This window comes from Triturus cristatus, chromosome 9 (assembly GCF_964204655.1).
Source record: "Triturus cristatus chromosome 9, aTriCri1.1, whole genome shotgun sequence".
Classification (NCBI taxonomy): domain Eukaryota; kingdom Metazoa; phylum Chordata; class Amphibia; order Caudata; family Salamandridae; genus Triturus; species Triturus cristatus.
Genome location: NC_140592.1, coordinates 1,067,517,969 through 1,067,662,147, shown reverse-complemented (window position 1 = coordinate 1,067,662,147; position 144,179 = coordinate 1,067,517,969).

Below are 144,179 nucleotides of genomic sequence, written 5' to 3'. Positions count from 1 at the left end.
CTCTTACATGAGGGTGGTTATGGTCTTGGTGGGTGGTTTCCCACTTCTTTGTGTTGTGTGTAAGTTGTCCTGCGCTTCACGTGTTGTTCTGTGTAAGTCGCCCTGCGCTTCAGATGTTGTATGTGTGTAAGTCGCCCTGCGCGTCACATGTTGTCCTGTGTAAGTCGTCCTGCGCTTCAGATGTTGTTGTGTGTGTAAGTCGCCTTGTGCATCACGTGTTGTCCTGTGTAAGTCGCCCTGCGCTTCAGATGTGGTTGTGTGTAAGTCGCCCTGCGCCTCACTGTTGTGTACCCTCTATGTGGTCCATATTGTGGTACACGTGTATTTGTAGTGTCGGTTCACCCTTGATGTCTGTTTATGGCCTCGGGTGTTTGTCGTGGTGTGTTCATCTTTCACTACGTGTATTTAGTATGTGTTCATCTTTCACTACGTGTATTTAGTATGTTCAGGGGAAAGAAGGAGGGGGTCACTGCTAGTTAGACAGTGTTAAGTCTTCCCCAAAGTACGCAGTGTTAGGTGCGTTGTAAATTGGTATAATACTCTTCATGAGGGAGGATGGGTAATGTTGATGCATGTTATATTATGATATGTCGTTTTTTCCTATCTTCTCTTTAATTTGCTTTGTTCTTGCTTTAGTGATGTTTTACTTTTGGTTGCATCCTTAAGTTATGGACATTACGGTTTATTTTGTGTATAGTTCTTTGCTGTAGTAATGTAAACTTTGTTTTCATTTTAAAAGGAAAGGGATAATGTTATATCCTGAGTTTTACTTAATTGTAATTGGCCTAGGTCTTCCTAGCTGCTCAGCCAGAGTGAGAGATGGTAACGGAATGTTGGTGTGACTGTGATGAATGGAATGCCTGGGTGCCTGTGTGGGTGAGTGATGACAGTTGGAGATGGGCTGAGCAGCTAGGCAGGCTGCTCCTGGTGGGGCCGTGATATGGGCTGTACATGGAGCTTACATAGAGGCTGTAACAAGGGCCTAGATAGGCTAATGATGAAGCTGGTACGTGGTTGAACCTTGACTGAAGTGATCTGGAACTGGAACTAATAAAGAAGGCTTTGAAACCTACATCATGGCTACCAGTGTATACTTCATGTAAGAGTACAACAGTTGTAGTGTCATGCGTTGTAATGTTATGCGTTGTAATGGATTATGCGTTGTAAAAAATGCGTTGTAAGTGCATGCGTTGTAAAAGTGTGCGTTGTAACGTCATACATCCCAAATCAGGTAGTAGTAGAGTAGACACTAATAGTTATATATGATCATTGTAGCCTTTGCTTAATTATCCCTAGCCATGCTACCATTTTACCTTTGTGTCTTTTATTTTTGCACATGTGACGTTACCTTGCAGCTTCTTGTATAAGACACCTTTGAGCCCACTTGACCTGCCTCACACTGCTACTGTTTACTCTACGCGCTGCGTACAAGCGGTCAACAAAAACATTAACAAGCCACTTTTTTTTAGGAAGTACTGGTGTACTGTTACTGTTAGTCCATATTGCTTATCCATAAATGCTACACTTTTTGGCACGGCTGAGAAATGCTTGCAAGTTGCAATATACTAACGCACACCATTTCATTTTTCGCATTACAGACGGAAGATTCCCTTCTACGAACCAGAGCTTCTGAATGATGCAACAACTACCAGTACTAGGTTCTTCTAAGGTGAGTGGTCCCTTCACTCACATCTTCATTTATAAATTTATATAAACTAAATTCCTAGGGGATGGTGGTGCTGCCTTCCACCACTGTTCAGTTATCATGATTTAAATTCCAACTGTATAAGTGTAACAATGTATATTGTTTTAATGTTATTGATTTTCCGGTTGGTGCTGCATTTTATAATAAAACAGTGTACAGATCTTCTCAATTTGAATAAACATTTTGAACTTACATAGACTTAGTGGTATTTGGTGTGGACTAACTTAAACGTGTGAGCAAATTAAAGTAAGGATGTGCATGTGCATTGCTTCCACGACTGAGAGTTTGGGTGTGTTATGTTCTGGGTTGTCTACTTGTTGGGTATCTTGGGGGGAGGGTTCCGAGACCTAATAGTTATGAAAAGACAGTACTATAGTCAAGCAGTGGAATTGTGGTGGGTGCAGAATTTCTGATTGAGGTGTGCGAGGAAGGTCCAACCTACCATCACCAACATCCTATTTTCTGGTACAAATGTCTATGTATGTTCAAGATCCCTACAACAGTAGTAGTATGTCCTATAGGCTATCATATCAAAATAGTAATAAATCTGGTAGGGCTGTTGTTGCTGTGAATTTTCAAAGCCTCAAGATTAACAAAGACTCAAGATCAATCAGAGTAAAAGTAGTACAAGACGACGACCCAAAGGATTGGACTCAATGGCTCGAGATACTGGTGAATATGAGTTTTATATTACAACCTTTCACATAAAGAGTGGCACTGGCCAACTGGGCTAGACTAGCTACTACAGTACAGACAGACTGATAGTATGTAGTAGTAGTAGTACTGAGAGTCATCATAGCGGAGGCAGGGATAAGATTTTTGAAACCGTACAGATCGAAGGATAATTGGTGGTAAAAAAATAGCATTTGGAAACAAACAATAGTTCGTGAAAAATATGGGGCAGTAAAAGTTATGGAATAAGAAATATTATTAAAAACAAGAAGACTTACGGGGGCCAGCAGAGGAGCCCTCATGGGTGTCCTCTTGGTGGTGTTCTGACTGTCCCGCCGACTGCCCACTCCCTGTCTGTCTGCCCCTGGGTGCTGATGAACAGGAAAGATATAAGAAAGAGACAGACATTGATGGATGGTGTCAAACAAATACAATATTTTTCAACAACGGTCAAAAAACACTTATATAAACAACAATTGCAATAACAAAATTGACTGATCTCATCTGGTCAACAAGTAATATCGGGGGATTCGCAGTTCGACTACTTAAGTTACTATTTATCAACAGTAATCCAGTCTTCCATTCTGATTCCAGAATACTAAGTTACAACTAAGACTAAGTACAACGTACCACCCAACCTAGCCCACCTATTCCAGGCATGCCAATTGTACATTAAGTATGCATTTCCACTGTATTCCTCAACAATGCATATGGTCAAATCATGGAGGACACACTTTTTGTATACACCAAATTTTGGTTTGATTGATTGATGCTGATCTGCTAGTGCTAAGCCTACCACCGCTCATTGAACAAACTAGAAAAGGTTCTAATAAAGACTGCTGTACTAGCAGCACGTCACGTAACTGAGTGAGGGGGCATCACGCATACCACTAAATTAGAAGCTCATACAAAGTACCTAAACCTAAGTATCAATCCGCCCCTATCTATTAGTGACAGGACAAAGTAAGGAGTGGACTAGAGTCACTGTAGCATTACGTAACTTAATTTCTCTAAAATAAACTCGTAAAGAATCACGCTAAGCAAGCGCAAATGCAAAGCTGCAAACAAGTAAGATTAGTAGTAGCGCAGAAGAGCACCTGTGTCATAATCACAGAAGACTTTTAAACGTTATTAACCTGGAATGTATTGTAAACAGCAACATTCTAGCTGGATGGAAGGAAAAAAAGATATTCGCAATATATAACACAGAGCAGAAGAACAGACACAAAGTTGTAATAATTAAATAGGTACTCACCAAGCCCCGGGACCTCCACTCCTAGCAGGTCCAGACTAACGGTGCGTCAGCTGCGCCTGGGTGCGCCGGACCCCAGAGTAGCGCGACACTGCCCGGCGCACCCTCCCCCACCGCTGCCGGCGCTCCCGGAGGCTGTACCCGAACCCAGGCCTGCCACCTGCTGCCAGGGTTGAGGGGAGGTGGCGCTGCACAAAGAAAATTAGTGCAGCCAACTCCACCTCCCCAAATAAGGCCCGTGCCTGCACCCCTTGTGGGCGCCGCCTTCCGCAAGGAAGGCGGTCGCGGCTCTGGCTGTGACGGCGAACAGCCCTACCCTTAGACATGGTTCTGGGGACGGGCGGGAAAGAAAAGGTAAAAAAGATAAAGGAGTAAAGGAAATAAATATCAGGCAATAGAAAGAGAGAAAAAGTAGCTAAAAAACAAAATGAAAGTAGACAAAAACCAAAAATATAGAAGCAGGAAAATAGTTAGAGAAATAATAAGTAAGAAAGATCCAAAAAAAGTGGCTATAAACAAAGGATTGAAAAGATTTTGGGAGGATTCAAAATCAGGCCCCAGAACCATGCAATAGAGTGAAAAACAAGATGGCCGCGCCCATTGCGACCACGTGTGCAAGTTCGCGCGATATTTTCTGCACGAGCAAGCAAAAAGCATCGCGATCAAGTAAAAGCGGTCGCGAACAGGAAATAACTACCGCGAACGGGCGCAAACATGCATTGCACGACCTGGAACAGGAAGTAAGCCTCGCGAGAGGGCGGGACAAGTGAAAACAAGATGGCCGTGCCCGTGAGCAACCGCATGGGTAAGTTGGCGACCCGCGATCACGCAAAAAATATTGCGAACAGGCGGGAAAAAAACTTCCACGTCTTCGCGATATTTCCGGCGTGTTTGCGGAGATTTTCAGCATTTTCGCGATAATTTGCGAAAGTTAATTTCGCAAATTCCGCCCACCCCTACCCTAGAGTCCCATGGTATAACGCTGTGGGGGAGACACTTCTAGGGAACAGACAGCCTAGAAATGTGGTCCCAGTCAGTAATCGTTATGAAACTTTCAATTCATTAGAAGATTTAGACTGACTGATCTATCCATTAATCCCCCCTTTAACCCATGAGCTTGATCTAAATACACACCGACGTGATAAAATGCATAAACATAAAATCACTCTTGACCAGGCCCATATAGCTAAATGTAAACACTCTTCACCCACAGTTTTTATTGAGCAGGGGAAATGGGTATGGGCACTACTAACCCGACTCTGGGTGTGTCTTCTGAACGTACTGAATTTATAACCCTAGATCAGATGCTTTTTAACAAGGGTGGTTCATTACCTAGCAAAGCAGCACCAACTGGTATAATCCTATTTTCTGTGATTGAGTATTAAATTAGGATGTATTATGTCTCCAAGAAACGTGAGCAAAGAGAAGAATCCACATCAATGGGTTCAAAACATTTCATACTCCAGCTGTTGAAGGGTCAAGTGGAAGTGCAAAGGGAGGGCTTTGCACCTTCATATCGAATAGTCTGAAAATAAAAAAGATAGAGCTGCATGCAGAGGAAACATGCTATCAGTTGATCAAAATCCACGCTGATAGGAAACATTGTTATTGCTGTGTTTATAATAATATTCCCCCAGTTAAAGTTAGGGATGTAGTACAGAAATCGGGGAACGATTTGAAATCTTTATGCAGTAACAACTCTAAAGATACAATGATAAGTCTGGGAGGGGATTTTAACTGCGCTCTGTGCTCGTCTGTTGATGGCAAATTATGCGGTTTGACAAATGAAGGAGGGATTAGCAACACCCACTTTTGACAGTAATTACTGGGGGGGGGGGCTGTAAAATGAAATTATTTTTAGTCTTGATTTGGGTTTTGCAATGAGCTAAGTGCTTTACCTGTCCCTATGTGCCATGCCTTCAATCGTAGAGGTCTATGTATTTTATAGATTATATACTGTTGTCCAATAGCCACGCGTGCACACTTTGCTCTTTTTCTGTAGATGATAACTCACTGAGTGATCATTTCCCATTGTGTCTTTCTGTATCAATGCCGAAAAGTAAGCATGACAGACATGATAAGGTGTCCCAGGCCTTAGTAAATATTACAATTAATAAAACAAATGGTTTTTCCCTGGGCTGGTCAATGGTGGACCCTTTAGTGATCACCAAACAAGTAGTAGCTAAATGTAAATCGGCCTTTGAGACCTGCCTGAGTGAAGTAGCTGCCCCAGATAGTATTTTATCTTACTTCCAATCAATATCAGGCACCATAAGGGAGGCTTTATTCGTCTTGAATCGAAAAAACAAAGGAAAATCTCAGGGATGGTTCAACTCAAAGTGCATACGAGCTTATACCAACCTAAAGCATGAATTACATGAGTCCTCTAGAAAATCATATGAGGGAAGGCAGGCAAGAGGGGAGTACAGGTTAGCGTTCAAGAAAAGAAAAACTGTCCTAAGAAATGAAGCTTGGGAATCCTTGCACAAGGCCTCCTTAATGGGAGACAGCTCGGCTTTCTTGAAAGTGGTAAAAGCACCCTATTCTGAATCTTGGAGGTGGCCCGACACTTGAGGACCAATGGATCGAACACTTCTCTAGGGTATAGTGAGGGAAACTTTGATGAGCAAGCAGATAACAACCAAGGGGACGTTTCCCTGGATCCTCTGGTCCAATATTTACACTGGAAGAAGTGAACCGGGCTCTCTCTGCAAATATGACCTTATGGGGGCCAATTATTACCCAGGTAATTACTGCTAGCTGCCTCGCCTCTTTTTTAACTACTTGGGTTGAATCCACAATCGTGCCAATCTTCAAAAAGGGGGACCGTCAGGATCCTGGATGCTACAATCCCATTTGACTATTGGATTTATTGACCAAAGTAGTTGGTCGTATAATCTTAGAATGTTTACATGAATGGGCAAAGGACAATAACGTCCTGTCTGATATGCAATAGGTTTTCAGGAGGGATTAGGGACAGTTGAACAGAGTTTGAACGTATCTAATTTTATTGGAAAGTATACGCGGGTGAAGAAGGGCAGGTTATTTTTAGCTTTCATAGATCTCACTGTAGCTTTTGATTCTGTGGGAGTTCCTCGGGGCTATGGTGGTGGACACTCAAATTATCCACTTTCTAAGGCACTTATATAGCGACACCAAGGCACAAGTTCGATTTGGTCTTAGTGGCGATTGATCTACCTAATTTCCGAATAAGGAGGGGAGTTAGGCAAGGATGTGTCCTAGCCCCCTTTCTTTTTAATCTTTATATCAACGGCCTAGGCAAGGCACTGCTCCAGGACAACCAAGACTTTCCCCAAATAGCTGGACATCCAATACCTGCCCTTCTCTACACGGATGACGCGGTTCTGATGTCCCGCACGCAAGTAGGTTTGCAGAGGTTTTTAGATAGTTTTTCTAAGTTCATGGATTATCTTGGCCTACGGTGAATACCTCCAAGACCATCATAATGAGGTGCGACGATGGTAGTCAGAGGTGCAGGGATATGTTTGTGGAAGGGCAAAAGATTGGGCCCACTAAGAGACTTTCATACCTTGGAATAATCTTTGATCAAAATGATTCACGGACTCAAGCCATATTAGCAAAAAAGCTAGCGATTTTAAGGACTAATACTGCACTCAAGAAAAGTGGGGAGAAGACCGCCAGTTGAGCTGATCCAGATTTACAAAGGAAAATGTATTTCTACCGCCATATATGGGGCAGGGGTGTGGGGTTTGGTTGACATGTATCTGTTACAATTGGTGGAAAATACCTTTATAAGATACATTCTGCTTGTTCCTAGTACATCTTCGCATGTTTGTCATGCTGAGTTGGGCTTATCATATATCTCCAATCTTATAAAGATGGAACCTATTCTTTTATGGCATAGGATCTGGACAAAACATGAGACAAAGTTAAACCGGGACGTTTTAACAGACAGTTTGAAACTGGAAGGGGTCTTAAATATCCCCTGGGTAAGGTATGTCCGAAATTTTATGTATGACATGGGCCATATAGAATATTTTACCGACCCAAGTACTATGCAGCTGATTACTGGAAAGGACCTAAAAAAGAGGGTCTCCTGTTTCTGGACACAATAAGAACATCGGCAGGGATTGTAAAGCCTAGTGTCCAGCATAATCAGCTGATATTAACTACTTTTAGTATACAACCATATTTAATAATCGTACCTGGTGGCTATGACTGGTTTTTACTGACTAGATTTAGGTTTGGGATCTTCCAGAGGCTTGTAAGTTTTCCAAAAATTAATGATTGACCCGAGAAATGCAACAGTGTGCCTGTGACAATCACTCAGAACAATCTACTATACATGTCCTTTTATTCTGGAGATTTTACCGTAAATTAAGGAAAGAATGGATTGTCTTAATTTTTAAATCTCTGGGGATGAGACAATGTCACACGGCGTTTGTTGTGCTACATCTTTTGGATAACGTACATAGAGTGTGGAGGATAGGAATGTTCTTAAAGAAAGTACTCAGCCACAGGACATGCATTGTATTTTAATCAACAAGGTCATAAAGATTGCCTTATCAGCATGAATGTTATAATTAATTATATATGGTAAATATTTACGTGCTATGAATTTTCTGTTTTTATGTGCTTTTATGATTGTCTGCAAAAGCAATTGAATAAAGTTCTTTTTGACTTTGACACAGTATTTATACTTCATAATTTGTCCAAACACCTTTTAAAATAGTGTTTCTCCTGGCAGATAGCCATCCAGTTCAATATCACAAAACATATTGATGTCTCATATGGGAAGAGATTGGCCTCTCCTATTATGTGTGGAAAACTAAGTAGGTAAAATTGAATTGTCATATAGTACATACTGTGGCAGACGTTTTCAAATCTAAGCGCCCACAAATGGTCACCATATATAACTAATTAATTTATTGTAATGATATCATAATGTATATAACGGGTGTGCCATATTTCAATTGCTGTTGACTATATATAGGCTATAATATATTTGTAATATGGTGAACAGGGCATCCTCCTTGTTTGTGATGGAGTACCGTGTACATCAAATTCAAAATAAAGCCTTAGACTGAAAATCAGCAAACATCAATTAGAATTAAAGTAACTAAGCCAGATTACCAGTAGTGGGCCGATTACGATGTGGTGGAAAAATGCTCCGACTGTGGGTCGGAGCCTTTTCAACCCCATCGTAATATGCCAGTCGGATCCTTTCCGACTGCCTCATTATGATGGAGGAGGTCGGAAATGAATCCGATCGGTCATTCTGACTGGCTTCTGATGGGCTTGGAGAAAACGTCTGCCAATTGGAATGCGGCCAGTAATTTCACAGGCATCTCTTTCTGCCCGAGGAATTGTGATTTTTGGTTTTGGCAGCCTTTCTGTGCCAGCCTTTCCGACACAAAAAGTCTGTTGGAACTCGCCTTTGGGGGCCCACAGCAGGGCCCCTTTGGGTGCACAGCCTTTGATTGGAGGCCGAGGGGGCACATATTGTGCCCCCCTATTGATCCCTGTACCCTGTGGGGTGCCTGCCACGAGGTGCAGGGATGAACTGCACCTCCTATTTTACAATGGGAGCATGCATTCCAGCTGGAATACATGCTCCCATTGTGTAATATAGGAATGTGACCGAACAGTGTCAGGTGGAGGAAACTCCACCCAACATTGTAATAGGGCCCTTGGTTGTGGTTTTTGGAGCCCTGCGTAAACCCGTATCGGATGTGGTAAATTCCTCAACCTCCATGATGTTTTGGCCGCTTTCCTGCCGAAATGTAACAGTGTTTAAGCATACAGAATTTACTATATCATGCGAATTTTGGCGTGCTAAACACAAAAATCCACATTATTCCCCAGAACCCCGTAATAGCTGCTATTTATCACACCCAATAAATAACGTTCCCTGTGGTGTTGATATTTATCATTTGTAATTAATAGAACATATAATGAGAGCCATGCAGTGTTAAATATTGAACAGAAATCATGCAGTAGACAGTCCAAATGTCAAAACAAAATGTCAAGACCTAAAAGTGTATTGCACATTTTGGTCTCAAAAAAACCTATAGTATATTAATATAACACCGATATTTACTTAGAAATGGAAGATGACACATTGCAGAAATTAATTTACCTTTCATGCGGATGTGAATATAACAACTACTCATACATTTCCTTGTTTTGCAGACTTTGGAAACATTTTGTAGGAAATTAATTGTCCCAGTTTCACCTCTGTAATGTAACAGTTCATCAATGATTAATAGCTGTATTTCTTAACAACGAATATTTACTGCTGCTCTGTAATGTTTGTTGTATGTTCAACAGTACAGCCATGTATATATTGTTTCCACCGATTCTTCAATTACAGAAAATAGTAGCATTGCTCTCTGAAACCCAATGAAATAATAAAAGCGTTCATTGCAGTCAATGTATTATCAACTCCTCATCTCTACACAGCAGGTTGTCACTTAGCTTACTATAACCTGATAGATGTCTGCAAGAGTAGTGAAAATAGAAAAGTTATAACTTGATGTGCAAACATACACTTTCATTGTAGTTTAGGACTATATTTGAGAACGTGGGCGCACTAACACAACCTGGGTATAAAGCTTTACAGAAAAAAACATCAAAGTCCACATTACAAAAGCTGTAATACATTATACCAGAATAGACAACCTCTTGATATTAAGGATGCTACCATATTGCAGTACTTACTATGCACTGCACCAAGAACTGTATAGTTTCCTGAACAAATATACATATTGCAATTTAGACAGTTATGTGCTACTGAAATGTTATATTTTGATAGGTTCCCTGCCAGTCAATATCTAATCATAAATTTAGAGCTACTAACTGGGATAGGTTTCCTTACTGTACTGTCCCACATATAATTGCAGCCCTTTCCATAATAGCTGACTGTAAAATCACTTAGTTCAAATTAAAGCACTCACATGTTCACTTGGCTCACATAATGTACCTGCACTTCAAGTCTTACTGGTGGCGAAATTAGTGCAACAGTCATTCACTTTCATCTCTGCTGCTACAAGTTCCCGAAATATCTTTCCTTTACAGAGCAGTCATTCTGTTTAAACTGTGCAGTTCATGACTGTGTTAAAACTGGTTTGTTGGTTGACTGGGGTGGGAGCCCTGGTCAAGCAACAGACACAATCCCTTGCTAGGTAAACCAGAAAAGTAACTAAATGTAACCATGCTTAACACAGGGTAGCTTGACACAATAAGCAGTCAGGCCTAACTTAGAGGCAATGTGTGAAGCATTTACGCAGCACACCAACAGTAACAAAGTGAAAACCCAGCACACGAAAAATCCCACATACATTTAGCAAAGTGTAGTAAGTTTAAAAATCAATTGTGACTAAAATCCAATCAGTGAACTGGAGTTAGGAATTGTTAAAGTTTTCAGTAAAAACTAGTGTCTAAAAATCAAAGCGCCAACCACAGACATCTAGTTGCACGTGACTAGGCCAAAGTAAAAAAAATATGGCCAACCGTGATGGGGCACAAACCTTGGACTGAAGCTGCGTGACCATTTCTACGTTTAGACATTTTTTTAGTTTGGCGGTCTTCTAGTAGGACCACCACTGTCGAGGCCCCTGGAAGACCGCCAAGCCTATGGTGAACTCACCCACTGAATTCCGAGTTGAATCCAGGGTGGCCGGGCGGTGTGGTAATTGTGCCGTGCCTGCAATGATCGTGCAGTGTGGCAAGCATCATGTCATGCACGCCGCACAGTGCACGCACAACCGTGCACTTTTAGGGGGCACATCATGTGTCCCCCACAAGATAAGACGGGGGCCCATTTCACATTTTTACGGCAAGCATTTCAAAGCAGGGTGGAAGGGCAGGTGGGAATCTGCTCAGTGTTGCCTGCACTGCAGCGATCCCCGCCTGCTTTTCACACCACCATGGGATCCTGGAACCTGGTGGTGGCAGTGCCACCATCACCATCATAGTACGGTGGGCAGACTGCAGGGGTGGTGGCAGTCGGACTGCCACTACGAGTACGGCAGTCACAGAACTGCTATACTCATAATCAGGTCTTCAATCTGGTTTTTTGGGAAGTTGGAAATCTCCTGAGGGATGACGCAGAGGGCTGAAGCAGAAGACAATTCCATGAGTTCGGATATCCCTTTGGCGAAGGACCTTTGAGCAGGATTTGCTGCTTTGGAGAAGAACGTAGTGGAAGAAGCCACAAAATCAATCTGACCACTGATGTACCTCAGGTGGATAGGAGAACAGGTTGGTCCACGTCTCCTTTTGGTTCTCAGTGCAGTTTTTGTCCCCAAAAATTCAAAGTCCTTAATTTTGGGAATTGGCCATCTGGGTACTTTTGCACCACACCCAAGGCTGTAGGACTGGTGGGACACCACATGGGGGTTCAGGACTCACTCAGGCTGAGTCCAGGTGCAGGTTTGAGATGGTGGGAGCCTTTTGTGTCCCAGTGGCTCTTAACAGGAGACCTGCAAACTAGCCTTTTGAGTTACTCTGGCTGTCCGGGGTTCAGGTGAAGATGTAGGACTCAATAACAGGGCTGGCCTCGTAGGGTTCAGGGCAGGTTACAGAAAGCAGTCATGTGACTTAAGACAGGACACAGGCACAAAAGAGCTAAGGGCAGAAAAATGCCAACTTTCCAAATGTCGAAACTTTGATGGGTTGGGCTCTTGAAAACAGCCAGCATGGGCCTCTACAAATTGCAAAAGAACTGTAAAGGAGATGGTTGATTTAGTTGAAAAACTTTTTACTGTAGGACAAGGTATTCAATAGACTTGGCCTCTGTCTTCATTTCGCAATTCATTGTTTATACTTGTTACATGCTTTACAAAACATCAAAATGGATAGACACTGTTATTTTACATCAATAAAAATAACAGAAAACAATGACATTATCAATCAATTGCACCACATTAATAACATAAAAAGGCAGGAGACGATGACATTATATTCAAACTCAAATGGTGACATTGGTACATCGAATAATGGGTTATGTCTTATATGCGAACGCAGAAACTGTGTTATGTCTTGAATGCGAACACAAAAATTGAAATAAGTTATTTTTTTAACCAGGCCAAAACTTTCAAAAACCAAAGGGATCAAGTCTTAATCCCTTTGGTTTTAAAGTTTTGGTCTGTAAATCTAAAAAGTGCATGTCCAACCTTTCAATAACAAGGCACTCTCCCTTAGGTGCTACCTAAGGGCTACGTTAAAGGTGACGTGTATATAATAAAAGGGGAGTTTAAGGCTTGACAAGGGGGTTTATTGCCACGCTGACATGGTAGTTTAACACTGCAGTGGCAGGCCTGGGATATTTTTTAAGGTGCCACTTAAGTGGGTGGCACAATACATTGTATTTACAGGCTGTAGGTCTATGCTTTACCACTCTAAAAAGGACTTTTAAGTACATTAAATATGCTAATTCGGTATGAGCCACTGTAACTATGTTTTACAGAAGTGAGCACAAGCGTTTTTTCACTGGTTAGCAGTGGCAAAGGTCACATAGCCCAAATGTCAACAAAAATAAGTTCAGCAAAATGGAGGAGTGGAAGCAAAAAGTTTGGGGGGAGAACTCCCTAAGTCTAACAGGTCTAACAATGACAGTTTTCACTGTATTTTAAAATAGCCACCTCATTGTTCTAGCTGATTTACATAGTTACTCATTTTAAAACATGCTTGAATTAATTAGCAATAAACATACAAGGTACAAAATGGCACCTTTTTGTAGACAGTAAACCCGTATTTCAAATCGATTGTTGGTTGTAGGAAGTTTATGGACCCTCACAGATTCCAGAATGTTACCTTAAATGGAAATTAGGAAAATGTGTGTTTTTAGCCAAGGAATGAGGCTCTCAGGGCATTCTGGGTAAGGCAAAGTAAAGGGATCCATGCAAATGACACCACCCTTGTCTCCCCTAGGTGCCTAGTTTTCAGAAAAGTCCAGGGTTCATTGTGTTCCCTGGTTGCTGGCGGAACCTGGGCCTGAATTGTGCACCTCATTCACCATGGCAAGTGAGAGAAATTTGGATTTACTCCCTCTCTGTCTGCTCATATGTAAAAACTACACCCATAAAATCCAAATCTCCTCTCACTTACTATGGGGATGCTCTAGGCTCAAAGGTGTCAGGAAGGCTTTTGGGGCTTTAGGTATGCCTGGGAATGCCACCCACTCCATAATTTATTTCTTTAAAAAATGAGAGTGTATCACTTGTGTCTATTCATTCTTCTTCTCCCTCTTCTCCCCTTAGGGGGGGCCAGAAAGACTATTTGGCCATATCTGGGGTAAGAGTCAGGCATGAAGCCCGAGTGGGTTGGCTCTTACCCCAATATTTTTCCACAAAAATAATAATAATCCATAGTGTCTAGGGTGCTTTCTAACTTTCTGGGTGGACAGATTGGGGGTAACGCCATTTTGAGGAGAGGCATGGTAGGGCCACCATAATCCCTTTGCCTGATTTTTAGTGGGCTTCTCACCCCCCAGGAGGCATATTGAGGTATAGCCCCCCAATTTGCCTGCTGGGGACCAGAAACAGTGCTGCTTGCATTATGGGATGTGGGCACATCTTGATAACTTGTTTTTGTTTTATTTTCCTTGTGTCTAGCAACCTTTCTGCCTACTGGGAGGCAGAATGACTGTTGGGCCATTTATGGGGAGGGGGATTCCCCAGTGCCAATGCAGGCTGCCTCCACTACCATCTTCATCAATTCTTTCATTTTTGACCATTTACTCTGGTGTATAGTGGGCTTTCTGCACTCCCAATATGGCAGGTTAGGGTTTTGAGGTGGGGACAAGACCTGATGCCACACCGTGCTTATCCCACTCCTTTTTTCCTACATTTACATCCTGGTTTCTAATAGGATCTCTGCCGTTCCCAGTGCATATGGGGGGTAAACTACCCACTCTATCTCTCTGGGGGCAAAAAGTCTGTTGGGGGCATTTTGGACTGTGGGTAAAACCTGATGCTATGATGGCCTGCTCTCACCTCTGATTATTTTCCCTGCTTTTGAGTGTACTTTCTGCCCCCCCTGAGGTGATGATTGGGATATAATCCCCATCACTACCTCAGGGGAGCAGAAAGCATTAGAATTATTATGTTTTGTTTTGGTGGGAGCACTTGCCCATGCCTCAGAGGTCACTGACCCCTCCTTGAGGTCCATAAGTGGATCCCTGCTTAGACATTGCTATCCTGCAGTAATCCCTGAGCAGATATCCACTAAGAAGAGATTATTCCCTTTAACGGAACCTTTTCTATGAAAATATGCTCTCGGGCAGAATTATGGCTCTGGACATCAATGGAAGTGAGGAAATATGAATTTTGTGATCAGTTATGTCCCCTATCGTAGACCCCAAACGGCTCCATGTGCATGCTATAAGTACATGTATGTTCCCTCCTGCTCCAGTTTTGAAGACGCAAATATATGTGCGTCCACCGTCAACATGTCCTCTTTCAGACCCGCCATGAATGGGTCAGATATTCCATTCCTAAGTATGAAAGGCCACCGACTTTATATGGTTCACTTTCCACATTTTACAGATTCAGGCGAGTAGGCCCGAATTCTGTCATCAAGCCTTTTCCTGCCTTCTGCCTCTGAAAGCTCCAGTCTGAGCCTGCATCTGTGACCATGAACTTTGTCTTACTCCTTGCGCGGCTAACGGTGCCTGAACCAGCCTGTCGCCTGCCAAAAACTGTATTTCACCTTCGAGATTATCTCCTTCGCTCCTCATCCGATGCATTCCTGTCTAGTAGTTTAGGTAAACATTCCTCCAGCTACCGTGCAAAGGGGCCAGGCCTCGCTGTCCTCATGCAAGTAATTCATAGCCCCGTTACCATGGAATATTCCTACCCCCTCGCATCTAGTGTAGACACTTAGACGCTTGTACACGCACTAACAATCAGTATAGTCAGTATAGAATAAGATTCTATCCTAAGAGACCTCTCTTTTTGGATAACACAGTTCTTTAAACATAGGATATTAGATATGATTTGGGATTAGGTTGACATAACCCCAGTCTTCTGTCTCCACACGTAGAACTAAATGTCAAGTCCCCTTCACTCTCTAGTTGCACGTCAATCACACGTCATGCGGCTGCGTGCGCATCTCTGCCAAACATTTCTGCTGATATTGCAGGATTCTTTTATGGATCCACCCACTTGTGACATCATGTTTAGTGACGTTTCTTGAATTACGCCCTCTATTAGCTACGTATGCACCTTTTATCAGCTGTTACGCCTCTTGCATCTGTTTCACTGTAATGTATTTTCTATAAAACTGCCTATCTGTCAATAATATATGCGCCCTTCCTTCCTGAACTTTCGTGGTGATGGAACAGAAGGCCCACAATTCGAATTGTCTTCCTTTTTATAGGAATAAAGCATTTTAAACCCTCTAATACCACGGATTCTGCCTCTTATATTTACTGAGTTATTCTTGATAGATTTTACCGCATAAAAAATAGTACCGGTAACGAAATATTTACCACATAAATTGGCGCCCGAATAGGGACACTTTCTCATCTCACGCGCCGGCGGTGCGTTGCAGGCCCGGTCTCATGCCACAGCTGAACGGACAAAAAACGCGTACCCGCAGGATTTCCTGTATCTCCCTCCGGCCAAGCGGGGACGACTGAGGCTGCGATCAACACCCAGACGAGGCGGTGAGAAGTGCGAAGTATCCCGACCAGAGCCTAGCTGAGAGAGCAAGATCCGAGGTATACAGAGTCCCGCCAGGTTCTGAAGTTCCGAGTACAGTCGAGTCGAGTCCAGTCCGGTCCAGTTTCAGTTCCGTTCCGAGGCCTTCCGTTCCGAGCTACCCGGTGAGTACCATTACCGGGGAGGCACTTTACGTGCACATAGTCTGTGCCGGTCAAGACGGGTTTGGGTACACAAATCCGGTCTGCACTGTTTCAGCAGTGTATCTGTACTGTTTAGCAGTATATATAGTATGTTTTGCATATAAATAAGTATCATCTAGTGTCAGTATAATGTCAGTAACTAGTTTTCTATTAGTTATCATTGTTCGTAAAACTGTTAAGCGTTAAATGTTTTAAATACGTTCTATAGATTGTGGTGTGAATGACTGTTCATTATTGTGTTTTCTTGTATAAAGTGTGTTCTAGAAACAAGATCTAAAAATGCCGCTCTTTTCGAAACTAAGACAGATCAAAACTAGAAAAGGTGTACTCGAAGAAGCTGTTCCCATTCCACCTAGGGACACTCCAGGATACTTTATGTATCATAAGCATGGTCTAGATGCCGTATTATTTCTTGATTTATGGGTGGACTACACCAAAGAATTACCAGAGAGTCAGAGATGGCCCGCAGCTGGGACCTGGGATGCAGATTGCATCATGAGAGTAGAAGAAGAATTATGGAAAAAGAAAGCCAGACAGTCACAGAAAGATGCCATTGAATTATGGCGTAAAGAATCATATAGACGTACAGAAAAAGCACACAGACAGGAAGAGAAAGGTAGAGAGAATACAAATAAAAGTCGAGAAAACCTATTACTTGAGGAAGGTACTCGAGTAAAATCAGAACAAGTAGACAGACAAAGAAACGCTCTTATGAATGGTATGTATCCACTTCTGGCCGAAGGGTTACCTAAGGCTACTCAGGAAATACCAAAAGACTTGCCACCTCCATTGTTTCCGATAAAAGCACATCCCAAATCACATCCCAAAACAGCAAAGGACGTTTTTCTTTCATCCTATTTGGATGACGCAGCTCCCGAGTATGCTAATGCCATACCACCCACATCGCTTGCCGATGGTGTTCAACACCAAGAGCATTCGTCTGTATCCCCGCAATTACAAACTCCTACACAAGTTCCAACAGACCCGTCCGTCTCTACAGTTTTTCCCGCATCTACAATATCTATCCTACGCCCAACGAATCCTTTCGTGCCTAGCACCTCAGACGGTGCTACAGGAGGTACGACCGACATGTTTGCCACTCCGCCGCGAAATAAACAGACTCTTAGAGATTTAGCCCTCCAACGTACGCCCAAACTAGCAACTCCCGACATGCTTAAGGAACTTCTAGTAGATTGTAGATATGATCCTGTGCCCGGTAAACGGGACGAAATGCTGCTGTCATCATTACGTATTCGACGAGCTGCAATATATTTAACGAAGCTACCAGGAATGACTACACATTTAGAAAATATGTATCACTTTGTCCAGTCAGGGCGAAGTCCTGAAAGTATTAGCAGAGCCATGGAGTACCAGAAAGCGGAGGTACAGGGACAACTGTTACGTTTCCTCATAAACTGTGTAATCAGAAATCAAGACCGGCCTGGGGTAAATCCGGAAGAAATGCAAAAACTTGTCACTTGGGGTCAGCATATATCAGAAGGGAGACATGATAAACAGTTATGTATAGTCGCTATGTACCGAAAGATACGCAAAGAAGTAGAACGAATACACGAAGAAAGATTAGAGGTAGACGCCGCTAACCTGAACAGAGAAGAGGAGGAGCAAGAGTCAGAGCAAGTAGAAACGATAGCTTATGTAGGTAGAGGAAGACCCCATAATAATATCAGAGGTTTTAATGATCCGGTACGTCCAGTACGTCCAGAATATAATAGACATTTTCCAAACCCTATGTTAAATACAAAATCCCCTGAACACCTATTCCAAGCCGCTGATAAATTACTCCGAGATCGAAGGGGGTACCACATGCTCGATTCCATGGACGAACAAGAATTAGCCAGGTCAGCAGTACAATGGGCTGACAGTCCCAGTGACTACAATGATGATGTACTTACACACACGTTTCTGAATCTAGACCCATATGAACAGCGTTTAGCTAGTATATACATGATTCAACACCTCCTTATATTATATAAAAACCAACACTCCGATCCAGGACCCTTACCTGACATATTGACAGAACTACTCACGAATATATGGAGAGGGTCAGGTACTGATTTGATTAAGGAAATTCTAGAATCCCGAAACCAATATTTAACTTTCGTATGCCCAGAACACGTTCCAGTTCCCATTATGGGAAGAAAAATGTATCATATAGATAGACAGAATCCGTTACGCGAAGTACACCCAATTAGAGGTGCCGGTGATAATTTTACACGCGTATTTGTGTACACACCTATAACTAAATTAGAATTATTAGAAATGAAGAAAGTAGTACCCAGCCATGACAAGGACCCAGCAGGTTTCCACCGTGAGATAAAAGACATGTTACTCATGGGAGAGTATACCTACCCCGACATTATGAAAATATTAAAAGTCCTATTACCCGCCGGTGTTTATGAAAAACTCAAAGAAAAAGAATGGGAGGTGGGAGACCAAAAGATAGATTGGACAGCATTAGAAAACGAAGAGAAGGCCCGAGCTGCAGGAGCAGGGCTTGGGGAAAAGACTACAGCACTAGCAGGATTACTAATACAGGTACTGCCACGTTTATTAACTACGAAAAAGGAAGACTGGGGTGCAATCTCAGCCTGTAAACAAAAACCAGATGAAGACACTAGTGATTTCTATTCCCGATTTGAAAAATGTTTTGGTATAAATAGTGGTATAAAAGCCAGTAGTGAGTCATATCCACATCTGTTCGTGACAAAATTAGTTGAAAATTCTCTGCTACAAGTTAAGAATAGAGTATTGAAATTCAAAAGTACCTGGCAAGGTAATACCCCATCACAGATGCTACAGATGTTACAATATCATCACAATAGTGTGGTAAATAATTAAATTACCGGGACTTAATTTGATACAGAAACATAATAAAATAGCTCAGTAAATAAGAGGCAGAATCCGTGGTATTAGAGGTTCGGAATGGGCTTTATTCCAGTGGTCGATTATAATCGGTTGCTCCAGGTTCCATCACCACGAAGGTTCAGGAAGTGAAGTACATACATTATTGACAAGAAATGACTTTTATAGAACATACATTACAATGAAATAGATGCGGGAGGCGTAACAATTGATAAGGAAGGTGACGATTCACATGCGTAACCGAAAATGGGTGTAATGAGGAGTAAAAAGGAACATAATTGGTTATGATGTCATATATAGGTGGATCTATAAGATTATACTTGGCATAGATGCGCGCGCAGCAGCATGACGTGTGATTGACGTGCAACTAGGGGGTGAAGGGGACTTGACATTTAGCTCTACATGTGGCGACAGAAGTCTGGAGGGTCAAGTCAACCTAATCCCAAATCATATCTAACATCCTATGTTTAAAGAACTAAGTTATCCAAAAGAGAGGTTTATTCGAGTAGAATCGTATTCTATACTGACTATACTGACTGTTAGTGCGTGTACAAGCGTCTAAGTGTCTACACTAGATGCGAGGGCGGAATCTTCCATAGTAACAGGGCTATGAATTACTTGCATGAAGACAGAGAAGTCGGGCCTTTGCTTGGTAGCTGGCAGAATGTTTACTTAAACTACTAGACAGGAATGCATTGGGCAGGGATCGGAGCAGATAACTTCGAAGGTGAAATACAGCTTTTGGCAGGCAGCAGGCTGATGTCAGGCTTTGTGAGCCGCGCAGAGAATGAGACAAAGTTCATGGTCACAGATGCAGGCTCAGACTGGAGCTTTCAGAGGCAGAAGGCAAGAAGAGTTTGATGACAGAATCAGGGCCTACTTGCCTGGACTGTAAAATGGCATAAGTGAACCATATAAAGGCGGTGGCCTTTCGTACTTAGGAATGGAATATCCGGCCCATTCATGGCGGATCAGCAGAGGACATGTTAACGGTGGACGCACATGTATTTGCGTCTTCATAACTGGAACTGGAGGGAACATACATGTACTTGTAACATGCACATAGAACCGTTGGGGTCCAAGATAGGGGACATAACTGACCAGAAAAATCCATATTTCCACATTCCCTCCTTGTCCCCTACTTGCCCGTCAAGAGATATCAATCTTCATTAATCCATTGATCTGTTCATATAGCATCATTTGTTCTTCTTTCTTCTTCCGGGATCTTGAATGAAAATCTTGATGTGGAATGCACGATGTGGCACACAGACCACAAATCGCTGGTCCACATTGCAGGCATAAGCAGCAACTGAATAATATGAGAAGGCCAATACCTAGGAAGGATAGGACTCTCCATCCCCAGGCTGATAACACGCTCCAAAACCAACCGGACCAAGTCCAGGTGCCTGGATTCTGGTGTATCTGGCTTACAATCTTATGAAGGCGCGTTATAGCTTTATATACAGATGGCGAATTTTCTGGTATGAATATGCAACAGCTTGATCCGATGACCCTACAAGCTCCGCCCCTATCAGCCAGGATGACGTCAAGGACAAGACGATTTTGAAGCACAACAATCCGCATAGCAGACTGCTCTTCTGTTAAATTGCCTAAGGCGGAAATAGTTTCGTTCACTACTGCTTCAAGGGTTCTAGTTAATCTACGTATCAGCTTACTATTAGTAACAGTACCTATATAGGGAAAGAGACCTTTATTGAAATCTGTGTATTTTTCCCATGCTGTTTCAGTGTAGTCGACTATTGGGAGATCTCTCCTTACTCTATTATATACTAAATGAATATTTCTGTGATAATCAGGAGGAGCTAGGAAAACAGGTGGCAAAAGGAATCCAATGTAGCAGGTACCATCCCAATCTAGAGGCAAACGTACATATGCCGTCTGACCACATATAAAATAGGAATGGCGGGAAGCTCTAAATGTAGACTTGCCTTGATCACTAAATTTCACTACAGTGGTGCATTTACTATGGCCCATGTGTATGGAACCATTCTTTCTTATACATAATTCACCTTTTACTGGAAGTATTGACATAGCGGGCAAAATTGAAGTAGCTTCGGATTCGACATTCAAGATCAGGAGATTAAGCGTAAAGTTACCTAATCCATATACTTCATTTTCTAGATCAGTTCCTGTTCCTTTGGGAAGTCCCTCCTTGTTGGGGTGGCAGACCTTAAGTAAAACTAAGCTCAGATTTCCCCATACCCTATTGTCTTGATAAACTGCAGAGTTCGAATCTTGGGAATTTATTAAACTAAACCATGCTCCACAGGAGCCGTTGTGTGTGAACGGGTATGGAAAAAGAGGTAGAATTCCTTTATAATTCTGATAGGGAGGGAGTCGGCCACATATCCAACAATTTGTAGCATTGCTAACCTGATGGGAATGATGTAACATACTAATAAAAGTGTTATTGCACAGCGCAAATCTGTATGACAATTCAAGCGGAGGTAATTTACTAAAAGAATGTTCAGCAGTAACATTGTAAACATGTCTAGAAATAGGATAATATATGTGCAACAATATACTTGCAGTAATTATTAAAAGACTTAAGAAAAACAAAATTAATAACGTCACTATGCAATGACTACGCAGTGATTTACAGTACGCCTGTCGTTTCAACATTTTTCGGGTGTTTTCTCTATTCAGGTCCAAGGGATACATGTCAGAGACAATTCAACCGCTTCACCTTGGAGAGGACTTAAACAATCAAATTGCTCGACTGATTGGGCCTAAGCTTTAATTTATAAAGTTCAGAGTCACTTTTTTCCACAAAAGGAAGTTTTGAGTCAATGGGTGAAGACACACAAGGTGAGGTATTCACATCTGATTTTAGTCCATGAAATTTCTTGATATGACTTGAATGAATCCATCCCTTTCTGCCTTCGATTTTCACGGCTGTTCTTGTGGTGAGCAACACCAGCTGAGGTGACCTCCACCTAGGTTCCAGCTGAGTTTTGCGGTCAAAGTTCCTCACGAGGACCAGGTCCCCCGGAACCACGTCATGGGGTTTCACCTCAGTGTTGTCAGGAAAAGCTGCAGCTACCTGTGAACGACAAGATTGTAGTGCAGACATCAAGGAAGCCAAGTAATCTGTCAGCGTGTTACAGTCAATATCAGTTATTTTGCGTGGTATAGGCGTCCCCCACATATTTGGTGGTCTGCCGAAGATCACTTCATACGGGGATAGCCCTGTTCGAGAGTGTGCTACCATTCTTGTGTAAAAGAGTGCAACTGGTAATGCTACTACCCAGTCGACACCTTTCTCTCTGCATATTTTGGATAATCTTATTTTCAGAGTCTGATTATGTCTTTCTACGAGACCTGCTGCTTCGGGGTGTCGGACACAGTGGAATTTCCACTGATAGCCTAACAAAAGTGAAACGTGTTTCATTAATTCGGATGAGAACGGCTGGCCGTTATCTGAGTGAACAACAAGTGGTAAACCGTATCGTGGGAAGAATTCTCGAACCAACTGTTTGGCAGTAGTCGGGGCAGTGTAATCTGAAACCGGGTATGCCTCCGTCCAACGGGAAAGAGCACAGACAACTACGAGAACATATTTGAATCCTCTGCATCGTTCCATCTGGATATAATCCATCTGGAGGACTTCAAAAGGATGATCAGGAGGATGAAATCCACCCTGCTCTACGGGAACGCTTTTTCCTGGGTTGAACTGGCAACAGATCATACAGGTACGGACCTTTTGTTTGGCTGCAGCTCGTAAATGCTTGTTGAACCAAATATGTTGAATGCTGTCTAGCATAGCTTTCTCTCCTAGATGCGCTGGACTATGGATAGTGTTAATAATGACTTGGACCATTGAATCAGGAAGGAACCACACAGACTTTTCCTTCATCAACCATCCTTGATCCGTTTGGATCCCTCCTAATTCGGTCCATTTCTTTATTTCATCTGGTGTAGCATGTGTCTGTATATCAATTACGTCAAGAGTAGGATCTTTAACTGTCATACAATGTGTCAGCGTCGGAACTATTGTCTTTGTCATGTCGGATTTTTGAGTTTGAGCGGTCTGTTTAGCTGTTCTGTCAGCTAGATCATTGCCTTGAGAAATGATATCAGTAATTTTCGTATGAGCTTTACATTTCATAATTGATATTGCAGTGGGTAGATGTATTGCATCTAATAAGGCATGAATGAGGGGTCCGTGCTGAATGTGGGCACCGTGAGAAGTTAAATAACCTCTCTCTCGCCACAGCACGCCGAAGTCATGTACAACTCCGAATGCATAACGTGAATCAGTGTATATGTTGACTTTTTTATTTGTGGCTTGAATACAGGCTTGTGTCAGAGCGACGAGCTCTGCGGCTTGAGCTGACAAGGTATTTATGCAATTTGTTTCAATGATTTCAGTATCTGTTGTGACTGCGTAAGCGGCCACTAACTCTCCTGTACTTGTTCTCATACATGAACCATCTACATACAACGTCAGGTCTGGGTCTGACAATGGGACATCTGTCAAGTCTTGTCTGGGTTTCGTTGTGATTGTAATAACATCAATAAAGTCATGGGCTAGTGGGTCTGTTCCATTTACAGGTAAAAGTGTGGCAGGATTCAATGTGTTACAACGTCTGATTTCTATATGTGGCTGAAACAATGTTAGTTCGTACCCTGTAAGTCTTGCTATAGTCAAATGTTGTGTTTGTGTTCGGTTCACAAGAACCTCTACGGCGTGTGGTACTTGTACTGTCAATGGATGTCCTAACACTATGGCATCGCTTTGTCTGATTGCTAAAGCTGTCGCTGCCACTGATTTTAGGCACGCAGGCAGAGCCTGAGCTACGGGATCTAATGTACTAGAAAAATAAGCACATGGTTTGTGTGCTCCTGCTTGTTCCTGTGTGAGTACTGACAAGGCAGTACCTTCTCGTTCTGTAATAAAGAGTGTAAACTGTTTTCTGTAACATGGTGTTGCTAAAACTGGTGCTTGACATAAAGCTTTCTTTAAGCTTTCAAAAACTTGTGTATGTTCCTGAGTCCAAGGGAGAACAGTCGATGTGGCTGCCTCCTGTGTTGTCAACTGAATGAGTGGTTTTGCTAGAAATGCATACTGAGGGATCCACTGCCTACAATATGAAGTGAGGCCTATGAAAGCCCGCACCTCCTTTTGTGTCTTGGGTATTGGCATGTTAGCTATTAACTGAATGCGGTCTGGTGTAAGCTGCCTTCCCTCCTTGGACAGCGAGTGACCAAGGTAAATAACTCGCTGGACACAGAATTGCAGCTTAGAAGGGGACACCTTGTGCCCCTTTTCGGCTAGAAATTGTAAAACCGTCAGTGATGCTTTTTCACATTCAGGTTCGCTTCGGGCGGTGATCAGCAGATCATCGACATATTGAAGCAAAGCAGTGTTAACTGGCATGTGGATACTGTCGAGTTCTCGTTTCAGTGCTTGGCTATAGATGCTGGGGCTTTCTGTAAATCCTTGAGGTGCGCGTGAGAATTTAAAGCTACGTCCATTTAAACTAAATCCGAACAAATATTGGCTTTCCGGATCTATTGGGACGCTGAAAAAGGCATTTTTGAGATCAATTACAGTAAAGAATGTTGCTTCGGAATCAATAGCTGTCAGTAATGATGAGATATCAGGGACCACAGGGAATTGTGGCACAATGCACTTGTTTAATTCGCGCAGATCAATAATCAATCGATATACTGGCGGGGCCTTCGGATCTGTTCGTTTGAGAATCGGAATTATCGGTGAATTACATACATTGGAGTCCGTTTCTACAACCACTCCTTGGGCAATGAGTTCGTCAATGATTTGCAGTAAAGCCACTACAGCATCTGGTGGTAACTTGTATTGTCGCATTCGTGGTAGTACCACTCCTGCCTTTAGTGTAACTCGATATGGTGTGATATTCATGCAACCAACATCAGTAGGGCCTTGTGCCCATAAATGTGTAGGTAAAGTCTGCAATCGGGGATCCATGTCTCTAGACACATAATGACCTTTAAAATCACGTAAAAACAATCTTACTCCTTCCGGAGAACAACATATTATAGCTCCTAGAGCTTTCAATGTCTTTATTCCTAACATGTGGTAAATAATTAAATTACCGGGACTTAATTTGATACAGAAACATAATAAAATAGCTCAGTAAATAAGAGGCAGAATCCGTGGTATTAGAGGTTCGGAATGGGCTTTATTCCAGTGGTTTTCTGGACATGATCTAGTAAGCAATAAATCTGTAGTTCGGGTCAAAGGTCCTATCGTAAGTGGAAGAGGCTGTGACACTTCATTAACAATAGGTTTTCCTGAAAAACCAAGGGAAATATTCTGTGAGCCTGAGAGGGGTGCCCCTGGAACTTCACTACGTTTTATGGTTGTTCGACTTGCCCCTGTATCGAGTAAAAATTTCCTGTCTTGGCCTAATAATTCACTATGTACATAAGGTCCTTCTTGATCTACAGGGATCTCGATAAGGGGTAAGTCAACTTCCCTCTCTAGGCTGGTTCATGCATATCGTTGATAATCAGGGTAGTCATACTGTGCGGTCTGGTACAGTTGTCGTGTCGTGGTTTGCGTGGCAGCAACAGGCAGTGCTGGTGCAGCTGGCACAAACTGTATAGTCTGTGGTGGAGCTGACATGGACTGTGCATGCTGCAAGGCTCCTTGTTCATTCTGATCCTGTCTAAGTGGTCGTGGTCTTTCCTTTGTAATGCCCGTGGCGATATTACGCTTCAGGACTGGACAATCGTGTACATGATGACCTAATTGTTTACAATAGTTGCATGTCCCTTTTACAGGTCCCGCTAAATCGCCAGAATGGGTCGTACCCTTTTTATGTCCTTCAACTGGAACTGTCTGAGAGACTAGCATTTTCATTTTCGTGTCTTTCATGCGTCTTTGTTCATGATCTTGTTCCTCTCTAATTCTATTGTGATGATACTGTAACATTTGTAACATTTGTGATGGAGTGTTACCTTGCCAGGTACTCTCGAATTTTAATACTCTATTCTTCACTTGGGGCAAGGAATTTTCAACTAATTTTGTCACAAACAGATGTGGGTATGATTCGCTACTTGCTTTTATGCCACTATTTATACCAAAACATTTTTCAAATCGTGCATAGAAATCACTAGTGTCTTCATCTTGCTTTTGTTTACAGGCTGAAATTGCACCCCAGTCTTCCTTTTTCGTAGTTAATAAACGTGGCAGTACCTGTACTAATAAACCTGGTAGTGCTTTAGTTTTGTCCCCAAGCCCCGAACCTGGACCTCGGGCCTTTTCTTCTGTTTCTAGTGCTGTCCAATCTATCTTTTGGTCTCCTACCTCCCACTCTTTTTCCTTGAGTTTTTCATAAATGCCAGCAGGCATTAATACCTTTAATATTGTCATAATGTCGGGATAGGTATACTCTCCCATGAGTAACATGTCTTTAATTTCTCGGTGGAAACCCGCTGGGTCTTTGTCATGACTGGGTACCACTTTCTTCATTTCCAACAATTCTATTTTCGATATGGGCGTATATACATATACACGTTTAAACTCATTGTCCTCGCCCTGTATTGGGTGCACTTCTCGTAAGGGATTCTGTCTGTCCATGTAACACGTGGTTCTTTCCTTGGTGGGTAGTGAGACATGTTCTGGGCATATAAAAAGAATGTACTGCTTTCTTGATTCTAGTATTTCTTCAATTAGCTTAGTACCTGAACCTCTCCATCTATTCGTGAGTAATTCGGTCAATATATCAGATAAGGGACCAGGATCTGAATGTTGGCTTTTATATAGTATAAGAAGTTGTTGAATCATATAAATCCCAGCTAAACGCTGTTCATCTGGGGTGAGATTCAAAAATGTGTGTGCTACTGTGTCATCACTATACTTCCCGGGACTGTCAACCCAATGGACAGCTGACCTGGCTAATTCTTGTTCATCCATAGAATCGAGAAAATGATAACCCCTTCGTTCTCGGAGTAATTTATCTGCTGCTTGGAATGAATGTTCGTTAGACCTTATATTTATTATTGGTGTTTGAAATTTCCTGTTATTTTCTAGACACATCGGACGTATCGGATCAGTAAGACATCTAGTACTATTACAAGATCTTCTTTTACCTACATAGGCTATAGTTTCTGACTGTCCTGTGGGCAGTCCTGATGCTTCTTCCTCGCTTTGTTCGAACTGGTCTACCGCTAATCTTTCTTCGTGTAGGCGTTCTATTTCTTTACGGATCTTTCGGCACATGGCTATTATACAGTTTTGCTTATCATGTCTCCCTTCTGATATATTCTGGCTCCATCTGGTAAGAATCTGCATTGCTTCCGGGTCTACCCCCGGTCGGTCTTGATTTCTGATCACACAATTTATGAGGAAACGCAACAGTTCCCCCTGTATTTCCACTTTCTGGTATTCCATAGCTCTGTTAATACATTCAGAATCTCGCCCAGTTTGGACAAAATGATATATATTATCTAGATGTGCAGTCATTCCTGGTAATTTCCCTAAATACACTGCGGCTCGTCTGATACGTAATGATGCTAGGGTCATTTCGTCCTCTTTTCCGGGCACAGGGTCATATCTACAATCTATAAGAAGTTCCTTAAGCGTACGGGCATTTATGAGTTTCGGGGTACGTGAATGTGCTGACTCTTGAAAAGTAAGTTTATTTATTCTAGGTGGCGTAGAAAAAATATTGGTAGCACCTCCGGTAGCCCCATCTGGGGTATCGGGTGTGAAAGGATTCGTTGAACGTGATACAGCAACTATAGGCGTGGATACAGCTATAGAAGTAGCTGTAGGAACAGATGCAGAAACAGATGTGCTTGCCGGAACTTGTGTCAGAACTTGTTGCTGTAGGGATACGGGTACTGGATCTTGGCGTTGAACCTCCCTGGCAGGCGGTCTATGTGGGGCGGGATTAGCATACTCAGGAGCTGCGTCATCTAAATATGAGGAAAGAAAAACATCTTCTGCGGTTCTAGGATGCCCCTTAGGATGTACCTTTATTGGAAATAATGGGGTTGGCAAGTCTTTTGGTATACCTGGAGTAGCCTTAGGTAATCCTTCAGCCAGAAGGGGATACATACCATTCATAAGGGCATTTCTTTGTCTGTCTACTTGTTCTGATTTCACTCGTGCATCTTCTTTAATTAATAGATTTTCTCGGACTTCATTTGAATTCTCTCTACTCTTCTCTTCCTGTCTACGTGCTTTTTCTGTACGTCTATACGATTCTTTACGCCATAATTCAATGGCGTCTTTCTGTGATTGTCTGGCTTTCTTTTTCCATAATTCTTCCTCTACTTTCACGATGCACTCTGCATCCCAGGTCCCCGCTGCGGGCCACCTCTGACTTTCTGGTAATTCCTTAGTATAGTCTACCCATAAATCAAGAAATAATATGGCGTCTAGGCCATGTTTATGATACATGAAGTACCCTGGAGTGTCCCTAGGAGGAATGGGAACAGCTTCTTCGAGTACCCCTTTTCTAGTTGTGATCTGTCTTAATTTTGAAAAGAGCGGCATATTGAGAACTGGTCTGCTACTTGATTTTGAACAAACTTAATACAATAAAACACAATAATGAACAGTCATTCATACCACAATATGCAGGACGTTATTAAAAAACTTTTAACATTTAACATTTAAACTGAGCAACAATAATGATGACGATCTAAGGAAAACTTAATCATTAAACATGATACTCGACTTGAACTGAATTATTCTGAATTTATATACTTGATATACTAGATATACTGCTAAACAGTACAGATACACTGCTGAAACAGTGCAGACCGGATTTGTGTACCCAAACCCGTCTGGACCAGCACAACTTATGTGCACGCCAGAACGCCTCCCCAGTAATGGTACTCACCGGGTAGCTCGGAAACGGAAGGCCTCAGAAACTCGACTGAACTAAAACCGGACTGGACTCGACTCGAACACTTCGGACACTGGACTCGACTTGGGACTTCGGAAACTGGTGGGCCTCTGTATACCTCGGATCTTGCTCTCTCAGCTAGGCTCTGGTCGGGATACTTCGCACTTCTCACCGCCTCGTCTGGGTGTTGATCGCAGCCTCAGTCGCCCCCGCTTGACCGGAGGGAGATACAGGAAATCCTGCTGGTACGCGTTATTGTCCGTCCAGCTGTGGCAGGAGACCGGGCCTGCAACGCACCGCCGGCGCGTGAGATGAGAAAGTGTCCCTGTTCGGGCGCCATTCATGTGGTAAATAATTAAATTACCGGGACTTAATTTGATACAGAAACATAATAAAATAGCTCAGTAAATAAGAGGCAGAATCCGTGGTATTAGAGGTTCGGAATGGGCTTTATTCCAGTGGTCGATTATAATCGGTTGCTCCAGGTTCCATCACCACGAAGGTTCAGGAAGTGAAGTACATACATTATTGACAAGAAATGACTTTTATAGAACATACATTACAATGAAATAGATGCGGGAGGCGTAACAATTGATAAGGAAGGTGACGATTCACATGCGTAACCGAAAATGGGTGTAATGAGGAGTAAAAAGGAACATAATTGGTTATGATGTCATATATAGGTGGATCTATAAGATTATACTTGGCATAGATGCGCGCGCAGCAGCATGACGTGTGATTGACGTGCAACTAGGGGGTGAAGGGGACTTGACATTTAGCTCTACATGTGGCGACAGAAGTCTGGAGGGTCAAGTCAACCTAATCCCAAATCATATCTAACATCCTATGTTTAAAGAACTAAGTTATCCAAAAGAGAGGTTTATTCGAGTAGAATCGTATTCTATACTGACTATACTGACTGTTAGTGCGTGTACAAGCGTCTAAGTGTCTACACTAGATGCGAGGGCGGAATCTTCCATAGTAACAGGGCTATGAATTACTTGCATGAAGACAGAGAAGTCGGGCCTTTGCTTGGTAGCTGGCAGAATGCATTGGGCAGGGATCGGAGCAGATAACTTCGAAGGTGAAATACAGCTTTTGGCAGGCAGCAGGCTGATGTCAGGCTTTGTGAGCCGCGCAGAGAATGAGACAAAGTTCATGGTCACAGATGCAGGCTCAGACTGGAGCTTTCAGAGGCAGAAGGCAAGAAGAGTTTGATGACAGAATCAGGGCCTACTTGCCTGGACTGTAAAATGGCATAAGTGAACCATATAAAGGCGGTGGCCTTTCGTACTTAGGAATGGAATATCCGGCCCATTCATGGCGGATCAGCAGAGGACATGTTAACGGTGGACGCACATGTATTTGCGTCTTCATAACTGGAACTGGAGGGAACATACATGTACTTGTAACATGCACATAGAACCGTTGGGGTCCAAGATAGGGGACATAACTGACCAGAAAAATCCATATTTCCACAATAGAATTAGAGAAGAACAAGAACACGAACAAAGACGTATGAAAGATACAAAAATGAAAATGCTTGTTGCACAGTCAGTTCCAGCCGATAGTCATCAAAAAAGTGATTCCGCAGGCCCTGCGAAAGGGACATGCAACTATTGTAAACAACCAGGTCATTATATACACGATTGTCCGGTCCTGAAACATAATATTGCCACAGGTAGAACGCATGAGAGACCACGTCCACCTAGACAGGATCAGAATCAACAACAAATACCTCAGCATGCACAACCTAGGTTAGCTCCGCAACAATTAGCTCCGCAACAGGGAGCTCCACAACAGACTATAGCACAACCGCAAGCGCAGCCTATTGCTGCAACACAAGCGACAACACAACAAATGTATCAGTATGCACAAGCAGATTATCCCGATTATCAGCGATACTCATGAGATAGCCTAGAGAGGGAAGTTGGCTTACCCCTTATTGAGGTTCCTGTAGACCAAGAGGGACCTTATGTACATAGTGAACTATTAGGGGAAGACAGAAAGTTTTTACTTGATACAGGGGCAAGCAGAACAACTATAAGACGTAGTGAAGTTCCAGGGGCACCCCTCTCAGGCTCACAGAATATTTCCCTTGGATTCTCAGGAAAACCTATAATTAATGATGTAACACAACCTCTTCCACTTACGATTGGTCCATTGACACGTACTACAGATTTATTGCTTACTAAATCATGTCCAGAAAACTTGTTAGGCATAAAAACATTGAAAGCTCTAGGAGCTATAATATGTTGTTCTCCGGAAGGAGTACGACTATTTTTACGTGACTTTAAAGGTCACTACGTATCCAGAGACATGGATCACCGACTGCAGAATTTACCTACACATTTATGGGCACAAGGCCCCACTGATGTTGGTTGCATGAATATTACACCATATCGAGTTACACTGAAATCAGGAATAGTATTACCACGAATACGACAATACAAGTTACCCCCCCGATGCTGTTGTGGCTTTGCTGCAAATCATTGACGAGCTCATTACACAAGGAGTGGTTGTCGAAACTGACTCCAATGTATGTAATTCTCCGATAATTCCGATTCTTAAAAGAACGGATCCAAAAGCTCCACCAGTATATCGATTAGTTATTGATCTGCGCGAATTAAATAAATGTATTGTGCCACAATACCCCGTGGTCCCAGATATCTCTTCATTACTCACAGCTATTGACTCAGAAGCAACGTTCTTCACTGTAATTGATCTCAAGAATGCTTTCTTTAGCGTCCCAATCGATCCGGAAAGTCAATATTTGTTCGGATTCAGTTTAAATGGACGAAGTTTTAAATTCACACGCGCACCTCAAGGATTTACAGAAAGCCCCAGCATCTATAGCCAAGCACTGAAACGAGAACTTGACAGTATCCACCTGCCAGTTAACACTGCCTTGCTTCAATATGTCGATGATCTGCTGATCACCGCCCGAAGCGAACCTGAATGTGAAAAAGCGTCACTGACGGTTTTAAAATTTTTGGCTGACAAGGGGCACAAGGTGTCCCCTTCTAAGCTGCAATTCTGTGTCCAGCGAGTTGTTTACCTTGGGCACTCGCTGTCCAAGGAGGGAAGGCAGCTTACATCCGACCGCATCCAGTTAATCGCTAACATGCCACCACCCAAGACACAAAAGGAGGTGCGGGCTTTTATAGGCCTCACTTCATACTGTAGGCAGTGGATCCCTCAATATGCATTTCTAGCAAAACCACTCATCCAGTTGACAACACAGGAGGCAGCCACATCGACTGTCCTCCCTTGGACTCAAGAACATACACACGCCTTTGAAAGCTTAAAGAAAGCTTTATGCCAAGCACCTGTTTTAGCAACACCATGTTACAGCAAACAGTTTACACTCTTTGTTACAGAACGCGAAGGTACTGCTTTGTCAGTACTCACTCAGGAGCAAGCAGGATCACATAAACCGTGTGCTTATTTCTCTAGTACATTAGATCCAGTAGCTCAGGCTCTTCCTGCGTGCCTGAAATCGGTGGCAGCAACAGCTTTAGCAATCAGACAAAGCGATGCCATAGTGTTAGGACATCAATTGACAGTACAAGTACCACACGCAGTAGAGGTTCTCTTGAACCGCACACAAACACAACACTTGACTATAGCGAGACTCACCGGTTACGAATTAACATTGTTTCAACCACATATAGAAATCAGACGTTGTAATACGTTAAATCCTGCCACACTGTTACCAGTGAGCGGAACAGATCCATTGGCACATGATTGTGTTGAAGTTATTACTATCACGACGAAACCCAGACAAGACTTGACAGACATCCCTTTGTCAGATCCAGACTTGACATTGTATGTAGATGGGTCATGTATGAGAACAAGTACAGGAGAGCTAGTGGCCGCTTACGCAGTCACAACAGACACTGAAGTCATTGAAACAAATTGTATTAACACTTTGTCAGCTCAAGCAGCAGAGCTCATCGCTCTGACACAAGCTTGTATTCAAGCCAAAAATAAAAAAGTCAACATATACACAGATTCACGTTATGCATTCGGAGTCGTCCATGACTTCGGCGTACTGTGGCGAGAGAGAGGTTATTTAACTTCTCACGGTGCCCACATCCAACACGGACCCCTCATTCAAGCCCTATTAGATGCGATTCATCTACCTACTGAAATATCGATTATGAAATGCAAAGCCCATACAAAAGTTACCGATATCATTTCTCAGGGTAATGACCTAGCTGACAGGACAGCTAAACAGACTGCTCAGAATCAGACTCTCACAATTGACGCGACAAAGACAATAGTCCCGACACTAACACATTGCATGACAGTTAAGGATCCCGCCCTTGATGTAATTGACATACAGACACATGCTACACCAGAAGAAATAAAGAAATGGACTGAATTAGGAGGGATCCAAACAGATCAGGGATGGATGACGAAGGAAAAATCTATATGGTTTCTTCCCGACTCTATGGTCCAAGTTATTATTAACACAATACATAGTCCAGCACACCTAGGAGAGAAAGCTATGCTAGACAGCATTCAACACATTTGGTTTAACAAGCACCTGCGAGCCGCAGCTAAACAAAAAGTTCGTACCTGTATGATATGTTGTCAGTTTAATCCAGGCAAAAGCATCCCCGTAGAGCAGGGTGGATTTCAAACTCCCGATCATGCTTTTGAAGTCCTCCAGATGGATTATATCCAGATGGAACGATGTCGAGGATTCAAATATGTTCTCGTAGTTGTCTGTGCTCTTTCCCGTTGGACAGAAGCATACCCGGTTTCAGATTACACTGCCCCGACTACTGCCAAACAGTTAGTTCGAGAATTCTTCCCACGGTACGGTTTACCACGTGTTGTCTACTCAGATAACGGCCAGCCGTTCTCATCCGAACTAATGAAACACGTTTCCCTTCTATTAGGCTATCAATGGAAATTTCACTGTGTCCGACATCCCGAGGCAGCAGGTCTCGTAGAACGCCATAATCAAACTTTGAAAATTAGATTGTCCAAAATATGTAGAGAAAAAGGAGTTGATTGGATAGTAGCCTTACCAGTTGCGCTCTTTTACATGAGAATGGTAGCATATTCTCGAACAGGGCTATCCCCGTATGAGGTGATCTTCGGTAGACCACCAAATATGTGGGGGACGCCTATACCTCGTAAAATCACTGACGTTGACTGTAATATGCTGACAGATTACCTGGCTTCCTTGATGTCTGCACTACAATCTTGTCGTTCACAGGTATCCGCAGCTTTTCCCGATAATACTGAGGTGAAGCCCCATGACGTGGTTCCTGGTGATCTGGTGCTGGTCAGGAACTTTGACCGGAAGACCCAACTGGATCCTAGGTGGAAGTCACCGAAGTTAGTTCTACTCACCACAAGGACAGCCGTGAAAATCGAAGGAAGGAAAGGGTGGTTGCACTCGAGTCATATCAAGAAATTTTATGGACTACCACCCAGTGTAGATACACAACCCTGTATTTCCTCAAAGACAGACTCAAAGCTCCCCTTGGTTGAGCAATCGAACTCAGAAATCTATAAACTAAAATTGAGGTCTAATAAGTCAGACAATTTGATTGTTTAAGTCCTCTCCAAGGTGAATCGGTTGAATTTGTCTCTGACATGTATCCTCTAGACCGAAATAGAGAAAGAAATCAGCGAAAGCAGCTGAAAAAGCATGCGTATTGTAAATCACTTCGTAGTCACTGTACAGTAACGTTATTAATTTTGTTTTTTCTAAGTCTTCTGATCATTATTTTCAGCATACTATTGCATATGTATTACCCTATTCTTAAACATGCTTATAATATAACTGCAGAACATTCTTTTAGCGAATTTCCTCCGCATGAGTTGTCCTATAGATTTGCGCTGCGCAACAACACATTCATTAGTATGCTACATTATTCCCATCAAACCAGCAATGCCACAAATTGTTGGATATGTGGCCGACTCCCTCCCTATCAGAACTATAAGGGAGTCTTGCCCCTCTTTCCATATCCGTTCACACACAATGGCTCCTGTGGAGCATGGTTTAGTTTGATTAATTCCCTAGATTCAAATTCCGCAGTTTATCAAGACAACTGGGTATGGGGAAACTTGAACCTAGTTTTACTTAAAGTCTGCTACCCTAACAAGGAGGGACTTCCCCAAAGAACAGGAACTGATCTAGAAAATGAAGTATATGGATTAGGTAATTTTACACTTAACCTCATGATCCTGAACGTTGAATCTGAAGCTACACCAATCTTGCCCGCCATGTCAGTATTCCCAGTAAAAGGGGAATTATGTATAAGAAAGAATGGTTCCATACACATGGGCCACAGTAAATGCACCACTGTAATAAAATTCAGTGATCAAGGCAAGTCTACATTTAGAGCTTCCCATCATTCCTACTTCATATGTGGCCAGACCGCATATATATGTCTACCTTTAGATTGGGATGGTACCTGTTACATAGCATTCCTTCTGCCACCTGTTTTCCTAGCTCCTCCTGATTATCATAGAAATACTCATTTAGTACACAATAGACAGCAGAGAGATCTCCCAATTGTTGATTACACTGAAACAGCATGGGAAAAATACACAGATTTCAATAAAGGTTTCTTTCCCTATATAGGTACAGTCACTAATAGTAAGCTGATACGTAGATTAACCAGAACCCTTGAAGCAGTAGTGAACGAAACAATTTCCGCCTTAGGCAATTTAACAGAAGAACAGTCTGCTATGCGGATTGTTGTGCTTCAAAACCGTCTTGTCCTTGACGTCATCCTGGCCGATAGGGGCGGAGCTTGTAGGGTCATCGGATCAAGTTGTTGCATTTTCATACCAGAAAATTCGCCGTCAGTATATAAGGCCATAACTCGCCTTCATAAGATTGTAAGCCAGATACACCAGAGTCCAGGCACCTGGACTTGGTCCGGTTGGTTCTGGGGCGTGTTGTCAGCCTGGGGATGGAGAATATTATCCTTCCTAGGTATTGGCCTCCTCATACTATTCAGTTGCTGCTTATGTCTACAATGTGGGCCAGCGATTTGTGGTCTGTGTGCCACATCGTGTATCCCACATCCACGTTTTCGTTCGAGATCCCGGAAGAAAGAAGAACAAATGATGCTATATGAACAGATCGATGGATTGATGAAGATCGATATCTCCTGAGGGTCCGAAGGGGACAAGGAGGGAATGAGGAAATATGAATTTTGTGATCAGTTATGTCCCCTATCGTAGACCCCAACGGCTCCATGTGCATGCTATAAGTACATGTATGTTCCCTCCTGCTCCAGTTTTGAAGACGCAAATATATGTGCGTCCACCGTCAACATGTCCTCTTTCAGACCCGCCATGAATGGGTCAGATATTCCATTCCTAAGTATGAAAGGCCACCGACTTTATATGGTTCACTTTCCACATTTTACAGATTCAGGCGAGTAGGCCCGAATTCTGTCATCAAGCCTTTTCCTGCCTTCTGCCTCTGAAAGCTCCAGTCTGAGCCTGCATCTGTGACCATGAACTTTGTCTTACTCCTTGCGCGGCTAACGGTGCCTGAACCAGCCTGTCGCCTGCCAAAAACTGTATTTCACCTTCGAGATTATCTCCTTCGCTCCTCATCCGATGCATTCCTGTCTAGTAGTTTAGGTAAACATTCCTCCAGCTACCGTGCAAAGGGGCCAGGCCTCGCTGTCCTCATGCAAGTAATTCATAGCCCCGTTACCATGGAATATTCCTACCCCCTCGCATCTAGTGTAGACACTTAGACGCTTGTACACGCACTAACAATCAGTATAGTCAGTATAGAATAAGATTCTATCCTAAGAGACCTCTCTTTTTGGATAACACAGTTCTTTAAACATAGGATATTAGATATGATTTGGGATTAGGTTGACATAACCCCAGACTTCTGTCTCCACATGTAGAACTAAATGTCAAGTCCCCTTCACTCTCTAGTTGCACGTCAATCACACGTCATGCGGCTGCGTGCGCATCTCTGCCAAACATTTCTGCTGATATTGCAGGATTCTTTTATGGATCCACCCACTTGTGACATCATGTTTAGTGACGTTTCTTGAATTACGCCCTCTATTAGCTACGTATGCACCTTTTATCAGCTGTTACGCCTCTTGCATCTGTTTCACTGTAATGTATTTTCTATAAAACTGCCTATCTGTCAATAATATATGCGCCCTTCCTTCCTGAACTTTCGTGGTGATGGAACAGAAGGCCCACAATTCGAATTGTCTTCCTTTTTATAGGAATAAAGCATTTTAAACCCTCTAATACCACGGATTCTGCCTCTTATATTTACTGAGTTATTCTTGATAGATTTTACCGCATAAAAAATAGTACCGGTAACGAAATATTTACCACAGAAGAGAAAGTAAAATGAGCTGATACATTCATTTTATATTTGCTATCACCTTAATGATATTAGTAAGCCATGCACAGTGACCAGCATTGAAAGAAAATGGCCTTGGTCTTCCTCAGCAGTCCTATCTGAAAAAATGAAAAAGGTTTTCCCTGTGGTGCGAGTACTAGCAGGAGTTCCTAACTTCAGTGTTGGACATGCTAGACATTTCCTTAGCATAACAAGCATTTGCAATGCATTAAGTCTCGCATTTGCGAGATTTTGTGCTATTGGCATTGTAAATGACGATGGGCCCGATTCACAGAACTAACTTAAGACAAAATCCTAATTTTAAGGCTTTCGGTATTCACAGAAGGCATTTAGGAGTCCTAAAGTTAGGACTCCTAACTTCTGTGAATACTGAAATGAGTAAGTGCCTTCTGTGAATACCAAAATGAGTAAGTGCCTTCTGTGAATACCAAAATGGTAGTAAGTTTAGGATTTTGCCTTAAGTTAGTTCTGTGCATCGGGCCCGATGCCTTTAAAAAACTTACAATAACAAAAGGCATTGTCATTTACAATGCCAATAGCACAAAATCTTGCAAATGTGACACCTAATGCATGACAAATGCTTTTTTAAAGGGGCCTCGAAACGGGTCTCTTTCGGGCTCTGTTTGTGCCCTGGCACAGGCGGTTCGTTTTTCCTAGACTGCAGGGACAGCAGGCTCATCGATGTGCGCTGCTCACACTGCTCACTACTCACTAGTGGAGAAGTTATGGTGTGACGTCATGCCAGGGGAGCGCTGTAGGGGAAGAGAAATCCTTTAAAGAGAGTCATTTTCTCTCTGGATTTCTCTTCTCTTTTTGAAACTCAGGAGCAGCAACATTGCCGTGGTGTCACCAGGGCTTTAAGTGAAAGCTTTTTCAATATTATGCAAACAAGCCATAGTTGCTGCTTATTTATCTTATACAGCTAACAACCATTGACAAAGCCAATAGTCCTGACTTCTTGTAGGTATGATGTTGCTTGCTGTATCTCATCTGGATTAGGGGTGGGCGGAATTGCCGAAATTCACTTTCGCAAATTATCGCGAACATTTTAAAAATCTCCGCAAACACGCGGAAATATCGCGAAGATGCGGACGTTTTTTTCCCGCCCGTTCGCAGTATTTTCTGCGTGGTCACGGCTCGCCAACTTACCCATGCGGTTGCTCGCGAGCGCGGCCATCTTGTTTTCACTTGTCTCGCGGTGCATGATCGCGAGAAGAAAGACGTGATCGCGCGACGAATGACGTTACTGCGGGCGCGAACTGTCGCGAGACGGCGCAAATGGCTACCAACAATCCAACATCTCGCGGAGAACGCGACCGGATCGGGAAAACTTGTCGGCGAACGCGGGGAGTCAGGTAAGGCGATCGTGCGCACGCGAGAATGTATTATTTTACAGCGCGAGCAAGCAAAAAAATTCCGGTAGAATGCGGGAATGCGGAAATTTTTACATTTTCACGCTCTCCGCGCGACGCGAAAATGTCAAATTATCGCAATTTCCGCGAGCGGAATGGAATTTTAGCCCAGGCCTAATCTGGATGCAATGACAGAAACAGCAAAATACAAGTCGGGTGGCACACTCTGCGAAGGCACAGATTTTTAACATACGTGTTTAAGCCACACCCTTAATTACTTTGGCCACACCCCTTTGAGAGACCCCCCAGTTTTTTTCATCCCACTTAAAGCTCTGCCATACTCAGTTATATTATAACACACATACATGCCAACATTTTAGGACAGGGATGCGGGAGATTTAAAATAAAAAATTTGGGAGAATAAAAATTCCCCATTGACTTCTATTGTAGAAAATGCAATTTGAGGCGGGAGACAGCTAAAATAAAGCCATATTTATCAGAATCAAATAAGTTAATGTGTTCAATATTCTGTTTTCCTTACACAGATTTCTTTATTTCATTTGCTTTCTTGATTTCATCTTTATTCTGGTTATAATGACGTTTGCAGTCATGAGCAGGGGACTCGCCCAAATGTAACCTGCTGATACTAAGATGGAATGTTTCACTCAAAGGTTGTTGCCTGCGAACGCGGGCCACTTTTTGTGTGCCTGGGCCTAGTTATGGTTCTAATAGGAATCCACGGACCACACCCTCCATTCACAGCGCAACTTGACAGCCAATCGGAGCAGGGAGTGGGGAAACGAGATGGGAGAGACCCTCTTGAAAATGCTCTTAAATGCGTCCACCTGTTGAATCTCATCATTCCCTCAGTACACAAGACTTTATAACCAGCACAGCAGAGGCTCGTAGGAATCTCCCCATTACTCATGCAGGGACCCTTCAAGATCATGGGGGAGGGGCAGGAGCTATAGGTTCAAGCACGAAAGGGCACCATTTACTAATGGGCCTGCGCTAGCCCCCCTCGGCCACACCCTCTGGGGTTTCCAGTATTGTCTCTGATTTTGTTAGCATTCTTTTGACTTTTGAAAAGTAAAAAAAAATAACATTAATCACTTTTCAGACTCCCATATTGGAGGGAAGGTGATGGGTGCGACACGAGGAGAGGGCAGGTAGAAGGGGGTTGGCGGGGGTGATGGGGGTGACAGGGAAGAAATAATTTGGTAGGATAGAGACAAATACGGGAGCAACCATATAATGTTTAACGCACGAACAGATGCTATCTGTATGGATACCTTCAAGGTGCAGAAAATTTAAGAAAATATGAATATATTCATCCTCTATCAAGTGTGATGAGTTTCATAACCTATTTTTTACACATTTTGAGCCTGGGGAGGGGCGAGAACACTCAAGAGGCAAAGCCTGGAGTGGGTGCTGCCACAAACCCCTCCATCAACAAAGGTAATAAACAGCACGTTACATTCTATGCATCTGTGTTATATCATGGCATTTTTTATTTAATCAAAATCAGGATGCGAGGGGTTTCCCTGTGACATTATAAACATACGATGTGTGAGGCAGTAAAACTGTTTTTTTTCATATCACTTTAATTGCACCAGACAATAACATGGACTGTCACATTTGCATTATTGTTTACCGCAAAAAGCTGCTCCTAGTGTGATAACCCAAAAGAGTTACGAGAACGTTGTGAGTGTGGGCATCTCACAAAAAGTTACGGACTAGTCTCACACACCACCTGGTGTCATGCTTCATCATTGACCAGTCCTCGCCCTCTAAAACCTTTGTTTGATAGAGGGCGGGCATACACTTGACGACAAGGATGCACTTCTAAATGGCTAAGTGGGGGACCGTGATATTGTGAGTGAATTTAAAAATCATTATGGTTATCAGGAGTGTTCTTTAATGTGACTGATAACTATATGATATTAAAAATATATGTGACGGTGAATGGGGTAGTTAGTGTCCCCTAACCGTCTCGTGAGTGGTCAACATGTTTCTGCCGTGTCGGCCCGATTGGGTCCAAGGCATTCATCAGGACCTAAAGTAAACAGGGGGCTCCGTTCTTACCAACTGGTGGCAAGACACTACCACTGCGTGGGTGTGGCGAAGGCCACTCTCCACTTCCTAGATGCCTTCCGACGGTGAAGCCTAAATAGAGTATGGAAGAAATCAGAGTTACTTCGAACATATTGGGTCAAAATACCTGTAAAGGAAAAGAGAACAATGCATGCATTGATTTCTAAAAGTGAGTGAAAAATGTACGTGACTTCGTGACACTCTATTTGTGTACACATGTGTGAGAATTCGAGAGGTGGTAGTAGCTGAAGCTACCCCCAGTCTTACCCTAATTCTATGGACTACTTGCCCCATGGGGGGAGGAGAGAAATCCTGTTTGTCCGCTCTGCGCTTCCTTTTGCAGAGCGGACAAACAGGATTTAGAGGGCGAGGACTGGTCAATAATGAAGCATGACACCAGGTGGTGTGTGAGACCAGTCCGTAACTTTTTGTGAGATGTCCACACTCACAACGTTCTCGTAACTCTTTTGGGTTATCACACTAGGAGCAGCTTTTTGTGGTAAACATTTAGTATTGGAGGCTGCTAGCTCCTAGAACCCCATGCCTCTTGTTCCCTCCTCCACACATGTAGTGGAGCCCTTTTTGTGATTAGATTTGCATTATTGTGACACAGTGACTGTGTCTATAATAATTGAATTCCTTTAAATAATGAGTGATCAGGGACATTTGTTTTCGCTCTTGAGGCCCAAATATAGATCAGGGCTGGATTTGCCTTTCAGCTTCTTCAAGGCTGGATCGATGATCAATAGTGCCTGATCGCAGGTATTATTGGAGTGCAGGGTCTCGCATGTAAATCGATCGCCACTCACGACGCGACTCAGTGGCATCACAACATGTTGGGGGACCCAGAGTCTTGGATATCTCCCAGAGACTAATTGGCCGTGCGGTGAATGCAGGGCCTCCTGATGTGTTGCGGGACCCCAGAATTTGTGCGTGTAGGGGGAGGGGAGGGGAGGGTGGACAGGCGTCCCAGATCTGGCTGAAAGAGACTTCACCTGGAGGTAGGGCTCACCTGCACAAGAGCACAATACGACACACAGCAACAAGACCTCGAAAAGGTTTTGGAAACAAGTTGACCTGGAGCAGAGCGGGGCACCGGTTTGAGGACTGGAGTCTTCGCTGTATGCTGGTCCGGAGGCAAATACCGGGAAAGATCTCACACAAGAAAAAAAGAAGCCTGCGTGTGGTGCGCGCGCACGCCACAGCAAGACATGTGGCTTCAATTATCCAGCCCGTGTCTGGGTGTGATAATTGAAACCACATGACGGCCGGTGTGCGTAATAGACACCAATAGGACATGGGAGAGCAATGCGCCTGCCTTTGGCCTATTGCGTGCTCTGTCTGTGAAAAACACGCACGCACAAGCCAATCGCGGGGATCAAAAGAAAAAGCACACGCACGAGCGTGTGCGATTTCTAGGTACGTCTTGAAACCTCCTACAAGAGGTCTCTCGCTGCCCGAGCAGTGCTGCGTACTGCAGCGCTAGGTGTGAGACCTAAAAAGGTTAAATTAAAGATAAAAAAAATCTATGTATATCAAAATGTTACCATTTTTAAATGAGGGAGGCATAAAGAGACAGAGAGGATCGATGTTTAAAGGGGATCCTGTTTTATAACTACATTAACCACTCAATGCTTATTTCCATAGGAAAGACTTTAAATTCATCAGCTCCTATTCCAGCAGCATGCTATCCAGAAGTGTAGAATGCCAGCATTCTAGTTGGTCATTCAAACCCTGTGGTGGAGCTGCAGTATAACACTCAACGTGCCAGACACATGGAAGAGGAAGATATTTGAGAATATATAGCCAATGTGTCTTCATTTTAGCTTCCTAGAGCATTAACCACAATGTCTGTGACAACGTAAGCCACTTATTATGTTAGCCCTCTGCAGTTTTGTTTCTGTTTCACAGATACTTTTCCAGTGTCATGGAGTCCATCTATTTCTCATTCTTGTCATGAATATAGACTGTTACAACTCTGTACTGCGCCTGTAGAGGTACATTGTGGAACCAAACAGACTACTGCATCAGTTGAAATTACATGGTTTACTTGGCATATCTGACTTTTTCCTTATATTGATGAGGAACAGATTTCTGAATTTTTAGATAATGTATCTCTATTTAAGCTTTTAGGACTAGAAATCATTATAAGGATATCAAACATTTGTGTTACAAAGAAGTTTCATCTAATCCCAGCCGGACATTAGCATTTTCACAAGGTAAAATTACTTTAGAACTCATCACAATTCATTCATAAAATGAGTACACCACCACCAATAAATGATTCACAAAAAATGCATTTCAATCAATCAATCAATCATAGCATTTGTAAAGCGCACTACTTACCCGTGAGTGTCTCAAGGCGATAAGGGGTGGGGAATACTGCTACTGTTCGAAAAGCCAGGTTTTGAGGAGTCTTCTGAAGGTCAGTAGGTCTTGGGTCTGCCGTAGGCAGATGGGTAGGGTGTTCCATGTCTTGGCGGCGAGGTGGGAGAATGATCTGCCGCTGGAGGTCACTCTTTGGATGCGGGGGACTGTGGCGAGGGCGCGGTCGGCAGAGTGGAGCTGGCGGGTGGGGATGTGGAAGCTGAGTCGTCTGTTGAGGTACGCTGGTCCGGTGTTGTGGAGTGCCTTGTGTGCAAGGGTGAGGAGCTTGAAGGTTATCCTCTTGTTGACAGGGAGCCAGTGCAGGTCTCTCAGGTGGGGTGTGATGTGGCTGTGGCGAGGGATGTCAAGGATCATGCCTTCGGTGGCGTTCTGGATGTGTTGGAGCTGTTTCATGAGTTTGGACGAGGCTCCTGTATAGAGGGCATTTCCGTAGTCCAATCTGCTGCTGACGAGGGCCTGGGTGACCGTCCTTCTCGTTTTGGTGGGGATCCACTTGTAGATCCTGTGGAGCATGCGGAGGGTGTTGAAGCACGAGGAGGAGACGGCGTTGACCTGCTTCGTCATGGACAGGGTGGAGTTGAGGATGACCCCTAGGTTGCGTACGTGGTTGATGGGTGTTGGAGCTGTTCCCAGTGTGGTCGGCCACCAGAAGTCATCCCATGCCGAGGGGGTGGATCCGAGGATGAGGACCTCCATCTTTTCTGAGTTCAGCTTCAGTCGGCTGTTTCTCATCCATTCGGCGACGGCCTTCATTCCTTCGTGGAGGTTGGTTTTGGCGGTGTGGGGGTCCTCAGTGAGGGGGAGGATCATCTGGGTACCATCGGCATAAGAGATGATGTTGAGGTCATGCAGTTGGGCAATGTGGGCGAGCGGTGCCATGTAGATGTTGAACAGCGTTGGGCTGAGGGATGAGCCCTGGGGTACACCGCAGATGATCTCGGTGGCTTTGGAGCGGAAGGGGGAGAGGCGGACACTCTGTGTTCTGCCGGAGAGGAAGAAGGTGGTCTAGTCTAGGGCCTTCTCTTGGATCCCGGCATCGTGGAGGCATGTTCGTAGTGTGCGGTGGCAGACCGTGTCGAAGGCGGCTGACAGGTCCAGGAGGATGAGGACCGCGGTTTCTCCGTTGTCTAGCAGGGTCCTGATGTCATCGGTGGCGGCGATGAGGGCAGTTTCATGGCTGTGGTTGCTGTTGAACCCGGAACCGGGATGGGTCCAGGATGCTGTTCTCCTCTAGGTAGCTGGCAGTTGCTTGTTGATGATCTTCTCGATGAACTTCGCCGGGAACGGGAGCAGTAAGATGGGACGGAAGTTCTTGAGGTCCTTGGGGTCCGCCTTGGTTTTCTTGAGTAAGGCGTTGATCTCGGTGTGCTTCCAGCTCTCCGGGAAGGTTGTGCCTCTTGTGCCCCTGTAGTATTGTGCTTCCTACATATCGTAGGGGGCAAGGGCACTCCAGCACATACAACATAATCCGATTTACATGTGAGGGCTTTGTTACTAGGTCGTTCCTGGCCCTCAAATGGTGTCATATATGATGTTTTGTTGACACCAAATTGGCATGCCTTACATACCTTACATGTACATGTATATATCTTTGTGTCCACAAAGATTCCTTGAACTCTTTTAATCTAGTGCTGAGATATAATTGTCTGCCAGTAGTCCTTGGATTTGTTGTTTTTTGGTGATCCACATGCAAGCCGACTGGAAGATCCCAAATTTGATGTTCTATTTGTGGAGCAGTGGCCAGAAGGAGTGGATAGCCCATTGGGGTTGTTCGTCTCCTTGGGAAAATCAACTGTCATCTGTATTTTGTGACCATCGACTGGGCTGGATAAGGCCAAGGCGTGGCTCGACCGTACTGTATTCACCCTCAGCATCTCATGAGGGAGCGAGAAGCTGATCCCAAGGAGGGTTGGCAAGAAATTGTGAAGCACGCCTCTGATATCCACGCACCTCTGCCTTCGCCCAAAGAAGCACACTTTGTCCTGCGGATTCGTTCATCAAGGTTCACAATCTTTTCTTTCAGGGTGCTAAATTTCAGGTCCCTGTCTGGCAGGAGTTCAACCTGGATTTGAATGAGGATATTCAGTGGTCCAGTGTTTTCACCTTGTCATGGCAGCCCAAAATCTTGGTGTGGATTGACTTTGTTTAAGTTCCACCATGTTCACGCCCATCACCTCCAGCCTATGACCCACAGCCATTATCTCTTTGAGAATAGGGTCCATTGTGGTCTCCGAATGACTTTGTGAAAGTGATGGAAGTTTAGTTTGGGAGACCACTTCTTTGAAGAGCAGATGTCTTATCAGTTTCCCAGATGCCATCTCTGGCTGGTGTGTGGTTTTGCCTTGGCAGTGGACAATGACCAAAGGCTGACCTGATGCGAGATCATGAAGTGGAGAGGCAGTCACCAGGTGGAGCAAGCACAGGTCTGGCACTTCGCCCTCTACAAGCTGGGGGGAGGAGAAAGAGGAAGGGCCTGGATGGAGCAGGTAAGTCAGCCAAGAATAAAGGAGGGGTGTTTGTTGGAGCTATCTGTTGGTAGGGGTGAGGCAGTTCGGTGGTGTGCGTCTACATGCAGCCTCTTGGCATCATGGGGGACCAAGTGCTTAAAAAGTAGGTGTTTTGAAGTCTCAAGTACAGCGAGGTCCAGAGCTTAACAGTCTATGTATTGTCTTCTACCGGGGCCAAGATTCAGATCCCTACACTGTTGTTAATCTGTGCCTAATAAAGTGCGGACAAATGGGGCCCCTGTTGCCATAGGTTGTTCAGGACACCAGGGTGTGTCAGTAGCACCTCAGGCCCACTGAGGAGGAGAGAGCCTCTTGCTGGTAGTTGCTGTGGGCCAGCAACTGCCTGGGGCAAAAGGCTCGTATACTCCTTGAGGGAAGTGTCCAATGTGATGGGGCAGACTGCTGTCAGCTGGGTGTGCTCCCAGCTCTTTGAGGGCAGTCAGGAGGACACAGCAAGGTATGGACAGGGGGAAAAGCGTTCAGCCCCCTAAAATACCTCAGGTTTGCAAGGGAGGCCAAGCTTTTCAGGGCTCTGGTGCAGCAGTGGGCATGCCGTGGGTGTGGCGAGTGGGGGGGCCCAGGTAGTCTGCGCTCCCGTGGGGAGAAAGTGCATGTAAGTTGAGGGGGGTGGGAGCCCCCAAGACACAGCTGATTGCAGGCCTCCTCAGCCCCTCAGCAGCAGAGGGAGCGATGGGGATGCAATGGTCCCACACATCACTTTCTGTTGCCATCTGGTGCCACCATCTGCAAGGAGGGCAGGGTTTTCCAGCATATCAATAAGTGGAGGCTGTGCTGTGCCCTGCAATGTTTAAGCTGCATGCATTGATTTGTTTCAGTGCTGCTTTTTAGTGTTGTCGGTGGACTGGCTTCTCACCATGAGGGTTGGTAAACGTACGGCTCAGGAGGGATGGGCATGGGTAATTATGGGTGGTCCTATCCTCTCCGGGTTACCCATTAAGGTCCTGCTACTGTGGTGGCAATGGCTGGGGGTGAACTGGTGGTGTCCATATCTGGCAGTGCCCCCCTGTGTGGGCTTAAATTCTAGCCAATGGATACCGCAGCACTCAGGCTGCAATGCCACCCCAGTCGAATGGACTAGAGGAATATTGTGAGGGTGTCTCACTGGATGGGAAGGATTGGTGGGATTGACTCCAGGTGCCTCTGGCCCCTCAGGACTGGCCACTGAGATCCCGTGTCCATTTTGGGAGCCGGCTGCTTCTATGCACTGCTACTTGCAGCCAGATTGGGGACGTCATCCCATGGTGTAGCCTGGCTTCTCGTGGTAAGGCCGGGAAACTCTATGCCTGCTGGCACTTGTTGGGGAACAGATGGTGCCCTTAAAATGGTTTTCCCAAAGGTCCTCAAATGTTCGGGCATATTCCCAATGATTATGGTGATCAAAGGCTGTCTATTTCCAGTGTTTTGTTTTTTGGGGCTTCCCAGCATGGTAAAGCTCCGAAGTCAGGTGGCCATCTTCATCGGTGGCGAGACTCTGCCCTGGATACATTCTAAAAATCTGTATATTGAACAAGAATAAGGATCCCTTCAACTATGGTTTTTCCAGTAACGACTTGCAGGGAACGGCGTTGGAGGGGTGGTGGTGAAGAGAGAAAAAAAAATACCACTTACCTTTACGCCAGCCGCCGCCTCTCCTCTGTCATGTTCAGCTTCCTTCTTCCTGTAGTCCCAGCAGCAGGAAGCACACGGCTCCCAGTCTCCTCTGAGCTACTTTGATCTGAGTGCCCTGGTTCGGCACTCAGAAAGGGACAGGGCGACTTTGCATGTTCCTCACCAGGCTGTGTAATGCAGCCTGGTGGGGAACATGCAAAGTGCGCATGACTGTTTGGTCGGCTCAAGAGGGCCGGCCAAACAATCATATACACTTAGGGGGTGTGCAAACCACTCTTCCCCCTGTGCCATCAGCCTTGCCCCGTGCTAACCCATCCTCTCAGCTACAAAAAATAAAATGATGATAACTATATTATTATCATTTTATTTATTTATTTTTTAAAATAATTTTATTGTTTTGTAAAACAGTGAAAACAGTAGGACATTGAAACGAACCTTGCATACATATCCCTAGATAGAGCACCACCCCATTGCACAATCCCTCAACCAACCCTATTTCTATTGCAGTTCGAAAGACTCTGGCTCCCCACCGTCCCACCATCCCGCAGGTCCCCTTAACCATCCGAGTCAGAGGAGTCCTCATCTGAAAGAGGCGGCGGATCGCGAATTCCTCCCCTGTACTTGTTCCATGCCCCCCAGACCTTGGCCCACTTGCGAGGGCATCCCCGTCTAATGAATACAGAACGCTCTGCAAACATGGCTGCGTCCATTTCCCTGCGCCACGTGGACAGCAGTGGCACCTCCTCTGCACCCCATTTTTGGGCTATATTCCTTTTGGCCGTCATGATGCCCAGCGTCACCCAGCCCTGCGTCTGACGATCGAGGTCATTGGGCTCCCACACATTTACCAAGCAGCGTCTGGGTTCCGGCAACAACGATATTCCACACGCCTGTGACATTGTACGCAGCACTCGTTTCCAAAAGTCTTGAATGATTGGGCAGTCCCAGATAGTGTGGTAAAAAGTTCCCTCCTCCCCACAACCCCGCAAGCAGAAGGGATGTGGCGCCCTGCCCATCTTATGTAGTAAGCATCTGGTGTAGTAGGAGCGATGCAAGATACGAAGCTGCACCAGTCGCAGCCTCGAGGGTATACCCGCCTCGCGCGGCGAGGCCAGTGCCTCACGCCACTCTGGGTCATCAAAATCACCGAGCTCGTCAGCCCACCGCTCCCATCATTTTATTTTTGATGCTCTGCTCTGAGAGCAGTGGGGTGACGCGCCTCCTTATTAGTGGAGGAACTGCCCATGGGTTTGTATTTCTTTCTTCCAATATGATTCCAAAATGTGCACATGCATATTATCTAATCATCCGACCTTATTTGTTACAATTTCTAGTTGCATTATGGATTTATCCCCTCTTGAGATACCACCACTCATATTAATCTAGCCATAGCTGCTCTGAAAACGGTTTGAATCTGTCCATTGGAATGATCCTTTTGGACACTGAAATAACATTCAACAGATTCTCCTGCTGTTGTCTTTGGTCTGTTCACCATAAGCAGTGATCCACATTATTCAATGCGTACCAAGATTCTTTATAGCTTTCTATCAATTTAATATTAATACTTGTATTTGAGTAATGGTGCTAATCAACTGTGAGGGTCTCTAGGTGCTGTCCTTAGACATGGGGAGAGAAGTAATTACCCAGAATCATAGGATGCTGAGCCGAAGCCGATACTCAAACCTGGATCTCCAGCTCCGAAGAGGGCCCTCTCCCTGGGGTTTTAGACATCATTATGAGTAGCTCTCTGGGACAACTCATTTTAACCTGGTTACTAGACAGTGATGCCCCTCTGTTTGCAGCGTTTTGCTCTCTATATCGAACTATTTATACAAATATTAAAATATGAGCTTCAGTTCCTCCTATTAGAGTGCATAACTTGGAGGTCAACATTTAGGCCATTCAGACGATATAGCTATCCTGACATCTTTTTCTGCTGCAGCTCTTCCTGCAATTAAAAATATTGCCCTGCAATATAGGCAAATTTCAGGCTACAAATTAAATATATGAAAAACTGAGATATCAACCAGAAATCCAAGTTGCAAGTTTTGTTACATCTGTTATTAATTTACGCCTTCTAATTTCCATTAGCATGGAAGAAATCATTAATCCGAGTCATGATGCTCTATACTCTCACTCTTTAGCCATAATTTAGAAATGGGATAGGTTACAGCTGAGGCTAATAGGTAGATGTAATATTATTACAATTGTGATTTTTATCTTGATGTTTCTACCTATTTAGGTCCATCCCCTTATTTCTTCCGAACGCCTTTTTTAAAGGGTTGAGTCCAGTTTGCAAACATGTATATTGCATTATGAAAACTAGTTGTGTGCTATAAGTTACATGCAACTTCTTCATGGTAAGGGTGGCATGGGCCTACTGGCACTCTAGATATATTATATCTCTTTCTTCATTCTTGGACTTTCGCCCTCAATTAGCCAAGTAATCAGGAACTGGGTGGCTTCTTTCTCAGAGAAATGCTTGGTAGACACAGCCTACTTTAAACACACAGGTGCTCATTTATGAGCCCTTGCAACACTTTTGCACCGCAGGTGCATCACTTTTTTTGAGCACTGGCTGTGTAAAAAATGCGCCATGTTGCTCCCTATTTATGAAGTGACGCATCTAGGCAGATACGTAACTTTTTAAACCCCTGCGCTACATTATACCTGTGTCAGGTATAATGTATACAGCGTGGTCATTCCCCCACATCCAAGCCTCGTAGAGTGGCGCATTGAAATCTACAAGATTTCAGTGCGCCACTTTTAGGGTGCCATTGCGTCAAATCCTTACACTTGCCTCATAGTAGGCATAAGGGTGACACAGTGTTATATTCAAAGCCCTCCCCCTGCATTACTGGAGCTGCGTAACGCTTCCGACACAACTCCAACAATGCGTCAGTTTTTCACCGACAGATACATCAGTAATACTTTTGTATCTGTTGTTCCTTGCGACATGATGCATCATACAGTAAGTATGACGCATCTATCATGTTGCAAGGAGGTTGCACTGAGAGGTGACGCATCACTGGTTTCATGCAGCGATGTGTCGCTTCTCATAAATAAGGCCCACAGGATTTAAGATACTTGGTTTATCATAAAATATGGAGAACCATTAAGCCACTGTGCCATAGTCCAACTTTTCATTAATGCTTTTCACTTGAATTTAACCCTAATTTTCCACTGTTTGTGCATGCAAGCTACTTAGAATGCTCGCAAGGACTACATTGTTAGGTCAAGCCTGAGTCAGTGCGCATGCGCTGCTCTGGAAACCTGCTGTAGTAGAGTTTGGAAGAGAAGACCCACCCACTCTCCGCCCATATTTTTCATTAGCTAGTGTCTTTGTCCTTTGTAATGCTAGCTTCTGATTGGTTAATAGGCTTGTTAGTCCATACTTAGTACCGCCTTGTCTTCATTTGTAACCTCCCATGGCTTCTGGCTCCTTTACTTTGGTTGTTTCATGGTACGTGGTCTTAAGTCTGTAAGCACTACTTTCTTTGAGTTTCTCTTGCTGTAGGCACGACATGCTTTCCTTACATACATTTGCATGCTTTTTTTTAACTAACGGCGGACTGGCATAATGTTTTCTCACCCACGTAACTAGGAGATCGCTTGCGGGCGGAGCATGCAACAAAGATGGCCGCTTGAGCTGAACGCTCCGCATCGCCAACGCACAATCCTGTATGTATCCGGCATCTGCGCACTAAATCAAATCAAATCAAAAGATCTTTATTTGGTTACTATAAAAATAACCATAAAAGCACAGTGCAATTGACAAATTGTTAAAACTCTGCTGTAAAGCGAAATCATAACATAGCTACATTATGCACATATTAGATACTTAAATAAAATCACATGATCATGGATTTACGGTATTTACATTTTTTTAAAAATAAAAGCTATAACAGCAGCAATGACATATATTTCATCCAGAAGTTGCAAAGCCAATAATGCGGGGCAACATTGTCTCAATCCAAGTTTCTGTAACACTGGAATAATCCATCTCCTTCTCAGTCTGCTATAATATTTACAAAATAATAAAATGTGTATAGTTGACTGTATAGAGATGTCGTCACACAGGCATTTATATAAGTCTTTAGACCAGTCATTTAATTCTGGAAAACTTAAGGATCTGTATAAGATGTTCAGTCTGAAACGTGTCAACAAGAATCGATCATAATCACAAATATTTAAAGAAATATATGGCTGTATATTAGGTGTCAAAAATGTAAGTTGATGAGCTTGGACCGTTGTTTTTTCATTTGATTTATAGCTCTGAGTTCAGCCAAGTGGCGGACAAAGCTAGCTTTGAGATCTTTCCTAGACACATTACACATAGTGTATGGCTCATTAAAATATTCTCTTGTTCCAGGTTTAATTAAAAACGTTTTAACATATTCAATCCATCTAATGTGTTTTACCACATCCTTCCCTAGTGCATCAGTTAAAATAGGACGATTAAAAGTAGTTTAATCTGTGGTCCAGATTCTTTACCACAAAAGAACAGGCTGAATCTTAATCATGTCTTCCAAGTATGTCATGCCCAGTTCCGAATGACAGATATAATTTGAAGTACTGTCCGGGACTGCCAGAAGAAACTTGAAAAACAAATTTTACGCAATCTGCAGAGCATTTACCTTAAGCATTGCCCCAGATTCCAGCTCCAAAGGTGGTTATTGCCACACATTTTGCCTTATAAATGTGTAGCAGTTCCACAGGACGGCATCGACCTATTTTGCGACTAAAATTAGATAGTGCCATCAGTGATTTGGTAAACAACAGCCGCCTGGTTTTAACTCTGAGTCCAAGTACCTGACCTATCAAATAAAATCCCCAAATTGGAGAATGTTTTAGTGCACTCAAGGGTCCTTGAGTCTATAAAGAGCATATTAATATTCTTATTAGAACCTGCCCCACAATTCATTGTGAACGTTTTGGAACAATTAATCCTAAGCCCCAGATAGGACATAAAGTTAGAGAAGGAGTTAACAACCCTTTGGAGACCAAGCTGCCCTTTGGAATTATGTTGTAAGTTATTTGATCACCATGTGTCATTGGAATTACTATACCGAAAGTATTTAGTCTTATGTTTGTTTGGAACAAAAACCCAATAAAGTCTTAAAAAAAAATAAAAAAGAAGATCGCTTGCCAGCTTGTTATCAAAATTTTCCCCGTAAGGAACCACGCAACCCCGCCCCCTAAACTTCCCGCAAACCCTCTTGACAAAAAAGTTGCGCTCCTATCTTCATTGCTGCCAACTGGTGGCCAAGTTTAATGCTCCAGCGCTTTCAGGCATTACCAGATACCACTGAAAATAGTTATGTTGCGGTGGTAGGTGACTGACTCTCTCCCAGGGCAGAGCCCTCCTGCTCCACTGTCCTCTATTGCTTCCTGTCAGCCCCCTCGTCAGGCACCCATGCTCGGTTCCTCTCCAGCAGCCTCCTCCAGCCTGCCTCTCTGTGATCCGCATGGTATTTTTTTCACCTCGCAGAAGCTGCCTGCATGGAGAGTCTTTAATGTGCGCAACAAAGGTAAGGTAATTCTGTTACTGTTGATTTCCCTTATATTACCAAAAACATTGCATTCAGTCTCACATACTTTGCAATACACCTACATAGTTTGTCTTTACAAGTTTAAAACTGTTCCCATTTGCAAATGTGGGTCACTATTTTGGCTGATTGGGCCACTTTCATTTTGTTTATGTAAAAACACACAAACGATTATCTGCATCCATCAAAAATATTTCAGAAAGGGAATACATGCCGGCAGTAGGAGCATAGAAGTGGGAGATATAGGAAAAAATAGGGAAATTAATTTTCTGAATAACTTGCAATGAAGTGGGGCGTTTTTTAAGATGGAGAAAATGGGCTTAAATATTGGAGATTTATGCCCCAAAGATGTTGAAGTAGAGGAGACATGAGGGACAAGTTTTCGGGAACGCTATGGACCAAACAAAAATCTCCTAGAAACATCCACTGTTTGCAGGAAAAAATAGAGCATTACAGAGCTCTCCCTGATGGTCCTGCTTTGACCTGCTGATCTGCCTTCAGTCAGGGTTGGATTGAGAAGGTGGGCATTCAGCCAGTTCCCTAAGACCAATTGCTGAGGCCACATGTGGTTGCTTTTTGTCAGGTTTGAAGCAAGCACCCCAACATAGACCAGACTGTTGGCGGACAAAGTTCTGTATAGAATGACACTTGGCAAGCCTGAGCAGGCACAGCACGAGGTACACCTCCGCCCATGCTGTCTTTAGGGAACAACAATGACTCCTCTGCCACAAGGACATACTGCTTCTAGGGACCTCCAAATTCCAGGTGGTCAGGTGAGGCATCCTTTCCATGCAACCTATCTCAAATACAGAAATAAAGGAGAAATTAAACCTTTACCTTACCTGTTTATTTGAGCCTTGCCACCAAATGGAGGTGCATTGGCAGCAGCTGCCCTGGGCAACTTGTTTGCTGTGCCTTAAGGCTGCAGCAGTCTAGCCTTTCAATTAGTTTAGTCCAACAAGGGATCCAGATAAAGAGCGTAGGATTTGTCAAATAGATCAAATATTTGATCATGTACTCCTTTTTGGAAAATAAGCCCTTTCAAACAAAACAAATGAAACCGATAGTCTTTATGGCCTGCAATTTAATAGATAGGAAATCACTGTAATTTAAGCGCTCTCTGCTGTGGTGTGTTGGCAATGTAGGACTGGTCTATAGGTCAGTTTGTAAGTGCAAGAAGGACTGGCAATACAGGTCAGTGTGTGGGCTGGTTTTTCCACTGTTTATGGCCTGGTTATGGTGTGGTGGGCTGGTTTTTAATGTATGTTTTCCTGAAATTACCCAAAACATTATTATTTATGTACTCTAAAGTCCAGATGTAATGCAACTGATTCTATGGTAAAGCGCTCTGACATATTCTGGTAAAGTTTGCGTTATATAAAAGCACATTAAAAAAACATCCCTGGGAGGCCCCACCCCGTCATCCTCCTCCTTGCTGTGCACTGTATTTGCATTTACTGTTCCTTGCGTACATTTCTGTCACTCTGTCTGCCTCCTTCATATACCAAGCATTTCCAATGCAATAGGTATCACATCTGCGAAAGATTGAGCTATTGGCATTGTAAATGACAATGCTTTTTGTTTATGTTTTAAAAACCAAAACATAAATCAAAGGCATTGCTAATTCAATGCCAATAGCTCAAACTCCTGTAAAAGTGAGACCAGTTGCATTGCAAAGCTTGTTCTACTCCCAGTCAATTATATGAAGACAAGGCCATGTGGTAATTCGTGGAATTGTACAATGAATATGGAATTCCGAATCTTTCCAGCTAAGATATTTTCCTCAACATTTACCAACTAGTGAGACTCACATGCCTCAAATTAATTTTTGGAAAGCTTTACCAAGGTACTAAGATTTTCCATTTGAAAGTTTATTCAGATTTTGCTGAATTATAAAGATCGTGCTTTTAACTTTGAACATCGGGCTACTAAATTTTCAGGAAACTTGGGCACAGAGAGTACACCTGTGGCTATTGCATGGACTAACCACCTTTCCAAAACTATTCTTAATGTTTCACGTCTTAGGGCTCACTGTTTTAATACCTTGTACAATACAAATTATACATCACATAGACTACATGAATGGAGTTTCAGACAGACATTAGGCTGTTTCTGCTAAGTGTGGAGGCAGAGCCACCTCACTTTCGCAGCGTTACAGCGCAAATGAGCTGCCATCACTTTGCGAGACATGCAGTATGCACTTTAGTGTGGAAGCTTTGTGGAAGCTCTGCCCATTCTACGCCCCATCTTCGTCATTGGCTTAGGTTCTAAATGCTGCCTTCCGATTGGGTTTAAGCTTGCTAGTCCCTCCCCATAACAGCCATGTCAGTCATTTGTGTCCTTCCATGGCTACTGGCCCCTTCACAGCACAGACGACTTTCTTCTTCTTAGGTCTCGCCTAGCGTTGCAGCGTAAATGTGCTGTCATCGCTTTGTGAGGCTTGCAGTATACACTATAGTGTGGAAGCTTTGTGGAAGCTCGGCCCACTCTCCGGCCCATCTTCTTCATTGGCTTAGGTTCTAAATGCTGCCTTCCGATTAGTTTAAAGCTTGTTAGTCTCTCCCCATAACAGCCATGTCAGTCATTTGTGTTCTTCCACGGCTACTGGCCCCTTCACAGCACAGACTACTTTCTTCCTGTGCCCCCTCCAGCAGTCCGATGCCTTCTCGCTGCCTCCCCCTCTTGTGCCCCGTCGCCTTCACGCATTGCTATGGGCGTAAATGCAAGTCCTATTGCATTGCCAATGCCTGTTGGTATTACTCTAATCTGTTTCACGCTGTGCTTTACGGTCACGACATTATATAACCTACCCTGTAGATGAGACAATATCCACGGTTCAGCAATTAGACGAAAGAAAATGTATGCTCTCCGGCTTTCCCTTATTCGCCGCGCCAATGTCAGTGACGGCAGAGCTCACAAGAGGGCAGCAGAGCTCCAAACAAAAGGACTTTGCAGCAATTTATTTTCAAGACAATCATACTGTCCATCTCAGAACTATCATTTCAATATACGCTGCAGAATGTGAAAATTCTCTATTTCCATACATGCGGGCTAAGTAAAATTCAGCAATCCAACACACTTAAGAACTGATTTCAGACATTTTCAATTGTGCTCCCGATGGAGTATTGTCCTCTTGTTCCGATCACGATATTGCTTCAAGAGGAAAGGTTTATCTATTCGTTAAAAAGAGAGGCTTAAGTGTTATTTACACTGGAAAATATAAATCTGGGGTTTAATTCAAATAAATCAGAGATTTAAGTACTCGAACATTCCTTGCTGAGTACAAACGTGTCCCGTACCTCTCCTGGCCCGACCAGTCTCCTGTATGTGACAATCTCTTGGGGCTCCCAGACATTTCCCAAGTCACAGCGTGGGCAAGAAGATGTATGCTGCAGGAGGAAGAGAGGCTCTGCTGCAGGGTGAACTGTGTGCAGCTTGTTCTAAAATCCATGGCATAGCAAATATGCAGTAAGTATGTTTTAAAAATGACTTAAAAGGTTTCTCTTTGCTACAGAGAACATGTAGTTGTCTTAGTTTATTGACTCATTCAAGTAAGTGAATTGTGTAGCTGTGGTGCACCAGACCCCTGGATTGCTCACTTTACTGGTGTTACATTTTTAAATAATACAGCCTGCTGTGACCACTGTGTGTATCTCCCAGCCTCTCCTGAGGCTTGCCCAGCACCATGCTGTCATGACACTGCTAACTGCACCAGCCGTAGTCCGCGAGTCAGCTGACTCTAATTAATGTACGCTATAGGCCCCGAGGCAGCTGGGCTCTGTGTTAGGGCCTCTCACACCCTGTTAGGTGGTTCTGCAGTATAAACGCAAGTCCTTGCTCCTTTTAGGGTTAGTTCTTAGAGGAGCCATGTGACCTGCTTTCTAGCTGTCAACTTTTTTTTTTTTTCCTAGTGGTGACATCTGAGGCTAATATTAGTAGTTACTTCACAAGTCTTACTTTCCTGCTTACAGCATTTGCTTATGAATAAGGTGTCCCCTGCAGTGACAACTGTACCGACTTAGTTCACCCCACTCCAAGTGAAAAACCTTTCCCCATCACATTAAGTTTTTGCATGGCCTCGTCTTGGACAACAAACACCACCTAGTAAAAGTGATTTGTTTTATTCTCCTTGTGTTACCATGCTCTTTTTCTTTTATTTTTGTCTAATTGGCATTGCTTCTGCCTTTTTATTCTTATTAGTCAATACATTATGTAAATCAAAATTCACAAGTTTATTATATGATCAGCATTGTACAAGAGAAGCAATAAAATAGCAATAGAATAAAACACATACTTCCTATCACTTTCATGAAATATTGAAGTAAACAAGACTCGGTGTCAAGAACAGAAGTATGGGCATGGTCTTCAATGTTATGTCATGTGAAGTGATGCTCACACTCTTTCATATCTGCCAAAGTTTCAGATTTCTATGTATGATATTTTGATAATTTCATTGTAATTATGACTCAGCCACCTCATGAATTTGCAGCAGTTTTAAGATCTTAAAGTTTCTCATTGCTCAAATGGGTCAGATTTCTGATATTTATGTTTCCCTCACCTTTTATTGGTTGATTTTGCTGGTGAGAAAAGTGTCACTAATAGTGGTTCTAATGGCACTCATAATTACACATAAATTATGAAAATGTCACATATAGCAATCTAAAACCTTGGCAGCTTTGCTCTGGGGTAATTTCCGCGTTTCCTGCCTCGTGCTTCAGCTGCTCGGTGTTTCTCCCACCGGGACACCAGCGCAGTAAACCCCGAGCCCTGCAGCACACAAGGAACTTCACTTCCATTACAGTCCATTAAAGGAGCAAGTTGGTCAAAGCACGAGCCTGATGCACTTCCACACGCGGGGTGTGGGAGCCTGTGAGGGAAATGTGACTAGGAAAGCAATGCGCCACAGCGGGATGAGTGCTGTGTGCATCGTCGTAGGAAAAGTATTTTTCAGATGCGTCAGTGCTTAATTTGTCAAATAATGAGTACCGGTGCCCAAAGCTCTGCTCGGAAGCCCTATTAAATAAATGTTGGCAGGCCGAATACCAGGGCTCTCTAGAATTGAAACCACCAAAGGCCTCTTTAATCCAGTACCTGACACCCTTGGCCCATTTATTCCTCTTGCTGGTTCTTGCTGTCTACCTTTGTGACAGTACTTAAGTCTTTCTCATCCTCCTTCTTTCCCCTTTGTGTGTTTAGGTCGAGCATTCGAGACCTCTTATATATACTTTAGTATATACTTATTATAAACTTATATGTGTATGTACTATGTGGGCTCTGGAGATCAGCCCTAGGCCTTGTCTGCTTCCGCTTAAGGACTTTTTTTTTCTGTTCAACTGCCTCTATTTGTCTTCATAGAAAACGAGCAGCAGTGGCCAGTTAAATACCAGAATCACTTTAGCATGCTCTAGATTCCAGTCCATAGAAACTGTCTTTCACAAGCACCTGTAGATAAAAATATTTTTTTCACATCTTGTATTTTCAGTGATATGACCACCGAAGGCCCTGATTTTATATTAACAAGCAGTGTTTAGTTATCCAGCACAATATCTTTGATGTAACAACATCAACTGTTGCATGGCTAAACATTTATAAGGTACAAAGTTTAGCCATGCAACAGCTGAAGTTGTTGCACCAAGTATATTGTGCTGCAAAACAAAATACTTATAAGATCCCAAAAGCGAGACCTATTGGCTATGCCAATGCTTGTTTATTATTTTAGTGTACACACCCCATGGATTCTGAAACGCCCAAGCTTTGAGTATATACTCTTTCCTGCTTGGCAGGGTCTGAGAGAAAGCAGCCTCTGCTCGAGCAGTTTATATCTGTTTTCCTGTTTGTGCCAGGGTGGGAGTGCACACACTGGGGAGCTGGCTATCCGTCTGAGGGAGTCTGCCTCCCGCAACATGAGGGATGGGCTGGGTGTCTGCTGTAGAAAGGAGAGTGAGGCTTGTCAGACACTTTGAAGTCTGTGCGATGTTGAAAGGTGAGCAGAAGGCAGACAGAGGAGTGGGAGAAATGAGGGAAGTAAGAGAGGGAGTAAACTGAAGTTGGAAATACATCTCTGTAACCTAGAAGGGGAGGCAGCTAGAGAGCGGAAAGGGAGGCGGGAGCGAGGGCAAGAAAGAGGGGAAAGAAACACAGTGTCTGCATGATGGAAATTATAGGTTAAGACAGGATGCGCTGCAATTTTGGACTGAATAGGTTTTTACATTTTTAACGGTACTGAACTGTTTAGCAAAAGTGTGGTGAAAAAAAATTGCGATCAAGATTACTGCAAAAAAAGCACGCCGCCACCAGATAATTGCCCACCGTCTTTTCGAGGTTGCCCGTCGCGGTCACGTTGTAGTTTAAGCAATCTGGTCTAACATGCCCCTGTGAGTGACAGTCGAAGAAGAGAGCGAAGCAAAACTGTTGACGCCATTCTGGATGAAAAGAAGGCGAGGAAATTAAATTGAAAACGCGCGTCTGATTATTTTTTCCAGTATAATTGCAAAATGTTTATTTTACTGTTGCCACCTCGTCGAAAGAACATTATGAGGCTGTTAGAATTGGGGGTCTCCAGTTGGCACAGGTAGGTACTTGTGAGAAATAGGGACCCTCTCCTTTAGTCAGGGTAAAGGGGTACACTCCTAAAATAACCCCTGTTCACCCCCTTGGTAGCTTGGCACGAGGAAACAGGATTATCTCAGAGGCAGTGTGTAAAGCATTTGCGAACACATAAAGTAATCAAGTGACAACACTACAGATGGACACCACACAAGTTTTATATCAAAAATAAGTATTCTTGATATAGATTTACCACAAGACCATAAACGCCAAAAATCCACAATACTGTTACTGTTACACGAAAGTGTTGCAACGATTTTGATGCGATGAAAGTTTGATGCAAAGAAATAAAGACGTGAAGATCTTTCTAAAGCGGCACGCTTCTCTGATGTTGCGAGAGAACTCGGCCCGATGCATCAGCTGCAGCAGCGACACCCTTGTCCAGTGATGCGACGACAGCGACTTTGGCGGCGACACTCTTCTCCCCGATGTTGCGAGATGTTTCTGCTCGATGCGCCAACGGCAGCGGCGACACCCTTGTTCCGTGATGCGACGACAGCAGCTCCGACGGCGGCACTCTTCTCCGTGGATGCGAGGCGCTTTTCTTGATGCGGTGCAATACGACAGCTACAGCGGCGACATCCAAGATGCGACGCAGCAGCAGCGATGCGAACACGCTTCTTCCTCGATGTGAGACACTTCTCGTGATGCGGTGCGATGAGACAGCCCCAGCGGCTGCGAAGGCGACGCGCTTCTCCGGCATTGCGAGACGCTTCTCTCAATGTGGTGCAATACGACAGCTACAGCTGCGACATCCAAGATGCAATGGCAGCAGCAACAGCGATGGCGACACGCTTCTTCCTCTTGAGTCGCGCTTCCAGCTCCTTGCGACACACAGTCCCTCAGAAGGCCCAAAACAGCAGCAGGCACTTCCAAAGAACTCTTGGGGAGCTGGTGGTTGAAGTCTGTTGTCCCTGAAACTTCAGCAGGAGACAAACTCTTCTCTCAAGCCCTTGGAGATCCTTACAAGTTGAAATAAGCACACAAAGTCTCTTCTCCTTCCTTTGGCATTCAGGCAAACCACTGCAGGCCAATCCCCCAAGCAGCATTTCAGCTTAGGGATATTCTCTCCTCAGTTTCTTCAGGTTCCGCTCCTCAGTAAAGGTTTCTTCTTGTTCCAAAAGTGATCTAAATTCTTGGGATCAGGGTCCCACTACTTAGACCCCAAAATCCTTTATCCTCTGAGGGCAGAGGGGCTTTTGCCTAGTCCAAACCAGTTCTGGTCAGTCCTGGAGCACTTTGTTTACATGACTCCTTCTTTCCTTTCAGAGTGCAGGGCAGAGGCATCGGCGCACCACAGGAGGTGGAGCCAGCATTGTGGAGGGAAGCCCCAGCCCTATTCAGGTCCCAGGTGCAACTCCTCCCTCCAATCTAGATGCAGATCTCTCTATTCACCACTGGGCTGCCTCACCCTGTCTCCTGGAATTCCCCAGCCCTGTCACTCAAACTCCAGACAAGGAATACACAGCCTAGCAGAGGCAGGTTTGGATGGTTAGATAAGAAAATGCCTACTTTCTAAAAGTGACATTTTCAAACACAGAATGTTAAAACCAACTCCACTAAAAGATGTATTTTATCATTCTGAGTTCAGGCATACTAAACTCGAATTTCTACCATGTTACCTGAGTCAGTTAGGATTATAAGATGTAATAGCCAAACTGCCCATTCTGGCCCATGGGGAACAGGTAGCCTTGCAATAGTGAAAAACGAAAATGGCTGTAATTCACTATTAGAACATGCCACACACACCAGGGCATGTCCTACCTTATCCTTACAATGCACCCTGCCCTTGGGCCTACCATAGGGGTGTCTGATATGAAGAAAAGGGAAGGTTTAAGGACTGGCAAGTGGGTGCACTAGCCCAGTCAGCATGACAGTACCAGACTGCACACAGGTTCTGCTATGGCAGACCTTAGACACACTTTTACAGGCTGCTTCTGTGGGTGGCACAACCAGTGCTGCAAGCCCACGAGCAGCATTTGGATTTACAAGCCATGGGCACTCCTGGTGCACTGTACTAGGGTCTGACTAGTAAACCAAACCAACCAATCATGGAATCACAAATTCATACATCAATTTACAATAGGGAGCACTTGCACAGTGGCACTGGACAGGAGTGGCACAGTGACCTGAGCATCTAACACCAGCAAAAACACATGAGGCAACAGAAAAAATGGAAGGGAGACCCACGCCAAGGTGCCAGGTCTAACAGAGGCACTATCGTTTTAAATGAGATCTCGAGGCCCCAGGCCACCGCCAAACTCTCACCTCCCCAGAACTATTTCTGACAGCGCTCGCTTTAAGGCCTGAGCTTCCCTGGAGTTAGGCAAATTGCAAAATTCCGCCGGCACCATGGGGGAAAAATAGGAATCAAGTCAATGCGCAGTAATTCACTTATATGAAGCAATTACTTTCCTGCTTTTCTAATTAAATGCACTCATTACCCACCTGACTGTGTGGCAGTGCACAGAGAAGGCAGAGCGGAAGTAAGAGGGGGCAGAAGAGTTAATTCTGTGACGTCACGGGTGATCCCAATATCCAGATCCCAGACCCGAGGGGTGGAGGAATTACACACGTGGCCTGGGGTACCTCTCTCTTTCACATACATAAATATGCATGACATACATGATCATGAATGGAGGCAGTAGTGGCTTAAGGGTTAAAATAATATGACACGATTATTTGCAAGAATGTAAAATCCAGACCTGTCAACTTAAAACAAGCGCGCGATAAAAGTAAAAAAACACAACGGCAAAAGTGAAAGCGTTTCCTTTGCGGGAACGAGCGGCGCCAGGTTGAATAATTGAGAACACATGGCGAAAAAGCTCGCTCTTGTAAGGGAATCGCCAGACGTGCATGCGTTGCCATTGGAAGCAATGCAACTCGTGCACGTTTTTCCCCACAAAGCTGTGCCGATTCCTAAAGGCCTCTTTCCTAGGCAGCGTATGCGCGTTGCGTAGGCGAGACCTAAAAACAGAGCTTTGGACTATACCATTTCCAGCTGAAAGGCAATATTTCTGTCCACGTGTTCCCATACACCGTTTGGTGCTTACTCTCCCTTCATTTTAAAGATCAGTAGATGTTCAGCACCCAGGCTAATGTGCTGCATAGCTAAATACATATAGGTTCCCAAAGGCAAGACCGATTGCATTGCAAATGTTTGTTTAATGTTTTACCAATAATTGACCCATAGTGGAGAAAAGTGTTCGAGCGATTTAACAGCTATTGGAGCCTGGATCCAAAGACCATCATGATGGGCTGTTCACCTAGCATACCACAGCATCTTTCTGGGGTATTTGTCTTGCAGTTATTGCAGCTAGGCTAGAAATCACAAGAGCTTAGCTACAGAGGCAGGCTCTTGACTGCAAGATGGCTGCAGGAATCTGTCCTTGTGTGTAACTTATACTTCTCTATCATAGATAACGATAGTTGGTGTCGGAAGATAAAATGAGTTCAGGTTCCACTAACAGAATAGTTGACAAAGCGCACTCCTGATTATAAGATTAAGGGGCATATTATCAAGAACGGCGTTAAAATTATCGCCGCTTTAGCGGCCGGAAACTGCCGCTAAAGCGGCGATAATGGGCTTGATAATATGCCCCTGAGAATTCCAATAGAAGCCCAGGTTTACACCAGAACATGGGCTTCTAGTGGAATTCTCAAGGGCATATTATCAAGCCCATTATTGCCGCTTTAGCGGCAGTTTCCTGCCGCTAAAGAGGCGATAATTTTAACGCCGTTCTTTATAATATGCTCTTTAGATTTATTGTATATCACCTTTTTTTCATCTTTAATTTTATATAAACCATCCTTGTCGATTGTTTAATAATTTTTTTCATTTCAATGGTTGCTGCCTTACATCTTTTCTTGTATTTTTATTTATTACTGCTGATAATTATTATTAATGAATTGTAAACTATTTAGTTTTGCACTTTCCTAATTTTAATAAATTAAAAAGAAGAACCTATGCTCCAAGGGAGGGACACACACAAGAAGAGGAATACAAGCTATTGAATATGAAGCAAGCGAATGAGATTAACAAGAAAGCCAATCAATGGACAGCAAAGATCCGAAGCCGCGTGTAAATATTAGCACTGTATACAGTATATCATCTTCTATAACAGACCGGTAAAAACTGGCTCGTGGTAAAACCTAAAAATTCATGATGCGAAAGCGGCTGCATTTTCTGAAATGTCACTATTTTCGCTGAAATGGTGTTTAAGCCTATGTATCGAGAGAACACCTTCGCACTGACACTATTTATTTCTGCCTTTGGAGCCGTGTATGTAAAAATAAACTTTTATTTTTAGTAACGTCAATGATAGCTGTAGTTTACAAAATGCATAAATATACGTCATGCGCAAAAGTTATATATAATTGTAAAAAAAAACTAGCAAAGTCTATGCAGTTTCTGCGGCATGTGTGGAGTTAATTGAAAAATGCTGTTTGAAGCAGGATGCAATATTGAAACATATTGTTTGTGGTCACTGTGCCCCTTTTAAAAACCAAAGCAAACGCCGCTGTGTACTTACAACGCTAACCCCCATCAATAATCGAGACAGGTTCAATCCATCTGTTCGCGCCGGGTTATTGCTATCTCATGAATTGTCCAACAGTGACAACTCCGAGCGTTAATCCAATTTGTTAGAGATAATGAAAGCCAGGTAATACAAGGTTTTGTGTACACACTTTCTCCATCTTTATATAAAGAGCACAAAAGATTGATTGTATCTTCCTATAACAATGCACCCAACTGTATTTAGCAAACACAAAAAGAAAAGACAACAAGCAATTAACCTCCTTGTGCTTCCTATATCCACTCCTGCATCAGCATTAATCATGTACCAAAGTTGGAACTGAAAAACCATTAGCATGCATCTCATTTTTCAAATAAAGAGGCATGTATCAACTTTAATGATCAAGTAGGAAATGCACAAAACAGGCTGACCTAAACCCAGAATATGTGTATTATGTGTAACGTTTATGGTGCCAATAGAGGTATAAGATAGGATCCGCAATATAAGAGCAACAAATGCACCAATTTTGCTGAGCTATTCAACCATAACTTTCTCGTTAGCGATCACCCCCCAAAACCAGAAATAATAACCTCAAACATGGCATCACAAACAATAGTATCTCTGACATAACTGGTGATATCAGGTCTGATGTGGTTGTGACCAATATCATATTCAATTTCAATATCAATTCCATCTTTATTAGTGATGCAGTACAGTTGCTGCACAGGGTGTGCCTTTGGTGACACCCAATACCAAGTTCCTGAGCTGATCATCAAAAAATGAGGCCCGCAGTATGCCAAGGAACATGGGTAAATAATTAATATTAAACAGTGTTCCCCTAGCAATCATTCAATACATGGCTAGTAAATGATATAATTGGCCCAAGACACCCGAGTTGCTTTGCAAGTTTCGTCACGCTGCAGTGAGCCTGCTATGAACACAATAATCAGACCTTTTTTCATCTAACATATACTGAAATGAATTGTAACAGATCAGATTGTTTGGTCGGGTTGCTACCTTTCGCTATCCTGATGAAGACCCCACATGACTCAGTTAAAGGGGTTGAAACATCGGCTATTTGGGTTCCACTCATATCATTGACTGTTGTACTATATCAACCCAAAATGTATATATCATTGGGCTCCCAAAAATCGTGATATGTCCAATGAGTGGGGATTAGTTGTATATATTGTAAATATTATCAGTTAAATATGTGTGTTTGTGGCTCACTGCTTTGAACGTACACTGCACCGCCACTCGAAGCACCTGCACTGGTTTGACTACTTTTTGATTCTCCATTGGACTTATGTTATGATATTTTGAATAGAAAGCATCAATCATCATTTGTGTTGATTTGTTTTATGATGTATTTATGAAGTGTTGGGCCAATTAGATCATGTACTAGCCATTGATTGATTGATTCGTAGGGGTAACACTGTTTTATATGAAGTTCCTGTGTTCAGCAGCTGCTTATTACAGCCTAAGGGTTTTCCTTAGCAGAAAGTTGGTTTCAGCCACATCCTGTGGTCAGTGTTCATCCACAAGGTTATTGCCCTTGGGCAGTGCTGCTTGTCCTCTCTGTTTTAAAGAATTCTCTTTTGAAATTTCAATAGGACATGTCGCTTTTGGCAAACCCACTAAATTCTTAAAATAAGTAATTAGTAAGCAGATTTTAATAATCAACTTTGGTGGATATCTGGTTTGAGAAATGTTTTGGGCCTATTCAGTGCCTAAGCATTTCAAAAATAGTAATCACTTGAGCTGTACGCATTGTAACATATCGCGTTGTCTCACTGCCCTTAGGATACAAGATATTAAATGTGAAAGATCAGGCCACCAGAGAGGAGGTACAGTAATTACTTTTAAAGACATATATTTTCGTTCCATGGAACTTAGTTCATCATCGGCCAGATGTGAAATGCTTGCCTTTCACTTGTCTGTTAAGGAGCATAGATTGCTGGGTGGTACCATTCTTTACAGACCCCTGGGCTACAAATCTCATTGGACGACCAACTTGTTTTCTTGGCTTGCCCCACTTGTTTTAAAGCATGAACACTACAATACTGATTGGAATTTTAATTAACATTTTGAAAATTTGGAAGATCTGCGTGTAAACAGCTAGAAAGTGACATGCTATTTCTACGTCGCTATCAAAGAAGTATTGGCCCCCCACATATTGCCAGACATACATTAGACTTGATGTTCTAGAATAATATCAACACTATAAAAAATATTGATATCTCACCTTTAGTTTGGTCAGATCATTCCATAATTAGCTTCTTGCTTTGACTTCTTCCATTCAAAAGCCTACCTCAAAAATTCCGAAAGCTCCTAAGAGGCCACGGAGCAACATCAGCATCACATTCTCTTCAGACCACTTCAATCCCTGGAGTTAGATAAAGATAATCCCCTCGATAGCTACTTGGTGACAATTAATGCAGCTATATCTAAATCTCTAGACATCTGCACCCCTTGGCAAACCAATGAATCCCTTAGGGATACTCCATCTGAATAATGGTACACTCCTGAACTGAGACTCGAAAATAGGAAATGCAAATCTTCTGAGCGAACATGGAGAGTTTCTAAAAGTCCATCTGATCGCCTAGCCTATAAACACCAATTGAATGAGTATCAGAGATTGCTTAAAAGATCCAAGAAAAATTACTTCATCAGAAGATTAGATGAAAACAACCGTTTCTCTAGAGAACCTTTTTAAATTGTAAAGTAACTGTCCCAGCCCATCAGTCAATCACAAGTCATCACTCCTTCAGTCCCCAACTGCAAAGTAATAGCCAATTACTTCACTGACAAGAAATATAACATTAATTCTAGTTTTGATACCCAACCCTCTCTAACAGTTTTCCCTTAGACCCAGACAGGACTACACCCGGAAGCAAGATCCCACTTAGGAAAGTCTTGCTAGGGAACTGGTTGAGAAAATGATATCAGGACTTAATTTGGGCTCTCCACTCGACCCCTGTTCCCATTTCTTTTTCTATCGCCTAAGCCCCATCTTGAGCCACCATTTGACACTAATGTTTAATTTGTCATTGATGAATAACATGCACCCAGAATCTTGGAATCAAGCATTAATGTTCCCCTTGGCCAAAAAAGTAACACTTTATAAATCTATCCTATGTAACTATTATCCCATTTTCTTGCTTCCATGCATGTTCAAAGTCCTTGAAAGACTTGACAATAGCCAACTGATAGCTTTTGCTGTTGCCCTGATCTCTGATTCTATTTGATCTTTCCATAGTATTTGATACCATCTCACAATCACTTCATGAGATAGGGCTTCATTCTACCGCCCTACAATGGGTTGGATCTTTCTTGATTAAAGGACTCAGTTCGTTCAGTTGAACACAGTTAGATTGTCCCCCCCATAGCTCAAAATGTGGTGTACCACAAGACTCTTCTTTGAGACTGACACTTTTCAATTTGTACGTCACATCCTTTGCCCCGATGGTCAGAAAGTGGGGATTTGAGATATGCTCTTCTGCTGCTGATACCCAACCGTTCTTCTCTATATGGGAGAAGCATGAAGAGGCCACAAAATATCTTTCTTGCTGTGTCTCTGAGGTCCCCATTTGCATGACTGCTGATTGCTTAAAACTAAACACCGAAAAAAATCAAATTCTTATTTGGGGGGGACAAGCATATTTGGGACAGATCATGGTGGCCTGCAATGCTGGATACCATCCCTGAGCCGAAAAAGTGCCAAACAATTGACGAGGCGTTATCCATGTAGTAATAAGTTATTGCCAATAGTGGCAAATGTTTTGGGCTTGCTCTAACTACTCAGAAAAATATTCCACTGGTTTCCAATCAACTGGCGCAGAACCGTGATCCAATACTTAATTGCCAGTAGATTGGACTATAGAAATGCCCTTGATATGAGGATGGCTGACTATCTTTTCTCTCGCTTACAGGTGATACAAAAAGCGGCTGCAAAATTCATCTGCAAGAAAGATAAATACAGTTCTGCCTCTGCATCTTCTTGCCTAAAAACATTGCACAGGCTTCTCAAACGAAAGAGAGCAACATTTTAGCTTCTCTGCCATGCTCATAGGACCCTTCATTACTATGACCCTGTGATTCTTCGATCAAAGGTGGAGTTTTAAAAACCCACCAGAAATTTGAGATCAAGCATACAAAAAGAAGGCTCCAGTGATACCAAAGCAGAAAACAAGAGAAAGCCTGAACAACAAAGCAAAAATGAACCTGCCTGGTCTATTTAATTGGTGGAATACATCACCATACCTTAAGGATGCTAAAAGCCCGTCATATTGGAGTCATAGTATATTACCTACTGGCAGTCACCAGTAGGTAGTTATAGTTAGGACCTAGTTTCCATTGGATGTGCGTTTTTTCTTTTCCCAATAACTTTGGTGCCGGTTGACGAATCTTCGCGAAATGTTTAAAACTCAAGGGGCGCTCCGGTCAGCTCCTATCTTGAAAGTTTCGGGGTGATTCGGCAAGCGGGGGCCGAGAAAAAAGGGGGTCCCAAAACATGTTTTCTCCATGTTATTTCCCATAGGAAACTTTAGACACGACTACAGCCCGAACTGCTTAACGGAATTACATCAAATTTGGCAAAAATGTAGCCCTTGTTTCAGAAAGAGACGTTTTTGTTAAATGGTGTAAATCCATTCAGTGGTTCCTGAGAAATTAAAAAAATAGAGGCCAAAAAATCAATTTCCCATAGGAAACTTTAGACACGGCTACAGCTCGAACTGCTGAACGGAATTACACCAAATTTGGCAAAAAGGTGGTGCTTTGTTCGGAAAGCGCCCTTTTTTTTAAATGGTATAAATCCGTTCAGTAGTTGCTGAAAAAATCAAAAAATAAAAGTTTTGATATCTAGGGCAGCCGTGGATCCGCGCACCCTGCCGATCACGAGCTGCATTCTATTTGGCTGTCAACACTTCACACCAGGAAGTATTGGCAGCCATCTTGTGCCTCGGTAGAACTGAGGCACAAGGAAAGAGAAAAAGAAACACGCAAAACAAGAAAAGGGGGCAGGGTAGTAAAACCCTGATCCCCAAGGCCTGCTTAGGGGGTCCCACAAGGACCCCCAGGGCCCAAAAAAGCATTTTTTTAAAAAAAAACAAATCGGCCAAATTCACGCTGGGTGCGCAAATCCGGCCGAAAAAAAATTTAACGAAGCGTGGGCTGCTGTGCTTCATTTAATTGAAGCCCCTGGGTGGGCCAGGTCCTGGGGGCACTAAAAAAATGTGTGGGGGGCCCCAATCCCCCTCACACTGCCCCGGGCACTAATATTTAAATTTGGGAGTCCGTATGCGCCAGGGAGCTGCGTTGCAGAGAGGTGTTCCGAGGCCACGCCTCTTTTTACACCTCTTTGCAATGCAGCTCTGTGGCAGTTACTGGAGGTACCTCGTGGGCTAGTTGGACCCCAGGGACCGTCAGGATTCAAGGGGACTTAATCTCCCAACTTAAAGCGCACCACAGGGCACGTTTGCACAGTGGTGAAGGGAGGGGGCGGGCCTGAGGTGACGTGTGCAAACACGCCCTGTGATGCATTTAAAGTTGGGGAATTCATTCCCTTTCAATCCTGAGTGCCCCTGGAGGCCAACAAGCCCACCAGGTGCTTTTAGTAAGTGCCACTGCTCTGTGTTGCAGAGAGGTGGTCCGGGCCATGCCACTTTGTACACCTCTCTGCAACGTAGCTCTGTGGCACTTACTGGAGGTACCTGGTAGGCTAGTTGGCTCCCAGGGGCTCTCAGGATTGAAGGGGACTTTATCCCTCAACTTAAAATGCGCCACAGGGTGCATTTGCACAGTGGTGAAGGGAGGGGGCGGGGCCTGAGGTGGCATGTGTGTAAACATGCCCTGTGGTGCATTTAAAGTTGGGGAATTAATTCCCTTTCAATCCTGAGGGCCCCTGGGGGCCAACTCGCCCACCAGGTGCTTCCAGTAAGCACCACTGCACTGCGTTGCAGAGGGGTGGTCTAGGTCATGCCCCTTTTTACACCTCTCTGCAACGCAGCTCTGTGGCGCTTACTGGAGGTACCTGGTGGGCTAATTGGATGCCAGCGGCCCTTAGGATTCAAGGGGACATAATCCCCCAACTTAAAATGCACCATGGGGTGCGTTTAAACAGTGGTGAAGGGAGGGGACGGGCCTGAGATGACATGTGTGCAAACTAAGGGTGGGCGTAGTTCGCGAAGTAGCACTTCGCGAAGCTACGCAAAGTGAAGTTCGCACTACGCGAGCTACGCGTAGCACTTCGCGAACTGCGAAGTAACATGTTCGCACTGTGCAAGATGTTGTTTTCAATGATTGCACAGTGCGGACAAGCAACCGGCACTGTGCAATCATTGAAAATGGCATCTTGCACAGTGCGAGCTGTAGTTTTCTGCTGCTCGAGTAGATTTTTACTCGAGCTGCAGCTTTCTCAACGCGAACTGGTAGTTTCTCATCGCGAGCGGTCGCGAGCATACGCGACCCCTCGCAATGAGAAACCTGACCTTCTCGCGTTGGGAATCTCGCCGGGAGGTTTATTTTCCATGCTCGCGATCGCGAACAAGGAAAAAGTCTCGCCAGGATGTCATTTTGCTTGCTCGCGGTCGCCAACTTGACGTTGAGGACCGCGAGCAAGCAAAAAATGACCGCAGCACTACGCAACACTACGCTACGCGTGTTCGCACTGTGCTACGTGCAGTTCGCGTAGCGCGAAGTAGCGCGAACTTCGCAAACTACGCGAGCGTAGCGTAGTGCTTCGCCCAGGCCTAGTGCAAACACGCCCTGTGGTGCGTTTTAAGTTGGGGAATTAATTCCTCTTCAATCCTGAGGGTCCCTGGGGGGTCAACAGCCCCACCAGGTACTACACAGAATGGATGGCTGGGTAACAATTGTGCAGTTGTGAAATATTCAAACAATTAAAATGTTAAATAGCTCAAAGGATATGGCAACTGCCATCCACCATATACCAGATGGTATATAAATTCTACACCATTTAAACACAAAAAGATAAATATAATCTGAGCTTGTTTCACAATCAATCAAAGTCCTTAATGAGTCAACATAGAGAAGGTCTTCTTAATCTTCTTTTATTTCAAATCAACTTCTCCAACAACAGTCCTAGCCACCAACACGTGTTTCGTCTTTTGTGGTGTGGGCCACAGACTTCCTCAGGGCTAGAATTTATAACATATAAGAGGTCTGTGTTACAATTCTTATGATCTTAAAACTGTTGTATATTACGACAGTCAATCATAATACACCGTTTAGGAAACCCAATATCAAAGTAAAAAAGTAAGAAAAACAAGGCAAAGGGTTTAAAGAAACCAAATGTGAAAAAGTATAGTCTTTATAGACCGTGTAGCTCTAACCATTTTGATTAATGAGAAAAAAAGTGTGTAGTAAGTGAAGTAGCCACCATAAGAAACCAAAAGAGGAAAGGGGGAGTATATAGCCAGTCAGTAAAAAGCTGAAAACCCAATCTGTGATGAAAAGTTGTGAAGGCTATACCGCTCCCAACATTGGCAGTAAAGCAAGACAGCATGCGCCGAGGTTGAGTGTACAGTAAGCCGTTTACTAAACCTGGGCGTAGTTCGCGAAGTAGCACTACGCGTAGCTACGCAAAGTGCACTTCGCACTACGCGAGCTACGCATAGCACTTCGCGAACTGCGTAGTACCCTGTTCGCACTGTGCAAGATGCTGTTTTCAATGATTGCACAGTGCGGACAAGCATCCAGCACTGTGCAATCATTGAAAACGGCATCTTGCACAGTGCGAACTGCAGTTTTCTGCCACTCGAGTAGATTTTTACTCGAGCGGCAGCTTCCTCAACGCGGATGGTAGTTTCTCATCGCGAGCGGTCGCAAGCATAAGCGACCACTCGCAATGAGAAACCTGACCTCCCCGCGTTGAGAATCTCGCCGGGAGGTTTATTTTCCACGCTCGCGATCGGCAACTTGCTGTTGCTGATCGCGAATGAGGAAAAAGTCTCGACAGAATGTCATTTTGCTTGCTCGCGGTCGCCAACTTGACGTTGAGGACCGCGAGCAAGCAAAAAATGACCGCTGCACTACGCTACGCGTGTTTGCACTATGCTACGTGCAATTCGCGTAGTGCGAAGTAGCTCAAACTCCGCAAACTACACGAGCGTAGCGTAGTGCTTTGCCCAGGCTTACCGTTTACGAGAAAGATGCAAACATCTAGTGTTGGCATCTTTCTCGTAAACTCACCTAATACTATAAAGTGTTCCAAATGACAGTCAAGGTAAAAAAAGTAACACATATGTCAAATTCCAAGGATCTAAGGAACAAGAACCAAACGCTATTGTAATAATTGTAAAGATATCCCACAAAAAAAGGTAAATCTAATCGTAAAAGTTACTCACTTATTAAGATCTTGTGCCAAGAGAAAAAATGTATAGCCTCTCCACTTTTCGTATATTTCCTGAAAAACAACAAGTACCCTATTTGTAAAAATTAATAAATAAAATAACCATGACTACATCTAATTCATATGTCCTTGAGGCTGTATGTTGAGTAGTTAATAAAAACCATGTATAATAATACGAGTCATGTAGAGTACTTCTCATAAAATAAGAGGTCAATCGACACCTCGAGTATTAACGCGTGTAATGGACATAATAACAGTCTCGAAAATGAAAAGAGTAAAATCAACTCTGCATTTAAATTCGAAAGATTAACTCACTAATGCCCTGGTTCTAAGTAAAGGAACGTAAGTCGGCATAAAGTTTTGATAAACTCCCACTTCTATCTCTATATGCCCGTAACATTCACATGAAGTACACAGATTTGGCATTATATCGGAACGTTAGATGGCATTCTAATAAAAGTTCAAGGACAGTGAGCAAATTAACAGTCTCGATAAAATCATACTCAATATCTTATATGTTCGTAGCAACAGTGTAAAACATCTAGATAGGTACTATAACCGTGAATGACAATACTTTATGCCCTCCATGTACAAGAAAATGATTAATCAGAGTCTAAGACGGAAAGGCTCATCACGACAGCAATAATCGAAACAAAATTAAAATGAACAGATGAAATTGATGTCCGTATTCTCAAAATTCGGGAGATTAAGGAGAAACGCAAGACCGAAATGATGAAGAATCAATTCAATTGCACCAGGTATCTTTAAATGGTTAAAAGACAAAACTACATAATTATTGTCGTAACATGAAATGACGAAAATCATTCAAAATGCTACCCACTAAAACTCACCATGAGCAGCAGCGTCGCGTATAACAGTGTGTAAAAAGTGGCATCTAGCGTCGGCGCCAGATTGGCTCTTACTTTAAATAGTACATTAGTCTTCCATCCTGAGAAGAAGGACTAAGTTACTAATGTCCCAGTGTAGCGAGAGCGGCCGTCATCTTAGAGTAGCAAAAAGTGCAGATCTTAAGAAAACACCGTACCTATGAGTAATTATCTGTGCACATCTTATCCACAGAAACAGTGTAAATGTAAAGTTCCCACAAGTCCTAATATGCTACCTGTCCATAAAAAAATCTATCTAAGAGAAAAATTTGACCCATAGTAGTTAGCATCCAGTAATGAGGAAAGCAATGCAGAAAAGACCGAAATTAAAGAAGAAAAAGAATGCGAAGTGTTAATTGTTCACACTAATCCAATAATCACAATAATTATATCATGTACTTAACATTACTCATATTATCGCAACATCTATTTACATCATGAAAAAATTGATAGATCGTCTATTTCTAAATATCATATCAGCTTAATATATAATCATTATTTCCGCATTATCTAGCTGTATCTAAGACATTCTAATATTAAAAACAGTGTAAAAGAAATGAGCGAACTTTCCATCAGCAACACAACATGATCATATCTTAATCACTTGTAAAAATTGAGTACATATAAAAACATATAACGAGCAGCGCACAGGATGAGCAGGACAAATTACAATCTAATGAAAATCCAATGGATTATAGTGGTATCACTTGTTGAATATATAATCCAAACATGTTTTTCTCAGAAAAAATACATATTGGAAAGCGGTCACAATCGCTAAATCAGCAAAATTCTATATCTTTGTATGTCAGGGAAAGAGGAAATTTATAGTAAGTAAACATCAGGTCTGTATAGAAACCCCAATTTTATGGAGTAAACAGAAACAATAATTTCTTATATCACGTTGAAGATATTCTCATAACTTGTGAAGGGATATAAGCAACAGTTGGTATTACTTATTCCAATCATGCAAGAAACTGGCATAAATATTGGTGTGTGCCTTATAATAGTGAGGGTAGAAGTCCCCACTGGTATAATAAGATATTCCAAATGTCTCATTAAATTACATATTTTGCCAGTGTAAACAGCAGCCTAATTCATTCATAATGGAAATTCACAGGTGTACAAATATTTGACAATACAAAATAGATAAAGGCATGAGTGTTAATTTCCTAACTACCTAGGAAGTACTGTAACTCATTATCGATATTCAAACCCTTATCCACTGCATGTAATTGCATAATCCAGCGTGCCTCCTTCTGCCTTAACCTCAATTTGCGATTGCCACCTCTTGGTTCCGGTAAAACAGTTTCAATCCCATTGAAAGCGAAGGACAGATGTTCCCCTTGTGCAGTGCATTCTATCGCATGTATCGCTATGGGATATCTAATATCCCTATTCTTCAGAGCCCTGAAGTGTTCCATGATACGCTCTCTAAGTCTCCTGATCGTGCTCCCGATATATATTTTGTCACATTTACAGATAACCGCATATATAACATAAGTAGTGTTACAGTCTATATGTGTGTTTATCTGAAATCTCTTGGAGCCATTGTAGCTAAAGTTCTGTATCCCATGTTTGGTTAACCTACACAGGCTGCAGCTGCCACACTTAAAAGAACCCCTGTTAAGTCTATGTAGCCATGTGAGGTTTTGTGTCTGTAATTTTGGATAGCTAGGGCTAACCATATTTCTGATTGTCATGCCTCTACGGTATGTAATCGATGGGTGATTCTCTACATGTGGTTGTATCGTAGGGTCTGCAGTGGGCATAAACCAATATTTTTCAAAATCTGGTATATTTTGGAAGACTAAGGGTGATAACCAGTTTTCATTCCTACAGGATTCTTCTGTCCTGATTGTAGAGTGTTCCTAGCCAATTTGAGTACTCTATCCTTGGCTCTAGTTACAATCTCTTGTCCATATCCTCGCGTTATGAATCTGTTCTCAATATCCCTTATACATGGAATAAAATCAGACTCCTCACTACAATTGCGGAGGGCTCTGTATAGTTCTCCAAAAGGTATCGCATTGACTTGTGATCTCAGATGAGCGCTGTTTGAATGCATACCGAATTGCATGATGTTCCTTTTCTATATAGTTTGCTACAAAGCCTACCTTGATGGACATATAATACCAGATCTAGAAATAAAATACTCTCATGACTGTAAGCTGTCGTGAAAGACATGTTGATGGCATTATCGTTCAGATGTGCAAAGAATTTCAAAAGTTCAACCTCCCCTCCTGTCCAAATGAACAGAAGATCATCAATGTACCTTCCATAGTAGCAAATGTATTGATGCCATTGTGCCCCGCCAGGACCCCAGATCTGCACCGTCTCAAGCCACCCCATGAAGAGGCAGGCAAACGACGGCGCAAATCTGGAACCCATGGTGGTCCCGCACATCTGTTTGTACCAGTGACCATTAAATAAAAAAACATTGTGCTCGAGAATTAGCCTGGACATAGTAAGCAGCATCTCCGTATGTTCCAACAATTAAACTGGTCTTCTATAAAGAAAATATCGTAAAGCATTCAAACCATGTTCATGACTTATGTTTTTATGTAATGAAACAACGTTCATTGTTACTAACATCATTTCTGGTGTCCAAAGAAAGTCATTTAGGATATTGAGAACATGTTTGGTGTCTTTTATGTTTGAAGGTAGATTTGTAACGTATGGCTGCAAAAACACGTCTACAAATTCTGCCAGTTTTTCCGAGGGACCCCCTATCACCGATCAATGGGTCTTCCAGGGGATGATGTGGCATCCTTATGCACCTTTGGTAAGGCATAAAGACAAGGAAAACGAGGTTGGTTTACAGTCAAATATTTATATTTATCATCACTAATGATGCCTTCAGATTGCCATTTTTTAAGATGTCGGTTGATGTTATTTACAATTTCAAAAATTGGATTATGTGGCAATTCTATGTACCAGTCCGTATTGCTCAGTTGACTCAAAACTTCAGCATCATACTTAACTTTATCCATTAAAACAACATTCCCTCCCTTATCAGCTTCTTTAATGATAAGGGAGTTGTCATCCCCCAAGGTCTTAAGTGCAATCCTTTTATTGTATGTCAAGTTGTTTTTATAGTGGGACGGCTTAGTCTTCTTCAATTTCTCTTCCAAGATGTCTAACTCCCTATTCACACTTTTGTAGAAGGCATCTATATTATTACCACTTGATAACTGTGCTGTCCATCTGGACTTCTCTTTAAGTCCACTACTCACACTTTTGTCAGTACAACAGTCTAAATCTTGCAATACTTGGTGCAATGTAATTGGGTCACTTTCACGCTCTGTAATGGAGAGTAACATTTTGGTATCATGTATGTCTTGCATCATGACATCAACACAAACTTTGTCTGGAAATTGATCTTTATTAACATTAGTATTGGCAAAGAATATTTTAATCTTAAATTGCCTTACAAACCTATAGACATTGATTCTCACATTTTTGATATCACAATTCATAGTAGGACAAAAATGCATCCCTTTCTTAAGGACAGATGACATGTCATTAGTCAGACTCCTACTAGAAAGATTGATAATTTGTATATCATTATTAGGATCTATCTCTTTTGGTTTGCTTTCCATGAACGTGTGTGGTATCGTTCCCTTTCACCTACACTCCATCCGCCCCTTTTCCTCTCTTGATCCTCCTGCTGTGTCTACTCTCTGATCTCTCTGTCTTGAATTCCCCATACGTATTCTCGGTGCCTCCTTTAAAAAAGAGTGACTCCCCGTTTGTTCAGTTATGCCATCAATAGCTCCTTCATCCCCACTGCTGGTAAGATTACTGGATGAGGCTGTACTTATACCACTAATAGATGCTGTTTTTTTGTCTCCATGTAATGTGCCTTGTTTTAATTAGGACATCAAAGCGCTTGGCGAAGGTAAAAACCCTGCCATTGGTATAGTCCTGCTCATCGCGTTTCAATTTACGTGCTTTTCTTTGCTTGATATCATCCTCATATCTCTCCAAAACCCCCGTCAGAATATCATAATTTTTCGTTGGCCCTTCCATTATATTCAAATCAGCAATTTCCTTTTCAAGTATATCTTCTTCTGTTATAGTCTTCAGAACTTTCCTTTCAGAATTCTCTATCAAGAGGTTCATGAGTCTCATGGAGTTACCAATTAGTTCCTTTTCCCAAATCAACATTAAGCCCTCTTCGAGGTCATCATAAGTGGGGAATAGTTGGGACCGAAGGCCATGTGGTATCCTCTCTAGTCTTTGATATTCTTTTAATGTAGTACCATCCCACCACTTACTAATCTCAACCTTTTTTAATCTCTCCAATCTGATAAATTTAGATTTTAGGCCTTCATTTGGCCATTTTTCACCCTGTGCAACTGCTTTGTTAACAGATGCACCTGCATTTAAACTCTTAAACAAATCTTCTGCCAACTTGCCTCTTTCATTTCTTGAGCACATATCTGACAGTTAATGACCAAAAGACCTATACACAATATGCAGCAATCCAAAATTGACAATACTACACAGAATGGATGGCTGGGTAACAATTGTGCAGAGTTGTGAAATAATCAAGCAATTCAAATTTTAAATAGCTCAAAGGATATGGCAATGGCCATCCACCATATACCAGATGGTATAGAAATTCTACACCATTTAAACACGAAACGGATAGGATAGGATATAGGTCTTATAAAGCACTCGAATGCCGAAGCGTCTTGGCGCTGGTAAGTACGGAAAGGGAACAACAGTCTTCAAATATGGGCTCCATTAGAAAAGCCAGCTTTTTAAAACTTTCCAGAAGCGTTGATGGTTATCTACTAATTTTAGCGAACAAGGAAGCCTATTCCAAATTCCAGCAGCACGGACTAAAAAGGCTCTACAAAAGATACATATATCCTGAGCTTGTTTCACAATCAATCAAAGTCCTTAATGAGTCAACATCGAGAAGGTCTTCTTAATCTTCTTTTATTTCAAATCAACTTCTCCAACAACAGTCCTAGCCGCCAACACGTGTTTCGTCTTTTGTGGTGTGGGCCACAGACTTCCTCAGGATTAGAATGTATAACATATAAGAGGTCTGTATTACAATTCTTATGATCATAAAACTGTTGTATATTACAACAGTCAATCATAATACGCCTTTAGGAAACCCAATATCAAAGTAAAAGAGTAAGAAAAACGAGGCAAAGGGTTTGAAGAAACCAAATGTGAAAAAAGTATAGTCTTTATAGACCGTGTAGATCTAACCATTTTGATTAATGATAAAAAAAGTGTGTAGTAAGTGAAGTAGCCACCATAAGAAACAAAAAGAGGAAAGGGGGAGTATATAGCCAGTCAGTAAAAAGCTGAAAACCCAATCTGTGATGAAAAATTGTGAAGGCTATGCCGCTCCCAACATTGGCAGTAAAGCAAGACAACATGCGCCGATGTTGAGTGCATAGTAAGCCGTTTATGAGAAAGATGCCAACGCCAGAGACCCCACCAGGTACCTCCAGTAAGCGCCACTGCACAGCGTTGCAGAGAGGTGGGCCAGGCCACGCCCCTTTTTACACCTCTCTGCAATGCAGCTCTGTGGCGCTTACTGGAAGTATCTGGTTGGCTAGTTGGACCCCAGCGACCGTCAGGATTCAAGGGGACTTAATCTCCCAAATTAAAACTTCCACAGGGCGTGTTTGCATACGTCTCCTCAGGCCCCCCTCCCTTCACCACTGTGAAAACGTGCCCCGTAGCGCGTTTTAAGAGGTAGTTTTAATCCCCCTGCCCTATTATGTACTAGCGATACCTAAGGTGATTATGTACTAAGGCCTTACAGAGGAGGTCATGCTAATCACAGGGGTACCCCAACGCATAGTGTTTCCTAGTATATGTAGGTGTTTTCACTGTATTCTAAGTGTCTTTTAGCATAGCACTGGCTCTAGGCCTGGTTAGTCAGAGTCAGTTACTACCAGTACCAGTCTGAAAAAGTTGTGGGCAAAGGATGATTTTGGAACAAGGCCTCTTGCTGCTCCTCTGTTGGTTCTTTTTGCACATGTCTTGCTTCTTCCTACCTCTGTAGGCATAGTTAGAAACTAGCATTCGAAAAACCTTTGGCATTCACTGAAAAAACCATAGGTTTCAGGCACGTTATAGTTAGAAATTAGCATTTGAAAAACCTTTGAAATTCACTGAAAAAACTATAGGTTTCAGGCAGGTTATAGCTAGAAATTAGCATTTAAAAACCTTGGAAATTCACTGAAAAAAACATAGGTTTAGGGAAAGCTATAGTTAGTTGGACATTTCACTCCGTACCAAACCAGAGAAATTCCCCCTTTATGGTTAGTTCAGCTAACTATAACTTGCGCCCCCGCAATGCACTGCTGATGACATCACCTATTACATCACTCATGACATGGTCAGTGACATCACTGATGACATCACTGATGACATCTCAACTGACTTCACTGATGACATCACTGATGACATCATCCATGCGATAATTTGATGCCTCTTCTCACACCCTAATATAACCTTTATTACACCTACTCTAAATTACAGTCTCAAAATCATAGACACTCCAACAGCAATAACTACATACAAACTCACTGATTCTTAGGTTTACACACACATCCACTCACTCACCCGTACAGTCACTCATACTTATGGTCACTCAGTACAGGACTATCATATGCACTCACACACCTATATAAACACTCACACACCACCACTCATCCATAGAGGTACTCACAAACCTAGTCAGTCATGCAAATAATTAATCACACTGCCATTTACTCACCTATACAGTTATACACACACCAGTTCAATCACTCATACAAATACTGGCACATTCTTACTCTCTTATACAATCACTGATACAAGCACACACTCTTCCATACAGCCACTCTCACAATCACATACTCTCACTTATAGCCATTTATATACTCCAACACACATATATACTGCCTTTCACATATGTAGTTACTCACACAAGTACCACTGAGATATACATTCACTCACTAACACACCCATAAACACACTCTCCCACCCATACAGTCCATCACAGATGCATAATCTCCCAATGCATATCCCCAGGAGACAACCTCCTCTTCATTGAACACCTCATGGACTTAATCTCCTCTAACAATGGGCGGCAAAATACCCAAATATTCCTTGGCGACTTCAATCTACACTGGAATGACAATAATGACTCAGTGGTCAACAGCTTAAAAAACTTCCTGGATGATCTAGCCCTCATCCAATCCTGCAACAGTCCGACACAATAAAGGATCAACCCCTTGATCTCATTATCTCCAAAGCTGACGTCATCCATGTGGACTCGATCCATCCTTGTGACTGGTCGGACCATCATATTATTGCCTTCTATATCAAAGAAACCACTAAACTCAACTCAGCGCAATCCACAAAACCAAAGATCTGGAAAAGAGACCTGAACAAAATCAACCCAAACTCACTACCCTCCTCCAGCTACAACCTGCTCCAGCCCCCTGTAGGCACCTCTGACGTCCATGATCTCACCAATCACTATCTCAATGCTATGACCACGATAATTAATGAGGCAGCCCCTCTGCAACTTAAGAGAGCCCCCATTAAAGATTCTAAGCCCTGGTACAATGCTCTACTTAATGAGGACAGACGGGCCCTCAGGTCCTTAGAACGCAATTGGAGATCAGTCCAATCTGCTCACCACCTCAAACTTCTTAGGAAAAAGAGAAATGCATACTACGAAAAGATTAAGCGTACTAAAGCTGACTTCTTCAGCCCTCAACTAGACCAAGCAAAAAAAGCCCCAAAAAACTCTTCAAATTAATCAAAAATCAATCTAAGGACGCACCCCAATGGCTACAAGACCTAGCTCGCCCACAACCAAACTGTGAAGAATTCTCAACCTTCTTCAATCTGAAGACCGACAACATCATGAAGGATCTCCTTAATGACCGATTACTACAAACTGCTCCTCATACGGAAATCACCACCTCATTTACAACCGCGCCATGCCAATTCCCCCCTAAGCCTGGCCCTAAAAACGAGGCAGCATGGTCTTCCTTTGATACGTACACTGAAGACGCCGTAGGCAAGATTCTCAAAACCCTGAAACCTGCCAATCACCTCATTGACCCTCTCCCTGCCAATGCAGTCAAAGACCTTTCACCTTGGCTTCTTCCAATTTGGACCAAAATCATTAACAGCTCACTTCAACAAGGCTGCATCCCGGACTCCCTCAAAGTAGGCCAAGTTTCACCTATCCTAAAGAAACCCACAGCTGGCCATACGGACCTTAACAACTATCATCCCATATCCAATATTCCCACCTTTGCCAAACTGTTGGAAAAATGTGTACACCGACAACTGACCAATCACATAGATCACATAGATCACTTTGACCGCCTAAATAAACACCAATCAGGTTTCAGAGCGGGTCACAGCACTGAATCAGCCATGACACACATTATTGACACTTGGGGTGCCGCAAGGGTCCTCACTCTCGCCGACTTTATTTAACTTGTTCATGGAACCTCTCACTGAAATCCTACAGGCATCCAATGTACAATTTCATATGTATGCGGACGACACACAACTATATCTCAAGATCAACTCCCTAGAAGACATTAAGATGCTTAACTCCACACTCAAGAACACCCAGTCTTGGCTATCAGAAAGTCATCTCAAATTGAATGCACTAAAAACAGAATTCCTCCTCATAGCACCACCGGTCAAAGTCCCCTTAATGCATGACTTGATCAATCAGCTTACCGCCTTCAACGTTCAACCAACTATCAAGGACTCAGCAAAATCCTTGGGGATTACTCTTGACAGCAACCTTGCGATGCAAAAACACATCAGTAACGCTACAAAGGGAGCTAATTTCCAGATAAATACACTAAGGAAGCTGAAACCCTTCCTGCCAGTCGAGGAATTCAAGCTGGCAGTACAAGCCCTAGTTATCCCTTGTGTGGAGTACGGAAGTGTCTCCTTATGTGGCCTCCCTAAAGCTGCAACAGCGCCCTTAAGAGCGTCTATCAACGCTGCAGCAAGACTCATCACTGGCTCGAAAAGGAGGCCACACATCTCCCCAGACTTAAAAACCTTGAACTGGCTACCATTCGAAGCTAGAATCCACCTAAAAGTTGCGTGCATGACTCATAAAGCATTACATCACAGCACTCCCAGCTATCTCGCGCAGAAACTGACGATCTCTGGTGGTCTAAGGTCCTCTAGGAGTGCTGAAAACCTTTTACTGAAACCACAAAGGTTCAACAAAAAGAAAATTTATAAACAAACCTTCTTAGGGATGGCGCCCAAAATATGGAACAATCTTACCCCTGAAACCAGACTGAATGCCTCTACTGCTTCTTTCAAAAAAGAAGTCAAAGCGTTTCTCATGGCAAAATTTACATGAGCACTATCTACTCAGGCCCGAGTTCTTTGGATCCTGTTATAATATACATTACCATGTCTAATCCTCCTACTATACTTGCACGAATTGTGGTTTTATATGATTGTTACTTGCATACTTTTGTTTGTTCAACTTACAGTTGGTTGTTAAGTAAAGCGCTCTGATATCCGCAAGGATCTTGTTCGCGCTCTATAAGACTTTCAAAATAAATAAATTAAATAAAATGCACTCTTGAAACCATGCACCCAGTGAATCACCCATTCACACATCTATGCACAGAGTCACACACACCCCACCCACATAAACACTCAGGCACCCATACAGATACTCAGACAACCAATCAATAACCCATATAGATACTCATGTAGCTATTCTCAAACCCATGTAGCCGCTTACACACCAACAGGCAGACGGATACAGACATTCACACAGTGTAGTAATTAACCCATGCATTCAGTAAGATACGTTTAAGCACTCACTTATAGAGTCAGTCACGCACCTACTAAATCATCCATTCAGACACTTATACACATGCTCATTCTTCAATACGCCTTTCCCTATATATATTAAACAAATTTAAACTTTACAGAAACACACAGTCACTGGATGATGTCATCAGTGATGTCACTGACCATGTCATGAGTGATGTAATATGTGACGTCATCAGCAGTGCATTGCGGGGGCGCAAGTTATAGTTAGCTGAACTAACTATAACGGGGGAATTTCTCTGGTTTTGTACGAGTGAAATGTCCAACTAACTATAACTTTCCCTAAAACCTATGGTTTTTTCAGTGAATTTCTAAGGTTTTTTAAATGTTAATTTCTAACTATAACGTGCCTGAAACCTATGGTTTTTTCAGTGAATTTCAAAGGTTTTTTAAATGCTAATTTCTAACTATAACGTGCCTGAAACCTATGTTTTTTCAGTGAATGTATATATATATATACTTTCCAATAACTTATGAACATCAGCAAAAATCATCAGCTTCAATATCACAATTGTTATAAACAATACTCTTTATTGTAATCATATTTATATAAAGTAGGTGCGTACAAATATATACATTGTTGTCAGCCAATCGCTAAATCTCAGTGACATATACAACAAAGGTTTCAAAGAGAGTTATTACTTCCCCAGGGAACACAAACTGCATACTCCCTGAGCACTCGACTAATTTCCCATAGCACTCACACCTCATTCATTCACTATCTAAAACACAATCAATATAACAAACCCCACAGGAAAACAAGACATATGACAAAATAACAAAGGCCCTTAAGACTGAAAAATAGCTCTTCGTTCCACATAACGAGAAAGAGAAGTTGTTGATCTCTCAGTTAATACATATGCATCGATGCCAGTAATAGGTTATCATAATATTTCAATTATTTATATCATTAGGTGAATAGCATAATCCTCGCGTCTTGTTGCCTGGTAGTGTTCTGTCATTTGTTTCAGCGACGACCCACAATCTTGGTCACTCCTTCTTCAGGGCGCTAGAAGATTAAGGCCAGGAAAACAAGGATTACATCCAGAGCAATATTGTTAAGCACTATAAAGTACAGAGCAACTCACAGGGTGACATATATAGGAAACAATAATGTATCCAAAAGACAAGAAGTTTCCTCTTTCAGATGAGAAAGAGCAATGGTGTATACCCAGAAGAAATCCTATATTATATAGTTTCACAAATATGAGCAGATAGTAGCTTGGACCGCACAAAAATGCATGGACAATATCGACTTCCAGGTACTTCAGAATTTGATGCCACAGAATATAGAGTTGAATAGATGCGCATCGGTACTTCGAGCGAAAGCAGACGCGTCTCCAACTTGCTTTATTCAGTGCTCCAAATATCAGTGTTTCAGCAAATAGTAAAAAATGTTGGAGCCAGAGGTCGCTCTTCTACCTATCTGGCCGCAGCTCAGTGGAATATACTACCCTTGCCTCACTGGCAATTACATCATATTCAGGAAAAAACTTAAAACATGGCTTTTTTCCATAGTAATGGACCCCAATCAACTAATCTGACCTTCCCCAGTATACAAGAGGATTGTGTACATCCGAGGATGTGTTTGTGCACTCTACAAATACCGCAGATCATTGAGAGACAGGGCATTGGCATGTGTGCAGTACACAGTGGTACACAGTCCACAGTCCGGATGTGGGCAGGAAAGAGCTAGGGTTAGTGTAGAGTTACATCAATGTATCTTATCCGAAGGCCAAAGGCCACACTATGTGCATAAATCAAGGTCAGGCAAGGGCCAAAGATTGTGGGAAGCAATGATGTAAATAATATGGGGGAAAGAGGAGAAGGCCTTCTAATCTGTAGTACTTTTTGGTTTATTGAACCGTGTAGGTCTGGCCCCAATATTACAATCAGTGATGCTAACTAAATACGTAGGGCCTGACTATAATTAGAACATAAACACAAGGGGGCAGATTTACAAGCCCCCTGCGCCACTTTTGCGTCACTTTTAACATGGCAAAAGTGACGCAAAAGTGGCGCAAGGGGCTTGTAAATCTGCCCAAAGGGGTTCTGTCCGATGGAGTTTTGTTACATATAAGCTATAAAGCTTGATTTCGTATGACAGAATGAATCTCAAAAATAAATAGGTCAGAGCACTTCATTGATATGTCCCGTGTCATTATAAATTACAAATGACAATGCTTCATAAAATTTAAACATAGGTGCTATAAACGTGTAAAGTGAAAAGGTGCTCGTGCAGGTAAGCAAAAACATAGCAAATAGCAAGTATAAATGCGCAGGAAACTGCATTTCCAAATATACAAATATTTTCTTCCTTCCTGGATATAAACCTTCAAAACGTCAAAATGTAATAAGCTGCCTGTACTGAATGTGTGTTTTTTGGTCTTAAATTGATAGATGAATCTGGCCCGTTAGAAGAGAGACTTTATATTTGGACAGATGGGACAGGCCATTTCCAGAGCATATATATTTGTTATTTGTTTATATTTTTGCTAACCTACACAAACCCCTTTTCACTTTGCACATTTTGAGCACCTTTGATTGAATTTGATGAAATATTGTCCTTTGCATTTTCAGATTTTCTGGCTTATATAGAACAAAACTCCATCCGGCAGAACCACTTGTGTTTATGTACTATATGATGACTCGGTTCTAAGGAACACAGGGTTACTCTGTTGATGGTTAAGTTTGACTTATAATTAAGCGGGCGGCCCGCCATTCCGTCAAGAGGATTGAGTAAATTATTTCATCCCTATGGTAGAGAGGCTGCCCACCTAACTTAGAAATGACCTCCAAGCAGGAGTTTATTTATAAAGGCACTGGTAGGATTGGCCATCACTGTGGTTCCTGTCAATGCATTTCACTGTTTGCTGCAGAACTGCATTGGAAGGACGCGGCCTGCAACAAACAGTATTCTTTTTTCCTTTAAAAAGAAAAAAGAGGCCCTGTTCTCCAGTCTGAGAGATGACCTCTTGGTGGTGAAGCAGGAACTATTGAGTGTACTGCAGTCGGTACGCAAGGAGGTGACTGACATTGGGGAACGGGTGGATGCCATCGAGGGAGATTGAGCAACTGCAACAGGAAATCATTTGCCTAACAGACCAAAAGTTGGACCTACAAGCTAACGTGGAGGACTTAGAAAATAGCTTCAGACGGAATATCTTTTGTTTTACAGGACCCCAAGAGAGGCGGAGGGAGGTGACATTGAAGCCTTCCTTGCGGATCTGTTTGCCCAAATCCTGGGAGATGCTCTGGTTTTGGCGATCCAACTAGATAGGACCCAGAGAGTGGGTTGTTGGGGTCTCGGATCACCTGATCACTAGACAAACTGACCTGTGTACATAATTTCTCTTTGAAAGAATGGATCCTGAAGAAAGCCAGAGAATAACCATCAGTGTTTTTCTGTGGCCAGGCCCTCCAAATGTATCAAGACCTGGCAACCTCCAAACTTAAGAAAAGGAGAGAATTTCACCCAGTCATGAACTTTCTGCATGAAAAGAAAGTGGTCTATTCTTGTAGGCATCCCTTCAGACAGATTTTCCGTTGGCATAAACAGCTTCATCAAATCTGCACTCTGTCTGTGGCATGTGCATTGCTGTGGATAGAGCCCCGGAGGCACTGCTACAGGAGACATAAACTGACAGTCCCGGATGGGAGAGCCGCTAGAGATGGCAATGGGTCGCCGCTAGACGGAGGGGGTCCGGCCCTGACCTGGCGACCATGTCATCTGAAAGGAGGGCCCTGCTGGACCAACTGGTGGAGGATACTTCCCCCAACGATCCTGCCTGAGTTGAAATGGCTTGAGTTGAGAGTCTGGCGGCAGGGATAGGGGGTGGGGAGGCAGAATGAGACCTCGAGGACTTGGTCATTGCCCCACACAGAGACTTCACCACTGGTAGGAGGATGGACCTTCTGTTTCCCTCCCCGATCCAGGGGCTATGGTTCTTTGTTGTAATTGTTATGGTTTTAAGGAATGTTATTGGGTGCCCATCAGGCAGTCACGATTCACATATTAGTCCACATGTGAGATTGAAGGAACCCCACAAGGCATTAGGGAGGTGGAGTATGAGGGAGCCTGTTTGGGAGTGTTGGAGGCGAGTCAGAAGCCCACTATGGCATCAGCAAAAAGTCTCAGGGTTCTGACCTCAAATGTCAAGGTCTTACACATTCCATTCAAGAGGAGGGCAATACTTTCTTACTTGGAACAGTCTCAGGCAGATGTCTGCCTCCTCCAAGAAACTAATCTGATACGCAAGGAATGGAATAGACTAAAATCCCGGGCCACTCTGCAGTCCTACTAGATCTCACTTTCCCCCTCCATTGATTGATTGATTGATTGGGGTACTTATAGAGCGCAACTATCACCCTACGGGCATCTTGGCGCTTGCATTGGGAACCCGTCCTGGTCTTTCCCTGTAAGATAACCCGTACTGGGCATCCCCAAGGTGAAAGCCAGGCATCCCGCCGCGGGGGGCCGTTGTGGAGATTAAGCAGGCTTGTTGCCCAGAGCTGCATAGTGTGAACTCGTGCTTAGAGTGGGCACCGAAGCGAGAATTATCGAGTCCGTGGACAATTGGGTTCTGGACCCTGCCGCGTCGGGAATCGAACCCAGGTCCCGGGCCTGATCTCTGCTTCAGGGTATGCCTCCTCTAACCAGTGAGCTACACTTCTCCACGAACAAAAGCCCCATTCTTGGCATCTGCGGAAAACCCTACTCTGTAGGTCAGAGGTAGTAAAGCAGATACATAGCTTGATTAGGATGTACTTGAAAGTCAACAACACCCCAGAGACTTCGATCACAATGGTATGAGACACCGTGAAAGCATTAATTAGAGGGGAGCTGATCTTCATCTCTGCGGCCGAAAACAAGGATAGGTGCGATAAGCGTACACAGCTATAACAACAAATGCATGAATTAGAACTCATACATCTCCATACTGCGGCGCCTAGGTTATGGCATCATCTAGGGGTGACTAGGAAGCTATTGGCTGGCCTAGATCTAGATAGTGCAGAGTATTCGATGCTTCACACTAAGCATGCGTTTTACGTGGGGGGGAACGTGTAGGAGAATGCTAGCAAACAAACTCAGGGGACAGTCCCAGTTCAACGTAGTGGAGGCGTTGCTCCCTGAAGATGGGACAGTGGTAGAGGGAATGGTGCTGTGGCTCAGAGGTTTGGGTCCATTTAGAAGGATCTATACTCAGTGCAGGATCTCTCGCCTCAGGCTATTTCCGAATATTTGGAAAATGGTAAAGTGACACTCTTAACAGAGGAACAGGCAGTTGGCCTGGATAGTCCTATTAGGATTGAGGAAGTAATAGCTGCAATCTCCAGACAGAAGCCACATAAATCTCCTGGCCCAGATGGCTTTTGCAATTTGGTTGCCCCTCTCCTCACCAGAGTGTTTAACACGATCACAAGATCAGCTACACCCCTCCCTCATTAAAGGAGGCGTTGGTGGGGATTATAGCAAAATGTGGGAAGGACAAAATATTGTGCAGGTACTACTGACCGATATCGCTTCTGAACATAGACGCAAAATTGTTTACAGGGATCCTAGCGGCGCGCCTCGCCCCTTATATGTCCGGATTAGTGGACCTTGATCAATCTGTGTTTATTTCTGGTTGACGGAGCTCAGATAACATCAAGCGGATCCTTCACCTTATAGACAAGGCGACCTGCTCCCAGCGCGAGGTTATGCTCTTCTCAGTAGACGCAGAGAAGGACTTTGACTCTGTGCATTGGCCTTATTTAGAAGCGGAATTGAAACTCTTTGGATTTGGGGACAGGTTCAGCTCGTGGGCTCTGCCTGGGTGCGGGTGCCTGAGGGCCACTGTCAGGGTAAATGGTAGGGTTTCAGGGAGCTTCCCCATTGAACATGGAACACGGCGGGGATGCCCCCTTTTTCTACGCTTTTGTTCATGCTCTACATGGAGCCATTTGTGTTGAGGGTCTAGGATGACCAAAAATCACAGGCATACGCTTTGGGAAAGAGGAACACATAATTACTTTATAGGTGGACAATGTTATTGTTTCCCTAGACAACCCCCGAGAGGCCTTACCGGAGTTTCTGGTGGAGGTTGAGAGGTTCGGGTGGTCTCAGGATTCCAGAATAATTTAGCCAAATCACTGACACTAAGCCTAATAGTGTCACTAGACTGGAAGGAATCCCTCACTCAGACTCTCTCCATCTGATGAGAGCGGAACATATCGTATTTAGGGTCCCATCTCACATTGACCATCCGGGAAGTGGTAGCGGTTAACTATTAGGATTTGGTTAAAAGGATACAAACTGATTTAGGTAGATGGACAATTTTCCCGCTGTCATGGCCCCGAAGAATAGCTGCACTAAACATGTCAGTGCTTCCCAGAATCTTCTACACCTTTTAGACTCTGCTTCTGTGGCCCCCACCGGGGACGCTCTTGGCCCTACAAAGAGGCCTCTAAAATTATGTGTGTGTCGGCCGGCACTCCCGAATGCACTCCAAGCTCAGCTGGCAGGTTCCTGCAGAAGGTGGTCTGGGCATCCCAGGCATTGTGTGATACTTTCAGGCTGCACAGATTAGGTTCCTGGTGGAGTGGTCACACCCGGAATCAGAGAAGAGTTGTTTTTTTTATGGACAGGGCACTGGCTGGAATGTCCCTGTGGAAGATTCCCTTTCTGGGCAGGCCACATCACCCTCCCATTCTCTATCTGTCTGCGATCACAGTTCCTACCATCCGAGTCTGGGATGCAGTTGATCAAAGGGAGGGCCTCTTGTCATTCCCCTCCCTGCTTTCTCCGGTGGTGGAGAATCCAGACCTCACTCCAGTAATGAATATAGTGGCTTTCCGGGAGTAGGTGAATTTGGAATGCAGATTGATAGGCCATTTCATTGATGAAAAAGGCCCCATGCAGTTTGACACTCTGAGGGCAGGACAATGCTATCCCTGAGAGAGAGAGAGATTCCGGTATGCACAGATCAGGCATTGGTTGCTGCATCCAGAGATCAGAGATGCAGCTCAGCATCCCCTGACTAAATATGAGAGATGGCTTCTAAGTAAAGAATCAGACAAGCATTTAGTATCTGACTTATATAAGATGTTGATAAATAAGGCCTCTGACACTAGATCCCCAGCCCAATTGCAATGGGAGTGGGAACTGGGGAGGGAACTATCCCTTCAGAAATGGTGAGACATCTGCTATTGGGCGAGACACATAGGGGCCGATTCCGATCCTGGAAAAACGCTTTACAAATCGTGGTATGGAGCGTTTTCCCCATACAACTCGTACTTGTAAGGATTCCCCTACAACCTAGGAAGTACGATCCGTACAAATAGATGCTCTCCATACAAATTGTAAAAAAGACCATACAACTCGTATATACAAGCGATTCCGATTCGGATTGCCCTGTACGCGACGTTCACATGTATTCCCGGCAGCAGTTTACAACCCGTCAAGTACGATTCGTACAAACGGCACTCCGTACGGCTCTTTTTTTACAGGAGCCAAAAAGTGCCGGGAAAACATTGTACGCCCCGAAAACAGTACGAGACGGACCCCCCATGTACGCGTCGTACACCCCATGAATATAGGGGTACGGTGCTTATGTACGGTGGATACCGATGACACGGAAAGTGAGGTACAGTGCGTATATACACGCTGAAGGGGTACTGGTCGTGTACGCACCGTACAAGCACCGTACCCCAAAAGCGCTTGTGTACGCACCGTACCCCAAAAGTGCGGATGTACGGCACGGACCCCAAAATCGTGTATGTACGGTGCGTACATGCGCGCTATTGGGGTACGCTCCATACACACGCCTCGCATGTGGGGGGACCCCTGTACGCCTCATACCCCTATACGACCCGTACCCCGGTTCGAGTCGTAGCCCCAGAACGAGTCATACCAGGGTACAAGGCTATAGGGGTTCACTTCGTAGCCCGGTACGAGTCGTTTCCCGTATACAGGCCATTTTCCATACAAATCGCATGCTGACAACCCGGTATGAATCGTACTTTACGGGTTGTACAGCCTTTTTACAAATTGTATGGTCTTTTTTACAAGTCTGTGTCGTACAGCTTTTCCCGATCTGATTTGTAAGGATCGGGACGATCTGTATGTATTTTTCCCGTACGAATCGTACTACACGGGTTGGAAGGGACTTGTACGATTTGTATGGAAAAAAATACGGATCCGATTTGTATGTAAAATAAGAGTCCAGGATCAGAATCGGCCCCTATGTGTCCAATAAATCCAGCATAGAAAACGCACCAAAAATCACTACTTATTAGTATTTAAAACTGGGTCGCCTTCACAGAGGTACTCCAAATCGGAGTGAGAGGAGTTGGGGATGTCGCGATACTCCTGGGACACTAATACACATTTTATGGGAGTGCCCCAAATTGACCCAATTCTGGGATGTTGGCGTCCGTTTATTACCCATCTCTCCCAGGAATTCACAGAGCATACCTGCGCTAGATATGTAAAATTGCTGCGCATGACTGAATCACAGATTTGACTTGTCTGAGGAGACCTTTCCAAGTATATCAAATATATGTTCATAGTGACATATTCATTTTATGGGCACCCAGGGGAGGGGGGAAGGGGTTAGAGGGGGGTATAGGGATAAGTTTCCTTTTTTTAATTTGTAGTTGCACAAACGAATGACGGTGGCTGAATTTTGACGCTATGTCAGTGACTGCCTAGTTTTTACTAAGTGTTCTTTTTCGCAACAATAAAAATGAATTTAAACATTAAAAAAAAATATATGATTTCCTTTTTGAAAAGAAAAAAAGGTGATGCTCCCCTTGCCATGGAAAGCTTCTGCCATGGCGAGGGAAGCATTAGAATGCTTTTACTGTTCCTTACCACTAGGTTTTACCTGGCGGTAGGGAACAGTAAAAAATGACTACATATCTGTCCATCTGAATTGGATGGGAGGACTTGTAGAAATTTCTCCATAGGCCATTACTTCCCAGGGCCATTGGAGAAGTTTGGCAATGGAGGAGACAGAGTGGTCTCCACCCTCGCCAAACTTAAGCTCTGTTCACAAATACATTTGGTGGGTAAACCACTATATTGGTAGGGAGGGAACTCCATTGCTGTTGTGATGGAGTACCATCTCTGCCGCTATATAATAAAGGCCCTTACTTCCAAAAAAGAAATGATATTCTCTCACATTAAACATTGCCAGTCGGCACACCAATTGCAAATCCATCAATGACAGATGCAAAGCCTTCTCAGAATTCTTTACAGATAGGATAACAAAGATTAATTGTGATATAGCTAGACACCAAATTCTAAAACCCTTGATTCTCTTTCAGTATGCTTTTACCAACTCTAAAGACACAACACCATCACCAAGCACAAAAAACAACACCTCCTTGATTGAATTAAGTGTCCTCACAGAAGAGGATTTATCCAAAATCAAGAGAATCACCAACCCTCCAGCTCATATAGCAAACCCCTTCCTATCATACTTGATACAAGAATCCAGTTACCACTTCATTCCCTTCTGGACGAATATCATGAATGTATCCATGGCACAAGGTACAGTCCCAGAATGTCTAAATGTAGGACAGGTCACAACTCACCAAATAAATCAGGGACTGGCACTGAAAATATGAACAACTTTTAGCCGGTCTCCAATCTCCCCTTTCCTAGGAGAGAGCCATGTGCTGTTTGAAGTCAATGGACACAATAATGAATTCAAACTACTAGACACCTTCCAATAATGCTTTAGGGCAGGGTGCAGTACAGAAATGGCCATGCTTATTGTCACTAACAATATTTACAGAATGCTGGACAAGGGTGACTCTTGCCTTCTCATCATGCATGCCCTATCACCAGCATTCAATACAGTTAAACACAACATGCTGATAAATGCCCTGAAAGCTCTCATGGGTATCGGAGGCACAGTTCTAAAATGGTTATCCTTGTTCCTCAACATCCGCTCTCAACTAATCAAAAAGAAGGACATCACTTCTAACTCATCCCCTACTAACCAAGGTGTTTTACAATGGTCCTTCCTAGTCCCTACCCTCTCCAGTATATAAATCAAACCCCTAACCACTCCTATCAAATAAGGCGATGCAACGTACCCCATTATGCAGACGACACCAAACTATTCTCACTCCAGGATGTGTATCACCGGAACCATACCCTAAAGAATTCAGAAAACAGAGTTTCTTGTCTCCCCACAATGCAACCCACCACTAGCAATAAACTGGATAGCACACATCGACATTCTAAACTGTACCCCCAAAATCATCAGCTGCACCAATTCACAAGGAATCATTCTAAAGAAGACACTTAACACAAGAGCACAAATAAACACATTAGCCAAAAGTGCTATCAACAACATTAGACTACTCAGAAAATTCAAACCCTTTATTCATAATCTCAACAAAGTTGTACAGACAACCATACTAGCCAATGCTAAAGCAATTCTCAAAAGTACCCCAAAGACTCATCTGGTGCTCATGAAGGCCACCCTCAATGCAGCAGATCACTCCATCTCCCACTATGATAATCTAGCTCTCAACATATTCAAAGCAGCATGCATCACTCACAAATGTTTGCACATCAGTACTCCAAAATATGCTCCAAAACCTCATCAAATCAGGAGGGCAATACTTCTTATGCATCTCTGAGTCCTTACTACTGGAGACATCCAGATTCAAAAAAGGAAAACCAAGGGCTCACTCTTTCTCCGGAAACACCCCTAGACTCTGGGACTCTGTTGCACCCACATTTCAAACAAATCCCTCCAAATCCACCTTCAAGAAAATAGTCAAATCGTTGCTACGTACAAAATACCTACCACTGCCTGAATCACTGTGAGCACTTTTAAAACAAGACCCAAGTGGCTAACATACTTATACATATTGCATCTTTTATCACACACCACAAAAGAAGAAAATTCGTGCAACGAGCAATCGAGCGCATGCCTCTCCTTCACAGACCCCCACACATTAGGGACTTTCTCTCCTACCATGCCAACCACTACCATTAAAGACCTTACAATGTATGTACTATTATATAACTAAAATGCATGCTTAGTGACTTATTGTCTGCATATGATGACATCCACGCCCTCCTCGACCAAGGACACACAGCGCCCTGATCCTACTTGTCCTCTCAGCAGCATTTGACACCGTCTCCCACTGCACACTCACCACCAGAATCCACGACGCCGGCATACAGGGAACTGCCCTCGACTGACTCTGCTCCTTCCTCACTGGCAGAATCCAAAGAATCAGACTGCCGCCCTTCCTCTCCGAACCCACGGAAATCAACTGCAGAGTACCCCAAGAATTGTCGCTCAGCCCCACGCTCTTCAACATCTACATGACCCCCCTCACCACCATCGTCAGACAGCGCAGGCTCAGCATAGTATTCTACAATGACGATACTCAGCTCATCCTCTCCCTCACCAAGGACCCCATCATCACCAGACTCAACTTCCAGGAAGGAATGAAGGATGTTGCATAATGGATGAGCAGCAGCTGCCTGAAGCTCAACTCGGAGAAGACAGAGGTCCTCGTCCTTGGACTCCCCCCTCTGCATGAGACAACATCCGGTGCCCTCCCACCCCCACGGACCACGCCTGAAACCTCGGAAACATACTCGACTCCTCCCTCTCCATGACCCGACAGGTCAGCGCCGTCGCCTCCACCTGCTACAACACCCTCTGCATCCTCCACAAGACGTTCAAATGAAATGCCCCTGAATCAAGGAAGACCGTCACCCATGCACTCATAACCAGCAGACTGGACTACGGAAATGCCCTCTACAAGTCTTTCATCCACAAACTCCAGACCATACAGAACACCGCCGCCAGACTCGTCCTCGGCATCCCTCGACAAGAACACATCACCCAACACCAATAAGACCTCCACTGACTCCCCGTGGAGAAGCGAGTGACCTTCAAGATACTCACCCATGCCTACAAATGCCTCCACAACATTGGACCTCAACATCTCAATGACAGAATCTCCTTCCACGTACCCAAGAGGAACCTCCAATGCACCAACCTCACCCTCGCCGATCCCCGCGCATCCATTGAGAAAGAACAGGTGGAAGAACCTTCTCCTACATTGCGGCCAATGCCTGGAACGAGCTGCCTGGGTTTTCGACTGACTGGTGCTGCTCCCTCCCTCCCCCAATGCCTTGAGATCCCCCGTGTGAGTAGCACACATAAAACTCCCTGATTGATTGATTGAATGTGTTGAATATGGGTGTATGTGAATGAAACCTATATTCTTGGCAATTAAAGTTGAGCTCAACTTAAAATAAATATTCATACAGTGCCATTATTAACTTAGCTCAGAAAGGTGAAGAAATGCAAAGTCAAAAGCAAAGGGAAATCAAGGGAATTATCCCAATCTAGAAAAGTGTAAAATCATGTGTGGAATAAAGCACCCCCCACCAAGTGGATATATACCAGAATATCAATACCGAAGATGCTATCGGACAGAAAAATATCTTAGCCTAAATAAGTTTTGCATCATTGTGTATATATTTTCTTTTTAGAACCCCAATCGGATGAAACATTACTAAAAAATATATTTAGGACACAATATATTTGTCAGACGATATTTAGGCCACATTAATCGGATAACACATCACTCACCTGTACATTATAAGGATATGGCAAGTCACCCAGACATTCTGTGATCACGTAGAGGTACAAAGCCGCAGGCAGGGTGCCTCAATTAAGGCTCAGATCACCAAGGTGATTTTTAATATAATTTATGTACATTCGGATTACTTTATTCTTTATAATATGTGGATTTAGGAGGCTACGGTGAATGGTGCACGAAAAGAATAAGAGAGCCAGGTGTGGGTGATTATGTGTGGTATAAAGGAAGAAAGGCATTTTTTTTAAATGTTGGTGCTTTTAGTCCTGATATTGTTTTGGATTATACAGTACAACTTGTCCCAGAATGCAAAGAAAAAAGCACACATTAATGAATGAGCTTTTGTAAAGTATACTGGGAACATTTAGAGTTCTGCATGTAGTGGATGAACTACTACCATGGTCAAGGGACCCGTGGGGGTCACAAAGCATCTTCAAAGGGTCCGCAACTACCTAGAAAATGTATTAATACTAACAGATTAATAAACTGCATATTGATAAAGAAGTTACATGTGGAATTGAAAATTTTAAAACGTAGTGTGAATGTGAATGAATTTGAAATTGGAGGCTAACATTTACATTTGCATCCTCAGACTGATTTGTGGGAACAGTGCAGGTGAGTTAAACAGAATATACCATTGGTGCTTAATGGCCTCAGTTGGATTTAGAAAAGCTCCAACCTTTCTATCAAAATTAAAATATTCATTTTTTCTTATTTATATGTGTTTTCAAATTAAAGAAAATGTATCATCATTTGTGTACTTGTTCGATGAATGCTTTTTTCTGCATTTTTTGTTTATTGTTTTGTGTTTCAATACATTGACAATGCTTAGGTTCGGGTTCCTGGCTTCCAGTAATGACTCACTGAGGGGTCCCTGGATTCCAATAATGATTTAGTGGGGTCCCCGGGTTTTAGTAATGATTAAGTGGGCGTTCCCAGAAGTCAAAAGGTTAAGAACCACTGCACTACTAACTATATTGACATGAAGAATATTGTGATGCAACAATATTGAGGGCAGAGTATCGAGGGACAAAATATTGAAAGGTATAGGGAAGTATAAGTACTATTTTTAATGCCACATCTACGTACCTTAAAGATGAAGGTACCACGTAGGTACATATATATGAAGTTAGGTATTAAAAATGTACAATTGATATTTAGTACCATCGATATTCTGACTTTGAACCTCAGTATGCGCACCAACACGCTGCTACGCTGATTTTGAATGTTCCACTCTTTACCCCTCCCAATTCATTAACGCCTCCTTGTCTGCACTCCATCATTGTGCCTCTCAAACAGTGGGGCATATCAGCAACAACCGGCGATAATTATCGCTCAGCGCTCTTAGCGTGAGGATAATTATCGCCGGGTAACGTGGATTTTTATGGCTGAGATAGCGTGCTATTAGCAACGCTTATCTCCTCACCGATAAAAATCATCACGCTAACTGCCTAATGTGAGATTATCGCTGGAAACCCAGCGATAATCTCACGTAGTGCGGCGTTAGCTTGCTGGCAGGGACTCACAAACTTAGCCATGATATCCACCTTCCATAGGATATCATGGCATAGTCAGTCCTGAAGCAGGCGTAAGGAAAGTAGCGATAACAGGGGTTATCGCTACTTTTCCTGCCGCTATGCTTCATAGCGTGGGGCTTGATGATAGGAGAATTGTCGCTTAGCGACATTTCTCCTGTCATGTTAGGTCAGGAACGCCCACTTTGCATCTCATTAGAGATGCAAAGCTGGACGTTAGGAATCCCGACGCTAAAGCAAGGTTTCATGCGTTAGCGTGGCCTTGCTAATTAGGCGATAAAATTAAATTATCGCCGCTTTTCGGCGATCCTTTTTTATCACCAGCTTGTAAATATGCCCCAGTGTTTGCTGCAATGCTTCTGTATGCGTTTTTAGAGTATTTTCATTCATCACATGAACCATGGGAGACAACCTTTAGAGCTTACAGACAAACCTGAAAAGATATACCTGAAGACCTTTGTTTAATTACTTTCCTCAATTGTCAGGGAAGGAGTTTTGCTAATATATAATAACAATATTTAGGCATGCTTCCAATATTTCTTGATGTGGCTGCACGGTTGTTCTGTGCTATCGACCCATGCCTTCTAGTAAAAATATCAAAGTCTTTAGCTATGGGGAAACGGACACTATAGGTGCTGATCCCTTGTGGCTAAAACTAGCCATTGTAAGCATGGAGACAAATGTACTTTAATTGATTCAGGCTTTAGACCCTGTTACATGAGGGTATATTTGGCAGAATCAGAACTGAGAAGGGTCTGAAACAGAGTTGGTATTTCATTTTATTTTAGGTGTTGTAGATTAGGATAGGAAGGCAAAACAGAAAGACACCCTGGACCTGATTCACAAAGGCCTTTCACACTTATGGCGGAGGTCTCGCAGTCATGGGGGATTCTCCGCACTCGTGGGAAAATCTCCGCAATGAGAATTCTCATTACCAAGATTCTGCCCTGTGTGCGATGACTCCCCCACAACTGCGGGGCCTCCTCCGGGAGTGTTGAGGTCCTATGTGAATCAGGCCCACACTGGTTAACTTCAAACTTATCTTTGTGCAAGAGGAAAACATTCCCATACTGGGCCAAAAGCCACTTTGGCCACAGAGGCTTCATTTTGGCCTGCACTTGTATAGTAACTAAAGTTGTACAATAAAAACTAAAATTGTGATTTCTGGTAGAGGCCCATGTAAGCCTTTGTCAGGGAAGCAGGTACTTAATTGAAATGGTAGTATCGTATTGCTACTTGTGTGTACTCAAACAGTTCACTATGAGACTGCCACAGTCATATTCAAAATTTAGCGAAAATTGCCAATACATGCAGAAGAATTTTTAAAAGAATCAATGCAAAAAGTGGCATAGCAAGGCTGCCATTGACCCCAGTGCAAGCAAGGAAAATTCACCAAATCCTCTGTGTGAAAACAACTTTATTTGAAGTCCAGTTGGCATATCCCATTCCTGGGCTCCGGTGCAACTCCACTCATTGTACTTTTGATAGCATCTGACCTACTTCTGCAAATTGTGAACATCAGTATGCTAAGCATTTACTAAGGAGGTCAGTGATGAGATGCTAGTTTCATTCAGTGCACTAGCCAGGGATTGGAACATTTTCCCTAACTAATCTCCTCTATTTTCTCACTGTATGCCAATCTAGTTTTGTAACACTTCCTGTTCACTTTTATGTAAACGTTTCCAGAAACTCTAAATCTAGGATGGCTGAACCCTTCCTTCAACAGGAGGGTTTCTGGTTCTCTCTGAAAACACGGTCAAATATAGATGAGTTCTCCTCCCCCCTGCCAGGGTCTATACAGGTTCATCTGTCTACTCAGTTGGTGACAAAGTGTCTAGGAGGACTCTGGAATTGCAAGGGCGCAGTCTCACTTAGTATCACCATGTCAAAATAGGTAGTATTAAGCCTGCGTGTTGCTCTACCAACTTTTCCTGTAGACTGCCAGATACCTCATCAGTGCTAAGTGGGCAGCTGATGAGAACACCTCTGGAGAGGAAGGGTTTTTTTTTTTGTGTTGAGTTTTACAACAAAAAAAGAGACCACCAGAATAGAAGGGGAGGGAAACAAGAGGATATACAAGGGCATCAGAAATGCCGCAATAAAAGCGCCAGCTTATGCATCATCAATAAACAAAGATACACATTGTTTGGTAAAGAACATGTTTACACATACTGAGAACGATCAGACAGTGCCAGTTACATCATGAATGGTGGTAGAGGGGACTGAAGAGGGGTCCAGAAATACAAACTATGGGTAGGTATGATCCACAGCATTATTATTTCATCTTAAAGAGAAGGACACACAGGGGTACAAGTGCAGAAATACATGTTTCTGCTTGCTTGTGCATGTGTAGTCCAACAATCTCAAGTTAAGTACAATACAATCACTCCATTACCTTGGTATAAATCAATAAAGAAGTCCGCAATGGCTGCCATATATTTTTGGGTCTGGAGGTAGGTGGCTGCAGTGTAGCATACGTGTCACTAGTAGTGTCACAATACATTAAGTCCTGAATCTAAGCTTACACCATTGGGACAGTAGATCCCCCCAGTGTAGAGAGAGACCTGTCTCTTAGCGAGAAGTAGAGCAATGGTGGCATATCGCCGAACACACGTGGCTTAACATTGCCCAACTGTGCCAGCAGCGGGGTCAGGCAGAGTTTAGATTCAATCACCCGGGAGAGATGGTGAAAAACATCCTGGTTCCAGTTCCACGCCAGATGTGAAACGCCAGTATGCTCTGCTGCGCAGTGTGATTTGGTGGGGTCCAATTTCACCCTGTGTAAATATTTTAAATGTAATCATTTATGCCGCTGATTGTTAGATATGAACTGAGTTTGCTCACAGCAATAAAGCCATGTCTTGTCCGGCAGGGGGTGATCCAGATCCCTCTTCCACGCTGCCCGAGCCCTAACTCCAACCGCTGGCCAAAGTGTCAGAGATAAGTGATATAGGTGGAAAAACAAGTGAGCACCACTAGATGGCGTGAAACTAATGTGAGTGGGGGAAAATCCACTGGTTCCACTGGGGAAGATGGAAGTGTAGCGCAAATGGAATTGCGTAGTCTGTATAGAGTGAACTTGTCCATATAAGACGCATCATGTCCTTCTGATAGGGCTGCTACAGAGCGCAGCTGGGTGTCATGAAGAGGTCACCCAGAGAGCATAGTCCACACAAGCTAGTGTTCGCTGGGTTAGTGTCTTGTGGTCAGAGGAAGCCAAGGGTTATCATGAAGTGGTATGTGCAGGTATTAGAGCAGGTCGACGTTCAAATATCATTATAACTTTACCCAGGCCCAGTATGTGGTTTGAAGTGTTTGTATCTCTGACGGAATCCTAGGCAGGCCTCGTGGTATGATAGTGGAGTGCAAACATGGGCGGCCTGCAACTATTAAGGCATCAAGTATTGCAGCCTTGCGTCGGGAGGGTACCAGTAGTATAGAAAATGTGCCTTTGCAACTAAGTAGTACAAATAAAAATCAGTGAAGTCAAATTCCCCGTGCAGGTACGGCATAGTCAATGTTTGACAGCTGATTTGTGGCTACCTACTGACCCAGACTAGTGTAATGAGAAGACATTGGAGCGTATCAAAAAAATCTAGCAGTAAGGACTATGTGAATGTTGAGAAATAGATATAAAACATGGGGCAGTACCACCATTTTGATGATGGCAATTCTACCAGCAATCGACAGAGGGGGTTTAATCCAATGATCAATTTGTGTTGATAATCTATCAACTACAGCACATAATAAAGATGAATAAGCTCCGCAGTGCTGCTCTCTGTGTAAAAAAAAGCCTAGGTACTGGGGGGGGCGGCTGGGGGGGCTGTGCACCAGGACAGAGGGAAGTCTAAAGTGAAGAGGACAGTGGCATCCATTAATGGAAATATTTCTGACTCAATCCAATTTATGAATAGTCTGGAGAACACCCCAAAGTGCACAACTTTGTGGAGAAGAGGAGGGAGATTGGTTTTGAGGTCCTTGATGAACAACACCACATCATCTGCATATAACAAAGCCAAAAGCGGTCTGCGGTGAAATCTTAGTCCACGCTGTAAATGTCGCTTTTGGAAATGTCGCACAAGGGTAGTCCTTGGCTATAACAAACAGTAAGGGTGACAGAGGGCACCCCTGCCTTGTACCTCGTGAAAGCGTAAATTCATCAGTTAAGTCGCCATTCACTTGGAGCCAGACCAATAGACTCACATACGAGAGGTGAATAAGATTGGAAAATCTTGTTTCAACCCCAAGTTTTAGTAATGTGGCATATAAAAAGGATCATTCTAACAAATCAAACAATTTTTCAGTGTCCAACAATATCGCTGTGGTTGAAAGATCAGGAGTAATTTGGGTTAGGATGACAATCACTGCACAAAGGTTAACCGATGTGGATCGATTTGGGACAAAGCCAGACTGGAATGGGGAAATTATCTTGTCCACAAGTAGGTAAAGGCAAGCGTCGAGGACTATGGCCAAAATTTTATAATCATTATTCTTCAGGGAACACAGCGGTAGGTAGGCTTGTCTGGCTTAAGTAAAAGGGTAATTACCCCTTCACGCATTGTAGGAGAGAGAGATCCGCCCTCCAATGATTCCGTGTATACTTCCAATAAATGGGTAACAAGTAAGGACTTATACATTTTATAAAATATGCCAGATAATCTGTCAGTGTCCGCAGCTTAGGTACCACTCAGGTCATCAATGGCCTGCAAGATTTCATCAGCCATAAGGGGTGATGCCAGGAACTGTGTTGTCCTCCGTCAAGCCAGACCATAGCCACCTCATCAGGGGAGCATTGAGTGGTACATAAGCGAGTCTAATAAGTGAGAAAAGCAGCAGTAATGTCCTCACTGCATGTGATTGAGGTGCCATTGACCAGTTGAAGGTGTGTAAAAAGGAGGATTGCCATTGGGGGAAGTAGCCTAGGCAGTGTTGTACCAGGTCTCTCACCCTCACCATACACCCAAGCTTGTGCGTACCTGCCAAAAATGTACCTCATGTACCGCAATGTCCTGAAAGTCTGAGAGGGGTGTCGCTTGTCGGAGCATGGGGGGTTGTTGGTCGGAGCTCATGCATCAAGCTCCTCCAGCGCATTCCCAATAGTCTTGTGTTCCCGGTGTATGGAGAGGAGCACCCCAGTCTGTTTAGCGATACATAGCCCTCTGATATAAGATTTAAAAGTCTCCCAAAGTGTAGCATGATGGGATATTGTACCGGTATTGAGCTGAAAGTACTGAACTATGGCATCTCTGACATCACTTCTATTTACATCGTTCAGCAGCGCATCTGCTGGGAAGCACCAGAGTGCACATGATCACACAATATTGGCCATGCAAAGGGTCAACAGTACCTGTGAATGGTCCGATAGAGTGAGCGGGAGGAGTTCAACCACAGAAACAGCTAGCATAAACTTGGGGGAAAGATACCAGTGGTCTATGCACAACCAGAACCCGTGTGGAGCTGAATAAAAAGAATATCACCTATTGAGGGAGTGTTGAGCTCACCAAGAATCTGCAAGGAGAAAGGTCTGAAAAAGGGAAGCAAGTTCCAGCTCTGAATGTGGCTTATTGACCTGTCCAGTGCCCATCAAGTCTAAAGATAGATCAAGTGTAAGGTCAACATTGACCCCCATTAGTAAAGTGTCTGCTGATAGTTGGGAGATATGTGTAGATATACTAGAGAAAAACTCTAGCGTGTCTACATTTGGGGCATACACATTGATTAGGAGGAGTGTTTCAACCCCAGTACGCCGGCAACCAAGAGACAACAACCTTCGAGATCAGCGATAACCTCCTGCAAAGGAACGGGACTGCTTTGTGGGTCAGGATACATACCCCTCTGGAGAATGTATTATATTTGCAAAAAATCGAGTGTCCCTCCATCTCAATGCAAACTGATTGATAGAGTTTGGAGCATAATGAGTCTCTTGTAAAAATGTCACTTGGACAGCGTGTCTGGTGAGATAGGACAAGAGTTGTCGCCCCTTTTTGCAGGTTAGATATCCCCCTGACATTCCACATCATACATTTCAATGTCTGTGCCCCGGACCCCTTAACTGGCGGTGTCATCTAAACCCTAGATAAATGTGTGAACATGCAGGAATGTGTAGAAAATACATATGCATACCTAACAACATTATCAAAGCTCCTGTATAGAATAACACCAGAATACATATCACAAAATAACCCAAAGACCCATACCCCCACCCACAGGGAATAGCAAACAACCAGTATCCGGTGAATCCCATAATTTCCCAAACAAAAAACTGCTGGTTCAAACAGTAGGTGCACTTCTTGGGTGGAGGCAACACTCAATGAAGACAATCAAAAGTTCATAACCTTGATCAGATTGTGTACAGCCAGTTAGATCGCAGGAGTAGGAGTGCGTTTGACTAAAGTTCCGGCCAAATGCATTTGTAAAGTACGAGGCCAGCTTGGAGAAAGTCAGCAGGAGGGGCAGTATACATTCAATTGGATAAAAAGGATAATGTGGCAAGAAATCTTCACGGGTCCGCCGAGTCTAATTGAGGGGAGGCAGCCGCTACCCCACCAGAAGGTGAGTCAGATCTTATTCGAGGTTGCTTCCAGAAGTTTGTGGCCTGAGCAGGCAAATCAGAGACATGGGATTTGCAACGTATCTCAATGCGAAAGCCACGCCAGGTACAGCATAGCATAACGTATATCCGCCTTCTGGAGAGTGCGTTTAATGTCAATGAATCTACAGTGTGCCTCCTGTACAAGAGGGGTAAAGTCTGAAAAGAATGCCAGAGTCATGCCCTGATGGTGGAGAGTTCCTCTGTCACAGGCAAGGCAAAGAACTGCGCCCCAGACATGATAGTTGAGGAGCTTGGCAATTATCAATCGTGGAGGCATACCGGGTGCTGGAATCGGGGCAAGCGATCTGCAGGCTTGTTCCACTGCAAATGTCAATGAAAATGTATCCCTGCCAAACAGGTCCTCAAGGAGTTGCTCAGCATAGGTACTCTTGGGGTTTATATTGGTGGTTTCCGCCTCGCTGGCTATACGGATATTATTCTGGCACAACAGTGCCTCCAAATCTTCCCCCTTGGCATTAACCGTTTTGAGGATTCGTTTGGCTCTTTCAAGTCTTTTAGCAGTTCGGACAATCGCAGCTCAGCAGCACCAATGTGGGTCTCATGCTGCTCAAGAAGGCCATGCATGCATGCCCTCCTGGCAAGCTGTCAATGGGTCGAAATGTGCATCGATTGAATTAAAGCCCTCTCATAACACTACAACTATGGCCGCAGCACCTTCCAGAGGTGGGGCCTTGGCCCCTGGCAGTCCCGGGGGGTCTCCGTAGGGACTATCATCTTCACCACGTCGATGGGGTTTAATTGCGTCAAAGGAGAGCTGGCGCTGCTTGGGATCTCTGCCCCCCATCCTGTGGCGGAAGAGCAGTGTAGCATGAGGAAAGCCAAATGCTAAAAGTAGGGTTGCATGACAGTACAACTCCACCAGTGGAGGCCACTATCCAGGCCCCAGAGCCCCCAGAAAATGTGTGTGTCCACCTCAGACAAGTGGCAGTGCAGCAACAGGAGTAGCCACCTAGGAGAGGATAGCAATGTAGAGGCCGGTGCAGTGGGAAAATATCACTGGCAAAGCAGATGGATGGTGATTCTCAGAGTTGGGCAATGGTCCAGGTATTCTCAATCTTGAGTCTGCAGCCTCAGGGGGTCCATCAGCTCTTGACTATAACATTGGGTAGCTGCATGGCAACATACAGGTGAGGGTCTTGATGGCTCCTGTAGATTATATATGGCAGTAAAAGGGACCTCCTGCATGAGGCCACAAAGAAAGGTGCTCGCCCAGCACCTCCTGACATAGGTGGAGCATGAAGCACAGCCGAACTAGAAGGAAGGTGGCAATATCGCCTCTGCAGCCCCTAGCTGATCCTGGAGTAGCCCAAGCCCCACTGTGGCCGGGGCACATCTCCTTTCTCAGCAACAGCTTCATGGCAGCCAGTAAAGCGAGCAAAGGCTGCATCTGTTTAGTGGCAGCTCCAGAACTTCATGGTCAAGCAGCCATCTTGGTGCTTGATTTGGTCACGCTCCGGAGAAGAAGGTTGTTAACTCCAGCCAGGAATGTGTATTCAGCCTCTGTAACTGACTTGCCCAGAAAAACTGAATTGTCAGTTTAAACATGACATTTTAAACGAATTAAACACACTGAAACTCACCAGTTATAGTGTTTTTAAGCTATTATTGCTCGAGCCCCTATTGAGTACAGAGTTGTCATCAATGATGTATTTTCAGATGTCATTATTGATGTCAAAGAACATGTCACGGGTGAAGAAATATGTGAGGTCAAAAGCAGTCCATGGGGATGGTGAGAGTATATTTACTTAAAGTACCCATAACTGAGGAACTTCAGTGTTTTTTCTAGTTTAAAATGTTATGTTTAAACTAACATTTTCACCTAACTATAACGCCACTTTAACCTTTTTTCTGTCAATGTCTATGTTTTTCTTGCAATGCAAAGTAAGATATTATTACCTTACCTAACTATAAAGTCACTTTAACCTTGTTTTTAGTGTATCACATAAAGTAATGTCTTGTTCAATATATGTCACATTGCCAGCCCTCCACCTTGCAACCCCCCATGGACAGCAAACATGTACCAGGCAGGGCCGTTGGCCCGGTGCCCATTCCCTGTGAGTAGTCAAACCCCCACAGTGCATAGCCTTTGGTCAAGTGATGTCCCCCGCAGGTAGCCAAACCCACCGTGCACAGCCTTTGGCCATGCATAGCATGAGGGTGGCCACAAGAGAATCCCACAAGAGTCCCGCAGGATCATGGCAACCTAAAAAATGTGTTCTTAAATTTGGCCACAGGGTGTCCAATAAGGTGCGGGGCTCCAGGTACCCCTAACCTGCCCCTTATACTTGATGTTATTTAATTTTCAGGACATGGGTTCTGAATTACTGTTTAGGGAAACGGCAGACGCAACATTTCTGCTCATGTTGCAGCCAGCCAATCAGAGCACAAGCTCCTGCGGGACTTGCAAGAGCTGGAGAAAAAGGGCAGATGGGAAAATAGGCCTCTTGGCCAATCAGATTGCTCTAATATTAAAATGTGTGTTCCTGCAGGACTCCCCTTGGAGTCCAGCAAACCCAACCGTCCAGATGAACATACATTTTGAATCTTAATTTCAGAAAAAATGACTGAGCGAATTTACACTAAATAACAACTGGCATGGTTTCTGTGTAAAGATTAGGGGCATATTTACAAGGACTTAGTGCCACCACAGAGTCAATTTTTTGAAGTTATGGCAGCTTTTTTTAATGTCTGTATTTACAAGTTGCGTATCAGTCCCAGGTTGCGACACCGCGTAGTAGATGAAAAAAATCATCGTTCAACTGAAGTTCATTCGATTTATCCACATTTTATTGAATAGAACATTGAACAAAAAGGTGTGCGGGTTGCTAATCAACTATGTCACATTTTCCTCGCTACCCAACTAGCGCCCAGCACCCACCATGAAACTCACCTTAAACAACAATCCTCGCTGAAAACTGGATTTGACAAAGACAATGGATTACTCTGAAAGACTTTTCAAGGGAGTTCATATGAACGCGTCACATTTCACACATTTATAGAGTTCTGTGTCATCTGTTTAAGTTGCTTTGTATGGTTTTAACTTTATTGATTTGTTTAAATCTTTTTTTCATTTTCACATTCGGAGGTAAACACGTGGCCGCAATAGGGGTGGAGTTAGTTGATATTTAACCGGGGTTGGTGAAACTGACTTTTCAAACAGGCAGTATCCATGTCATCCGCTCTATACGATAAATTAAGATTTTTTAAGGTAGGCAACGCCGGGTGCGGCATTGTGGAGGTGTTGTATGCTTTACATTTTGACCCTTAATCGTGTCGCAACATGATTTCATTATTATTTCTCTGCATTGTTATTTTATTTGTATTATGGGGGGTAGTATTCAGTATACAATCAAACGGGACGATTGTGTTTCGATACTATAAACATCACAGTGTTTTTGCTATTGAATTGGTTAATGGTTTAGACTTTGTTAGACTTTATTAATTTAAAAATCACTTGAAATTGTGCTTTTTCGAGGTCATTCTGACTTGTGGTCTCTTCCATGTTTTACAGTTACCCCTGACGAAGGGCGAGAAGCCCGAAATGCATTGGGTTAAATTACTTCATGATTAATGGATTCTTTCGACATGCTGTAACTAAGGCTATTCAGCATATTACATGCATTTGAAAATCGAAATGACCAATTTCATATGCAAAAGATTTCAATAAAATGTGGATAAATCGAATGAACTTCAGTTGAACGATGATTTTTTTCATCTACTACGCGGTGTCGCAACCTGGGACTGATACGCAATTGTGCATCAGCATCATGCTATATTCTTTCGTGCCATGGGACAGGGCACTCTCCAGGTTTGCACCCCAAAAGGATTAAATGAATAGAACATTGAACAAAAAGGTGTGCGGGTTGCTAATCAACTATGTCACATTTTCCTCGCTACCCAACTAGCGCCCAGCACCCACCATGAAACTCACCTTAAACAACAATCCTCGCTGAAAACTGGATTTGACAAAGACAATGGATTACTCTGAAAGACTTTTCAAGGGAGTTCATATGAACGCGTCGCATTTCACACATTTATAGAGTTCTGTGTCATCTGTTTAAGTTGCTTTGTATGGTTTTAACTTTATTGATTTGTTTAAATCTTTTTTTCATTTTCACATTCGGAGGTAAACACGTGGCCGCAATATGGGTGGAGTTAGTTGATATTTAAACAGGGTTGGTAAAACTGACTTTTCAAACAGGCAGTATCCATGTCAGCCGCTCTATACGATAAATTAAGATTTTTTAAGGTAGGCAACACCGGGTGCGGCATTGTGGAGGTGTTGTATGCTTTACATTTTGACCCTTAATCGTGTCGCAACATGATTTCATTATTATTTCTCTGCATTGTTATTTTATTTGTATTATGGGGGGTAGTATTCAGTATACAATCAAACGGGACGATTGTGTTTCGATATTATAAACATCACAGTGTTTTTGCTATTGAATTGGTTAACGGTTTAGACTTTGTTAGACTTTATTAATTTAAAAATCACTTGAAATTGTGCTTTTTCGAGGTCATTCTGACTTGTGGTCTCTTCCATGTTTTACAGTTACCCCTGACGAAGGGCGAGAAGCCCGAAATGCATTGGGTTAAATTACTTCATGATTAATGGATTCTTTCGACATGCTGTAACTAAGGCTATTCAGCATATTACATGCATTTGAAAATCGAAATGACCAATTTCATATGCAAAAGATTTCAATAAAATGTGGATAAATCGAGTGAACTTCAGTTGAACGATGATTTTTTTCATCTACTACGCGGTGTCGCAACCTGGGACTGATACGCAATTGTGCATCAGCATCATGCTATATTCTTTCGTGCCATGGGACAGGGCACTCTCCAGGTTTGCACCCCAAAAGGATTAAATGAATAGAACATTGAACAAAAAGGTGTGCGGGTTGCTAATCAACTATGTATTTACAAGTTGCCACTAACTCGAGTTTGTGGTAGTTTTTCTAGCGTTAACATGAATTTTTTCTAGCCACATTTCTGTTAGCATGATTTACTGAAAATGAGATGCAAGGTAGACATTCCCGTGTGAAAACGTCTGCAAAACACACAACACGATATTTACAAGGATTTGCTTGTTTGTCGCTAAAGAAAAAAAACTGTTGCTAAGTACAACTAGAGGCAGTTTTTTAACGTCAGAAAATACTTGGTCTTAAAAATGGTGCAAACACATTTGAGGCCTCATTTAAAGAGGTTTTGGTCCTGGAGAGTGCTGCAAGGAACTTTTCTGCTCTGCCCCACGACCAAACAAAGGTCAGGAATGTGCCCTATCAATAAGATAGGGCGCATATCTGTCTTCTCCCACTCCGTTGACATACGATTGCTGCCATGCACCAATGCAAAAAGGTGTGCGGGTTGCTAATCAACTATGTCACATTTTCCTCGCTACCCAACTAGCGCCCAGCACCCACCATGAAACTCACCTTAAACAACAATCCTCGCTGAAAACTGGATTTGACAAAGACAATGGATTACTCTGAAAGACTTTTCAAGGGAGTTCATATGAACGCGTCGCATTTCACACATTTATAGAGTTCTGTGTCATCTGTTTAAGTTGCTTTGTATGGTTTTAACTTTATTGATTTGTTTAAATCTTTTTTTCATTTTCACATTCGGAGGTAAACACGTGGCCGCAATAGGGGTGGAGTTAGTTGATATTTAAACGGGGTTGGTGAAACTGACTTTTCAAACAGGCAGTATCCATGTCAGCCGCTCTATTCGATAAATTAAGATTTTTTAAGGTAGGCAACACCGGGTGCGGCATTGTGGAGGTGTTGTATGCTTTACATTTTGACCCTTAATCGTGTCGCAACATGATTTCATTATTATTTCTCTGCATTGTTATTTTATTTGTATTATGAGGGGTAGTATTCAGTATACAATCAAACGGGACGATTGTGTTTCGATATTATAAACATCACAGTGTTTTTGCTATTGAATTGGTTAACGGTTTAGACTTTGTTAGACTTTATTAATTTAAAAATCACTTGAAATTGTGCTTTTTCGAGGTCATTCTGACTTGTGGTCTCTTCCATGTTTTACAGTTACCCCTGACGAAGGGCGAGAAGCCCGAAATGCATTGGGTTAAATTACTTCATGATTAATGGATTCTTTCGACATGCTGTAACTAAGGCTATTCAGCATATTACATGCATTTGAAAATCGAAATGACCAATTTCATATGCAAAAGATTTCAATAAAATGTGGATAAATCGAATGAACTTCAGTTGAACGATGATTTTTTTCATCTACTACGCGGTGTCGCAACCTGGGACTGATACGCAATTGTGCATCAGCATCATGCTATATTCTTTCGTGCCATGGGACAGGGCACTCTCCAGGTTTGCACCCCAAAAGGATTAAATGAATAGAACATTGAACAAAAAGGTGTGCGGGTTGCTAATCAACTATGTCACATTTTCCTCGCTACCCAACTAGCGCCCAGCACCCACCATGAAACTCACCTTAAACAACAATCCTCGCTGAAAACTGGATTTGACAAAGACAATGGATTACTCTGAAAGACTTTTCAAGGGAGTTCATATGAACGCGTCGCATTTCACACATTTATAGAGTTCTGTGTCATCTGTTTAAGTTGCTTTGTATGGTTTTAACTTTATTGATTTGTTTAAATCTTTTTTTCATTTTCACATTCGGAGGTAAACACGTGGCCGCAATATGGGTGGAGTTAGTTGATATTTAAACAGGGTTGGTAAAACTGACTTTTCAAACAGGCAGTATCCATGTCAGCCGCTCTATACGATAAATTAAGATTTTTTAAGGTAGGCAACACCGGGTGCGGCATTGTGGAGGTGTTGTATGCTTTACATTTTGACCCTTAATCGTGTCGCAACATGATTTCATTATTATTTCTCTGCATTGTTATTTTATTTGTATTATGGGGGGTAGTATTCAGTATACAATCAAACGGGACGATTGTGTTTCGATATTATAAACATCACAGTGTTTTTGCTATTGAATTGGTTAACGGTTTAGACTTTGTTAGACTTTATTAATTTAAAAATCACTTGAAATTGTGCTTTTTCGAGGTCATTCTGACTTGTGGTCTCTTCCATGTTTTACAGTTACCCCTGACGAAGGGCGAGAAGCCCGAAATGCATTGGGTTAAATTACTTCATGATTAATGGATTCTTTCGACATGCTGTAACTAAGGCTATTCAGCATATTACATGCATTTGAAAATCGAAATGACCAATTTCATATGCAAAAGATTTCAATAAAATGTGGATAAATCGAGTGAACTTCAGTTGAACGATGATTTTTTTCATCTACTACGCGGTGTCGCAACCTGGGACTGATACGCAATTGTGCATCAGCATCATGCTATATTCTTTCGTGCCATGGGACAGGGCACTCTCCAGGTTTGCACCCCAAAAGGATTAAATGAATAGAACATTGAACAAAAAGGTGTGCGGGTTGCTAATCAACTATGTATTTACAAGTTGCCACTAACTCGAGTTTGTGGTAGTTTTTCTAGCGTTAACATGAATTTTTTCTAGCCACATTTCTGTTAGCATGATTTACTGAAAATGAGATGCAAGGTAGACATTCCCGTGTGAAAACGTCTGCAAAACACACAACACGATATTTACAAGGATTTGCTTGTTTGTCGCTAAAGAAAAAAAACTGTTGCTAAGTACAACTAGAGGCAGTTTTTTAACGTCAGAAAATACTTGGTCTTAAAAATGGTGCAAACACATTTGAGGCCTCATTTAAAGAGGTTTTGGTCCTGGAGAGTGCTGCAAGGAACTTTTCTGCTCTGCCCCACGACCAAACAAAGGTCAGGAATGTGCCCTATCAATAAGATAGGGCGCATATCTGTCTTCTCCCACTCCGTTGACATACGATTGCTGCCATGCACCAATGCAAAAAGGTGTGCGGGTTGCTAATCAACTATGTCACATTTTCCTCGCTACCCAACTAGCGCCCAGCACCCACCATGAAACTCACCTTAAACAACAATCCTCGCTGAAAACTGGATTTGACAAAGACAATGGATTACTCTGAAAGACTTTTCAAGGGAGTTCATATGAACGCGTCGCATTTCACACATTTATAGAGTTCTGTGTCATCTGTTTAAGTTGCTTTGTATGGTTTTAACTTTATTGATTTGTTTAAATCTTTTTTTCATTTTCACATTCGGAGGTAAACACGTGGCCGCAATAGGGGTGGAGTTAGTTGATATTTAAACGGGGTTGGTGAAACTGACTTTTCAAACAGGCAGTATCCATGTCAGCCGCTCTATTCGATAAATTAAGATTTTTTAAGGTAGGCAACACCGGGTGCGGCATTGTGGAGGTGTTGTATGCTTTACATTTTGACCCTTAATCGTGTCGCAACATGATTTCATTATTATTTCTCTGCATTGTTATTTTATTTGTATTATGAGGGGTAGTATTCAGTATACAATCAAACGGGACGATTGTGTTTCGATATTATAAACATCACAGTGTTTTTGCTATTGAATTGGTTAACGGTTTAGACTTTGTTAGACTTTATTAATTTAAAAATCACTTGAAATTGTGCTTTTTCGAGGTCATTCTGACTTGTGGTCTCTTCCATGTTTTACAGTTACCCCTGACGAAGGGCGAGAAGCCCGAAATGCATTGGGTTTAATTACTTCATGATTAATGGATTCTTTCGACATGCTGCAACTAAGGCTATTCAGCATATTACATGCATTTGAAAATTGAAATGACCAATTTCATATGCAAAAGATTTCAATAAAATGTGGATAAATCGAATGAACTTCAGTTGAACGATGATTTTTTTCATCTACTACGCGGTGTCGCAACCTGGGACTGATACGCAATTGTGCATCAGCATCATGCTATATTCTTTCGTGCCATGGGACAGGGCACTCTCCAGGTTTGCACCCCAAAAGGATTAAATGAATAGAACATTGAACAAAAAGGTGTGCGGGTTGCTAATCAACTATGTATTTACAAGTTGCCACTAACTCGAGTTTGTGGTATTTTTCTAGCGTTAACATGAATTTTTTCTAGCCACATTTCTGTTAGCATGATTTACTGAAAATGAGATGCAAGGTAGACATTCCCGTGTGAAAACGTCTGCAAAACACACAACACGATATTTACAAGGATTTGCTTGTTTGTCGCTAAAGAAAAAAAACTGTTGCTAAGTACAACTAGAGGCAGTTTTTTAACGTCAGAAAATACTTGGTCTTAAAAATGGTGCAAACACATTTGAGGCCTCATTTAAAGAGGTTTTGGTCCTGGAGAGTGCTGCAAGGAACTTTGCTGCTCTGCCCCATGACCAAACAAAGGTCAGGAATGTGCCCTATCAGTAAGATAGGGCGCATATCTGTCTTCTCCCACTCCGTTGACATACGATTGCTGCCATGCACCAATGCAAAAAGGTGTGCGGGTTGCTAATCAACTATGTCACATTTTCCTCGCTACCCAACTAGCGCCCAGCACCCACCATGAAACTCACCTTAAACAACAATCCTCGCTGAAAACTGGATTTGACAAAGACAATGGATTACTCTGAAAGACTTTTCAAGGGAGTTCATATGAACGCGTCGCATTTCACACATTTATAGAGTTCTGTGTCATCTGTTTAAGTTGCTTTGTATGGTTTTAACTTTATTGATTTGTTTAAATCTTTTTTTCATTTTCACATTCGGAGGTAAACACGTGGCCGCAATAGGGGTGGAGTTAGTTGATATTTAAACGGGGTTGGTGAAACTGACTTTTCAAACAGGCAGTATCCATGTCAGCCGCTCTATACGATAAATTAAGATTTTTTAAGGTAGGCAACACCGGGTGCGGCATTGTGGAGGTGTTGTATGCTTTACATTTTGACCCTTAATCGTGTCGCAACATGATTTCATTATTATTTCTCTGCATTGTTATTTTATTTGTATTATGGGGGGTAGTATTCAGTATACAATCAAACGGGACGATTGTGTTTCGATATTATAAACATCACAGTGTTTTTGCTATTGAATTGGTTAACGGTTTAGACTTTGTTAGACTTTATTAATTTAAAAATCACTTGAAATTGTGCTTTTTCGAGGTCATTCTGACTTGTGGTCTCTTCCATGTTTTACAGTTACCCCTGACGAAGGGCGAGAAGCCCGAAATGCATTGGGTTAAATTACTTCATGATTAATGGATTCTTTCGACATGCTGTAACTAAGGCTATTCAGCATATTACATGCATTTGAAAATCGAAATGACCAATTTCATATGCAAAAGATTTCAATAAAATGTGGATAAATCGAATGAACTTCAGTTGAACGATGATTTTTTTCATCTACTACGCGGTGTCGCAACCTGGGACTGATACGCAATTGTGCATCAGCATCATGCTATATTCTTTCGTGCCATGGGACAGGGCACTCTCCAGGTTTGCACCCCAAAAGGATTAAATGAATAGAACATTGAACAAAAAGGTGTGCGGGTTGCTAATCAACTATGTATTTACAAGTTGCCACTAACTCGAGTTTGTGGTATTTTTCTAGCGTTAACATGAATTTTTTCTAGCCACATTTCTGTTAGCATGATTTACTGAAAATGAGATGCAAGGTAGACATTCCCGTGTGAAAACGTCTGCAAAACACACAACACGATATTTACAAGGATTTGCTTGTTTGTCGCTAAAGAAAAAAAACTGTTGCTAAGTACAACTAGAGGCAGTTTTTTAACGTCAGAAAATACTTGGTCTTAAAAATGGTGCAAACACATTTGAGGCCTCATTTAAAGAGGTTTTGGTCCTGGAGAGTGCTGCAAGGAACTTTGCTGCTCTGCCCCACGACCAAACAAAGGTCAGGAATGTGCCCTATCAATAAGATAGGGCGCATATCTGTCTTCTCCCACTCCGTTGACATACGATTGCTGCCATGCACCAATGCAGGCCTCCTTGCAGCATGGTACAAAGGTGCCTGCGTTGCAGAGCTGATTGATGATGTGCAGGAAGGATCACCTTCCTGCACAAAATAAATCAATCCAGGCGATTTCCTCTTCCAATGTGTGCTGCAGAATGCTGCACACATGGAAAAAGGATAGAAAGAGGAGAAAGGAAAACATTAATCCTCATTGCACCTCCCAAACACTATACTTGGGGTGGTGTTAGATTCTGACGCATTCCCAAGTTTCTGGTTTCATGTAAATCTGGAAATGCTTCAGATTACATGTGTTTTGCGTTGCAATGCCCACATTAACACCCATGAAATGCCCAATTCAAGGCAATGAAAAGCCAAGCAAAGTGGCTTTGCGTGGCCTTCTAAACATGCTGTGGCACATTGTGTCACCAGAATGTCAAAAAAGTGACATTCCATTGGGCAAAAGTGCTGCTGGGGCCTCATAAATGAGGCCCATGAACAATAGAATAACTCCCACATCTCATCCTTGGCAAGGCCAACAACGCCATGGACCTCCTGCCATTGCAGCTAGGAGCATCAAGGAGACCACTACCACCACCCCTGCCATGCGTCACTCACCTGAACAACGGCTCCGTTCTCTTTGGGTGACGACTGAACCTGATCTCCTCTAAGTGCTGACCTCGGTAGACCAGAACGACAGCAACAGGAAACTGGAGACTGGGAACCACAGAAAGCCAGAGACTCTCCAGAGCCCCTGGAATCGTGGAAGAAGGAGAGATGCTCAACCAGTCAATCTTAAATTAGGGCATCTGCTGTCTGAGGAGTCACATTCGGGGTCTACCTGGACTCCACACCGGATGGCCACATCTCAGTGGAGCCATTGTCTCTAGGGGAGAGTTCAGGGGAATTGTCAGGATCCTAACTGTGACTGCTCCATATTGGGGGAGGCTTGTAGTTATGGTGGGGGATGCCTGCTCCTCCAACACCTCCCACTACGACTGGCTCCTCAAATGACAGCTTGTTGCACAGGCCCTTCACTCCCTGTCCACAGCACCCAGAGACCAATAGATTCCAGCCAGATCCAGGACTGTTCAGTGGCGTCACAGAATCATGTGCTACAATCTGAGACCACGGAGACTACTTGCAGCCTTGCCGGGAAAAGGAGGAAGCATTTAATATTCAACTCTCAGAGATGTGCTTAACCACTAGAAATGGATCCCTCTCTACCCCGTCGCGTAGTTAGGGAAGAAAAGTATTGTGGCAATATTCACTTTAACCTCCCCCAGCTTGTGTACCTCCCTCAGGACAGCATCATGATCCCTGTTGGAGGTGGAAGAGAAATGTTCTAGGACTTGTTACACAACCATTGATGAGGAGAGTGCACAGGCTGGCAGTAGGTTACGCTACCATGTCTCAGTAAATACCACTGCATCAGTTTCTTGTGATCCCTCGGCCAGACCCACCGACCACATGTTATTCTGGCGGGACTGGCCCTCCGCATCCTCTGCTCTTCTTTCTAGTGACTCCGCACATGTCATTAGCTGCTTTACCTCAAACGCTGCATTCCAGGTAATATGGTGGACTTCGGCCAGTTCTTACTCATTGTCTTGTACCTTGTCAGTCAGCTTGCGATGATCTGTGTGCTCCAGGGTGAAGTAGACTGTCATTTTGTCTATGCAGCCCTCAAGGGAAGCACATGTTTATTTGAGGGAGGTACCTATTTTCTCCACAGCTGTAAGTACGGAGTCTAGTTTGGAGTCCAGGGTGTCTGCTGTCACCTGCCCGGTGGCCAGCGACCCCCAGCCGCTCGATCCACCAACATGGAGGAGTGGCTAGGTATTGACGCTACCCTCATGTGTAGATGACCTGCCCATTGTTGCCCCAGAAGGCAAGACATTATGTATGACATGCGGTGCAGTGCAGTGTGACCATTCAGCCACTCTCCTCCAGTCAGGTGTATGCAAGCCAGAAATCTTCATTTGGGAAGCACAGAGGGAAATCAATCAATCAATTAATCAATCAATCAGGGACCTATATAGTGTGGCTATTCACCCGTGAGGGTCTCAAGGCACTGGGGAAGGGGGGCTGCTGGTTGGACTGGGTGGAGGATCATTCAAAGAGCCAGGTGTTGAGGTCCCTCCTGAACTGGGTGAGCGATGTGGATCGCCTGAGGTGCAGGGGCAGGGTGTTCCAAGTCTTGGCTTTGAGGTAGGAGAGTGACCTTCTTCCTGTTCTGATCTTGTGGATCCTGGAGATGGTAGCGAGGGCGAGTTGGGAGGATCAGAGTTATCTGGCGGATACGTGTAATGTGAGGTGGTGGTACAGGTATGCTGGTCCTTTGTCATGTAGTGCTTTGTAAACGTAAATGAGTAGTTTGAAAGTGACTCTCTTGTTGACTGAGAGCCAGTGGAATTGTTGGAGGTGCTGTGTGATGTGGCTGCAGTGGGGGATGCCAAGGACCAGTGTGGCTGCAGCATTTTGGACATTTTGTAGTTTGTTGAGCTATTTTTGTTGCCCTAGTCGAGTCTGCTGGTGATGAGTGCGTGGTTGATTCTTTCGGGATCGATCTGAATGTATTTCAAAGTAGGCGGAGCGTGTGGAAGCAGGCTGAGGTAACTGCATTCATTTGACATTTCATAGTGAGTGATGAGTCCAACGTGATGCCAAGGATGCGTCCATGTTCAATTGGGGTAGGGGGAGATACAAGAGTAGCTGGCCACTAGGATTCGTACCAGGATGAAGGGTTTGGTCCCAAGATTGAGGCAGCTGTCTTTCATCCAGGTAGCAATATCCTTCATTCGACTGTGGAAGTAGGGTCTGGCGGTTGTGGGTTCATTGATGAGGAGAGAGGATCAGCTGGGTATCGTTGATGTAGGAGATGGTGTTGAGTCTGTGGCTTCTGACAATGCCTGCGTGGGGGGCCATGTCGATGCTGAAGTGGGTGGTGCTCAGGGAGGCATCCTGGGGTACTCCACAGCTGATCTCCATGGGTTCTGAGATGAACTGCGTTAGCCTGACTCGCTGGGTCAGGCATGTGTGGAATGAGTAGAACTACTCCAAAGCCTTGTCGTGAATGCCTGCTTCATGTAGCCTTGTGATTAGGGTGTGGTGGGAGATGGTGACAAAGGAGGCCGAGAGGTCTGGTAGGATGGGGTCTGTGGCCTCTCCCCGTTCGAGGAGGGAGTGGTTGTCATCTGTGGTGGCGAGGAGGGCAGTCTCTGTGCTTTGGTTGCTGCAGAAGCCTGATTGGGAGGTGTCCAGGATGTGGTTCACTTTCATGAACTTGGAGAGTTGGGCGTTGTTGGCCTTCTCTATGACCTTGGCTGGGAAGGGGAGGAGTGAGATTGGTATGAAGTTCTTGAGGTCTCTCAGGTCTGATGATGGCTTCTTCAGCAGAGGGTTGATCTTGACGTGTTTCCAGTCGTCGTGGAAGGTGGGGGTTTCAATGAAGCACTTTATGGTGTGGCAAAGCTGGGGGTGATGACGGATGCTGCTCTGCGCAAGATGTGATATGGACAGGGATTCATTGGGGCACCTGAGTGGATGTCCTTCATTGTCTTGAGCATGCCCTTCCAATTATACGGATGAAGGATCTTTGACAAAAATATTCTGAGATGTCTAATCTGACATTTTAAGGTGGACCACAAGGCTTTTTTTTTATTTCTTAAGGCAAATCCTTAATGAAGCTGACAAGTTCAAAATTGTTTCCCACTATGAAGAGACAGTGTTGCTTTTTTCCTTCCATGTGCCTGCGGGCATTGCATGTCATACTTGGGCAGTTAAACACACCATTGCTGTTCAGGTGGGGTAATGTGACATGTAGCCCACCAAAATGAGCTTCTTAAGGTATACCTAACTGAGGTGCCACCATCAGTAAAAAAGAACTGCTTCTCCACATTTAAATGAGATGGGGGAATGGCAAGTAGTGGAGCTGGGACATTTTTGTAGCAGGCTTAAAAATGAGACCCTAAATTAATTTTGACTACCACCAGTCATTCTTACCTTCCCTTTCAAAAACAGCTGTTTTACTGGCATATATGGGCAATTTGATTATCATTTGCTGAAAGCTCTGATTGTAAGCTGAACCTGGATCCACACATTCAGACCATAATTTATGGTGCCCAAGACAAGCTGACTGCTGCTAAGTAATAAGAAAGCATTTTTGCCTGAATAAGAGCGTGGGTACGGCCCGTACCACCATAGTTGGGGTGACGTAGGGGTACGCGTGGTACGACCCGTAACCACGCCCTCAGAGCGTGGGTACGGGCCGTACCCCTACATCACCACAACTATGGTGGTACGGCCCATACACTTTCTCTGAGGGCATGGGTACGGGCCGTACCCCTACGTCACCCCAACAATGGTGGTACGGCCCGTACCCACGCCCTCAGAGCGGGGGCACGGCCCGTACCACCATAGTTGGGGTGACGTAGGGGTACGCGTGGTACGATCCGTAACCACGCCCTCAGAGCGTGGGTACGGGCCGTACCCCTACATCACCACAACTATGGTGGTATGGGCCTTACCCACGCTCTGAGGGCGTGGGTACGGGCCGTACCACCATTGTTGGGGTGACGTAGGGGTACGGCCCGTACCCACGCTCTGAGGGCGTGGTTATGGGTCATACCACGCGTACCCCTAGGGCACCAGTACATCAGTGATACAAGGCGTACACACGCCACAAATGTTGTCATAGGGCCTGGTGCAGCATCTAACCAGTATATTGGGGGGTGTGTATGCCCAGGAGAGCAGTGTACTGCACCAAGGGTGCATGTCTGCCTAGGATTCACATCAGTGGACAGAGACATGTGATGGGTGGGTGCATAACACTCCCAGCAGTGCCCAGACATATGAGGGGTGGGTGCCTATCACTCCCAGCAGTGGACAGAGACATGGGGGTGGGTGCAGAGGAATACCTGCAGTGGACAGAGACATATGAAGGGTGGGTGCATATCACTCCCAGCAGTGCCCAGACATTTGAGGGATGGGTGCCTCTCACTCCCAGCAGTGCCCAGACATATGAGGGGTGGGTGCCTATCACTCCCAGCAGTGGACAGAGACATGGGGGTGGGTGCAGAGGAATACCTGCAGTGGACAGAGACATATGAGGGGTGGGTGCATATCACTCCCAGCAGTGCCCAGACATATGAGGGGTGGGTGCCTATCACTCCCAGCAGTGCCCAGACATATGAGGGGTGGGTGCCTATCACTCCCAGCAGTGCCCAGACATATGAGGGGTGGGTGCCTATCACTCCCAGCAGTGCCCAGACATATGAGGGGTGGGTGCCTATCACTCCCAGCAGTGGACAGAGACATGGGGGTGGGTGCAGAGGAATACCTGCTGTGGACAGAGACATGTGATGGGTGGGTGCATATCACTCCCAGCAGTGCCCAGACATATGAGGGGTGGGTGCCTATCACTCCCAGCAGTGGACAGAGACATGGGGGTGGGTGCAGAGGAATACCTGCAGTGGACAGAGACATATGAAGGGTGGGTGCATATCACTCCCAGCAGTGCCCAGACATATGAGGGATGGGTGCCTATCACTCCCAGCAGTGCCCAGACATATGAGGGGTGGGTGCCTATCACTCCCAGCAGTGGACAGAGACATGGGGGTGGGTGCAGAGGAATACCTGCAGTGGACAGAGACATATGAGGGGTGGGTGCATATCACTCCCAGCAGTGCCCAGACATATGAGGGGTGGGTGCCTATCACTCCCAGCAGTGCCCAGACATATGAGGGGTGGGTGCCTATCACTCCCAGCAGTGCCCAGAGATATGAGGGGTGGGTGCCTATCACTCCCAGCAGTGGACAGAGACATGGGGGTGGGTGCAGAGGAATACCTGCAGTGGACAGAGACATATGAGGGGTGGGTGCATATCACTTCCAGCAGTGCCCAGACATATGAGGGGTGGGTGCCTATCACTCCCAGCAGTGCCCAGACATATGAGGGGTGGGTGCCTATCACTCCCAGCAGTGGACAGAGACATGGGGGTGGGTGCAGAGGAATACCTGCAGTGGACAGAGACATATGAGGGGTGGGTGCATATCCCTCCCAGCAGTGCCCAGACATATGAGGGGTGGGTGCTTATCACTCCCAGCAGTGGACCGAGACATGGGGGTGGGTGCAGAGGAATACCAGCAATGGACAGAGACATGGGGGTGTGTACATCATCCTCAGATGACCACAACTCCATGGGTGTATGAACGCATCCACAATGAGCGACTATGTTGAGATTGCCATAACAACACATCACTGACAGCAGTGTCCCCCACTGCATGTCACACCACATGTGTGTGTGATGACAAATGACACATGCATACCCACCCCTGGCGGATGCAGCACAATACACACAATGAGATCATGCCACCAGACTGTATAGTCATGTTAAAGCCTACTAAACTAAGAGAGCCAAAGGGAACACACACTGTCACGCACATTCCAGGACTGATAGGAATGTACAGGTGCTGGGACAGCCACCAAGTTGTTGTCTCCCATGGAAGGAATAGGGTGGAGTTCCCACAGATACAATGACCACAATTGTGAGTCAGGTGCCCAAATACCCGGCAGAACAAGTAACATATGTGTGCTATGCTGGGAGTACACACATGCATAGTGCGTAAAAGGGACAAATTCTACATGTAGGCATGGCAACATACTCTATACACAAGTACAGTGACTACCAAGGATGGCACAGATGATGCAGCCGGAGACATTGATGAGCAGGCATGGCCATAGTTGAAGGGATCCGTCACCCACAAAGGAAATGTAGACACAGGTCAGCACAACAATTGTGCAACTCCCTGCAGGGAAGATGTCAGGTGCCACAGAGGAAGGAACACTCCTTGGGACAATGTCTCCAAACACAAAGAGCATACACGACCAAAGAGTCTTTTCTGAGACCTTGTGATGGCACGCAGATACCAGGGTCCACCCCATGAGCAGCAGACTACAACATTTCCCAGACACCTAACACATGATCACCACCCCAACTCATGGAGCATCAGCACCAACATCAATACCTGAAAACCAATCGTGGTCAAAGGAAAAACAAAATGCTTTATTCAGCATTAAATTAAAAGGTATAAAAGGACAATATTTACAAAGGCCATAGGCCAGTCCAGATGCGAAGTCCTGGGGGGGGGACACATGTCCACGCGTCTCCCCGAGCTTGCCTGCACATACTAAACCTCTGGTTCAGCGACTGGGGGGGGCATCATGTGGGGAAGGACCAGGCACCGCAGGGACAGGAGGGGGAAGGGGAGGTGTTGTGGGTGCAGGGACGGACGACTCCACCACAGGGGGTGGAGCAGCGCCAAAGGTGGAGGTTAGCATGGCGCTGCACACGTCCGCAAGCTCGGCCAGCGTCTCCCCTGCACCCGAAGGAACCACAGGCCCCGAGGAGGGGGGGGTCGGAGGGATGGGTTGCAGCGCTACTGGGGGAGGTGGTGGACAGGGGGGACTCAACTCCCCTACCCGTGGAGTGCCTTGCCCGTTTGCGTGATGGTGAACCAGTGGGGCTGAGGCCCAGCATAGCCAAGTATGTCTCCTTCTCAGACTGTGGGGCAGGGGAGCTGAGGGGATTGACATTGGAGGGACTGGGGAGTGAGGCATGCGGACTTGGACTGTGGCTGCGTGTCTGCCTGTGTGCCCTAGACCCAGTGGGTGTGCCTTCTTCCCCCTGAGTGTGCGTGACAGGAGGTGTGCGCTTGCCCTTCCCTGTTGGTGTGCTGCCTGTGTCTGGTGGGGTGCGTGGCTGGGAATGTCTGTGTGTGCTTGGGACAGGCATGGGAGTAGGAAGTGTGGATGGTGCAGGGGTGGGGGGGACGAAGCGCTGCAGGAGACTCACTGCTGCCGTCAGTGACGAGTCCATGGACCTCAGCAACATCCGTTGGTCAGACATCGCTGATGACATGCCCTCCATGTACGACACCATCTGTGTCAGCAGTCGGGTGTGGCCATGGAGGACAGTCAGGATCGATGTCTGCCCAACCTGCAACTGCCGCTGAATGTCCACAGACTCGGCAGTGAGGGCAGCAGGGGAGACAGGGGCAGGGGGTGTGGTGCCTGGCACGAAGGAGACACGTTGTTGCCCTACACGGACAGAAGGGACCCGAGCAAGTGGGAGGGCGGTGATGGGAATGGAGGGGGCGGTGACAGTTGTAGTGCTGCTGACAGCTGTTGGAGCAGCCTCCGCCCCCTCAGGGAGCTCAGCCTCGGACCCGTCAGCGTCGTAGTAAGTGTTGGTACTAGACAGGTCCTCCGCCTGACTCCCCTCGCCCTCCGTGCCACTTGATTCCGCCGACTCCCCAGCAATGGTGGCACCGGTGCTCGATCCCTCCTCCTGGTCCGTGCAGGTGTCTCCCTCGGTGTCCCCCGATGATGCTGTGTGCAAGGTGAAGAGACATGAAATAATCAGTCACCTGTGTACATCTGACACATGAGTCCAAACAAAATCGGTCACAGTGCATATCAGGAAATGCATCATGAGTAACATCTAGAATACTCCGCACATATGTAAGCCATGCACTCCCCAATTGGTTCACCCACCATGCCCCTTGAAAAAATGAACATCAGGACACAACAGCAAATAACTCGATATCCAATTATACTGAGAAGCTAGTGTCTGTGAACAGTGGAGCACAGCCAGACTATGAAGGCATTCCACCTCTTGTTCACTGTGAAAGAAACAGTATTGGTGCACCCAAGGCCAAAAAACAGACGCAGATGCTGAAGGTGTCCCCACACTCAGAGACCTGTGAGTACTTTGTAAACCCTAAAGAAATACATTGTGATCCCTTGGGAATCACAACACTTTACACAATCGACATGTTTGGAATGTGTGAATTTTGGAACAGAACACACATGTGCCTGGATAACAGAAGTCACACAAGGCGGTGCACAAAAAACTACTTTTACACAGTCATTGTATGAGCTGCCAGCCTAATGCATATAAGCCACTGTTAAGAAGAAATGTGGTATCAGGAAGTACATATACATGGCACCACGGTGGTCTGGATGACTTGACACCCGTAAGTTGGTATCAGCAACAACCGAGGAATAACCCTAATGCAACCACACTGTGGGAACATGTATATGTATAATCTCTAATCAATTGTATTACAGAACTGTGCCTTTGTTTTAAATGTACCAGCGTGTCCTCTAAAAGTTTAAAGGTGGTTTCTTGTGCACTTCCTTGGGAGACATCTGTCATGCAGGCACATTATTGTCCTTCACAACAAAAAATCTAAGTCAAGCATATAAACTATTGGGACATGTTGACAAGTGTACTGAGTGCCAAGATACAAGACATCTTGACTAATAACTTGAATCATGCCACCTGTCACATGGCCATCTGTACCATGATGACACAGTTGGCAACACATCTGACCCACTACCTGTCATGTGGTGTGGCACACATGTCCAGACACAGGACAATGCATTAGCTAATGGCCCTGCAATTGTGTCGGAATAAGGAGCACCTGCACTGAGGAGACACCCTCATGGGAACCAAGAATGTCCACACAGATGTCAGCACACACAGACCAAACTACGTAGCATCTGGACCACACATTGGTGCCAAAAATGGATGAGCTGGAAACATGTCTTTTAACTTTTTTCTCACATGCTGCAAAGCACAAACATCACACCCTGCACAACATGCCTGGGTCACTGCACGTTGAGTGTCTGTCCAGACAATTGTCACACACAGGTCAGACCTGGCAAGGAGACATAAGGTTTGAACATGTAGGCCTTGCCTGCACAACCCCCCCCCCTACCTGAGACAATGTGATTGAGACAGAGCAAGTACTTACACCTCTTAATCTGGGATTACTAAAATGTGCATCAAGAACTCCTAAATGTACTCAACATCACCTCGTGAGGCTGACCACACATATTTGTGACAAACAACTATCAACAGATAGTTGTACATAAACACACAGGCACTGCTCAGTGTGAGAATGCACAAGCCTAATGGGGTCACCATGGACAGTGGACACATGTAGCACACTTTACGTAAATACAAATGAGGCCATGGAACAATGCCACAGAGGCCAACCTATGCTGAACACACAGTGAATGGGCACAGTGTTTGATGCCACACGTGAGTCCTCGGAAAAGGTGTCTCAGGGGACTGTAGTGGGCACACTGCTCCAAGGTCCTGGAATGATCTGACTGTAGCAGGAGCAACCGTCCCGGCACTATGCATATCTCCCACTCATGCACATCATGTCTGAGGCTACTACATCGGTCATGCATGCTGCAAGTCTGTTTATTTGAAACCTCACACTCCTATGTTGAGACTCAGGACAGTGCCAACAATTATGGACCCCCAAATGAGTGAACAGGACAGGGTACAGGCAAGGTACCAACACATGTCACAGACCAACCCCACCCATGATGCTGAAAGCAGTGTGCACCTTGAGTAACTTGCAGCCTAGATGACCATGTGCAATAGTGATTACACACAGACCAGGGAAAACATGTCAAGGAGGGAAAGGGAGGAAGAACAGCACCGGTTGACTTGGGGGAACAGGATATGCACTGCACATATAAACCCTGGCAGTGTATCCAGGAGACTGAGCACTTCCAAAAGCTGGTGACACACAACAAACACACATGTACCTACCCCCTTCCTGCTGCTGTCTCTCCTGTAACCGCCTATCCATCTCAGGGAAGACCACCGCCAGGACACGCTTCATTTGGTGGGTCAGGCGCCGGCGCCCGCTGTGGGGGCGTGGTGGTGAGTCCTCCAGCAGGACCCGGGCGATCCTCCTGGTCCAGCACCGGATGTCCTGCCAGCGTTTCCTCACTTGGGGCAGGCGCCGACTGCGACCCTCCACTGTATTCACGCCCTGACTGCCCTCTTCTAAATTCTCCCCTTCTCGTAGGCGGTTACCTGTGAGGATGACAAAGTGAGACTACATCACTACACCTGCTCCATGTCAAAAAGACACACATTTTAACATCTTTGATTTGTTGAACAGGGCATAGTATGCTGCCAACTAATAGCACCTTTGTCATAGGGACATTCGCCTCTGTGTAAGCGCCAATGCACTACATGGGATTGAAAGTACACAGGTGGCATGAGGGGTTCGACACACTCCCTGATCATGGCACACACTGTGCATCACAAGCAACACAAGGCTGATGGACAGCACCTCCAAGCAGTCACATGCCCCAGGCCACTGACGCAACCTCAGCAGAGTACACAGACACACACAGGCACAGATCATTCACCTGCCATTGGCAACAGCGGATACAAACCTCACTCTGCACATGTGCCAATTTTCTGGGGGGGTGTCACAGGTGTGGGGCTAGCCCAGCAAGTCAGACACACAGCACGGCTTACTTCTCACATCAGATGGGTAGAGCAGTTGCCTCCTCCATGCAGCTGTGGTGCAACACTCCACATAGACACTCAGCCACATGACAAGGAACATTCACACACATCAATGTCCAGGGGGCGTACACATCATTTGGACACTCTCACCACAGCTCCACTCAACTCACACACATCTGTGGGTACAGTCACCTGTCACACCGGGGGGGCCACTGATTAACCTCAGGACTATAGAACAAGAATGCCCAAGAGGATTAGCCACGCTGAATGTGCCATGCACCATGCAGTGAATGTCACAGTAAGCACAATGCAAGTGAGGAGTACACACATGAACCACATCATGCTCTGCATGAGAGACATAAGCCATTCCCCCCCTGGGACCCACTCTAAACAACATTGCATGTGTGTCACACCGGGACACAATGCCAGAAGTGACAGTCACAAAAAAGGGGCACAGTCAAAGGTAGTGGAGTCAGCACTCACCTGCTCCCCTGGTCTACCACACAGGTTGGGGTACTGTGGGAGGATGACGTCCCGCAACCCCTCATTCTCTTCCTATGTGAATGGCTGGGCCCTTTCCACAGACCTTGACATGGTGCCAGAGGAAGACAAGACAGCAGCAGTGGTGTCGACTGACATGTAGTGCAGGCAAGTGCCCTCTCATGGGTTCTGCCTGACTTATATCTGCCTTGCTGGCCTATTTCATTTACAGGAGTACAGAGTGATTGGTCAGACTCATTTGCATCCTACGTTTCCTCCAATCCCTTTAAACATACACCAGTGACAACATTAGCATCTTTCAAATTTGCAGCAGCATGTCAAGTCAACAACCACTTTGCAACAATGTATAATGTGGCCAACTGCTTTTTCCAGCCCACATGATGGAAAAATTTTATCAGGAAACTCGGTATCCATGACAACCAGCATGCATTTAGGCCCTAATACTTGTCCCTTATGTGTCCCCATTGTAATTTTCAAATCCCCACTCAGGTACGGTGCGTTCACAGTCACACGCACCCCTAGGGCACCACTACTATAGTGATACGGCCCGTACATGCGCGTGTACAGGTCGTATCCTTATAGTAGTGTTGCTGTAGGTGTACGCCACAGTGATACGGCCCGTACACGCGTGTGTAGGGTCGTATCCCTATAGTAGTGTTGGCGTAGGTGTATGCCATAGTGATATGACCCGTACACGCGCGTGTACGGGTGGTATCCCTATAGTAGTGTTGCCGTAGGTGTACGCCATAGTGATACGGCCCGTACACGTGTGTGTAGGGGTCGTATCCCTATAGTAGTGTTGCCGTAGGTGTACGCCATAGTGATACGACCCGTACAGGCGTGTGTAGGGGTTGTATCCCTATAGTAGTGTTGGCGTAGGTGTACGCCATAGTGATACAACCCGTACACACGCGTGTACGGGCCGTATCACTATGGCGTACACCTACACCAACACTACTATGGGGATAGGACTACCGTAGTACACGTACGTGTACACACTGGTCGTACACGTACATGTGTACGGTCCGTACACACACACGTACTCCTACCCAAACCCAATATAGTGATACGACTGTACACACGCCCTCAGAGCGTGGGTACGGTGCGTTTCACAGCTCACACTGGTGATAGGAGGCGCACACGAAAGGAATGGAGGTGTCAGACTCGCACAAGGCTGTACATCAAGTCATTGTCAGTGCAGTCCTTCATGTGCAGGGCCTAGGTGTGTCAGGCAGTGATGTGGCACATGTCTCCCCATGTTTTAGCACAATAGATGTGTGGTGACCTGTGTACACATGCCATGTGTGATGGGGCACTATGTTGCACACTTCCCCTGCACATGTCTGCATGTAGTACAAACGTGTCAAGCACTGCATCACTGGTATGGCACAGTCCCCAACACCCGCAACTGTCCCCTGATGCCAGGTACATGGATAATTACACCTGACATCTAGCTACCAGCGTGCCACGATGTGACTATGTCATGTGTGTGTCATGTGTTCCCATGAGCATGCTGTTGGTATTCCGTCAACTGCATCTGCTGTTGCTGCATCCAACATGTGTCTGTGTGTAGATGGGCATGGCACACAATTACGCACACCATGCCACATGTGGAATCCCATGTAACGTGTGTCTGTATGCATCAAACATGGTATTTCGACCTGAGGACATATCTGCATTGTCTCAATGTCTGTGTTATCAGTTTTGACATGTACCCCTTCATGGCAATATGTGTGATCTGTACTTTTTAAATGACATGTGACCTGTGCTTCTAGCTTGCCGCAAGCTGTCTGAATTAGATAACATCCTTCTAATGCAGATATGTGGATGTATGTCACTCCTGTAATGTGTCTGGCTGTTCACTTACACTGGCCCACAGCTAGTTTCATGGCATGTCATGTAGACCTTGCCAATCAACGTTTCTAGCGTGGGAGTATCACCTGGCTGGCATACGTGTCCTGGATGTATTGCACAGACCAGACTCTGTATTTAGCAGATGTGTATTAACTGTTGAACATGTGCTCAGTTCATTGACATTGGTGTTGTAATGTACTCAATCTTCGTTATTCCTTCCAAATTTCTGCAGGGCACCGCCTCTCCCCCGACCAATGCCAGACCTGGGTGCCATGAGGGAATGTGACTGCATACGCCATTATAGATTCACCCAACAGTTAATTGAGGACATGACAAACAGGCTGGCACCACACCTCCAACAGCGACACAGTTATCCTACTGCGCTGACCCCCAAGATGAAGGTGATGGCAGCCCTAAATTTTTTTGCCACCGGTACGTTTCAATTCACCACAGCTGATGTGGGTGGCATGTCCCAGACCATGTTCAGCCGTGTCCTGCATGATGTTTTAGAAGCCATGTTGGAGCACCTGGATGAATTCATCCATTTTCCAACTCGTGAGCAGTTGACAGGTATCAAGGGTGAGTTCTATGCCCTGGGAGGGATGCCCCATGTAATTGGGTCCATTGATGGGACACATGTGGCTTTGGTACCACCACAGGCACAGAAGGTAGCCTATCGAAACCGAAAACATTATCACTCCATTAATGCCCTTGTGGTGTGTCTACCTAACATGCTGATTTCCCATGTCTTTGCACGTTTTCCAGGGTCAGCCCACGATGCCTACATCATGAGGCGTAGCAGGGTGCCAGAAATGATGCTGCGGCTGCACAACGAACGAGCATGTCTTGTTGGTGGGTATACTCTGTTTGTCCTGTATTTAGCGGTATCTTTGTATGTTACGGCATCTCCTGACCCACTTCTTTACATGATGTTTCCATGTAGGGGACTCTGGCTATCCCAACATGCCATGGCTGATAACGCCTCTCCGCAACCCCAGAACAGCTGCAGATCACCGTTGCAACAACGCCCATGGGCAGACCAGGCGAGTGATTGAGAGGACGTTTGGCCTCCTGAAGAGCCGCTTCCGGTGCCTCCACAAGACAGGCGGGTCCCTCCCATATGCACCGGTGAAGGTCTGCAAAATCTTCATTGTGTGCTGCATGCTGCACAACATGGCAGTGGAGAAAGCTGTGCCACTCATCCTGGTTCCGGATGAGCAGGAACATCCACCCGTGGAGGATGATGGCCTTGGTCACGAGGCAAGTGAGGTGGAGGAGGAGGAGGACATCCGGAGTCAGCTCATACGCAACTTCTTCTCATAATGGTGAGTCCCTGTGTCTGAGTGTGCACGCTTGTAGCCTTGTGTGGCATGTGTTGCAATGTGTGTGTCCTGCTGACTGTATGCTAAGTGACTTAGAGGTGTGTTCTGATGTGTCACTCGAGTGATGATGTCTTTCCACACATTTTAGCTGACACACTCAATTTTCAACTAGCATGGTGTCAACCTTATTCATGTAGAGTACATGACCATGCATGCGGATGACTAGATTTTTCCTGACTTCTTGTGTGTCTGTCATCCCCAGGTAGTTGCGCATGTTGTCTGCTCGTGGCATCATTGTGCTCCTGCTATTCCTCATGAGTATTGCAACGTGTGCAGAATCAGCGTTACATGCACTGACATGGTGAAAAGTCTCCTTTGGGTAAGGATTGCAGCAAGGCATTTTGGGTGTGGTAGTTGTTTGTAATGTGTGGGCACTGCTCCTGTGCAGTTGTTGCTACTATGCATACATGTCAACTCACCATGGGTCACATGACATGTAGCATGACTCACATGAATTGATAGTCACACTTCGTGACAGTCATCTGTAATGGGATTGTGGATTGTGATGAAGGCCTCAATGTGTGTAAAACTTCCCTCTGAAACATACGGGATGCTAAGGGTGGACATAGTGTGTGACATCCCCATGAGACGCTCAATGGGGAATTGCAGCCTCTCCGTGTGCAGCAGGGGGTGTTTGGCTCACCACCTTCACTTGTGTGCCAGTTCAATGGATTTACAGCATCTGTGGTGCGAAGGGGGTGTCCAGTGTAGGTCCCACATGTTCATCCAAAAGACCTGTGAGTCTGTTCATATTGATGCATTTCCATAGGTGTAAGCCTGAGTAATAAAGGTGTTCCTCACCCTCCAAGGTGCCTTATCTCTGTCAATGCAGGTCTCTTGCCCCTGTGCATGCGACATCTCTGGCATAGTTGTCAAAGATTGTGCATATGCGTCTATGTGTAGATTAGCAACATGCATGCTGTTCTTCATGTATTTGATTCTCTATTGTGCATGAAGTCCATGGCTGTGTATATGTTTTGGAATGTTGGTCCCCACAACGGGCCGTCAACACCTGCTGAGGGTGTGTTTCCTGTGCGCAGCTCGGCCTTCAGTTTCCTGATCCGGTGTCAGTCATCTTGGGTGATTGTGCATCCATTGTCTCTGGGTGTGCCATGGAAAACCGGACACTCCTTCCTTTACATACACCTGTTGCAGTTGTCCTTTCTGACATCCTTGTCTTTGTGTGCAAATTGTGATATAGATTCCAGGACATGCCGCCTGCTGTTGCAGCCCCTGCAGCAAGGGCACACGAAGTTTCCAGATTTGGCAACACACACATCAAAGATGCTCCTCCCTTCCTCCCTCAACCCACTCATTTGGCTGTCATCAGCTTGTCCGTGCCACAGTTGCGGCCACGCGGTGCCAAAGGCTGGACCGTCTGCACATGCAACATGCACATGGCACGACCCTCAGGTCCTTGCATGACCCACATCACACTACAGTCTGATGTTGCAGCCACCCTCCAAGCAATGTCCATCCACAAATCTACCGCCTGCTCTCAGGCATACACTAAGCGCACACACAACACCTTTGCATGATGAGTGTGCAACTCCAACTGTCTACAAAAAGCGCTGCCACACCTTCCAGGCCCTGTAACACCAACAAGGTCATGTCCCTCCTACTCCCCACCGGCTCTGTACCCCAGCAAGACCATGGGAGTGGGAGTCAAGGCTTGTGCATGTAGGATGGTGTCATCGTCAGTCACATGGCACAGGTATCATCTCTCAGCGTGTCAATCCACTATGTGTCCAGGACCCCCCTCTCCACCATCACATGCGCACAGCACCTCATCATCAGCTCGTATGCTATTGACAGCCAGGTGCTCCTCACCCTCACCAAGGACGCAGACATTGCCAGTTCTAATATTCAAGAATGCATGAGATCCATTGATGAATGGCTGAACATCAGCCACCTGAGGCTGGACTTGTACAGGACTGAGGTCAACATCTGAGGATTGTCCCCTTACAGCTGGGTCAACTGCTTGTGTCCCACCCTGCACAAGCACCCAGTGCCCACGCACACAAGATGGTGTGCATCATGGATTGCTTGCTCACATTTGCCATGCTAATCACCAGCATCTGTGCCTCAGCCTGCAACACCCTCTGCATTATGCACATGATCCCCAGATAGATCCACTCCAAGGAACGACGGACCATCCCCCAGGTTCACGACAACATCCGTGTCAAATACTGCCCTTTCCTCTATGGAGCAGGCACATCCAAACTCCCGGGAAACTTGTCCACATCCAGGGTGCATCTGCACACCTCAGCTTCAACATCCGGCGCACCAGCCACATCACCGTCCAGCAGAGATAGCTGCAATGGATCACTGTCTGCTGCAGGATGACCTTCACACTACACACCCACACTCAGGAGGCAGGCCACAACCCCGAACCCAAACCAACCTTGTACCACTGTCATCCGAGACCCCGTTGGGCCATCTCTGTACATCCAACCTTGCCCTGGGCACAATTCTTCACATCCACCTTATTCCAGCATGCAGGACATAGTCTTCCCACCTGGCCACACATACCTGGGACTCCCTCCCCGGGAACCTCCACATGAGCCATGACCTCTGCGCCTTAATGATACTCTTCCAAATAGGTCAGTCCACACAGTATTTCAAGCCCCCCCTCAGCAGCTTGAGGACATCACAGGTGAGTATTGTGCTCCATGTCTGCATTGAATGATACATTGTGACCCATGTGTGACCTGTACCAGACTCAGATCCCAGGGTATGGATGGGTGGAGTTAGTTCAAAACTCAGGCATAGTTTGACGTTTACACACACATATGTTGTGGACTAATGCAAAATGACAACAACATCTCATGAAAAAATAAAGATTTTTATTTAGGGTGGGGTACGTGTTTTGGTAGATAAACTAAAGTGCTCTACCGGGTGCATAGAATCCAAAGTTCACAGGGGGAGATGGGATCCTTTGCTTATGAAGTCATCAGAGTCCAGACCACAGTGTTGGTCATCATTGGTCAGACTGTGACCAGCAAGTCCATGTGGCAGAGAATGTCATTGGATGAGGTGCTGCTGTTGCGCCAGAGGGCCAGGTGCCAGGCCAGGTGACCTGGGAGATGTGGATGGTCCGCTGACTCTCACGGTCTTTTCCGTGGACGACCCAATTTCCTGGGGGGACCCTCAGATGCAGGCCTTGACGATGCTTGTGATGCTCCGTCAGACGAATCCTCCTCCTCCTCCCTCCCTGTGGCTGGTGGTGGTCTTCGCCTGGTGGCACAGGGAGGGTTGCCCATGTTGTCGGCGATCCGACGGAGTGAACGGCTCATGTCCGTTTGCACCGCCAGGAGCTCAGCCAGTCTTGCCTCCATCCGTCCTTGGTGTTGTTGTTGACTGGCATGTTGCTCGGCCTGCAGGTTCTTCATCTCGTCGAGGATCCCCTTCATCTCTGTGTGGCTCACCACTACCTGGCTGATGCCCCTGGTGTCACGCCGGTATGTGTCCAGGATGTGGTGTATGTGTGACATACCGGTTCCCTCAGCTCGCTGGTCAGGTTCGCGCCTCCGCCTGCCTCCACTCCCACCACCCCTGCCCACACGAGCCTGGCCTACCAGTGTGGGCACATCGGGTCTACAGGACCCCTGAGGGATGGCATTTGCGGGGTTGTCTGCCTCCTCCTGGGTGCCTGGAGAACCTTGACCCTCCTGGTCAGACTGGCTCTGTTGTTCAGTGCGAGCATGCTGGCATGACAGTGAGTGTGAGTTCCTGTGCTAGATATCTGAGCTTGTGGAGTTGGTGTTTGAGTGTACAGTGGTCACAGGAGGGCCTTGTGCTGCATACAGCTGGGCCAAGTGTCAGCTACCTTGTCAGTACTTTGCCAGTCCCTGTGCATTGGGCATGGTGCATGGGTATGTACCTAGGCAATATGGGCTGAGGGTAATGCTTCTGAGTTGCACAATGTGTTGTGTAAGCCCGACCCTCCCAGCATCCCAGACATCCAGTCTTGGGTTTGTGGTTGGTGTGGCCTGGGACATGGCATTGCCTTTATTTGTGAATGGGGCATGGAGACGTTAGTGGCATGTGTGTGGTTTTTGAGTGTGGTTGTGTGCGGCGAGGGCTTGGGGGAAGTTGCATGCATTTGGTGTATTTGTGGTGTGGATGCCATTCCCCCCATGTTACGTGAGTTGTTTGTGTACTCACCAGGCTCTGCGACTCCTTCGACTCCGTGTACTCCCACCGGCGGAAGCAGGGCCATCACCTTCTCCTCCCAGGGATGGTAATGTACCGCTCTGCGGGGCAGCCCACCTCCAGTGATGTTACTCTGGGTGTATTCCTCGTTCATTATCCTCTTGACTGCCCTCCGCAGATCATACCACCTGGCTTAGCATTCATGCCTGGTCCTTCGGATGGGCGCAACAGCATTCACCTTATCGACGATTCTCTGCCACAGGCTAGTTTTTTGGGCTATGCTGGTCTGTCTGACCGATGTTCCAAACAGCTGTGGCTCGACTCTGATGACTTCGTTGACAAGGAGGTCCAGCTCCGCTCTTGTGAACTTTGGATTCTTGTCTGTGGGCATGGTGTGGGGTGTGGGTGTGGATGGTTGTGGGTGTGTGGGTGTGAATGTGACGGTGTGTGTGTGAATGTGAAGAGGGGGGGTTTGTGAAGGAGGTTGTGTGAAGGTGTGTAAGTTAAGGTGTAGTTAAGGTGTAAGTAAGGTGCAGTTGTTTGTCTGTGGGGTCTGGCAGCAGTGGGTCTGTTGCAAAGGCTCATGGGTTGTGTGTGTGGGCCCTTTTTATTGGTCCATTTGTTGGTGTGGCTGGGTTTTAAATTTTGGTGGGTGTGTTATAAGAGGTGGTTGTGATTTTGGGCCTCTGTTTGGATGTGGCAGGTCAGTCAGTGAGATGTATTTTGTCATGTAGATGTGTTTTGTGGTGTTGTGCGAGTCGAATTGAGCCTCCTTGTGCTGTTTTACAGTGTCCTTGTTCTGTATGAGTCTTTTTCGCGTAGGTGAGGTCCATACATACGCGATGCTGTGTGAGGGTGCTGGGGTACGGTGTTGTGGTGCGGCGCGTACAGGTGCGGGGCTGGGGTAGGGGCCTGGGGTGCGGTGCATACAGGTACGGGGCTGGGGTACGGGCCTGGAGTGTGGCGCGTAAAGGCACTACGGGCCTGGGGTACGGTGCGTACAGGTACGGGGCTGGGGTACGGGCCTGGGGTGCGGCGCGTACAGGCACTACAGGCCTGGGGTACGGTGCGTACAGGTACGGGGCTGGGGTACGTGCCTGGGGTGTGGCGCGTACAGGTGCGGGGCTGGGGTACGGGCCTGGGGTACGGTGCGTACAGGTATGGGGCTGGGGTTCGGGCCTGGGGTGTGGCGCGTACAGAAGCGGGGCTGGGGTACGGGCCTGGGGTACTGTGCGTACAGGTACGGGGCTGGGGTACGGGCCTGGGGTGCGGTGCATACAGGTACGGGGCTGGGGTAAGGGCCTGGGGTGCGTCGCGTACAGGCCCTACGGGCCTGGGGTACGGTGTGTACAGATATGGGGCTGGGGTACGGGCCTGGGGTGCAGCGCGTACAGGCACTACGGGCCTGTGGTACAGTGCGTACAGGTACAGAGCTGGGGTACGGGCCTGGGGTGAGGTGCGTACAGGTGCGGGGCTGGGGTACGGGCCTGGGGTATGATGCGTACAAGTATAGGGCTGGGGTACGGGCCTGGGGTGCTGCGCGTACAGGCACTATGGGCCTGGGGTACGGTGCGTACAGGTACGGGGCTGGGGTACAGTGCGGAGAGGGGGGGTACGGTGCTGACATACGGGGGTATGGTACTGACATATGCGGGGGGAAAGGGGGCTGAACGACTCGTATCCGGGCACAAGTTTACCCGTGTGCATGTGTGCTACTGTGTTCGCTCCGTACGGGGCCTTTTACATGCGGTTGTGTATTCGGACAGGCGGTACGGATCGTACTTGCGCGCTCGGACTTCTGGTTTACGATTTGCGCGTAAAAATGTCCGGCTCCCTCTCGTACACTTTTCTCGGCGCTATTCGGACGTAAAAATGTCCGGCTCCCTCTCGTAACCTTTTACCGACGCTATTCGTATGTATTTTTCATGTACGAATCGTACTTCACCATTTGTACTGTACTTGTACGATTCGTACGTGAAAATATACGGATACGAGTCGTACGCAAATTTATTATACCGGATCGGAATCGGCACCTTTATGTAATACCCACCCTTTACCTCTTTAAAATGAAAACCACACACAAAAAATAAAGACTTACTCTAAATAAATATAAATTTTAATTAAAAACTAATTATTAATTAATTAAACACAAATTACTTCTCAATCTTTACCATGATAAACCCCACAACAAACACCCAAAGGTAATTACACATTTTCCATATTTAATTTACAATTAATTAATACAAATAATTAGCATCTAATTATTAATTAATGAAACATACATTACTTCCCATCCTTTACCCCTATAAACCCCACAAACCGCACCTAAAATGAATTACACACTTGCAATAATTAATTTTAGATACATTATTTAATATCAATTAACAACTAATGATTAATTAATCAGAAATAACTTACTTCCCACCTTTTACCCCTATAAACCCCGCAAGCCACACCTAAAATGAATTACACAATTTGCATGATTAATTTTTAATAAAATAATTATTACTAATTAACAACGCATTGTTAATTAATAAAAAATAAATTACTTTCCAACTTTTACCCAAATAAACCCCAAAATACACACCCAAAATTAATTACACAATTTATATAATTAATTAATTAATTAATACTAATTAACAACCAATTATAAATTGGTTAATAATTAATCATGGTACACAATTAATACTGTAAAATCTCAATTAAAGAAATATTCATAAATACAAAATAATTATGTATTTAATATAATTAAATTACTTCCCACCATATTACCCTATAAACCCACAACCCGCAACGGAACTAAAAAAGCTAAATTCAATTAAAATAAAATGAATAACTACTGAAAATCTAACACATATATTAGAAAATATAAACAATTCTTTTACAAAAATAATACATCACATACATTTAAAATATATACTAAAATACATAACACTAATTAAACAATCAATATTTTAAACAACTATATTTTTGCAAACAATATTAAACACTTTTATATACTTAAAATCGATATTTCTTACCTTGAATCAATAATCTTGACCACAATATTCTTGTTGTCGACATTTCTCACTCACGATATTTAGGACTCAATATTTCTGTAAGCATTTATATGCAATAATAACTGTCCTGAAGATGGTCTGAAGGATTGACGCCACTCAAGACCGAAACGTCGACTCCATCATCTATTTTCATAATATCTACTATTTACAGTTGATTATCTTCTCATGATTGAGATTAGTCTCTGTGAAATTGCACTGGAATAGATGTCTCTTGATGAAATGTGGATTTGATGTAACCCTTTTTTCATGATTTATTGCTCAAACCAATGGTTCACCTGTACTCCTTGATTTATACATAAAAAGATTTGTGTTTATTTCACAAAAAAGAATTCCCGTGTGTGTGCTTTTTATATTTGATGATTGTATTAGTTGATTGATATCTTTTTGGTGTCAATTTTTTTTTTAACACACCTACCGATTAATTTGTTGAAATATACAACTTGTTCAAACAAAATCCCTTATTGGCACTTTGACCTTCTCTTGGAGCAATAGCCTCCACAGCCTAATGATACCCCGTTAATTGCTTGCATTCAAATTTACATTCAAATATCTCCCTTTTCCACAGCATCTCCTGCCAACACTAATCAACACCCTATCCTCCTGTTTAGCATTACCACAAGACCAACATCCATGTTTGAATAACAAACTTCAGCGATTGGGATCTACCAACCGCCGCGATCATTGCTTTAGGCTCCACGACTGCACAAAGGACATGCACTTTATTATAGAGTCAGGACCACAGGCAAAACATGCGCTGTCTAAGGGATAGGGAGGAAGAACTGGAAAACTGACGGGACACAAACAGGTGACGTGCTTACTGGGGATGAACCGAGGAGTAATGGACAGCTAATATCATGAAACTTAGGTTTTGGACCTCATGATTTCGCAAAGCATATGCTCTTTATTAGAGAGTCGCGACCAAGGGTAAAACTTATGCTGCTGAAGGGACAGGGTCGCAGAGCTGGATAACTGATGGAACAGAAATTGGGGGCATGTTTACGGTGTACAATTGTTGTGTTACTTGTTAACCCTTGCATATTCTTCTCTTCTCTTCCTCCCCTCTTCCGCGCGCTACCCTTCCCTTGCGCGAGACTGTTTACACCAGCTGGAATGTTGACAGCTGGACGTTCCACTATGACAGTTATATGATAGTTGCTTATTAAGGTTGGGTGACCATTTTGTGATTCACACTGGGCACTCCTGGTTATGGTATGTCGTCCTTACAACTTAATAAATATCTTTCATCTACAAGCTGTCACCTGATGTTTCATCTTTACATTTTTGGTGACGAGGTACTTGGACGGCACACAGAGGATCCCACGATCTTGAGGATTTATGAGATATTTGAACTAGAATATGAAATTAACTTTAAGGAGTATTGAAGGGACTTTGCTATACAGTAGCTTGACATTTTAAGAAATCGTCTGACATCGGACTCGGATTTAAGCTCTAATCTACGGCAAGTAGTCCGGATGTGTGGTGATAATGGAGGCGGTGCGAAAAACATAGGTGCAGCATGGTCAAATGAGATGATATGAGTAGTACTTATAATGGAGTCCGTGGTGTGACTTTGAAAAAAAAAAAGAAGAGGAAATCCTGGGTGCAGCGGCACTGCGGCATCGCAGAGAAATCTCTGGTGGGAAAAGCACTGCTAGCGAAGGTGAATCCACTGCCTAGTGATGCGAATGAGCACGAAGTGTTTGATGATATTGATATATTGACTAATCGATACCCTGCCATTCTGAGTACGAGCCGTGCAGCCTGTTGAAATATTCACAGGTGACTCTAAGAATTATATTACGTGGTCTAACCTTATTGAAGCGATAAAAGGCATCACATGAGATTCTCCTCAGAAGCTGTGGCGCAGTCGTGTTGGAGCATCGTTGACGTCAGAGGATAGCGACACCATCTTAGAAGTGGAATTTGACGTTCTAGTTTTTTTTTCCTCTCTCACGCAACAGGAAGTGTGCGTGCAGCCATTTTTAAACAAGTAAACAATACTCCAAGCCACCGATAGCACACCGGAGCAGATTTGGGAGTCTGTTGTTCACACGCAAACTATACTATTTAAACGGGATATACTTACTCATAAGCTGGCTATATGGAAGCATTCTTAAACACACGCAGGTGAGATGTGGATTAAGTAAGTTCAAATAAACCCTGTTGGATATCAAATAAGGGAACTTTGAACTTTGAAACTATTTAAGGTCCTTAAGTACTTGGACATTTCATGAACATATAAATTTGTGCGCACAGTTTTAAAGATGGCCTCAGGGAACATTTACAATTTTCAGCCTCCAGAAGCGTTTTTGAAGGGTACAGCGGTACCACCAGTGCAATGGGAGGAGTGGAAGGAATATTTTTGTAACTACATTTCTGCATTTGATAAGGATGATGAACCACTCAAACAGGAGGAAAAGAAAAAATATTGTCACACTGAGAGTAGGCGAAGAGAGAAATGTTTATGATGAGGCCATGAAGGACTTAGATGGTTATTATAAACCTACTGTTTGTTTTGCAGTACACAGATAAACATTTTACAGAAGGAAACCAGGTAAGGAGGAAAGCACAGATGACTACGTATCTGCATTAAAGAACTTAGCACTCTTATGCAAATTTGAAAACATGCACAATGACTTGATAAGGGATCAGATAGTAATGTGCGCTGCCAATCCCAACATACAGGACGCATTATGGGCTAAAGGGGAGAAACCCCTTCAACAAGTTATTGATATTGTTAAAAAGGTAGAATTAACTGGCCGTTGTGCTAAGGAAGTTATTAATGAGAATAAGTGTAAAGCTGAAGAAGCAAGCGTAGTGGCAAAAATAAGTGGAACCAAAAACACTTACAAAAACAAAGTGAAGGAAGTACAAAGATTTAAAGGGAATGTTAGAATGTATGATCAATTAAAATGCTACAGTGGTGGTAGCAATAAGCATTTAGCTAACGACTGGAAGTGTCTGGCGAGGAACAACAAATGTACACAATGCCGAGTCATTGGTCATTTTCAAAAAGCTTGCAAAAGGAAAATTAAAGAAAGGGTAAAATTTGTTGAGGATGAGGAGGATGATGAGCAAATCTCCTTGGATGACTCGGAGTACAACTTGTGTGTACTAAATGTGATAGAAGTAACTGAAAGTGAGGAAAAAGAGAAATGCAAAAAGAAGAAACCCATTTGCTTAGTTGAAATAGGAGGTGTTAATATTGAGATAGTTGCGGACACTGGTTCACCCTGCACGATAATCAACCGTGATGTGTGGAGAGAAAGATGTCAAGCAAAAGTAGGGAAGCATTTGGAAAAAACAGATATCACACTTAAAACGTTCACGGGCGAATCAATTGAGCTTATGGGTTTCAAGGAACTTACATTTTCATTTAAGGAGAGAAAAACTAGCAGCAAGTTGTATGTAGCTGCCACTGGCCCTTCGGTGCTTGGATGGAAGGACCAGGGAAAACTAGGGATTACACTTAACCCGAACAGCGCTGAACCTGTACTAGTCACGCAACAAGACGTGTTACCTGGTAGTAACTTAGTTAACAGGTTCCCCAAAGTTTTTAATGGCAAAATAGGTAAACTAAAGGGGTTCCAACACAAAATAAAACTCAAAGAGGATGCTGTGCCCTGCTTGCACAAGGTAAGACACATTCCGTTAACACTAATGGAGGAGGTAAGAACTGAAATTAATAAGCTACTTGAAGAGGACATAATCGAAACTACAGAGTCTTCTGAATGGGTCGCACATTTGGTGGTCGCTAGGAGACCCAATGGAAAATTGAGGTTGTGCATAGATTTGCGCGACCTCAATAAAAATATTCTTATTGACCAATACCCTCTTCCAAGAATTAATGAGATGTTATCTCTCACAAAAGATATGACAGTATTTTCGACTATAGATCTAGCCGCTGCTTACCACCAGGTACCTTTGCATCCCGAAAGCAGACACCTCACCACCTTTGTTTCACCATTCGGTTGTTTCAGGTTCAAAAGGGTACCTTTCGGTTTAGCGTCGGCAGCGGCTTTATTCCAGAGGCTCATGCATGAAATGTTCAAAGGGGTCAAAAAGTTACTCATCTTCCAGGATGACATTCTGATTATGGGTAAAGATCAGATTGACCATGACAACAGGTTGATGCAGGTACTTAAAATCTTAGAAAAAAGTGGCATGACAGAAGAGTACAAGAAGTGCAGGTTCGGTAATAAAACTGTCACCTACCTGGGTCATGAAGTTACAAAAGAGGGAATAAAACCTAAGAAAGAACTACTCAAAGCTATCAAGGATGCTCCTGTTCCACAAAACAAGGAAGAACTCAGAGCATTTTTGGGACTGGTGGAGTACTACTCCAAATTTGTGAGGAACTTTTCAACGAAAACTTATAGCATTAGAACCCTTTGAAAAAACAAAACAAATTTGAATGGTCTCAAGACTGCGAACACAGTTTTAAAAGCCTTAAAAAGGAGATTTGTGACGCTTCACCCCTTAAAGGGTTTGATACCAATCTTGACTGTGTGGTTACTACGGATGCCAGCGGAAAGGGAATTGGTGCAGTCCTCACACAAATTGAAAGCGATAGTAAGGAAGTCACCATCGCATTTGCATCCCGCTCTTTAACTTCCACTGAGGAAAAATACTCAGTTATCGAGCGTGAAGCCTTAGCTTGTGTGTGGGGGCTGGAACATTTCCAGCAGTACATTTGGCGAAAAAGGATCATTTTGCGTTGTGACCACAAACCATTGACAAAAGTACTTACTGTGAAATGTTTATATAATGCTTCACCCAGGTTGGCACGATTATCTATAAGACTGTTAGATTATAATTATGAGGTACAATAATTGCCGGGAACCAAAAATGTGGTCACGGATTTCCTTAGCAGGTTACCTTTGCATAATATGGAGAAAGGAGTGAAGGAAGAAGAACTCTGCGTAGCTAGCATCAACGAAGAATTCCCTAGCATACCAGAAGAGGACTGGAAAATAGAGTATCTTAATGATGAAACACTAAAATAAGTTAGTAAACTCATTGCTGTTGGATGGCCTAAGAAGAAATATCTGAAAAATGAGTTAAGGCCTTTCTGGGAATTGAGAAGTGATTTATCTGTGGAGAACGACCTTGTTTTAAGACAAGGTAAAGTGATACCTCCTATCACATTAAGAGAAAGAATTGTCAACATTTGCCATGAGGGTCACTTAGGCATTAACAAAATAAAACAGAGAATTAAGAATTGGTATTGGTGGCCTGGGTGCGATATCCAAATAGAGAGAGCTGTAAGGAACTGTATACAATGTGAAAATTCTGATAAGACTCAAACGACTCTCAGACCTCCTCTACAACCGTTGAAGTGTCCAAACATGCTTGGGAGAGAGTATGAATTGATATAATGGGTCCAGTAAAATGTCAAGAGGAACAGATGCACATACTGGTCTTAGTAGATCACTTCTCAAAGTGGCCAGAAATAAAAAATTTGCAGGAGAGTGGATGCTATTGACAATATCACATTTATGGATGGTATATTCACAAGAAAGGGTATACCGAAAATTATAGTAAGTGATAACGGAAATCAGTTCACATCGGACATTTAAAAAAAATTCATTGTCAGGAATGGTATTACCCACAAAACTACTTCCGTTTACCACCCTGTTGGCAATGGGGCCTTGGAAAGATTTAATAGGGTGATAAAAGGCACTATCCAGTTAGCAAACAACAATGGAAAATGTTGGAGGAAGGAAGTAAACAAAATGATTTGGGGGTACAGGATCACTCCAGGAGAGAAAAGTTTGATAAGCCCTTTTGAGATTATGAGAGGAAGGACACCCATCTCAAAAGACAATATTGGATGGCTCAAGGAAGCAAGGAAATCTGAGTGGTCAGCGGAAACCGTCAGAAAAAGAATCCAAGAGGCACAAGATCTGAGTAAAGTGAAGTTTGACAGCAAGCATAACTGCAAACAAATTCACCTTAAAGAGGGTGACGGAGTGAGAGTAAAAAGGAGTGGACACATTGTCAAAGGACAGAATAGGTTTTCAGCGCCGGTAATTGTAGAAAAAGTGTTTTGTAACTGCGCTCCTCAGCGATGGCAAGGTGTGGCATGCCTCCGCGTTGTCGGTTTGTTCAAAATTGGAGGTTGTCCAAAAAGACACCAACGAACAAAAGCCCAAGGATGTAGGGGATGAGATGGTTGTGCTGGACAAGTACGGATGGCTGCGCCAAGAAAAATCCGATTCGGACGGAGAAGGAGATAGCACATTTTCACCATCTATTGAGCACGGTACCAGGGACGATCAGGAACGTGATCTCATTGAATCTATTGGTGAATTCAGAGACCTCAGCACTAGTGCCTCAGAGGTATCCCCTGGCGCTAGTAGCATTACAACATCTGTGGAAGATCAAGACGCTTTGGAGCCTAGTGATGAGAAGAGTGATCTAGTCACTAGTGAGACTGGTATCTCTTTAGGTTCAAGGGACAGCCCTGCATCTGGTCATGAGCTTGTGTCGGAAAGAGACACTTTGGAAGAAGTGACCAGCACCAGTAGATTTGGTCGTAGCTTGGTTAAACCCGGCAAATACAAAGACTTTGTATGCGACTAGTTATATACTTTTGCTTGTATTCCATCCATCTCTTCTTTTCTTTTCCATCTAATAATCCATGAGGAAAGGAGATGTGTTGTGTTACTTGTTAACCCTTGCATGTTCTTCTCTTCTCTTCCTCCCCCCTTCCGCGCGCTACCCTTCCCTTGCGCGAGACTGTTTACACCAGCTGGAATGTTGACAGCTGGACGTTCCACTATGACAGTTAGATGACAGTTGCTTATTACGGTTGGGTGACCATTTTGTGATTCGCACTGGGCA